The sequence below is a fragment of the Marmota monax genome, unplaced genomic scaffold (assembly GCF_021218885.2).
Source record: "Marmota monax isolate L192 unplaced genomic scaffold, Marmota_monax_Labrador192_F-V1.1 WCK01_AAM20220418_F8-fsc00009, whole genome shotgun sequence".
In the NCBI taxonomy this organism is placed as follows: Eukaryota; Metazoa; Chordata; class Mammalia; order Rodentia; family Sciuridae; genus Marmota; species Marmota monax.
In genome coordinates, this window is record NW_026694710.1 from 2,175,785 (window position 1) to 2,319,963 (window position 144,179).

The following is a 144,179-nucleotide window of genomic DNA, read 5'->3' on the forward strand; positions in this document are numbered from 1 at the left end:
GTTATGATGTGGTAGCTTGAGAGTGGGGGAGTTCAAGTAACTGGAAAAAATATGCACGTATTGTATTATTCAGATGACAAAATGACTTGAAAATCAATAAAATAGGTCTGCTTGAGTGGGCACACATTTGCCATACCCATCCATGTATCAGTAAATACCTAGAAAAATAAATTCAAAAAATAAGATTGTTTATATCATTCCTACAGGAGGAGTGAAAGGGAAAAAAATAGATTTAGCCATCTATTAATGATGAAGAAACTACACAACAAAAGTTCTATTGCACATAACTGATTCTCTTAGCTAGACTGAGTAACAAGGGAAATTACTCAGAGTCCCTTTAATCCAGAGCATAAAGAAAAAATGTGTATATGATCTAGTTTCAATTTTAATATGCCTGGATATGCTAATGATACAGTCATCAGTCAGAAAACAAAGAGAAAACAGTTTCTCTGGTCAAATTGTTTCTGCAGTTTGAATTTCTAATTTGCCCTGTATAAAAGTATTCTGAAGTAAGTAAATTCACTGAATTTAATGAATTCTGCAATTATTTATTATATTCAAAAGAAAATATGATGCTATTGTTATGGCCTTGAACATAATTAAAACTGTTACTAAAACAAAATATCTCCTCAATTTCATTGAAATAATGCCTAAAGAATACTAATACAAAAAATAAATGTTTTAAGGAAACTAAATGTCCTTTTTTTTTTCTTAAATAACTGAACTGAAATTTAAGGTGGAGAGAAGTGAATAATTCTTATTTGATTTCATCATAAGATAAAATTAGTGCTAATGTACATTAAATAGAACTTTTAAATACTACCATCATCTTCCTATATACAGAAACTTAATTTTGCAAGTAGTTCTAAAAAATCAATTTCTCTTGTTATAGTGTAATGAAGTAAAGAAAAAAATCATTAAGAATCTAGTTATGAGCTAACTGTGATTTACTAAAGTTCTAATTATCATGTGTAGACTTCCAGTTTCTTCTCAGATATATAAAACTCCTGCAAGGAATAGAAGCAGTTATGGAAGTAATAAATGGTTGAGAATTTTCCAAATGTAATGGCACGTAAAATCATAGGTCCTGAAGCTCAAATAACACCAAGCAAGAGAAAAGACAAAAACAAATCACACCTAAGTATATCACAAACTAAGAAAACCAAAGGCAACAACAACAAAAAAAGACCTAAACAAAGTCCAAAAAACAACAACAAAAACAAAATACGCATTCTGTAAAAGGACACGTGATGAGAATTGCATTGAAGTTCTACTCTGAAACAATGGAGAAATCAAAGTAAAATAAAATATTTAAAATTAAGAATGAAAATGCTAAACTGGAATTCTCCACACAGTGATATATCCTTCTTAATTGATCAGAAATAAAACTCTTCCTTAGACCAAGGAAAACTGAGGAGATTCATTGCCAGTGACAGTTTTCTTCAAGAAATCTATTTATAGTTTAATTTCTTCTTTTTAGTTATACATACATTAGGATCCAGTTTTACATAATTATAAAAACATGGAATATAATTTGTTCTAATTCAGTCTCCAGTACTCACATTTTCCCTTCCTTCCTTCGGCCCCCATTACATCCCCCCCCCTCCTCTACAGATCTTTCTGTTACTTACTTAATAGTTTTTATTATTATTATTATTATTATTATTATTATTATTATTATTATTATTGTCTTCTGGATGTATATGACGGTGAGAGTCACTGTAGTATATTCATAAATGTACATAGGAAAGTGAGGTTAAATTCACTCCACTATCTTTAACTACCCCAGTCCTCCTATCTTTCCCTCATTCCCCTTCATCTATTCCACTGATCTTTCTTCTAATTTTTTAATCCCCCATTTATTTTGGATTAGCTTCAGCATATCAGAGAAAACATTTGACATTTGACATTTTTGGACTGGCTTATTTCTCTTAGCACAATAGTCTTCAGTTTCATCCATTTACAAAAAAAAAAAAAAAAAAAATTCGATAAAGCCGTTCTTCTTTGTGGCTAAGTAATACTCCATTGTGCATATATACCACATTTTCTTTATCCATTGATCTGTTGAAGGGCACCTCATTTGTCTCCATAGCTTGGCTATTTTGAATTTTGTTGCTATAGACACTGAAGTGGGTGCTCACAGTAGTATGCTAATTTTAAATCATTTAGATATATACTAAGGGGTGGGATAGCTGGGTCATATGGTTGTTCCATCCCTAGTTTTTTTTAGAAATCTTCATAGTGTTTTCCAGAGTGGTTACACTAATTCAAAAGTCCCATCAAAAACATATGAGTGTACACATTTCCTCATATCCTCAGTAACATTTATTGCTACTTGCGTTCTTGATAATTACCTTTCTCATTAAAATTCCAATGACATTCTTCAAGAAATCTTTATTTAAAAAAATTCAGGGAGAGGAAATTTAAGTAGTCAGAGATTCAGATGTACATAAAGAAAGATAAAGAACCTAAGAAAGAATGAGTGAGGGTAAAATACTTTGCAATAAAAGAGAATAAAATCATGGCATTTGCAGGTAAATGGATGGAGTTAGAGAAGATAATGCTAAGTGAAGTTACGCAATCCCCCAAAAAACAAATGTCAAATGTTTTCTTTGATATAAGGAGGCTGATTCATAGTGGGATAGGGAGACGGAGCATGGGAGGAATAGAAGAACTCTAGATAGGGCAGAGGGGCTACAAGGGAAGGGAGGGGAGATGGGATAATTAATGATGATGGAATGTGATGATCATTATTATGCAAAGTACATGTATGAAGACACTAATTGGTGTGAATATACTTTGTATTCAACCAGAGATATGAAAAACTGTGCTCTGTATATGTAATAAGAATTGTAATGCATTCCAATGTAATAAAAAATTTAAAAAATAATTTTAAAAAATGCATTTGTTAATTACCCCCCCAAAAATTGCATCTGTTTTTCTTATTAGTGCTGAATCTTAAATGGGTTATATAAATTAATAATTGCAATGTACTGGATGTTTATAGTGTGTGTATGTGTGTGTGTGTGTGTGTGTATATATATGAGTGAAATGAATGAAAGCACAATGGCCTATGAGATGGGAGGCAATAATTGGAAATATGCTATCATAATGTCATTTAAATATCTATGAAGCAATATAACATTAAATGAATGTTATTTTGCAATAATAAAAATGTACATTGCAACTCTGGGGCATCTAGTAAAATTTTTAAAGTTTAAGTGATCAACAAATGAAAGAATTGAAACTGAATCACATGAAATGTTCAATTAAAACTAGAGAAATCAAAGATCAGAAGAAAAAATTTTAAATATAAAGAAAACTGCAGTGACTAAAAAACAGTTACAAATGTGGTAGATACATACTAAACTGTACACATAATAAAATGTACTATTCAGCAATTAAAAGATTGCTTATAAGAAAATAAGACTGTTTGTAAGAAAATCACTATACATACAAATGAGAGAGGTTAAAAATAAACAAGTAGAGAAAAGTATGCCATGCTTACACCAGTCAAAAGAAAGCTGGAGTAGCATATCCTTAATAGAGCTGAAGTAATTGTATTAATCTCACTCATGGTAGATTTTAAAATAAAGACATTTATTAGGGATAAAGGAGTGCTTTAGATAATGATGCAGAGGTCCATTGCCAAGAGTTCATGACAATGCTTAATGTATATGAACCTAATAACAGATCATCAAAATGCAAGAAAAAGATGGGAACAGTGGTACAGGTTTGAAATTCCAGCCACTCAGGAAGCTAAGGCAGGAGGATTACCAGTTCAAGACCAGCCAGCCTCATTGACCTAGAGAGACTCTGTCTAAAAATTAAAAACGAAAAAGGAATGAAGATGTTGCTCAGGCATAAAGTTTCAATCCCTGTCACATTGGGGGTAAAAAAAAAAAAAGCAAAAAAATGATGATAGGATTACAAGGAGAGATAAGAAGGGAGCTCCTCCAGGATTCAGTAACTGATAGACCAAGCAGACATCAAATTAATAAGGATATAATTTGACCTGAATAGTACTAACAATCAACTTGATTTACTTCAGATTTTAAGAATATTTCATGTAACAATAAGAGAATATGTATTCTTCTCAAGCTCACATTGGACAAAGATGAAAATTAGAGTTCATGAAAGTACCTTAACCAAATAATTCAAATCTTATAAAATTAATTTTTTTAAAGAGAGAGCGAGAGAGAGAATTTTTTAATATTTATTTTTTAGTTTTCAATGGACACAACATCTTTATTTTATTTTTTTTATTTTTATGTGGTGCTGAGGATCGAACCCAGTGCCCCATGCAGGCCAGGAGAGCGTGCTACCGCTTGAGCCACATCTTATAAAATTAAATGACGAATCAATACAGCAAAATAGCTGGGAAATCCCCATTATTGTATTAGTCAAAGAATAAATCTCAAGATAACTTGTAACTTACTTCAAATATATTAACATGATGAAATATTCTATGAACATTTGTGGGATGTAGAGAAAACTGCTTAGAGACAAATTTATGTCATTAAAGGTATATATTAGAAAATAAGATAGAGATAATCATTAATGTAAGCTTCCATTTTAGCAAACAAAAGATAGAGGGGCTATTTAAGCTAAAATAAACATAGGAAATAATAAAAACCATTATACAAATCATTAAAATTAGCAAAGGAAATCAAGAAAAATAAATGCAATCAAAAGCTTCTTGAAAATATACAACTAATGAAACTTAAGTCATGGTAACTAAGTAGAAAAAAAATCAGAAAAGAAAAAGGGCGACATGGGGATGTAACTCAGTGGTGGAATGTTTATTTTGGATGCACAGAACCCTGGTCCCCAGTCCCCAGTGCTGGGTGAAAAAAGAAAAAAAAAGAAATATAAAAAGGAATGAAAGAGAAATCATCATTACTGATGACCCACCATCATTACTGATCCCACTGGTATTAACAGGATAATTTAGAAGTATTATTACCAATGTCATTACCACAAATTTGATAATTTAGGTAAAATGGACGAATCTCTTGTAAGATATAAACTGTTAAAATGAGCACAATGAGAAATAAATTGGATGGTTTTATATCTATTAAAGATATTAAGTTAATGTTTATTTGACTTTTCAAAATATAGAAATCTAAGTCTAAATTGTTTCTTTGGTAAATGACAGACACAAAAACTTAAGGAAGAAGTGAGACTATTTTGCTACAATCTTTTGAATAATGTAGGAGAACAATCCTTCTAGTGGACTGAATGACAAAGACTTCAAAGAAAACACCTCTCAACATTTTAGAATGCAACATGTGTGAAAAAACGTTCTTTAAGATGTAATTATATGAAGGCTCTAGAATTGAGATCATACTGGATGAAGGTGCAGCCTAATTCAAATGACAATTGTCCTTATGAGATAATAGAAGATGACAGCAACAAGGCATGTGAGAATATATGTAGAGATGAGGATTATGTAGCCCCAAGAAAAGACATCAGCAAACTGATCACTAAGGTTATATGGAGAATCACAAGATCTAAATTAGGCATTCCTATAGTATAAGTCAGGTAGAAAGTTGCACTACAACCTGAATTTAACACTTATGATAAAGCTACAGTACTGCAAATTTTGGAAAAAGGGTAGACACATAGCTGAATGGAAGAAAATAAAGGATCTGAGAAATAGACTGACATAAGTATGGTCAGGTGGTCTTTGACAATGAAGGAAAGACAATTAACTAAAGAAAAGATATTCTTTACAACAAATGTGCTGTACCAACTAAATATTGATAAAGAAAAACAATGAACCTAGAAACAAACTTATCTTTCACCAAAATCAATTAAAAATCTAAAACACATAATTACAAACTTCTTGAAAATCTATGTAATGTTGAGGTTTTTTTAAAAAAAATATCCAATACCAAAAACTAAATCCAAAAAGGCAAGACAAGATGAACTTTATTAGAATTAAAACATTTGTTCTACAAAGGAAAGTGACTGGCTATATGAATATTTTTTCTAAACACATACAGGAGAAAGCACTTGTATCCAAAATACACAAACAATTCTTTCAACTCAAAAACAAAACAACCAATCTAATTAATAACCACACAAAGTTTTGAATAGATTGTACCAAAGAAGATATGTATATAGTCATTAAATATATGAAAGATGTTCCATACCTTTTGTCATTAGTGAATTGCAAATAAAATCAATGATGTGATATCACTAGACACCCACCAGGGGTCTAAAGTTAAAATAATGTGGACAATATTAATGAAGTTGGTGAAATGAAACTGGTATGACTACTTTGAAAGACAGTTTCTCGTAGTTAACATCCTGTGTTTATAAAGATTTTAGTCATATTTATCAGAATTTGAGAGCATCCTATTGTCCTTCAATAGGTGAGTGAATAAAAAAACTGTGCTGCTCTCATGCAAAAGAACACCATTCAGTGATAAAAATGAAATAGAAAAACCTTAAATGTACATTGGTAAGTGAAAAATTTAGTCAAAGAATGCCACATACTGTATGATTTCAATTGTATGACACCACGGGAAAAGCAAAACTATAGAGAGAGTAAAAAGATAAGTGGGTATTTGAAGTTTCATAGAAGGGGATGATGGTTGAGTAGGTGGAAAAACAGGGATTTTATAGAGTGAAGCCATTCTCTTTGACACAAATTGTGAACACATCACTGTATATATTTGTATATATTTGCAATACCTTAACTTACAGCAAAAAATATGTACTTTGATGTATTTAAATTATTAAAAAATATTTAGGAACTCCAAGAACTCAGGAATAAATGCAGAATATGACAAAAATCTATTTTGCAATTGTTCTATAAATCTTTAACTCTGCTAGATTATTTTAAATGACTAACATGTCTATCTAGACAACTATATTACATTCTTATCAAAGTACTTCATTTATTTGTAGAAAGTTAAATGCCACACTTCAAAAAGTTTAGTCAAAGGTTTGGGGTTTTTTTTTAATTTTATTTTTGGTGGATTTAATATATTTTGAAACGATAGTTTATATAAACTTTTATAGAAATTGTTGCCATCATTTTTCATCAAGCATGGAAATGTGAAACAAGATTTTCAATCTGTGGTTGAAGATGGAGAATTAATAGTTTCACCAGACACCAGTGCTGGACTCCGTGGATTGCTGTGTATGTGGACAATCCTTCTTTACTTGTGTATGTAAATAAAATGCAAGTGTGAATTGTGTTGTGACAAACGTTATAGTGCTGTGTTGGCTGAGTCTTTCTGCTATTAAAAGTGGGCAATGATTCCTTTCTACATTCCCAAACCATCTTCCTTTCATGTGTTTTGAAATAAAGTTATTTTCTAAGTATTCCACCATATTAGATTATCTCCCATCAACTTTCTCACTAAAACAACCCAAGGTTTCTTTCTGCAGATCCAACTCTTATAAATTGTCAGGAAACTATTTAAGCAGTGATAAAAGTGTTAGGAAGAGGTCAAGTTCTCTTTGTCTCTCTCACTTTCTCTGAGAATATTTTCTTGAAGCTCAAGTTCTTTCTGACTGAACTATAGAAAACCTTAGACATATGGGAGAGTACTGAAATGTCTCAAGAAAACTCTCCAATATGATGCAGGTTAACTTTTTGTTAAGTTTTAAAATATGTCAGCATTAATATTTTTAGATAGGAGAAATCACAAAAGCAAAATAAACAAAACAAAAACAAAATGAAACATGTTATGCTTTAGATGTGAGGAATCCAACAAAAGCTCATGTATAAGACAATGCAAGAAGGTTTAGACATGAAATGATTGTTTTAAGAGACTTAACCCATTCAGTGTGTCAATCCTCTAATGGGATTAACTTGGTGGTAACTGAGAGCAGGTAGCGTGTGGCTGGCAGAGGTGGGCCCCTGGGAATGTGCCTTTGGGGTATGTAGTTTGAGAGATGAGTTTAGCTTCCTCTCTCTATCTCTGGGCTTTCTCCTAGGTTTCCTGAGCTGCTGTCCTCTACCACACCCTTCTACCATGATGTTCAGCCTACCTTCAGCTCTAAGGAATAAAGATAGCTGTCTTTGGACTAAGACAACTGAAACTCTGAGACTTTAAATAAAAGTTTTCTCCTTAAAATTCTCTTATCAAGTCTTTTGTTCCCATGAACAACAACAACAACAACAACAAAAAGCGACTAAAACAAAATGGTAGTAAAATCTTATGGCTCCTCTCATATATATGTTCATTGGTATGAATAATAAAAAGATGATTGAAAGATCATTGCATTTGCTTTTCGGTGTATCAGTCAATAAATAATAATTTTAATATATTTTAAAATAAGTATGAACATTTCTTTCACTTCTAAAGTTATCATTAAAAGAAAAATGGGCCTTCTTATTTGAGAATTTCAAAGTGTTTGACATTGCATGAAGTATATAATAGACTAAAATATCCTAGATTTAGAAGATGCTCTAAAATAAGCCTAAACAATTTGAGTTCTGAATGTTTAAAAAAAATTAACTACTATGTGATGACTATAATTAATAGTGATGCATTCAACTTGTAACTTGTAAAGTGATTACATGTTAAGCGTTCTTATCTCAAAAAATGATAAATATCTAAAGTAATGCTTATGTTAATTATCTTGAGTTAGGCATTCTATAATGTAAGAATATATAAAAATATTATATTATATACCATAAATATGCACACATATGGTAAGAATAAAAAAGAAAAACTTACTATTAATGGGTAGTTATGGATTTGGAATATGTTTTCAATGAAGTATAGTTCGTTGATTATATTACAGACTGTCAAAGCATTCATAAGAATGATTCACTCTATTAAGTTCATCTAGTAACAAAAAAAAAACATTGTATATAAGAAAATTTGAATACAGCATATCATGAAATGGGAAGTATACACAGGAGCATTTCTAAATACTTACACTGCTTAAATAAGTAAAAATGTTATTTTAAACAATTTTGAACCTATAATAACATACACATTCAAGTTTTGTCAATATTTTGAGGCTTATTGGAGAGGAAGACAAGGGGCCATTCTTTATAAAGACTTACAAAACATTTTTATCTGTTGCTTTAGTTCTGTGCATCAATGTACTAATAATTAAAATTTGGACAAGTTTTAATAAAGCATACGCTAGGGAGCAATGAAAGCTAAATTTGTTAGCTTATCAAAAGTTTAATATCTTCCTGCACTCTAATTTACTGCAAATCTTCCAAAAGAAAACCATCAAAGAATTGCCCTTAACAGTAGAACAGACACAGGTTTTGACTGAAAAGTATTGAACTGTCACTTATTACTAGGTCAAGGATTGTAACTGCTTTAAGGTTTAAAGATCCAAGAACAAAGAAGAGACATCAATGTGAACAAAGAAAAAGGGAATTCACAAGAAAGAGTATTTGACGTACTATTTGTCATTCATTCCTCAGTAAACTCAACATTATTTCAACTTTAGGCTTTCAATAGGAAATGTTAGTTAAGTTAGCTTCAATCAGATTGAAGAAGCAATAAGGGAATTGGTTAGTTTTTCATTTCTTAGAAATCTTGTACAGAAAGAAATTACAGGGCACATTTATCATTCAATTGTTCATTACAGGGGTAAGACACACATCAGAACTGCCTTATACTCATAACCCAATTGAATAAAAGGTCAAAAAATTGTTTGTGTGAACCTCACATAAGTCATTAAGCCAAAAGGCAAAAATGAATTAACTTTATAAAAATTATATATATATTTACAATATTCTCCAAATAGATTGCTCCAATTTTCACTTTTAAGAGCAATTTTTGAAAATGTTTGTTTTGGATATTTTGTATACTTTTTGTGTATTTTTATATAATTAAAATATTTATATTGTTATTCGTAGGTAATTTATAATGTAATTACAGTTAGCTTTTTGTTACTGTAACAACTTAGAAACAATATAAAAAAGAGTAAATGTTCATTTTTATTTACAGCATAATATTTAGTATTTTCCAACAATATATTTTATATGAAACATTTTAATTCAGTGTGTTGAGAACTATTGAAAACATTGCTTTCAAAGCACTTTTCCTAAAAATCTGCAATATAGAGTGAATCCTCAAAAATATTAAGCCAAGAAACAGTGTTGTATGTCTGTAGTCCCAGCTAAAGTAGAAAGATGTTTGGGTGCAGGAATTCAAGGCCAGGCTGGGCAACAAAGCAAAAGCAATACCTCCCGCAAAAAAAAAAAAAAAAAAAAAAAAAAAAAAAAAAAAAAAAATAAAAAAACTGAAATGTAATTATATTTGGTAGTTACATTTATAATCTTTAGTGTATGCATCTTTTATCTTCTTTTCTATAGTACAATTGATAGAAAGACCAACATTTCTCTTTTATAATATTCACCTATATAATGTAACAGTTAAAAGTGTTATTTTCTACGACTGAATGCTACAACTGAATGTATATGACTCACCATCCCCATGGATCTAACTTGAATTAGTTAAAATAATTTCAAATTGATCAAATCAAATTCCTTAAAATAAGTTTTTAAAAACAGTAGTTAGTGACTAATCTCAACTTCTCCTTCAGGTTTTTCTTAGTATATATAAAAACTTAATGCATTTGTGGTTTGAGATAACTTGAATCAACAGCTATTTTTTGTTAGTTGTCAGGGTGACTTCACCTGATGTCCAATAATATTTTTTTTGTTTATTTTTGGTTTTGCATTAAGATTAAGGATATTTAGAAGAAAATGATTTTATTGCAGAAATCACTGAGACACATTATGTGATTTGAAAAATAATAATAATTTTTAAAACGTGGCTGTGTGAATGAACTAACTGAAATAACACAAATCAAGAACAGTTTCTTCAGCTGGAGTTGTGGCTCAAAGGTAGAGCACTTGCCTAGGCATGTGAGGCACTGGGTTTCATCCTCAGCACTGCATAAAAATAAATAAATAAAAATGAAGGTATTGTTGTCCATCTACTATATATATATATATATATATATATATATATAAACTAATACTATAAATGTATATATATGTTATATATATATATATGTTATATATACTAATAAAACATATACATGTATATACATACAGATACCTCATACACACATATATATATATATATAAATATATATATATATATATATATATATATATATATATATAATATTAGTATATACATATGATTCTCCTGTCTCAGCCTGCTAAGTTCCTTGGATTACAGATGTGTGTCACCATGCCTGGCTTTAGAATTTTTTTTTCTCTTAAAAAGAGAAAGAAAAAATACAAGCACACTATGCCTGGCTTAACATAGGCACTCTTGATATCTATTAATCAATGAATGAGTCCTGGAAATTTTTAAAATAGAAACAAATTTTAAGTTATATTTTCCATTTTAAATTAATAATTTTTATTATTTTTATTTTTATTTGCTTTATTGATTAATGACTTTGGAATCCACACGGTCATCTTTATCAGTTCAATCATATACTTTGTCCTTAAAATCTCAATGATCATTAAATCCTATAATCTTTCTCTATACTACATGACATTTTTACAGTTGGTTCAGTTTTTATACAAATCACAGCAACGTTTAAGAATTTATTTTTTGCCCACTACTCTTGTTCTTCCACATGCATTGCTTTGATGCTATCTTCTACAAAAAGGTATTAAATTTTGTCAACTCTTTATTAAACATCTCCTGTGTCTTCATTAGCCAACTTGTTGAATATAGAGATCTTGTCATTTATCTTCCAACCATTCTATTGAACACAGTAACCTGAAATTATTTTCTTTTTAAAGTGGTCATCAAAATCATGAATTTTTGTTTGAGATACATCATGGGCACCATTTATTCCCGATTAATCTTTTCTGAGACTCCAAAGGAGACACTTTATATCTACTTTTGCAAATCTGCATAATACTGGTAAATTTTCCATTATTGCATAATATTTTAATCTGTGATCAATGGTTGATATTCAAAAAAATGACTGGTGATTTGGTTTTCAATTCACTTGAGTAGATTAATATCAGAGGCTGATTTATTAATATTTATGTCCTTAGTATACAAAATAGTATACTTCAAGATTTGGAGTTTATATATGTTGAATCGATGAGCCCATTGAACAAATCAATATAAAATATTTAGCATTTGAAGTTCTGAGTTTGTAACCAGAAACTCAGTCCTCATCCTTGACTCCAATCCAATTAACAAAGACAAGGTTTTGAGAAAAAGGAAAAAGAAGGTTTATTACTTTGCTAGCAAAGGACAAACACAGGGGACTCCTTTCCCAAAGGCTGTGATTCTGCCCCTATGTAGGACCAGGGGTCTTTTATAGAGGTGATTCAGAGAAAATGATATTATGGAAGAGAGATCAGGAAGAAAAAGATCAGGGAAAAGAAGATCAGGGAGAAGTTTGGGGAAAAGAAGATTGGGAAAAAGAAAAAATCATGTCATAGCCATAAGCGATATAGTCAATGCATCAAATGAACCCCTGTTACAAGTTCAGATTCTGTATATAATCATAAGATTTATTATCGGAACCCTTTTAAAGGCACAGTTAATGTACAATAATAGAAATGATAATATTGATTAAAAATAATATATGCCCTACCTGATTCATAAGGCTTATGAATTATAAAGTCTATGCAAAAATACTGTTACAAAAATATTCAAAATATTTAAACAAAGACAGAATGACTAATCTTTATTGAAACCAGTAATTTTAGGACTACAGATATAATTTTTGGCAAATGAGTTAGTAATATATAATCAAAGTCTATATACAAAAGACATTATATATTGCCAAAGTTCAAAATTATTGCCAATATAATTTTTTGTATATAAATATACTACAAAGATCATTAATTTATGGAACTTTAAACAGACATGTAAACATGGTAATGGTAATATAAAAATATGAAAGAATTTTTCTTAAACTGCATCATAACACCTAATACTTGATCGGAGAAGAACACCTTAGCAATATCAAAGTGAATCTGGATAAAGATATCTTTCCTCAATGACAGCTCACCTGTCTCAGAAGATAAGGGTGTTTTTACAGCTAAACCTGAGCCAAAGGAATTCTGACATTAGACAACATTTTGACTGCTAATCTACACATGAGAGGAGTCTTACATACAGCCTTGAGGTTAATGGCTTTGTCTGTGTAGAATGGACGTATATATGTCCTTAACAAATTGGTCAAACCAAATCCAATATTCTGGTAAATCTTCAAAACGTAAGTGACAATGAGCTATAATTTGAGAATTCACAGAGAAAGAATCAAATACCAAATCATCAAAGGATTAAGGCAAAGAAGAAACAATCAATAAGAAGGTTATTCAAAAATAGACTTATGTATGATTTAGATAATAAGGGTTCCCAAAAAGCTTACGTGTGAGACAATATAAGAATGTTTAGAGATAAAATTATTGGGTTATGAGAATACCTCTGGGATGTATGTCTGTGTATATATATATATATATGACTATATGAATTTATTAATCAAATAAGCTAATATTGCTCCAATATATTTATTAAGATTTAAAAATCATAATTTTCTTTTCAACTCAGTTGAATCATTATTCTGACAAACTTTCTCTCAAAGACAATTTTTGATGATAATTTCAAAGATTTTTAGGTAACAAGTTTAATATTAACTCATTAGATTTTAATTAAATAGTAGATATATATATATATATATATATATATATATATATATATATCAAAAGCTAAATAAATATGAAATAACAGAAAATACTGACATATTGGTCAAAGAGAATGTTTAAATTTACTTTAATAGGTTTCTTTTTTTTTTTTTTTGGTACTAGAGATTGAACCCAAAGGAGCATAACCACTGAGCCACATCCCCAACCCTCCTTATTTTTAATTTTTATTTTGAAACAGGATCACTAAGTTGATTAGGGCCTCTCTTAGTTGCTAAGGCTGGCTTTGAACTTGCAATCCTCCTGCATCAGCCTCCTGAGCCTCTGGGATTACCCATGTGTGCCACCATGCACAACCTAATAGGATTCTTATACTTATGCTTTGGAGAAGCTATATCTTTATATTCTATTAATAAACAAATTTAGTTTTGTCAATTCAGGAATATTAAAAAAGAAAGAGCACAGCTATTTCAAATAGGTTCATGAGCTTTATTGATATGCTAAAATGTATAATAGGACAGATAATTCTTATACAGTCTCACCATTTTCCCTGTGAAGTAGAAATTATGCTGATTACAAGTTATCAAATCTAGAGATACTGAGAGCCAGCCAGGACTAATCATGACAGAGAAATGCAACTATACATGTACATACATATATACATATATTACATATACTATACATATATTACAAAAATTTCAAAGCAAAACAATACTCTTGTCCTATATCAGTGATTGGCAATAATTCTAGTGTTCAAACCCCTTTATTCTCTGTAACTATTAAGAACATGAAAGACTATTGGTTTATGTAAGTTTTAGTTATCAACATTTATCAGTTAAAAATCAAAGATTTTTTAAAAATTAATTAATTCATTTATACATTTTCTTTTTTTATACTTGAATAAATTGTGTGTTAAGAAAATCACTTGTTAGTGAAAATAGACATGGTTGAACCTCATACACCTATTGAGAGAAAACCACTAGCTTTAAATAAACTATGTTTATTCTCAAGTATGAAATCATATAGTGAAGGGAAATTGAAGTGAATTGTATTATAATTGCATTGAAAACACCATTTCTGACAAAAGACTATTAAATACTTTAAAATCAAAAAATCTTCACTGTATTTTGCTTCCTTGATTTTCTGATCAATGACCTCAACTGTATCTGAAAATTTCTTGTTTACTTTCTGTTTAATCTCCCTAAATAGCAGAGATTCTGCAATTACCAGAATAATCTTCTGTTGATTTTGTTGATTTTTCTATGCCCTTGACTATTTAAGGAGTAAAGACTTATCCTTTATAAGGAAGCTAAAATTTTCACCACAAAGTTATTTTGCATATTTGTTCTTATTTATATTTATTTTCCTTTTATGAAATAGGTAACAAAGTATTGTGTTCCAGGAACCCATGCTCTAAAGTGTCCAATCTTCTCGTTCAACAATTTTGGGGGTATTATAACCTTCAGATTCTAAATCTCAAAGAATGAAGAGAAAAAAGGAAGAGAAAAAACTTTCTAGACACCTTTTATATCTAAACTATCTTTGAGATTTTTCCATAGGGGCCATTGAAAATTATGAGGATTTATTCTCTCACCTTGTAAAAAGAGATGTTAGAAATAATTACCTGTGTTTGATGTGTTACTATTATAAAAATTGCATGCAGAGAGCCATTTAACCAAAAGAGATGCTCTGTCTTTCCTTTCCTAGGTTAAGTTTTACAGTCAAAATGTTACCAATAAAATTATTTCAGATATTGTATGCTTTGTGCGTCATCCCTAGAGGTTTATTAATGTCCTCAACTTTCCTCATTATATTTTTTAAGCTCAGAAGAAGTGCTGATCAAAACTCTTATGAAATATTATTGCAAATTCTCTTATATCGATTAGTGATTTTTGGTATTTTTCTTGATGGCATTGGGTATTTCAGTGTAATATTGCTCGTTGGAATTTCAGTTGTTAAAAATGTCTACGTTGTCACAGCTTTGCATCACAATTCATTTAAATGTTACATATTTAACTCAGTGTGTGTAATATGGGGATGTACTTCACATATCCCTGAAAATGCATGAAAAGATATATGTCTACATAAAGTAGTTTTGTGTTGTGCATAATCAATTATCACAAAGTAGAATATTTAAGTAAAACCCATTCATTATTTCAGATTTTGTAGGTCACAATCCTGGGCCCAGCTTATCTGTGCTGTTTTTATATTGTGTTCCTAGACTGAAATCGAAGTATTAGCTAGATTGCATTCTCATTTGAAGGCTCCACTCAGAAAGGATCTGCTATGCCCAGCAATGGGTAGGCAGGGGAGGCAGGAGTATTTCAAGATCCAGGCCAGCCCTAGGAATTTAATAAGACTGTCAAGCAACTTAGTGAGACCATGTCTCAAAAATAAATGAATGAATAAAAAGGACTGGAGATGTAGCTCAGATATAAAGCATCTTTGGATTCAACCTAGAGTATCAGAAAAAGAAATATAGAATCTGTTTCCAAGCTTCTATAAATTGTTCATGGAATATGGACCCTTGTAGCTAGCTGTCAGGAACTGTCAAAACCAGCAAATGGGAGAGACTTTCTGCTATATCCTCAATCTGACTTCAGAGAGGGTTTAAGTTTTTCAAGAGGGCTTTTCTGATTAGGCCTACATTTTGATTAACTCAGCTGATTAGGTCATTAATTATATCTGTACAACCTTTCAATCTTCATCATTTTTCACTGGTTGTAGTTAAGTTTTAACTCCTTCCTACAAATAAGGAATGTGAATTACATGAGTGGACCTTTGGGGGTTAGTCAAGATTAAAAAAACTAGAAATACAAAGGGAAACTAGAGAAAAAAATTCATATATATACATGTGTTCCATAAATTGCACATTTGTAGTATCTATTTAAGCTGAATTGTTACTGATTAATTTGATAACAGTAATAACGCAATTAAAATACTAAAATGATCCCCTAGGATAAGGAGGGAAATTAAAGATCTCATGGGAATATTACAAGATTCCCTCTCAACACTGAGGTGATTGATCATAAATTTAACCTGAACATGAAATAAAGTATGATACCCAACTCAGGAAAGAAATAGCCAAAGTAGACAAATGCATAATTTTCTATATAATATATTGTGTGATTGGGAGCCAGTCTAGTATCAATCAAGTCTCTGCTGTTTACTAGATTGTACGACCCTAGTCATATATTACTGTGCTTCTCCTTACTTTGCTATAAAATATTGACTGCAATAATACCATCATAAAGTACGAAATGAAGAGATTAAAATATGTGAACTATTCAGAAGACTTTCTAATATGTCTGTTCATTGCAATAGTCTTGAAAAAAATGTCTCTTTCCTGTTTAACTTTGTCTAGTGCAAGGATTGCTTTGACAATAAGAGCTTCAGTTTATATGAAGAAATGTAAATTTTGAAAAAAATGAGCAACATGATATACTTTGTGTTTAACAGAAATCATTCTGACCTCTCTGTAGAAAATGTATGGTAGGAAGGAAAAAGCATCAGTAGTTGGAGCAGTTGGGAATTTATTACAATAATACAGTTTGAAGAAGGCAGATGTTGGGCTAGATTACAAAAGGAGTGTTAATTATATTCACGTGTGTATATATAATAAACAGGTTTGACTGTTCTATTGTCTAGTTGGTTCCTGTACTGTAACCAACTAGACAATAGAACAGTCAAACCTGCTTGAAAAGACCAGTTATAATGAAATTCAGGAAATTATGATGAAAGAAATAGATTGAAGAAAGAATGTTGGGAAGTAAATTACCAAAATTGGTTATGGAAAACTCATTTACTGAGTTTTACAGTAAACAGAAGTGAAAACTGGCATGAAAATTGGGTTTAAGAAGACTTACTTATGCTGAGAGAACAACACCTGGTCTTGATGCTGCTGGGAATGATCCTGTAGAGAGGAGATTGACAGGGTGAGCACAAGGCAGTAGGATTCCTGGAGAAATATTCTAGTACTATCACTAAGCAAGAAGTGAATGAGGAGTAGTGTCCAGGGAGAGACTCCATTTGCTAGGAGAACAAGCTGTTTATACATTCTGTTTTTAAAAATACAGCATATTCAGTCACAGGTATTGAAAAGTGGGTAGTGCAGGGAGGTAGTAGAAAGTTTTGGTTTTGCTCTTGAGGTTTCTTCTCTTTTCTTAGATCATATTTTCAGCATGAGGATAAGGAAAGCGCTATAACATTTTAGAAAAGGAAAAGCACTGAAAGGATTCCCCAGGGATGTGAAAGACTTAAGAAGTTATTGCAAGATTCCCTATCAAAACTGAGGTCATACATTTAACCTGAGAATTGTCACCATGGTTGTGTTTAGCTCTTTCTATGTTCCTTTGTGTGGATACAGATATAATATAGAAGAGATCTTATATTTCACCAGGGTTCTAATTTAACCATATCACTAAAGAAAAATCGAAGTCATATCAAAGCAAAAATGAAGGAAAATTGTCCATGTATAATTACTGAGCATCAGATTAAAAGTAGAAGCATAGAAAAGAGTCCAGAAGGAATGAGAGGGATATTAGTGGAATAAACCATTTGCACCTCTCAGTAAACTTGAAAACATATTTGATGAAGAAATTAAGAACATGGAAGATAGTGGCTAAAAATTCTGGTGCTTGAAGTTGGGGTATTTATAGTTGTTACCAATGATAATATGTAGGATGTCATTTTGGATGTAAATGAATTTGGGTTGGCAAGCTAAGTAGTAGAAGACATAACATCAAAGAACTGAAAAGAAATGCAGTAGAATGCTTATTCAGTAGGACATTGAACTCACCAAGATGTCAATTGTGATCAAGTTGGAAGAAATATTATTGTAGCATGAGGTACATTTTTCAGACCCTGAGGGAAGGTGACCCAAGTATCAGTAGGTAATGAATACATACATGCAAGGGTAGTTGGTTGTCAAATCTCATTTCAGAGAAGACTGACTTTTTTTTTAGATAGAGAAAACAATCAATTTGGAAGAGATAATAAGAAAGAAAAAAAAAAAAAACTATCTCCAAACAAGTTTCAGTAAAATAAAGAATATAGAGACATGGGACTGCTCTGGAAAAGAGCAGTTATAATGAAATTCAGGAAATTATGATGAACCAATTGTGTGTGTGTGTGTGTGTGTGTGTGTGTGTGTGGTGAATGATAGGAGCAGATTTTATTGGCATATTAAGATCATACTTCATGTTCCCAAGACAGAGTAATGGTGAACAAAAATTATTGGAGAGGAGAGAGTTAGAGTAAGTGGGAGAATTATTTAGTGTTGAGAAGGTCCCATATGTCTCATATTGACAGGTGTCAAGGCTGTTAGACAAACATCTTATTTCATGATTTTTACCCGTTTTTGATGTGGAAAAATATGAAATCTGTATTTTTCATATCTACCACAGTTAAGAATGGGGAACTCATTGGACTGCTGCCCATGAGGATTCCAAGCAGCTAATCTGTCTTGAAAAGAATGAGCATTCTCTGGAATCCTTCCAACATGAACAGTATTTTTTTGAGCTCTCCTCTAAAGTGTTAGTATTTCCTTCAATATATTCTTGAACACACACACACACACACACACACACACACAAATATATAAAATGAAAATGTAAATATTCTTAACACAGTTATTTAATTTCACAGAGATATTGAGTACTCATGGAACACACATTCCATACATTGCTAGAAGAACCATGGCAAACAAACCAGTTAACATATCTTCCCTCAAAGAATTTTTGAAAATAACAGAATATATTTAAGGTCCCTCATGTAGACCTTAATAACTCAGTATTTTATATTTTATCTCAGATTCCTAACATTCTTCTTAGTGTAATATAAGAAACAGTATTTTAACATAAATACCTAATATTAGTTTGCATATCAATAGGTTCTCACTAAGGTATTCAAAGAAAATGGTTGTACTGGAAATGTTTTTCTCAACCAAGTGTAATTTGAAGTGGTGTTTTTACCAACTCATATAGCAGATATTGTTTAAATATAATACTGGATTCAGTTAAATAAATATAACTATTTGTGCACTCACAGTACTCATATATTAGTTGAGGAACCAATTATGAAACAACTGTAGTACTAAATGATAGATTTAAAAAAAAAAAGAGTTTGTATAGAGGTCCAGGATAGAAATGTATTTTGCCCTGACTTAAGGAGAAGAAGAACAAAGATTTTTTTCAAGCAGATAATTTCTGATTTAACTTTTAAATGATGCTTAAGGTTACAACCTCCTTCCTACCAAAATCATAGACAAAATCAATTGCATCCATTCTCTCCTTATTCCTCTTTAGTAAAATCCCAATTTTGTTTGGGTGTCCATCTCTCTCAAATATGGTGATTACAATATCATTAGCACTGTCCCACTTATACTTTCAAAGATGATTCTGACTATTCTGGAGATAAATCCATTCTTTTTGCTTGTTATTAATTAAGAAATGATCATATTATTCACTTTCAACTAATGAGAGGAGAGAAAACAATGTATTAGAGGCCATCTGAGAAAAATACCTAGGATCTATGGAAATTACTAAGAAAAGATGGTAACTTTTATTAAAAAAATACATTGCAACTTGGGGGCTTAAACACAGAAGGATTAATAAGCTGAAGGTGAAGTGAATAACAAATATGACAGAGTTGAGTGAGAGAAAGAGTCTGGAAATTCATAGCAAGTGCTTGGACATTTCTGGGTAGGTGAATCAATCAACCATGAAGTTTGCCTTACCTTTGAATCATTTCCCTTTTCAATCATCTACTGCATGTTAATTTAGCAATTTCTCCAATAGTCTCTGTCTAAAATTCTAATTAATGCTTGCATACTAATTTTTATTTTATTCATTTCACATGTTACACAATCTTTTATAAAATATGAAGTTTAAATATATCAATGAGTTTAAATATGAAAATACAATAGTTTGCTGGTTTTTATGTTAATGCTTTTGAATTGGGCTGTTTCTGACATTTTAATTAAAAAATGAGATTTGCCATTTTTTATATATCAGTATTAGAATAGATTCACTGTATTGTGTCTAGGCCGTGCAATTCTTAACAACTTGAGGTGTCCATTTTACTGGTTGAGACATAATTCAGTGACCTGAAATCAATGCTCATTTTATACCACTTCTTTTCATTTGACCTTCCCACTTCCCATTGTCACATTGTTTGATTTATATGACTGATCATCAAAGTATTCTTCTGTCAGTGTTCTTAGCTAGATTTCCAAGTCCCTCCTTTTTTTGGGTTGTTTGTTTGTATTTATTAAAAGAATCTTCTAACTCCTACAGTGTACGAATAGATTATATAACATATTGTGAAGCTTTAAAATGTGTTTATTAATACTTTGAAAATCACTGTTTTTTCATTATACAAACACATGACCACAATGTACCAACAGGTGCATATATATGAAATTCAAAACATATGATACTTCATATCAATGGGAAAAATTATTATGCCTCTTGTTGAGCATACTACTATCCCTGTGCATTGAACTATACATAAATAAAAACATTTCAGTAGTGAGTGGGTTTTCTAAAAATAATTTATTAATTGTTTCCAAGAACAAGATTCTACGTTCCAACAAGTTTGGAAATGTACAATTGAATATATAAGGGTAACATTTTGATCCCTCAATTTCCTTTGGGACATGTGGTCTTGCTTCCTCAGCCAACTATATAACCAGTGCCAGCCCAATCAGAGTTCCACTGTCATTAGCGATCACTTCAATTGCAAGCACAAGATCTAAGTGTATCTGGTTAGAGTCCTTCTCTAAGTATACTAGCAAATTTGTCAGTCAAAGAGAATGAAAACCTGTGTGTCAATGATTCCTGAGATACAGCACAGAGGTGGTGTGTACCTATAATCTCAGTGGCCTGGGATGCTGAGACAGAAGGATTATGAGTTTAAAGGCAGCCTCTGCAATTTAGTTAGGCCCTCGGAAACTTAGCAAGACCCTGTCTCAAAAACAAAAATAAATAAATAAAAAGGGCTGGGAATGTGGCTCAGTGGTAGAGCACACCTGAGTTTAATTCCCCAGTATTAAACAAGACAGACAAACAAAAAAACAGCACAGAGATAACCTTTTTGTAGCATATGGCCAGACAGAAATAAACAGGTAAAGATAACAGCATGATAGTCCTTGATGATACAAATTTTGATCTTGAGTACACCCAGACATCAAGTCTGACATTTGGGACTATGTAATATATTTCTGTCCTATGTAAAGGGCAACCTTGAGCACCACACATGTGTATAATCAGTGTATAACTGCTAGCTTTATTCATAACACTAAATATCATGGACTGAAAGCTTACATCCTTGATGTGGTCAGGGTGACGGGTGATATTAGTGAGGTTTCTTTCGTTCAATTACTGGCAGAATCAAAGGGTAAGTGTGAGCCCAATAGCAAGGACATTCACTCATATAGACTATCTTGTTACTGCTCCTAGAGAATGACTTTGGCAGAAGAGGTGAATGTTGAACATCTGAACATTTGGTTTGGACAATCCTGGGAGGTAACCAACCAGTCACTTAATGCAAACCTGATCACTCTGGTCCTATTCCATCTTAATAAACACAGAATTCCATCCTTAGTGAGATGTATATTCTTGCAGGTCTGGGTTTGCCCACATTTTTTGCAGCATATACTGGAAAGCTGAAAAAATTAGTCTAATTTCTAATACAAAATCTGGCCTAAGATCACCTTGATCAAAGATGTTCCATTTAGAAAAGTATGGTTTTGTGATTGTGGATATTAAGGACAGGTAAGGGATCCATAATTTTATAGAGAGACAATTGTAAATTGTCTACCAGGTAGAACATTGGAATGGTCCCTTAAAGTTTTGATCTTGGCACCTACTTAATATAAGTGCTCTTCAGTGTTAAAACAGAGCTCTTGAATTTGCAGGATAACCTTTGATCCAATAATAATTTTACAATGTTGCATTCCTACAGTTAGAGTATATTAAGTCAAAAACACTTTTAAAAGTCAAAGTAGAAGTGGTCTGTCTTGCATTTATTCCCCATGACACACTTGATAGAATTTGTGTTTCCTTTCCTGGACTTCATTATAGTCCCTTACAGAAACTAACATTTCACCATTCTCTAAAGTTATACTTTTAAGTTGAGCTATCCAGTCATTTAAAGGGATCCACCTAGAACTAAACCAGCAGGAAAAAATACTTAGACAATAAGACAAAGAACTGGGTTTTAATAATGTGTAAGAAATTAACTCTGATAATTATGAGAATGGAAAGTTCAAGCCGAGTATTCTTGGAAGCACCAGAAGTCTGTCTCTCTACCTAGACAGTAATTATATAAGTGGAATTTGTGTGATATAAGTATTTTTTGAAACTCTGCAGTCCATTGAAGGCTTGCAAGTTCCAGGCAAAATTGGGATGGTAAATTGTGATTCATTTCTTTTGATTTTGGGGCTTAGAAGACTAGCAGCTGCCCATACCTCACCCCCAGTCCCAGACCAGGCATCTGTGCATGTGCTCCTAAAGCAACCTGCACACGACTTACAGGACCTATGGTTGGAAAAAAGAACCTGGCCAACAAATGCTGGGAATTTGGGTTCTGATTGATTGCTGTTTCAGATCAGAGGTGCAAAGAGAGAGGTAACCATTGTTGTTGTAGCTCTCCAACAATGTCGTAAGCCCCTCCACAAACTATGTGTACTTACAGGGCACCCAAAGAACTGTGTTCTTTTCCCCAAATTCTTTCCTTTCCTTTCTCCCTTTTCCCCCCTTTATGAGAGGAAGAAATTTAAAACTATAATATTCAAAGCAACTGCAAGTTAGAGAAAATTAGAAAGATTCCTAAATATTAGGGATATACAAATGAAATGAGACACTGACTCCACACATTAGGATGGTTACTATAGAAAAACAGAATAAACAAAGTTTTCAAGGTATAGAGAAATTAAAACCTTGTTATTAGTAAGAATGTAAGGAAACAGTTCTATGAAAAATTAAAAATAGATCTACTACATTCAGCAATTCCACTATCAGGTATATGATCAAAAGAATTGGAAGCAAGATCTCAAAGAGATGTGTTCATCAACATTCATGCTAGCATTATTCCCCGTAGATAAAACATGAAAGCAACTTAAGTGTCTGTTTATTGATGAAAAGATAAACAGAATGTGGTATTCTGAAATATGCCACAACATGGTTTATCCTTGAACACAACATGAAAAGTGAGAAAGACAAATAATATATGATTCTACTTTTATGTGGTATTTAGCCTACTTGAATGTAGAGGCAAAAAATAGAATACAGGTTACCAGTGCCTTGTGGAGGACAAAATCGGGAGTTACTATGTAATCCCCAGAGGCTCAGAAGACTGAGATAGGAGGACTGGATTGGAAGTCCAAAGCCAACCTTAGCAACTGAGAAGCCCTAATCAACTTAGTGATCCCGTCTCAAATAAATAACTGAATATATACATAAAAATTTTTAAAAAGGTTGGGGATATAGCTCAATAATTAAGCTCCTCTGGTTTTAATCTCTAGTATCAAAAAAACTATTAAAATAAATTTAAATTATGCTTATTGATCAACATATCATTATTGTCTCTTAATATTTATTTAGGTGTTGATACTTATCTACTATCTAATTTAAACCTAATGAGTTAATATCAATCTTGTTTTGTTACCTAAAAATCTCTGAAATTATCATTAACTGATACATTTCAAAAATTACATTTGAGAAAAAGTTTGTCAGAATAATGATTCAACTTAGTTTACTAGTGGAATATAATTGGTGAAAGTGGTGAATTTGTGAAAATATTTGGGTCATCTTAAGTAATTAGTTGTGAATTGTATTATTAGTTTTACACTAGAGTGAAAGTGTTAATGGTTATTTGATATTTCTAATTTCATTGATTTAAATTTTATATACAAAACTATTTCTCCATTATAATTGAATTCTGAATATGTTCACAAATTTTTAAAACCATGTTATTATGTTATTTCTAATTTTGTATCAATGCATCAAAAAATACCATAACGTACCTAGGAGCAAACCTGAACAAAATTGTGAAAGAGTTCCACAGTGAAAATTATAAAATACTCAAGAAAGAAATTGGGACAACATAAGAAGATGGAAAGATCTCCAATATCCTTAAAGTAATCATACTACTAGATTCGATCTACAGATTCTATTTAATCCCCATCAAAATACCAATGGCAGTCTTTATGGAACTTGAAGAAAATCAACCCTAAAATTCACAAAGAAGCACAAATGACCCTGATTAGTGAAAGAATCCTCAACAAAAGGAACAATGCTAGAAGCATCTCAATACTGGATTTCAAAATATACAATAATAGCATAACAACAAAACACAGCATGGTGTTAGCTTAAAAACAGACATATAGAATAATGGAGAAGAACAGAAGGCCAAGAAATAAACCTGTGTTTCTTTAGTAAACTAACTCTTGACAAGGGTGCCAAAAATATATGTTGGAGAAAGGCATCCTCTTCAACAGACTAATAGAACTTTAAAACTACTAGGACGAACATAGGGGAAACACTTCTAATTACTGGCCTTGGCAATGATTTCCTGAATTGGACTTCAATAGCCCAGGAAACACAATCAAAACTTGATAAGTGGAATTATATTAAATTAAAAGCTTCTGAACAGTGACGGAAACAATCAGCAGAGTGAAGAGACAACTTGCAGAATGGGAGAAAACTTTTGCCAACTATTTGGAATACAGAGGAGCAATATCCAGAATATATTAAGAACTCAAATAAACTTTGCAACTAAAAATAAGTAATCCAATCAAACAATGGGTGAAAATTCTAAACAGTCACCTCTCAAATGAAGAAGTGCAAAAGGCCTATAAATATGTGAAAAATGCTCAATATCTTTTGTCATCAGAGAAATGCAAATCAAAAATGCATTGAGATTTCATCACACCCCAGTCAGTATGGCTATTTCCAAAAACAACAACAAAAATAACAAATTCTAGTGATGATGTGGAGAAAAAGGGATTCTTATATACTACCCCACAGGAGGAATATAACTTAGTGCAACCACAATAGGAAACATTATAGAGGTTTATCAAAACACTGAAAATGAAACTACTATATGATCCAGTTATTTCACAGCTGGGTATTTATATGAAGTAAATGATGTCAGCATACAAAAGAAATACTTACATATTCATATTGTGGTACTTTTGACAATAGCCAAAATACCAATGGCAGTCTAGCCAAGATGAATAATCAGCCTAGGTACCCATCAATAGATGAAGAATTAAAGAAAATATGGTACATATACATGATGGGCAATTAATAAACCATGAAGAAGAATGGATTCATGTTATTTGTAGAAAAATGGATGGAACTGGAGGACATTACATTAAGTGAAATACACAAGACTCAGAAAGACAATAACTCATGTTTTCTCTCATTTGTATAAATTATGTAAAATAAAATAAAATAGTAAAAAATACACCTGACATGAAAGTAGAAGAGGAACTAATAGGGAAGAAGAAAGGGATGGTGGGCAGGTAGTGAGAGAGGCAGATAAGAGGAATGGTGGAAATGTCACCATGAAACAAATGTATACAATCATATATGTTGATAATTATAGTTTATAAATGACAAAAACATTTTGAAACTGTTTACTGTAGTGTCACTTCATTTTGATTATCTGGGCAAGTTCTTCTCAGTGATAAAGAGTAGTTAATAACACTCTTAAATTTAAAAAAGTGTAGAAGTTAACAGTAATAAATGAGGAAAAGTCAACATCTGAAGATATAAAGCTTACTCAGATTTTGTTGCCCCAAAAGAGATACATGTTTCAAATATATAAGAAATGATGCTGTGGATGTCATGATAGGGATAAAAGCTGATGGAAAGTATCAGCATGTCTAGTCCTGGGTTATTCACACTCCAGCCTCACACTGCCAAAGAGGACAGAGGAAGAAAAAAAAATGTTAAAAAAGGGGTGCAAGAAAATATTAAAGAGAATGTAATTCTTTTCTAGTTCCCACTGTCCAACAATATTTTACTTCCATGTATATATGTGCCATTTCTCACAGCAACGAGTGGAGATTATTTCATCTGCCCATGAATCTCAGCAGGATTCCTGATTAGCCTTTATAATGGAATTTGCCAGAAGGAATAAGCCTTGAAAATCCAGTGATAGTGAATTTTACTTTATGTCTCTTTAGAAGTTAGCCACCATTCTGTGAGACTCTTAAACTACATACAGAGGCCAAGTTAGGAAGAAAGGTATTTGATTTGACAGGTCCATCTGAGGCCTCATTCCACTGTCTGCAGTACCTTAATTAACTGCAGCACCCAGCATCATGAGAAATAATAAGATTTGTACTGTGTAATTGATGTAATTGAAATTCTGAGGATTTTCTTTTTTTTTACACACAGCATTATGTAACTGAAGACACGTTTTGCATCCATATACTATAAGAATTCATCAGGTTCAACTTTGGGAATTGTCAGTTAAGACCTGAATTGACCTTTCCTTTATATTACTACTACCCTGATGAAGGCAAGTATAGAGTTAAATAAATTAAATAGGGTGGCTACTTAAAAGGCACTGTGCAAGGAACTTGGCAATATAGAGATACATGGCAAAGATATTTCTCTCCATATCTTGTAGTGCTATGGAAAGCTAAAAGATAAGCATTGAATGCTTTATGCACTTATTAAATTTATATCTCACACAGAATACAGATGTTAAGAAAAGGAAATGTAAAGAGATTTTTGAAAAGCACTGAAAACTATAAAGTAAAATGGAATTAAAATTGGCTTCCCAGAGAGAAAAGGCCACAGATGTGTTTGATAAACTCCAAATGGTTCCTCTACATAGGGTGAGTTTAAGATGTACAAAGAATGAAAACTAGAGATCCTGAAGGGTATTGTAAACTCAACTAGTAACTCTGGATCTTTTTATAGAGGTATTAGTCATTTTCATGCTCTAAGTTGTGACAGTTATCATTTTTGAGTCTTAAGAAAAAATTGTTTCTAATATTAAAAAACATACTAAAGCAATGTACAGAACTTACAGTTGCGCACATAAGAGAATATCTGAACCTAGAATTATCTTTCTGAAATAAATTTCTGAAAAAAACCAACAAAATACATGACAAAAATAATATAAGAAAAGAGTATATTTTAAGTATTCTTACTATACACACAAATACTTGTAATTATGAGGTAATTATATGGGGTAATACATATGCAAATTAGCATTAGTTATCCACAATGTATACTCATATGAAAACATCATTTTATACATCACAAACACTGCCATCTACAAGCAATTTTCAGGGTATGAAACAGTGAAATAGAATATGGCATGTTCACTATGTAAAGGAGATGAAGATCTGAGTTCAAGGACCCTGAAAAAACTTGAATTCAGAATACAATTCCAGAGAGGAGAGAGAGATCTATAAAAAGGACTAGAGAAATTTGTATAAGGGTACCTCTGAGTCTTCAGTTCTTTGCCAATCTGCACACACATAGCGTGGAAATGTATGAGGCTGGGCAAAAACTGCAGGAAAAAATAACAAAGGTCTGTAAGAAAACAATTATCAGAGTTGAAAAGACTGGGAATTGTTTAAAATTGTTTAAAATCCCTTGAAGCAGAGAGTATTTATTACATGCATGACACGTTCAGTATATACTAGAGCATATCTACGAAAAAAAAAAACTGTTTAATGATTTTTAAAAAATTTCACAATAAAAATTAATAATAGTATTATAGAAAATCAAAACAAAACTAGATTTATTACAAAGCAAAATAATATGACCCATAAACTGTAAAAATTACAAAAAAATTAGTTTGACTTTAATAAATAAAGAGATGATAGAATAGGAAGGTGAAGCTATTCTCTTAAATATATACTTAAAACATAATTGACTGCTTAATATGAGGCCTCATGAATTTCAAATATATGTGTGTGTATGTGTGTGTGTGTGTGTGTGTGTGTAAAATTGAGCATTGTACCTCCAAAAGCAAGGGCGGAAATAGAAATGTAAAAGAAAAAAAACTGAAATGAAAAAATCAATAAATTCACAATGTATTTGAAAGTTTAATACCCCTCTCTCATCAATTGATAACAGAAATAGAATTCATAAAATAAATAAAAATACAGAACATTTGAATAATACTATCAAATACTGGGACCAAATTTATATTTTTAAATCCCTATAAAGAGACACAGAAGAATACACATTCTGATCAACTACAAAGGAACATTGGTTATGATATACCATATCCTGAGCCATAGAATAAATTTTAATAAATTTACATGGAATAATCACATGCAAAATTCACTCTCTGATGAAAGCTAGCTGGAATTAGATATCAATAATATAAGGATATCACAGAAAAGTTAAAAATTTTAGAAAATTTAAAAAATCTAATTAAGCTAATCTATGAAAAAAGAAATAAAACACTAGACAAATTTAAGAGCAGAATGAAATGAATAAAAATGAAACATCAAATTTTATGGAATGAAAATAAATACATACTTAGAAATTAAAATATTTGAAAGCTTAGGGAAATAATAAATATATTTAATATTATAGAAAAACAAGAAAAAATTAAATACAAATTCAGTAGGAATAATTCACAACAAAGAATGGGGCAGCGATTAATGGAGAGATATATTTCATCTTGACTCTTTCCATAACACATTGTAGACTTTTTCTCTACCTCCATCCGTTTATCAAAGTGTACACACAACTATCTGTGAGCAGTAAGACACTGGTTCCAAAGAAACATCCAAGTTTAAAACTCTATATCAGGTACAACATGATTATGCCTAGAATTAGTTGAAACCTATAAGGAATGTTTATCTATAAATAATCTTAGTAATAGTATTAGTAAAATCATGCAAATGATTTAGCAACAATTTCAAGAGGCTTTTGACATTTTCCTAAAATGCTAATAAATTAGCAGTAGTTGATACCTTTTGAATCCATACCTACTCAATCTTTGACTTTGTTGTTAAATTTCTAAAGAAAAAATGATAAACTATTTAAGATTATAAAAGTGTGTTCTATAGGCAATTTTATGTGTTAAATAGTGATGAGTGGCTTGTATTAATTGCACATCCTTTTCATTTCTGATTTTGTGAACTCAAGATAAAATCAAATCAAAGGAAAACACTGAAACAATTTGCCTATAGGTTTTGCTAGGTGTTTCTTTATAGAAAAGGAATATAGACACCTCCCCTGACCTGTGGGTTATAACTCCTATGAGCCTCAGGATGTCTAAAACTGCAGATAATACTAAGCCACTGTACATACTGCTCTTTCCCATACATATATACCCGTAATAATTTTTTATTTATAAATTAGTCATAATGGAGCAATAACTAATAATAAAATAGTGTACTTATAAAAATGTACTGTAATAAATTATGTCTAAATGTGTTTTCTCTCTGTTTCTCATAATATTTTGTTGTACTGTACTTACCCTTCTTCTTGTGATGATGTGAAGTTATATTTAAAGGAAGAACATTGCAGATTACCATTAGGCTTGTCCAAATTGCCAACATCATTACACTTACACTTTGGAGCCATTATTATTAGATAAAATAAAGATTACTTGAATAAATCACTAGGATATTGTGACAGTTGATGTGATAGCCAACATATAAAAGTTTATGAGTTGCTTATTTCTGGGATTTTCCACTTAATATTGTCAACGAAAGTGGATAGCTGAAAGTGTGAAAATAGAAAATGTAATTGAGGACTAGCGTAGTCATTATTGTTAATAAAATGAACTATTTGAAAAATCATAATTATACGTATAGTAGTTAAAACACAGAGTTTGTTCTTTTTATGTTTTATAGCAAATAAGTAAAATCAAGATAAAAATATTTTTTTTATCATAATTAGAAAAAAAAGCTTCCTGAGATCAGTTATATAGATAAGTGATTTCAGAATTATTTGGAGGAACACATATTAATTTTTATGTTAAGTATATATGTTTGTAGCATTTTTCAAATTCATTATTAATAGACAGTAGATCATAAGCATTCTTACCACAGATACATGCACATACATACATACAATGACTATATGAGGCAATGGACATGTTAATTATTCGATATGGCAATTTTTCCCAGTGTTTGTAGTGTGTGCATACATACCAAACCATTGTGTTACAGACTCTAAATGAATATATATTTTTTTGTCAGTTAACCTTAATAATGCTGCAAAAAAGTAATTACACATAATAGTTAAACTCTGAACTCCCATTTTGCTTTTAAAAGAATCATGACATCTATAAGCAAGGTACTGATATATGAAACTCAAGTGTAAAACTCAAGTTTCAACACAAAAATGACTTCTAAATATATATTTTTTATTTATCTAATTATTCTATAAATATATAAAATTTCCATAAAACTATTTTCAGTTTTTCAGAAACTGAATAAAGATTACCAAATCCAAAAGTAGTCTGTATTTTTCATAAATAAGCCCATCATGGTGAACTAATTAAGATATATCAAGCACTATTTTTGAGACAAAATATGTTCATATAATTTCTAGAAAAAATTTGCAGCTCAGAATTGAATTAAAATGGTTACTGATAGGAAATGTGCCATGAAAATACAAAATATAAATTTAAATATAGCAAAGATGATTTATTTTAATGAAGGAGGTGTAAAAACAATTTGAGAAAGCTGCTAATGTCTGATTCAATACATTGTTTTATAAATATATAATCTAAACTTAATCAAATTATATATTATATATTTGATTTGAATTTGAATCAAAATTATGTATATATTACATTTGATTAAAAATCATATACATAATCACTTTTAAAAGCATATTCTGACTCCAATTAGACTTAGGAAATTTTTCAATCCCATCTATATCATATTCAAGTAATTTATGATAATTACAACTAATCAAGGAGCACAACAACATCTCACTTCTAATGTTCACAATTTCCTGAACAATGAAATTTAAACCTGCATGTACTTGAATTATTAAAACTCAAAAATAAATTTTGTTTTTATAAAATAAAATATGAAAAAAGAGCAGAGATCAAGAAAGAACTACAAATAAAACAGAAATATCATTTCAGAAATATAGGTTAAGTTATGAGGAACACAGAGTAATAAAAAATTTCAGAGAATGCCATGTAAAAATACAAAGTAGAAAAGCAGAAAGAAAAACCCACAAAGTTAAGATGACCTTAAAATGATATTAGTTAATATAGAGAATAAGCAAAAAAGGAACCAACAGACCAGCCATGGTGGCACACACCTGTTAGGAAGGCTGAAGCAGGAGGATCATGAGTTCAAATTCAGCCTCAGCAAAAGCAGGGTACTAAGCAACTCAGTGAGAATCTGCCTATAAATAACATATAAAAAAAGGGTTGCAGGCCAAGGACCTGAACAGACACTTCTCAGAGGAGGACATACAATCAATCAACAAGTACATGAAAAAATGCTCACCATCTCTAGCTGTCAGAGAAATGCAAATCAAAACCACCCTAAGATACCATCTCACTCCAGTTAGATTGGCAGCCATTATGAAGTCAAACAACAACAAGTGCTGGCGAGGATGTGGGGAAAAGGGTACACTTGTACATTGCTGGTGGGACTGCAAATTGGTGCAGCCAATTTGGAAAGCAGTATGGAGATTTCTTGGAAAGCTGGGAATGGAACCACCTTTTGACCCAGCTATTCCCCTTCTCGGTCTATTCCCTAAAGACCTAAAAAGAGCATGCTACAGGGACACTGCTACATCTATGTTCATAGCAGCACAATTCACAATAGCTAGACTGTGGAACCAACCTAGATGCCCTTCAATGGATGAATGGATAAAAAAAATGTGGCATTTATACACAATGGAGTATTACTCTGCATTAAAAAATGACAAAATCATAGAATTTACAGGGAAATGGATGGCATTAGAGCAGATTATGCTAAGTGAAGCTAGCCAATCCCTAAAAAACAAATGCCAAATGTCTTCTTTGATATAAGGAGAGTAACTAAGAACAGAGTAGGGTCAAAGAGCAGGAGAAGAAGATTAACATTAAACAGGGATGAGAGGTGGGAGGGAAAGGGAGAGAGAAGGGAAAATGCATGGAAATGGAAGGAGACCCTCAGAGTTATACAAAAGTACATACAAGAGGAAGTGAGGGGAAGGGGAAAAATAATATAAGGGGGACAAATGAATGTCAGTAGAGGGAGCAGAGAGAGAAGAGGGGAGGGGAGGGGAGGGGAGGGGAGGGGAGGGGAGGGGAGGGGGGATAGTAGAGGATAGGAAAGGCAGCAGAATACAACAGACACTAGTATGGCAATATGTAAATCAATGGATGTGTAACTGATGTGATTCTGCAATCTGTATATGGGGTAAAAATGGGAGCTCATAACCCACTTGAATCAAATTGTGAAATATGATATATCAAGAACTATGTAATGTTTTGAACAGCCAACAATAAAAAATTTAAAAAAAAAAATAAAAAAAATAAAAAAGAAAAAAAAAAATAAAATAAAATAAAATAATATTATGAAATATCAAAAAAAAAAAAAAAAAAAAAAAAAAAAAAGGGTTGCAGATGTAGCTCAGTGTTGAGTGCCCCTGATTTCAATTCCATAAAACAAAAACAAACAAAAAAAAGGAACCAACATAAGCCTAATAGGAAGCACAAATAAGGACATCAAAGCTAGAGAGCAAATGTGCAAACACATACTTTTATATAATTAATTTGATCTTTTAAGATAGTTTTCCAGTAGCTCGAATTTAAAATAAGTAAGTGAGCAGTTGATTTGACAAAACAAATCATATTCAAATCTTATTCTGCTCCATCTAAGAAGTTTAAATTTACTACATTTGTAGATTCTGTTCAGTTGTATTTAGAATTTATTTCATTATTTAAAAATTGTTGAAACTGAAAACTGAACTTTAACAAATAAATAAAAAATAAATATGTAAATTATTTATAGACGTTTTTAAGTTGATTTGTAGACTAGAGCAAAATTACTCAATATCAAATTTTGTTAAAATTTGCTGTGCTCATACACAGTGTACTAAGCAATGAAAGCTGAATTTGAAAGCAGAAAATAGAGGTCAGTTTGAAACTACAGCTTTCACAAATTGAATACTAATTGCTTAAATTCCTGAATTGACTTCCCTACATTCAAAGCCCACCCTTGAGGATAATAGAAAGCTTATATCAGTAAGCTTATCGGATTTTAGTTTTTGAGACATTATTAAATCTGAGAAATTACAGATGTGACTTCTCTGGAGGAGCATCCAGAAAGGTAATCACTTATCTTTGTTAGTAAAATAAGAAAAAAAAAAAAAGGAGCACTTGTGCATTGTAGAAATTTTTCCTATTTTTGCTATAACTTCTTCTAGTAAATTGTTTTGTAAAAAAGGCCTGCCACTTAGCAGAAGGTCCACAGTTACTGTTTCCACTTTGTACTGTAGAGGTAGTGTAGTTGTGGAATAGGAAGTCAAGTTCAGAACATTTAGGCCAGAGGCAATGAGACTGCACCATTAGCACTTCAATGGATCACTCCAGAGGAATTAGCATCAATTTGAATGATGTCTGCAAAGCCCTCTTCTTGGGGAGCAGCTGCTCCACTTTCCCTTTTTTTGAACTGCTTACATGAAAGAGCCAACTACTTTCTCAAGAGGTGTCCTGATTGGAGGAGCCAGAGCACAATCCCACAGCACCAAACTTGTGAGGGAGGAGTTGAGACGGACTTTTCAAGGATAATTCTCTATTCTCTCTCTCTCTCTCTCTCTCTCTCTCTCTCTCTCTCTCTCTCTCTCTCTCTCTCACACACACACACACACACACACACTCACATACACACACATACACACACATACACATAAGCACTAATATTTCAATATACAGATATGCAAATTTTCCTTCATCCAGAGACTATGATGTTGATTTACAAAAAAATGATTTTAAATTTAAAGAGGAAAAAAATGATAGTAATTCAGAATGTTAAATCTGGAAAAACTTTCAGAGATTTCTGAGCCTCACTCAACTCAATGTAGTGTCTGAGGCAAAAATAGGTTAAATAAATATCCAGTTTTACAACTAGCACTCTGAATCCAAATAAGACATGCTTAGCTTCTAGTTCACTGCTTATTTTTATTTAACAATTATAGAGCCAAAATTAGATATTTCTATCCTTACACCCAAATAATATGACCAATAATATGTATAATATACTGTCTCCACTCTGAACCTCATTTTTAACACATCTGTAGAATCTACATACTATAACTCTATTTCTTCCTCATGTTTAACTAGGTGCATGTTCCCATTAAATTTGTAAATAACCCCTGAAATATTCTGGCCCACTAACTTGTTTCTTATATACTTGCCCTAATTTAATTTATTCTGTTTTACAGGATCTGAACTGGTCAGATCATTCACATGGTAGAGAGAAATAGTGAGCATAACCTGGGGAACTTAGAGAATCTTCAAAGCAAGATGCTGTGATTCTTGTGCTGCATTATTCACTTCCAGGGAAAATCCTACTTTTTCTTCAAATCTCTTCTTCCTGACAGAAAGAACTAGGTAATTATCCAACTTGAGCCAGGATCCCTGTTATTCAGTTAATTTTTCTTCTGACAAGATCTATGTATGTCTCATAACAGTTTGACCTGCCGAGTCAAGAGCATAATGAAAATTCAAACCAAATTTTCCATAGAATTTTTAAAATAGCAAAGTGGGGCAGAGATACTTGTCTTTTTCACAAAAAGAACTGCTGCTCCCATTTTCCATTCTATGAAACATTTCCTGGAAGGGTTTATTCCAAGTGACTTTCTTGAATTATGGCCTTTAAGTTCATGTGTGGAGGTGTACCAAGAAAGACTGTTCTCATAAGATTTAGGTAGTGAAAAAAATGGTAAAAGACCTTGGGTGTCTGCAGAAAGGACTGAAACATTGAAATTAATACTAAAATTGAACAAAGACAAAGTGGTACTCTAAACAGACCAGAAGAATCAATAGAGAGTCTCTTTATCACAGATATTTTGCATTTTCTAAAGCAGAATTACTCATTTTGAATGGAGTAAATATCGGATGCTAATGATAAGGCTTTACCTTATCATAACCGATCCTCAGAAATATTCAGGACCTGAGATTTCAGAATAGTAAAAGCCTTCTCCAACATCTTTTTTAAATGTTATTTTCTCTGTGTGTGCATGTGTGTGTACACATTATGTAGTTGTTTGAGATATTTATTTTTATACATAGTGAATCCCAGAAGTTGAGACATGTTCTATATTTTCAGCGATTAGAATTTGATATGGATCTATTCAATTTATTTGGTTAAAAATAACAGCAACAGGAGGAAAACAAAACAAAACAAAAACATCTTTATGATTTTTAGTCTAGAAGCATCCTAGAGAAATCTTGATCATGAGACTATAAGCAAGCTGATTTCTTCTTGTATATGAAATGCGGACACCTTTAAACCATTAGAAATATAATGAAAGATATTTGGTGTTGGACTCTATAATACATGCAGATGTAATTTCAATGCTTTTAAAAATATTATTGTGACTTCATGTTTATTCACAGACTAGAAAATTCTTTTGTTTATTTTTTTGGATATTCTAAATAAGAGAAATTTCTGACATGTTTTTTAGTATCATAACTCTTAAATTCATTCTAGTATCTTAAATGTATTTATTCAATGGGTTATCATCTTATCCTCAAATAAAAATATACTCACAAAGGTAAAATTTTAAAACTGTTTAACATAGTAAAATAAGCATCTATAGCATATACAGAATGAAATATTTTAGAAATTGAAAGAACATTTTGTTGAGAAAATATTTTGCTTGCTAATTAAAGTCATTCTCACAGCCTTCAGCAATATATATTTTCAATCCACTCTTTTTAAAAATTAATTAATTTTAATTAGGTATATATGACAGCAGAATGCATTTTGTTTCAATGTACACAATTGCGCATAACTTTACATTTCTATGGTTGTACATGTTGTAGCATCACACCATATGTGCAGTTGTACATGCACCTAGGATAAAGATGTCCATCTCATTCCACCATCTTTCTTGCCCCCATGTACCCTCCCTACCCTCCTTCCCCTTTGTCCAATCAAAGTTCCTTCATTTTTCCCATGCCTCTCTCCTCCCCATTCACTTATCAGAGAGAACATTCCGCCTTTGGTTTTGGGGGATTGGCTTACTTCACTTAGCATGGTATTATCTAAATTTATTCATTTACATGCAAATACCATAATTATATTCTTTTTTAATGCTGAGTAATATTCCATTATGTATATATACAACGGTTTCTTTCTATTTTTTTTCAAACTAAGAAACACTTGGTATGTTCTTTTTTTACTTTTTTTTTATTCTAATTTGTTATAAATGACAACAGAATGCATTACAATCCATATTACACATACAGAGAACAATTTTTCAATTCTCTGGTTGTATATAAAGTATATTCACACCATTCATATCTTCATACATGTATTTAGAGTAATGATATCCATCTCATTCTATCATCTTTTTTACTCCCATACCTCCTCCATTCCCCTCCCATACCTTTGTCCTGTCTATAGAGTTTGTCTAATCCTCCCATGCTCCCCTTTTAATACTTTTAAAGATTTCATAATTTTTGCAGGTTTAATAATTTCTCCTGTTTGAAGAGCTTAGATAGATAGATAGATAGATAGATAGATAGATAGATATAGTTAAAAGTAGAGCTCTCCTGGTGCTACAAAGTGAGTCCATGTTTCTATATACTATCATCAATCTTCTTAAGTTGCTCCATGGGACAAATAGGGATGGATATATAAATCTCAAAATTCTCTTCAAAGTATTCATAAGCTTGGTTTGCTAAAAGTGACTGATTTATCTTGAAATAGAAAACAAAAATACAACTTCCTCTTAATCTTTTGGTCAGGTTTTTTTTTTTTTTTCCTTTTCTAATCTGAGCCCTTGGTCAGTTCTTAATGAAATAATAGTCTCTATTTCAAGTTTAAGGTCAAAATCAATTTTAATTAGTCAAGGAATATGCATACAGCCATGATTCTCGTGAACTTATTCATGAAGAGATTTTTTTATAGATTAATAAATCCATAGACTAATTTCTATAGTTTCGGTGATACACAGTACACTATAACACAAGATATATTTTTGTGGCCACAGAATCAAAAAATGTTCTTTTGGCTGTGACAATACTTCTAATTAGGTGTTAAAATGTTGTAATTAGTTGTTACCAATATTCCTTTGTACAAATGCCATGTTTTAGCTATTTATAGTCAATATCATTATCGTTCTTTAAGAACCTTTATAAGCAGTCTAAAAATCACAATTAAGTGCAACTGTTAAACATACTTCCAACAATGAGGAAATGTACTAGAATATTGTTAACAAATAACTTAGGTGTAATGGAGAGAATGGGTATATGTACGTGTGATCATTTTATTCATACCTTTATAAGGTAAGACACACATATTCTACACACAATGAATGAGAGAAGAATTAAACAAATTAATATCAATGTAATCATTTATGGAAGGCATAATTACGTTGTAAAAACACTGTGTAGTTGTTATTCCTTTATAACACCATGTACATGTATAAAATATGACAACAAAACAAGATTTCATTTGTATTGACATATTGTCAGTAAAGTCAAAATAGCTATGACTTAATAAATGGCGTTAAAATATAAAAATTCTGATACTAAGAGAACAAAATCACATAAATTAAATAAGGTAGAAAACACAAACATGGACAGTGATCTTTGAGAACTAAAAAAGCTGTTAAAATTGAGTCTGTTTCAGTGTTTGCAGAGGATAGACTGTAGATTACTTTCCAATGATTCTCACCTAGTGATGTTCACCAATTTTTATACTTCTTTACCTTTGAATGTGAAGGGGACTTGTCTCTTATATGTATCTAACATAATATGGCAAAGGCCATCATGTGACACTCATGATGAGTTGCATTACATGGCAAAGAGTTATGATATTACTCTCATGACAATGCCCTAAGATTCCTTTCCCAAACTACTGGAACTGTAGAATCTTCATTATTTTATAAAGCAACAGGCTATGTTGTAGTAGTTCATATGTCAAGGAATATACAGGTAGACTCTTGAAGTTTGAGTGGTATCTTGAGGTTGGGCTTCAGCTACAATAAGAAATAAGAACACAACCTCAGTAATGCGTTGAACACAGATTTGTGACACTGAGCAGAAGATCCAGGTGTCCTATCTCACTCCACAGAAACTGAGACAATAAATATGGATTCACTTAAACTATATAGTTTGGGGTAATTTATTATGAAACAACAGCAAACATAAACATCTTATCTAATAGTAAGACATGCAAACAAAAATAAATTCCATTTTTAAAAATAAGTATTAAAGGGAAACAACTAATTTTAGCATCTTATTTATCATCTTTTTTTACCATATTCTGTATTGTATCCTTAAATCTAATAACATATGATAGAATAATTAATTTTGCTCTTCACCTATGTTTTCTGATTATATTGACAATATGTTTAGAGAACAGAAAGCATTAAATTTAATGTTTTGTTATTTATTTGTAACATAAAATTTGACAAATTATGTGCCAGGCAGAGAATTAACCTTGACCAGTTTTTAAAATTCTGATATACAAGCTTAATTTTTTAATCTTTCAAAGAATCTCTATTATATATATTTATGATTTTGTCTTAGAGATAAGGAATAGAGCATAAAGAAATAAAAAGTTTTTTCAATGACAAAACAATAAAAAATCAAAGACATATTAATGTCAGTACTTATATCCTTGTAAATTACTATTAGCAGGGTATCCACTGGAATGCTAGAATCTGAAATCTAGATGCAGATTGCTTACCATAAATTCTTTGAAAAAATTATATAATAGTTTTTTTATAAAGCAGAAAAATGTCTGACACACTTTAAATATTTACTGTTTGTTATTATTTTAATTTGCATTTTCTGATTAATTAGGATCATGTGCTCTAATGGTTTACAAATATTTATGAAGAAACTCTTATTCTAAGAAATCAAAGAGTACCTAGATCTTTAAAATTCATTTAAAAACAAAAATGACCAAAATTGCTTCACATATCTCTACTTAGTTCCTCAAGACCAATTCCTATAATCAAAGTTATTGGATTAATTGCATTTAAAATTTTTGACCCATATAAGCATGTTTTCTTTAAAAATAACACAAAATGTATACTCCTGAGAATACTGAATGAAGATATGCTATAACTTCAAATACTTGATATTTCTTTCATTTTCTTTTTTGGCTCCATATTTTTATTTGTCATGTGTTTAGTAAATTATACTAAAACTTTCAAAATCATGGAAAAAGGAATGTGTTTGCCAGCTTTTCCTCACCGTGAACAACATATCTGACAACAGGAACTTATAAGAGAAGAAGTTGATTTGGGATTCAAGGTTCAGAGGTTCAGTCCAATTCCATTGCTCTGGTCCTGAGAGAAGTCGAAGGTGAGGCAGAGCATCATGGCAGAAGGGCATGGCAAAGGAGAATGGCTGAGGTCTTGGCAACCAGGAAGCAGAGAGAAAAACAGAGACAGGGTCATGGAGTGGGAGGGAGGGAGAGAGAGAGAAACAGGGGGTGGGGGCAGGAGAGCGAATGAGGGAGCACAAGCACAGGTGTACAAAAACACATGCCAGGGTTAAAATATAAGCCCCAAAGACATGGGCCTGATGACCTAACTTTCTCCAAGTGTGCTTACCCACCTGCAGTTACCAACCAGTTATTCTATTCAAATTATTAATCCATCAAATGGACTAAGTTACTGGTTAAATTACAGCTCTCAAAATTCATTTCAACTCCTGCATTAGCACAGCAAATTTTGGCATAAACCTCCCCTCCGGACCACCATAGCAGGAGGCCTAAATGTTCACCACCTAGATTTAACAACTATTAACATTTAGAATTATTATTATTTTAATTGAACAAATTTATGGAGTGCACTGTAATAATTCACTTCAATATGATATAATGATCAAAAAGGGTCATTAACATTTCCATCTCTTAAGACATTTTCTTTAATTTTGATTAACACATAATCATCAGAAGTATAATAGGACATACATAATAGTCAATGACAACATATATGTATATATATGTGTTTGTGTTCAGAATTAGATGACTATCAGATGATCCTTTCATTTTAAAATAGGTTTTTAGGTTTTAAAACTAATAACAAACACATGGTAAGCATTGCCTCTTCTCATATATTCTGAATGAATGCATTCAACGAAAACTTTAACTTTTTTATATATGATGCAGTTTGATTTATATTAGCTAGAATAATGAAGTCTGACAAAATTCCACAATTTAAACTAAAGTAAATATGAATCTCAGGTTTCCTTGCTTTTATTAATTTTACTCCTCAAGATTAGTACTTACAATAACTAATAATAGAGTAGAAATTAAATTAAATATTCTCCATAGTCTATATTGTTCTACATTTAAATGTGGGTAAAGGTAATAATATACTAAAATATTTTTGTAGAAGATTTAAAGTAAATAGTGATTCTTAATGAAGTTCACCAAGAAAAAACGCTGCCTTGGCTCTGAAAGTGGAAATGCATACACATTTAAGCACTGTTTATTAGCATCTTAACTCTTGCTCTTCTTTCTTGCTTTCTATGCCCTAAATACCAAGCACTTAGTTGGTAATTAGTACTTTTACAAGAAAATTGCTTCTTTGCTTCAGGTCAGTGATCAGCAATAATTAAAGTAACTAAAACACTAGGAAAACAGGCTACAAAATAGAAGGACATGGTAACTCAATCCAATTTTTAAGTTGTTAATTAAAATAGGCAAAGACACATGCAAAAAAAAGATCCCCGAACAATATACATGATTGCATTTTTGTGCTATTGAGTACTCTTAGCTTAATTTAGACTTTATTTATTATTCCTTAGTTTTGCAGCAAGGTCTAATTAAATAAATGATAGAGGGTGAATATTGCTTTGGTCTGCATCATCAAGGAAGGTATCAAAGAACTACCATTTAGAAATGAATGCTATCTACCAGATAGTGATCTAGTCAGAGGATAATATTCCAAATACAAGACATAAAAGGACAGAGTCAACATGAGAATCATGAAATTGTTCTATTTGGTGCAAATTATTTGGGAAGAAGAAATATTCAAGGAGTATACTAAAGGTACTTTATTACCTTTTTATACTATTTGTTTGTTTATTCTTTCAAAGATTTATTGTTCTTCAGATTCTGTGTCAGTCCTTGAGATACAACTTAAGCAAAACAGAATTAGATCACTCTCTGAGAGAAAAATATTGTCTAGTAATTAAATAAGCACATTGTTATAAACTAACATATACACTATAGAGGAAAGAATATATAATCTTTCGTAAAAAGGCATCAATTAAAAATTTGAAAGTTATATGCTAAACAAATTAAGTAGTGCTTTAATAAGTTGTGAATAAAAATATTCTTTACACACTTAGCAAATTTCTTTTAAGAAAAAAACCAAAACATTGTAGTGGACTGGGGTTGTGGCTCAGCAGGAAGCGGTCACCTAGCATGTACGAGGCCCTGGGTTCGATTCTCAGCACCACATAAAAATAAATAAAGGTATGGTGTCCTACTACAACTGAAATAAGTAAATAAATAAATACTTTTAAAAAACCACTCTAATACTCTGAACACGATTTTTTAAATGAATGTTTTTATAAATGATCATTGGAGTATGATATTACTTTTCAAATCAAATATTTTAAAAGAATAAAAATGTGAAAAATAACTTTAAAACAGTTTTTCATTTATTTCATCTTGGTTATAGCTCTACTTTAGAGAACAGAATTTCTACAGATGATTAGTAACTTCTAATTGTTTCTTATAATTTTTCTTTAACAAGTTTCTGGGTAAAAAGTGTTAGAATAAAAAAGTATTGAGCCAATTTACATCTACACTATTTGATGCATGTGTGTGGTGTGTGTGTGTGTGTGTGTGTATGTGTGTGTGTGTGTGGTGCTAGGGATTAAACCTAGGGTATAACATGTGATAAATGTGTTCTTAACACTGAGGTATACCTTCAGTGTCACTGTTTGATTCTTCTATGTAAACCTCTTCAAATCAGGTATCTTACTTCTGTAAGATTGCATAAGGTGAGCATGCTGAATGTTTAACAAATGAGTTTTAACAATATCCAAAGATTCTATATCTGTATATTTAGTTGTAAATTTCTGCTTTACCTTAAGCCAGTTCTATAGGAAACAGTAAACTGAAAAAGTCCTACTAGAGTATTTGGTGATTTCTGTGGTATAAATTCTCCTACAATAGTTATTTTAAATCTATGAAATACCATCATTGAACATGAAAGAAGTGTGGATAAGCACAGGGTAGTAATGAGTCCAAAAAAACACTGGTTACAACTTCAGTAATATTGTTTAAGATGGGAAATTGACTTGTTGGACCATTTTATTTCTAAACCTGTTGCAGACATTCTCCTTGTGGTTTTTCGTGAACTTCAGCTCCTCCTTGAAAGTCTCAATTTACATATCCAGGTGAATGATACTGATGTCATCAATAACTTTGTGAAGCCCATGGATATACATCTCTAGAGACTGGAGAATGGCCAGGTCTGACTCATACTTGAATGCAAAGTCATCAGCAGCAAAACAAGCACTGTCAATCTGCAGAATGATGAGGGAATTGCCTAGAAAACTTACAAAGATTTGTGCCTTTAGTTCCTCGCCCGTCGTGAAATATGCTCTTGGTCTCTGACCTCAGGGAACCTTCTTGTCCAGACGTTCCTGGTTTTTGCTCTCCAGCCTCCATTATGTATCTAGGCTCCTCACTCTGTTCAGGTAAGAGATTAAGTGATCATTTAGGTCTTTCACGGTCTCCTCGCTCTGGATGATGCAAGTTTCCACATCCATATTTTCCACGAGGCTCCAGGATTCCCCAGCTGCCCTGGAAGTTGTTGGAGCAGAACACAGAGATCTGAGCCCCTGGCACCAGCAAAGACACTGGCCATGCTGCTAGCATGTCAGAACAGTGGTTGGGAGACAAGATAAAGCCTAGGGGCCAGTAGTTGGTGGAGAAGGTGTAGGAGATGATGAAACTCATGCTGTCCCAGGAGGAAGTCCAGTGACCAGTGTCTGCAGATTCTAGACACCAGAAAATGCCCTTTAAGTAACATAGAAGATCTTAAGCAGTTCAAAACACCAAACGAGATTGTACTGTTTTTCTTTTATTTTCCTGTCTCACTTGCAAGCAACAGTCCTTTGTCATAAATAGTGAGTTTTGACTGTTTTTCTCTGCAAAATATAACAAATAACACTGAAAGACAGGGCTCACATTAAAAGGTTACAGGGTTTTGGCAAGCCACACAATTTCTTGGCTTTCTTTCCCTGGAGGATAATATTGAGCTGCATGTTAATTCTTCCTGGCATCAACTCTGTAGATTTTTAGTTTTAGAAACACTGTCTGGTAGCGTTAAGCTAAAATGTCACAACTCCATGTATCTCATTTCTTCTTGGATGGAAATTATTTCTAGTGGTAATTACAAAAATAATTGAAAGAATCAAATTGAATAAAAATAAATGTGACCAATGCTGTAACATATTTTTTCAGTTGGCATCTGAATCCAGAGATTAAGACTATCAGAAGGGAGGCAGCAGGACCACAGTATGCTGAAGATAGCACATTATCCTCCTCATTTAGCAGCGCCATTCTGGAACCGGGTTCAAAGGAAGTATAAATCATTGCCTCTATCCCTCTGTATCTAATAACAAATCAAAGATGAGGAAAATGTACAAACCATATCCATAAGCCCAAGGGGATGATGCATTAAATGGAATGTACACACAAAGGAAAAAAGAAAAAAAATATATAAATGGGAAGTGAAAGTAGTATTTGAGAGATGGAAGAGATGAGATTAATTAATTGGATCAATTAGTCCAACTTCATTGATGGAAATTATGTTTTAACAAGGTAAAATGTTGTCATAGTCATGGAAAAACTGGTTCACCAACAGATTAAAGAAAGCACGGCTTTGCGGCCCAGTGAGAGGAGAGGATTTATCAAACATAGGAAGAAGCATATATTTAAAAAATGAAAAGAAAATAAATATACTTTCATAGGCTGTTGTAGAATAGATCAAATTAGGGTGAGAGAAATTCCAGTAAAACTCTTGACATCTAAGACTTTCTTCTCTACCTTGCTGTTCTTTCTCACATTAATTTTTATCTTTGAAGCATAAGCTCTGCTATTCCTCTTTATACTAAATGTGATAACTCTCTGAATAGCTTTGAAAATCATTATCTATGATATCTCTCTCTCTTCCTACTGCTATTGCTACTCAGAATTTCTTTTTTTTTTTTTTGAAAGTTTTTAATACCCTGAATTCCTAACTGTCTATCAATTTTAAAAAATAATGTGTGACTTAGAAATGTTCTTTGTTTTGGGAACATTTAGAAAAAATAGAAAATAAGGCTTTACCCTTGAGAGCAATTATATCTGATTAGAATCAAAAGTAGATACAGATGGACTTAGAACAGAACAGAATGAATTTGCAAGAATACCCTTATATTATCACAGATCTCATTGGCATATTTAACTTACTTTTCCCAATTTTTAGTCTTTGATTTTGGAAATTAAAGCACATACTTTATGACAACAACAACAAAAAATGACCCTTTTAAGTTTTCCTTTCCTTTAAGGACCCCATTAATATCAGAATGTCCATTAACTAGGTCATCAAGAAATGCCACTGAGATTATATTCAGGACAATTGAAAAGAAGCTCACAAAAAAAATATCTACATTTATCAAGGATCATGAAGTATTTTTTATCTCTCCTATTTGCAAACCAACAATTTAATATGCCACATTTTCACGAGTATATCTCTTACCTGTCTTTTTAGTTCAAGAAAAAAAAAACTGACAATCTGTTAATCACAACAATGGCAATAACCAGAGCATTGCTGCTTATGTATTGGTTCCCGGACCCATTTCTTACAGTCCTGCAAAGATATTCAGAGGATCTGTTAGGGTCTGCAAACAAGTCAAGATGGCGCCTGGCATTTTGCCAGAGGGAGTGGTTTGTGAAGTAATGCCAGCAAGCCATTAAGTGTGGAGATTCCTTATTGGTTGACTGCTGTATCTAGTTTATGTTAATTAAGATAAGCTGTGTGGAATGTATATATACCCCTCCGGTCCTACAATAAAGGGCTCCCACTCCTGCTGTATCAATGTACACAAATTGCTCGTCACCCCCCCCCCCCCCCCCCCCGTTATTTTGCTGCAGCCAGACTGCGGCAAGGATCCTTGTGCACATATTGAGTTACATTACAGTGAGTTGGGCTCCCTTATATTAGAGAACCCAAATCTTTTATATGGCAGGAAGATGCATGCCCTGAGCTCTTGAGGAAGACAGTATTTCTGTACCAGTTTTGTTCACTACACAGACCTCCTTGAACAGATGGTCTAGAACAAACTTAAATCAGTGTTTTTGCTTCAAAATATGCAGACATATAAAAATCCAAGAGTTTCCCCAACAATCATAAAGGGAAGAAATATACAGAAGATGCACACTTAAATTCTGTCTTGGTGTAAAGAACATTCTATTGCAGATACAAAAAGGAAAACGTCTTTGATGTTAAACTTGTATTTGTAATTTCACAGTAATTTCGTGACTTTCAACAAATTGCTCAATTTAAAAATGTAAATGCCAGGAAATTTCTCTCTCTCTCTCTCTCTCTCTCTCTCTCTCTCTCACACACACACACACACACACACACACACACACAAAGTAAAAAAAATAGTTAGCAGTGATATTATAAAATTAAAAATTACCGTATTATCTGAAAAGATAACAGATAATTTTTTTAAATAAATTTTCTGTTCAAGAGTTGGTATTTAGATTAAAAACTGAAATACTGAAGTAGGACCTAGGTAAGCTGGAGAGAGACTTCATTATCTTCAGTTTTCTATTTGAAGTTCTTTGAATTAGAACAATCCTCATCAGAGGAGATTGCTACTTTGTTAACAGCTTTGGAGAAACAGGACCACAAGATTGAACTGAGCCCCTTCTTCAAGATAATTACTAACAGTATAGAGAGAGTAAGTAAAAAAAGGGGAACCCTGGTAAACAACTTGTTTATGCCTTATTGAGAATCTTAAATTTTAAGCCAAATATTTGATGTGTTTAGAATTTCAAACACTATTTGTAAAACACCCCATTATGTTTTATTTACTTGAAGAACAATAAAGATAAAGAATTTTTACTCCAGATCAACAAAAAGACCAACAGGTAAAATGATTAGAATGAAATTTATTAACGATAAGTGAAATTCAGAGGCATTAAGATATTTTATTATCAACCAGGAACTTCATTTCCTGAAATCAAATGGAGATGTTTTAGGGTTTGTTTTTATTAATAAAGACTTTTTTCCCCTTGGAAAACAGTGAATAATAATGGTGTATAAATATTAATGACAGAAGAGAGTTATTCAAAGGTAATCAGTGTACAATATCTAAATAACTCCATGGACATTTCAATGCATTTTTGTAAACTACAAATTTAGAATCAATATCATTAACTTGAGTTTCAAGGCTATTCAGAATATTATGAAGTAAAATAATAAGCATTGCATTAAGGTTACTTTTGTTGCTACTATTGTTAATTAATGTGATTTGTACTCATTTTACCCTGGGGAGTATTTTAGGTGTTTGTTTTTCCATTAAAAATTCATTGTATCAGAATGTGAGTAAATATTTAGTCTTAGTTACAGGTAAAAAGTTTTTAGTTTTCACTTGTTTTAAAAACATGAGGAAACAAACTGACTTTGTATTCTATTTCCAGCATAGTACTTAATTTGCTAAAATACATCAAGAATTGCGAGCTTATATTGTGCTTATTTTCAAGCCACATGGCCTGTGTTTCCAAAATATGTCCATTTCCATGCCTTGCTCTATTTCTACCAGTTGAAATATCAAAGGGAAGTTTTGAGAATGGAATTTTTAGTAAGTACATTAGCCGAATAGGACAATCACAACAAGTTGGAAAATTATATGGCAGAACTACAGAGCCTATGGTCCCATCTTTATGAATAATTACAGTAATAATAATAATAGTAAAAAAAAAACTGGTTCTCAAATTCAACAATTTACACATTAAATCTAAGTACTACTAGCCATAAAACCACACCATCATCCATCTCTTCTCCTCTGGTAGGTCTGTGTTAAATATTTTAAGTCCATTTTCATGTTTACCACTCTCAGACACCCAGTGGAGCAGGGTACTGATATCATCTCCGATCTTCTTCATTACAAGATAAGCTCAGTGAAGGTGATTTGTCTAAGATGAAAGCTGAATAACAGATATTTGAAATCAGCCTGTTATTTCTGAAATCAGGGGTTCTTAACTTCCTGCATGAATTATTTATTTGCATCCACTTTGCTTTTTTGCCCACATTCATCCAGATTATTGTGATTGTAAGGAATTTGCTCTTTAATCAGATTTCTATCTGTGCCATTCTTCAAATCCTAAATGTTAGATACTCAAAACCAAAACCAAAACATACAAAACAATAGAATGCCTTACTTCTAAAAATGATGCTGTCATTATAAGGTAGTTCTGTCCCATACAAGGTTAAAATGCTAATAACATATTCACTTTCACTCTGTGGAGGGGAAAGAAAGAATTCTTCAGTGGTGTTAGCTTTCTTTTGTAAAATTTATTCTTTTTAGTTACTCACAAAAGTAGAGAATATTTTGGCAATAACATGGAGTTTATCTTATTCTAATTCGGAACCTAGTTTTATGGTTGTACATGATGTGGAGATTCACTGTGATGTATTCATACATGTAACATAGGAAAATTATGTCAGATTCATTCCACTGTCTTTGCTGTTCCTAACCCCCTCCCTTCCCTTCATTCCTCTTTAATCTACTAAACTTCTATACACTTTCACTTTTTCGCATGTAGCATTTATATTTTTACATCATGCAAAGTTATAGATTCTTTGCACACAGGTCAGCTAATATTTTCTTATGTTTAAATGATGCTCAAACTTCTAGCTGCAGGCAGAATCTCCAAAGGCAACATTAAATGAACCACCCTTATCAATGGGAGTTTTGAATATAGTGGGAGGTCTCTTGGAACAAAGCTGAGAATGACTAAATATGGGAAAAATCAGCAAATGTTGCACAGATGCTCATAGCTGACTTCATGGTTTCCAACTTATTAAATGGTCTTTTTGCAAACCTATAGATCGTTATTCATGCAGATTTTCTATCGAGGGTGCTTCAATAGAGACAGCCTATTCTGAGTTAATGAGAAAAGTCCTAATTAAGCTAGCCATATGTTCAATTGCATTTATAAATGGAAAAATAGCCCTTTTTTTTGCTGCTGATACTACCATTGTTGTCATCTCCTGCTGTTATGGGTGTCACTGAAGCAGTTACTGTTTCAACAGTCTCTTCTGTATTCTAGCATGTTCATTCCAGGCTTGAACTCTGTTTCATGAGGTATTCTTGGCACGCACAGCTGAATGCCTGCAATGCTTGCTTATGAAAATATCTTTCTGAAGATCTATGTCTGTATTGAATGCAACTATGTCTTCAATTTTGCCCTGGGGATATAGATCTAGCAATGCTGCCAAGACATATTCTTTCTTTTCAAGCATTTAATCTATTCTGGAGCACATGGAGAGCCCAGGAGTTAGGATTGCCCTACATAGTCCTTGTTCCTCTTGACATGATATTTAGGCTTCATTTCTGGCCTTTTCTTCTATGCAGGTGCAAAACATTTGTTTGAACCCATATCATTACCAGAAGTCAGGTAAGGTAGATGAGCTAAGAATAAAAACCACACTACCTTGAGCCCAAAGCTGCTTAGAGAAATACATTCTCCTTTTTCAACTTCCCAAGCATAAACTTCTGAAAACTGTAAAACTAAAAACCTCTAAATTTTTGATAGTATCAGAATAATGTTTAATACCAGATTATTATTCATTCATTTATTCTAAATTGTTTACAAATATAAGCATATATTGTTCACCTGCTACAAATTCTATATTTTCTTTGAAAAAAGAGACTAATAAACATAAAATCTAAAGGATATGCTAGTCATGACAACTCATGGTTTTTGTGTATGTTCTGTGACATAATTACGTATTTTGTGATATTATGTTAAATGTTAACAGCTTTGGATAACTCTGAGTCCTTGAATCAACAGAAGAAAGAAGGCTTCTACAAACAGAATAATGTGATAAGTATAATCTCAATAATGAAATATTTTGTTTCAGGGAATATTTTTGACTAGTTACAATGGGCCAGGGGCTTTATGCTTTTGCAGAGACGGAGATTAAGCCCAGGGTTTCCCACATGCTAGGCAAGGGCTTTATACCAATATACATCCCAGCCCCAAGTTGCTGTTTAATCTTCCGAATTTTGTTAATGAGAGGAAAATGTTTCAATCACTGAAATATCTACTCAATGTCTCGCTGTAAGTTGTCCAAAGAAATCTAATTGCAAAATGTCTACATTTTATTACCTACTACTCCCAGATAATAGGGTTACATAACTGTACTTTCATCTTAATAAAAATAAAATTTTTCAAATGTATTCTCTTGTATGATATGGATAAAGAAATTTTCTTTATGTGATATTGCTAACCAGTTGGTTGATAATCATTAATAAATAATCCTCTGCTTTGAACTCAGTATCCTTCTGCCTCAGCCTCCGGAACCACTGGGATTACAGGCATGCACCATTATGTCTGGCTTCATGTTCAAGTTTTTTCAAAAGAGTATTTGAAAGAATAACCAGAACAAGTTACATACATATTAAATACAATTAATTTCTCCCTATCTTTATTTGAAATTCTATTTTTTTTTACCAATTGCAATGGTGCGTTTAAGCCCAGCAGAACCCTGAAAGCTAAATCAGAAGGATTTCAAGTTCCAAGACAGCCTGGGTCACTTAATGAGACCTTATCGTTCACTGGCAGAGCACCCCTATATTCAACTCCAAGTACTACAAAAAAAAGAGAAAGAGAGAGACATTAAAATATTTTCTTCATAGACTTGATGTTACCATCTGAGTACCTGAATTGTGATAGACAGTCTTGGGTGTGTTTAGGAAGTAATTCCCCATGCATATTGTCAGCAATTTTTCCTTTTTATCAGTAACGGATACTAACAAACACTGATCATGCTAACAATCTGATGTTCCTCCTTTCTTCAAATATATAAGAACCTGTACCTTGACTCTTTATTAATAGGACTTGTTGTTCATTTGACACACCATACCTGATTTGATAGTTTATTCTTCTGATATATTGCTACATTTGAATTCGTATAAACAAATACTCCTTAAAATCATTCCCCTGGAATAAGGAAGAAGAAAGTCATATTAGAGTCACTCTATCTCCTTTAAACTGCCATTTGCAATGAATTAATAATAGACATTGATTCCCAGACTTGTGCTTTACAGTTTTCTTTTTTTATCTCTTTAAAAAATTTAATATAAAATGAACAGAGTTTAACACACATAATAAATTATGTATGTATATGCATACATAGTTGTGAAATGTTAATTGTAAGGCAGCTTAACAAGCACATTTGTAAAGGTAGTGTTTTAAAAACTGTTTCCCATTGGTTCCCTAGGCAACAGACCTCAACCTCAACATGGAGCTATGGACATAGGAAGATTATTAGGGAGTGTTTTAGGATGCAATACCAGTGAAAAGGTGTGAAGGAAGTGAGATTGAGCTTAGTCAAAAGCTGAAATGAAATACAGCCCCCCCCAAAATGTGTTAGCTGATTGTGTACTTCCATAGAATGTTAGTTGGTGGGATGGTCCTTCATCAATGTCTTACTGTGGTGTTGGAGGGCACACCTATATTTCCTGGCCTTGAATAGTCAATGTGGAATGCTTCTGGCCAGGAACATGGCAAAGGCAAGGTTTTTTTCTGCTTAAGGCATTTCCTGAAGGCATTTAGCCACCCAGCTTCCAGAGCATTGATCTCTGAATATCAAGTGAGGAATCCAGGTGACATTTGGTCCTTATTACAATTTCTTAAAATTTTCAGTTGTTCCTTCAAATAATACTTAGCAATCTAACACTGTTGACCAAATGCTCACTGAGTTCTAAGAATGTGGCTCTGAACAAAACATAAAATTCCCTGAGTTGTGGAGTTTATATTCTAATGAATAAGAGACAATTGCACATATACGATAAAAATTTTTCTGCCAGCCATCACTGTGTTCAACATATAGTTAGACATTTAAACTCAACAGAATATATGCTTTAAGAGCTAAATATTGCACCACCTCTGCTAACCCACATGGAGCCTAGGCTAAGGTTAGGTGCAGGACTGCACTGCCAGCCAGCAGACCCACACTGGAGTCAAGCTCCCAAGTACCCTTGCCTACTGACAGACCCATGCCACAGCCCAGACCTAGCCCTCATCCATCTTGGGACATTACAGCAGCCATTGACATTCCCCTCCCCATACAGTAGCCTCCACCTTGGGACAGCAGATAAGGACTAGAGCCAGCTGTCTCTAAATAGTAAGCCCATCTTTTCAGCCCCATCTCTGAAAGTGGTTGCATCCACCTTGGGACACCCCCACTGATGTCTTGAGATACCTCAGCTATTGCCAACATCACCTTTAGTTGCATTAGCATCCATCCTGCGATGCTGGTTGGGGACAGGAAGCCCAAAACCAAAGTGAGATATAGGTATTCTGCAGGGATACTACAAGATTATAGGGTAGTAGCTGTATACCTCAGAGCCACACTGCAAGAAAGGAGAACACACAGACAACATGAAGAGTCAAGAGAAGAAAGTGCTCCCCAAACCCAAGATACTACAATAAAGGAATTCATGGACAGCACATTTGATGAAATGTCAGAAAAGGAGTTCAAAAAATACATAATTAAAATGATCTACAAATTAAAGAATAACATATGTGAGAAAATACAGGCAAAAATGTCTCACTCCAACAAAGAGATAAGAGAGCAAATATAGGCAACTATTTATCACATCAACATTAATCTACATTACAGAGCAGTAGTAACAAAAACAACGTGATATTGGCACCAAAATAGACATGTAGACAAATGGTACAGAATAGTAGACACAGAGATAAACCCACATAAACAGAGTTATCTCATACTAGACAAAGACACCAAAAAATACACTTTAGAGAAAAGATAGCCTCTTCAACAAATGGTGCTGGGACAAATGGAAATCCATATACTGCAAAATGAAATAAATCCCTATCTCTCACCATGCACAAAAAATCAACTCAGAGTGGATCAAGGACCTAGGAATTATACCAGAGACCTTATACCTAATAGAAGAAAGAGTAGGCCCAAATCTTTCTCATGTTGGATTAGGTTCTAACTTCCTTAATAAGACTACTAAAGCACAAGAAATAAAATCAACAATCAATAAATGGGACAGATTCAAACTCAAAAACTTCTTCTCAGCAAAAGAAACAATCAATGAGGTGAAGAGAAAGCCTGCATTTTTGAAGAAAATTTTTTGCCACATGCACATCAGATAGAACACTAATCTCCAGGATATATAAAGAACACAAAAACCTTAACACCAAAAAACAGACAACCCAATCAACAAATGGGCTAAGGAGCTGAACAGACACTTCTCAGAAGAAGATATACAATTGATCAACAAATATATAAAAATTGTTCAACATCTCTAGTAATTAGAGAAATACAAATCAAAACTACTCCAAGATTTCATCTCATACCAGTGAGAATTGCAGTTATCAAGAATAAAATGAAAAAAATAAGTGTTGGGAGGCTATGGAGGAAAAGGCACACTCATTCATTGCTGTTGGGACTGTAAATTTGTGCAACCACTCTAGAAAGCAATATGGAAATTCCTTAGGAAACTTGGAATAGAACCACCAATTGATCTAGCTATCCCACTCCAGAGTCTATATTCAAAGGACTTAAAATCAGCATACTATAGTAATGCAGGCTCATCAATGTTCATAGTGGAACCAACCTAGATGTCCTTCAATAGATGAATGGATGAAGAAACTGTGGTATATATACATAATGGAATATTACTTATTATTAAAGAGAATAAAATTATGGCATTTGCAGATAAATGAACGGAGTTGCAGAATATCATGCTAAGTAAGGTAAGACAATCCCCTAAAAGAACAAAAGTTGAAGGAACTTTGGGAAAAGAGAAGGGCAAGAAGGGGAGGGGAGTATGGCTGCAGGAAAGATGGTAGAATGTGAAGCACATTATAACCCTAGGTACATGTATGACTGCACATGTGGTGCGATGCTACATCATGTACAACCAGAGAAATGAAAAGTTGTGCTGCAATTGTGTTCAATGAATCAAAATGCATTCTGCTTTCTTATGTATCTATTTAAAATAAATTTTAAAAAGAACTAATATTACTTTCATTTTACAGACAAGTTAACCAAGGTTGACATAACAAAACTAATATACCTACAGAACACTGTACAGAATAACATTTGATGAGTTAAGATTCAAGATTGGACCTACAAATTTCTAGCTCCATATACCAAGACCATATTTTCTAGAATACATAAAGTTTCCTTATTAATGTGGTTGTGTGCTTTTTCTAGTTTTAATTTTTCCTTTCTTTTTTTCTTGATTTAAATTGCTAAACACAATATTTTATTGGCGTTACATGTTATGGAACCTATTAATTTAACATTTTTACTTTCTACACCATCATATGCATATATGCATATGCAAATGTGTCTATGTATATGGTCATGAATAAGTGACTCTCAGATCTTCTTCTGAGGACAGCATAATTGGCAGCAATACTTAGATTTGAATCTTATGTCTGGAGACTCCCCCTGCCAATTATTGAGTAGAGTAGAAGCTAGTGCTAGTTCATTTCTGCAGGATAAAGAACTTTAAAACTCAATAACTCCTATTGTTAGAATATCAATAAGGTGGGAAATAACACTCAGAGAGTGTAGTGTGTACAGTGAAAGTCATAGGATTAGAGGTAATATGATTGCTCCAATGAGTCCATATAAATTTATAAAATATATGTTAGCTCAAAAGTGATGTTGTAGCCAAAAATTTCCATGAAAGTTTAACCTTTTCATGGTTAAACTATTTAAAGAAAATCTATGTGATAGTTCTTCCAGGTAATATTAATTCATATATCCATTATTATATAACTTGTCAAAAATATTTTCATGTAAAGTTTATATTTGAACCAAATTCATTACAATTTTCTACCAATTAGTCTGTTGATTTCTATTTTCTGTGACTCAGTTTCAACACTGATATATCTTAGTATTCCATTTTGTGTGAATGAAAAGTATCTGAGTGATAATGATGTGTATTCTATTTCAGCAAACAACACAGTTTTTCTGGAAGATTTATCAACTAAATTAGGAGAATAGTGTATGCTGGGTCTAAAGACCACTCACTCCTTAAAAAGGAAATAGTCTTGAACTTTATTCCATAAATTTAAGTCATAATCATTTAAGAGTACAAAATAATTATACAAGATTTTAACAATTTAAGAAGCACCCTAGTTCCATATTTCATATCTACAAGGGATTGCTATTTGAACATGATAAAAGAGGGGGAAATATCAGTGATTGATATAAACTGTATTTTCCTAAATGTGTTTTTAAAAGAATGAACCATCTATTGTGCTGAATAATTTGATTTATTTTATTATTTTATTATGGACATATATCTCCTGGGATTGTATTTAATTCCATTTCTTTTCAAAAGCACACATTAGAGATAATTTAAGACATGTAAAAGTGAATTCCACCAGTTCATTCAATGCACTCTGGATTTCTTTCCTTCTCAAAATATTTTTTTATTTTTTGGAAATGTTGAAATAATTATTTTATAGATATTTTTGCCAGATGATTTATTAATTCTGTATAAACTGAATTAGTAATATAAAGAATAATTTATGTTGCAGATTTTAATAAGTACAAATGATATATAAAATGACCTATTAAAATACTCCAGCTACATTAATCTCAAAGCAAATAAAAAAATCAATTCAACATAAGCTTTGAATTGAAATGTTATAACATTTATAAACATGGACATATTTAACCATTTAATTTTTTATTGTTATCCTCAGAGATTGACAAGATACCTAGAGTACCTGGATATTAGCCAAGCAAATACCTGATTAAATATTTTGAATCAGGATTCAGATACAATTAGTTGTTTAAGAGGCATATACAATAACTTATCAATGCATAAGAATGTTTATGCTCTTCAGTTCTGTACCATAGTCAAGAAAAGTTTTGAAATATTTCATTGTCTTAAATATAATTACTATTTACAAATTAATATTGTCTACATATAAGATGAATTGAAAAAAGACATATTATTTTGGAAAACATTATGCCACAGTATCATGTTTTCAAAGTGATAAGCATAAACCATCTCTAGAGGAATAATTTTAACAGGTTTAAAAAACAATAAATTACAAAAGGAATATAACTGAGAACTTGTGTTTTCTTTGGAAAGTAGAGATAATGAAATGAAGATTTGTGAAGTTTAATGTAAGGAACAAATATTTGAACGATTTTGTATCATGAAAAGGTAACAATGCCTGAATATTTCCATAGTTACATAAATATTAAAGATATATATAAATATTGATTAGTAAAAAAATAAGATATATACAATTTCTAAGTTTTAGTATAAAACCAACATAAGCTTAATTTTTGTTCTCCTTTAAAACTTCCGGAAACCTTTAAATGCCATGAGTTTAGAAATGCCTAGTTTGATCTAATAATGTCACATTTTGCAACATAACCATAATTTTTCTGCCAATAGATTGTTTAAGTATAATTACTTTGAATTTCACAGGTGTGCAGAAACTTTAACAAGCATAATCCAATCAAGTTTTGAAATGCTTAGCTACAGCTGACCTTTAAACATGTATTCTAATCAATAATGAAATTTTATTTTGCACTCTGTAGTAGTACTCTGAATGACATTATAATAAAAGAAAGTACACTTGAACAAATCAGCTTTCAAATATTATAATATATTGTTTACATTATATTGTTAGTGCAGATATTATGAAATCTACATGTAATTTATACTTATGATAAAACAGTAGATTTTAGTTTTTCACCTGAATTGAGTAGTTCTTTAAGTGTATATATATATATTTATTTTCAGTGTATAGTAATTTTGAAATTATAGTAGAAAATCCCAATACAAATCTGGGTTTTGAAATGATAATTCTACTTTAAAAACTTGGCTAATTATAAGAATTATGATGGCAATTACGGATTGACATGAGAACTGTTCTGTTTGTTAACCTTACTAAAGTCACTGTTAATTTATAAATGATAACAATAAATATGATCAACAACAATTTGTTCCTTTGAGATAATCATCAGTAATATGCTAATATACATATTTAATTTATATGGGCTTTATGTTCAGTCACCTGTTGCTAGAAATTGAATTCTTTCCTGAGCATGTTGTTTAACCCTAGCATGCAATTTCTACCACATTTTCAGTCAGCATGATGCAAACAGGATTCAAGGCTTCCGGGCAACTTGATGTTTACAAATGTTCTTCAGCATTGCATAGGACTTCCAATGATTCAAACTTCTGAATTTGTACCTGTTTCTGCAATCATTTTTTAGGAGACTTTCCTTATGCAGCTTTAAAATATCTCATATTTAGGAGAGCCTTTTGTTTCCTTGGAAGCAGTAGAAAAATATCATTTTCTGACTATTTTTTCAGGTTCTCTGGGTCAAAATGTTTCCCCAAATAAAAACTGTAACAGAAATGAATATGACAGTGAAATAAAGGGTACATAAGTTTTAGATATAAGTGAAATCAAGGGGATCCAATGGAATATTCACTGTCTGAGAGCTATTACAAAATCCAGAGATTTTATCATTCATTGGATGCATATCTTCAGTAGTATGTGCCCTTTTTCTCTTTTATAAATAGTATATAACAGAACTCAGACCAAGATAAAAATAAAATTGGTGTACACATGTATATAAACCATTTGAAGATAATATTTCATATAGGCATAATGAGTGATCATATGAGGAACACTAAATATAAAAATGCAAGAATTCTATGCAGATAAATATATAATATATGCATGATATTTAAATTTTTATCTTTATTTAACATGCAATATTGTTCATCATATTACTAAATATTCCTCTAATATATCTTGTACTTATTTGCATGGAATTTTATGGTTCCAGTATTTCATATCAACTTTGTACATAACTTGTTGATAAAACATACAATTTTCTTCCAAATTTTCAATATTATAAAGCACAATATAATGTAACTGTGACTATGCTTGGCTTTATCCATATCTCTACATATAATGGAAAATTTATAGATTTTGAGGTATGGATCAACTGATTACCAGATAGTCCACCATCTATATCAAGAAATGAAAGAATCTCCACTTAGGCATTATCCAATTCTCCCATCAAGAGTAAACTTTCTTGATTTTTAACTGTGTGTTGTCGTATCACTTTCCTCACTTTTTACCTTGTTTTAAATAAAATAATAAAGTACAATTATTTTATGTTTTATTGTGGTGCTTTATTGTGGGAGTTACCTCCTTGGCTGGATGAGAGGTGCTTAGACACAGCTGTGTCAGAGCTTTCCCCACCTTCTCCAGGTAGGAGAGCTGGTCACTGCCCTGAAGACCCAATTGTCGCCCCTGACCTTGGGATGCTACCCCCTTAACCTTCATTGGATGGGATTTTCCCCGGAATTTTTTTGTTCCCCTATTGGGGAAAGCCCACTCCCTGGCATGTTCTCTCTCTCTCTCTCTCTCTCTCTCTCTCTCTCTCTCTCTCTCTCTCTCTGTCTCTCCTCTTCAGTAAACCTCGCTACTGCATTAGGTGGCTGGAGGCTGGAGCTAGGAGAAGCTGTCCTGGAGCTGGTTTTAAAGGTAATTAGAGTCTTGTTTCTTTAATTTAAAACTCCCTAGCGTTTTGCTCACGGTTCAAACCTTCTTTAATGAAGCCAGCGCTGGTCACTGGGCAGACTTTATAATATTTTTGAGAATTATTCTTATTGTATATAGCCATGGTTCATTAAAGGTCATTGCTTTAAAATGTTCCATTATAATATTTTACCAAAAGTGTTTCCAAATCCATTTTATTAGCCTTTTTGATGATTTCACTTTTAGGTTATTTTGAACAATGCTGCTATGAACACTTTGTACATGTTTTAAGGCCACATATGTACAATAATTTGCTGAGCTAGTACTGAGGAGAGAAATAAGATATTAGAATTTGCATACATTCAACTTTGATAGGCAATAACAAACATTTTCACAAAATATTTATACAAATTATATGCCATCAACAGCATATGGAATTATGTTCTACAAACTCAACAGACCAGAGTATTTCTTAGCTTATTACTTACCTTCTGACTATTAAATCAATTTTCATTGTCTTAATGATTACAGATGTTTAGTACTTTTTCCCATATTTATTCACTTCTTGCACTTCTCTTTTGAAACACCCTTGTCTTTTGCTTATTTTAGTAGTTCCTCTATGAAAATTAATAATTTTGTTCAACAACATGACTTTTCACAGTTAATAGTGCCATTGATGGACAGAAATTCCCAATATTACTGATTTGCAAGTTTATCTTACTTTTCCTTAATGATTTAGAATCTTTGGTCTAGTCAGGGAAATCTTTGCCTGATTAAGGAAGAGAAGATATAAATCATATCGTTTCAAAGTTAATATTTACACATATATTTTATGTAACTCATTTGGGAAACCTTTAAATGTCATGAGTTTAGAAATGCCTAGTTTGATCTAATAATGTCACATTTGGCAACAGGATGTGATACCATCAGAGATTATCCAGAACATAATTTCACTTTGGCTACTTGTTTTAGACCAGTAAAGATCCCCAGGAAAGAAATGCTTATGGATCATGTCTACTTGCTGACTACTCAATAACTGACTACTCAATAACTGCCTTTACATTTTCAGTCTTTTAAAATACTTTTAAATAGGTGTTTTACATTTTATATAACTTAATTTTCCCTGGGAAAACTGACCCAAGTTGTGAATTATTATTAGAAGTAAACATTCCTATTCTAAAATTATTGTTATTACTTTTGAATTGTATATATTTGTAAATTCTTTGATTCATTGTTTTTTTTATCAAATATATTTACTAAAGTTTTTTTCCCCTTTTCAAATTTTCCTTTTCAAACAAATTTTCTTTGTTTTTCCTTTTTCAAAATGGCCCGTTCTACTTTCAAGACTTAATAGACTCTTGATTTTTGCTGACAAATTAGAGTCAGAAAATCCCAAATGCTTTGTTTATGTTATAATTTTGTTTTAAGTTTCATTTTAATATTAAGTATTCTCATTTGAGATATTTTTCCCTTGTTTCACAGTATATTAGGCACCCATTCAAATAACATCAATTGTTTAGGTTCTTGGTTATCTTATTCTTGTAGAGAAAATTTATTCATTGCTTAAAATTTATGTGAGTCCTAAGGGGCAATAAGTTTCTTCATTTGTATAACTTAAGGTAAATTTTAAATTATTTTTATTACACAAACAAGAATACAAAATTATCTTTGTGATAGATTGTTATAAATAAAGTTAGAAAAACCTTGAAAAAGAATTGTGTCTGAAGCCAAAGGCTTCATTCTCCCTGTCTCTTGGGACAGGATCTTCTTTTTATACCTAACATCTTTGAATTAGTTAAGAAAAAACCTGGTTTTCCACTTTCAATCACCAATGTCATGTTGCTTAGAGAAGAATGTAGGGAGAGATCACATTCTGTAAACACTCTACCATTGCCATACTTAGGTCTTCCTGCACAGGTATATTGAGGTACTCTTCCTACCTCTCTGCTTTTTCAACATTAGATTTCTTAACTCCATTGAGTTGTGAGTCAAGAAGTTAACTTCTGCCAGGTACATATTTATCTTTCTCCTCAGAGTGCAGTTAGTCACCTTTTCTTTTAGTCTACTTTTATTCATTGCCAGGTCAAAATGCCTTGAGATTCTCAAGTGTGAATATTTTAATTTCTGAGTTTTCAGGGCACATGCCTGTTTTTCTTTGTATATTTATATCTTTTGTATATTTCTTATTATTAACTTGTGTATGGAGATTTAATCCAGTCCCGCCAAAAGTTTATTTTTACAAGATGTCCCATTACATTCATATATTCTGAAACACATCCATTCACTATCCTCATTGGCTTGCAATGTGTCCAAAGGAAATGACATCCAAAAATAATGTTTTCCCATAGGCATCATAAATGATTGCTTTTTAAATAATTCATATTCAAACTTCCCCTTTGTAGGCTAAATACACATTAATATCTAATATCATTTAAGTGTGCCTGCAAACACATACAAACACAGAGTATATTGCTTTTGAGGACATTCTTTAATTCTGAAATGTTTGATATTGATTTGTTGAAATATATGTACTAGTTCTCGCAAAAGTAGGAAACAATTCTCTACACCAAGGATGAAATGAATTAACATCTCTTTCAATGTACAGAAATAATATTTGAAATTCATGTGTACAAGCAAAAGTTGATGAGAAGTTGAATAAATGCGGAAATATACAAAGCACATTAGTAGATATATAATCATACTACAGAATCATTGCTCAGTTTTTGAAAAAAAAATAAGATTAATTTTTTCATTTTTCAATCCAAGAAAAAAAAGGCAATGCAAATTTAGATTAAATAATTACCATTGTGTTAGTCATAAGACGAGATGCTTGAGAAAACATAAAATAAACAAAGGCCACCTTTAAATTTTGAATTGGTCTTCACAAAAGAACTAATTGAAGTTTCAGGAATAGAAGAGGTCACCTTGAGGGAAAGATTATGAAGAAAATAGGACAAAATTTATTCATGCAGTTCAAAAGTTTATAATGGTGTGTAGCTACAATATTTCCACCAATGGATTAGTAACTGGATCTTAAAGAAATAGTAAGTCATAATCTTTACCCTGAAAAGTGTATGTGTGGAATTAATAGATAAGCAAAAGGAAGTCTAGTAGAGTAGAGGGAGGAGAATAACAGAGAGGAGGGAGGATGGGATGGAAAGGGGAGGGTCATGAACTGCAATGGAATTCCATGCATGTATGAGTTTGTCAGGATGAACCCAATTATTATGTATGACTCTGAAGCTCTAATTTTAAAAAGTACATATTATATGATATTTACTTAATATAATATGAGAGAAACTATTAAATTCATATGTAATAAGTCTAAAAATAAAAATGAAAATCCCTGATTTTTGATCCAAGTTTCTCTATCCTGATCCTTGATTTTTCTTCTTTTGTTTATAGCCAAATTTCTAGAAATAGTCATTTACATTTATCAAAAATCTCTTTTTTTATTTCCCACCATAGTGAAGGTCACAGATCATCTCACAGTGTTATATATCATGGTCAATTCTGAGTCTTTCATAATATTAACATATTAACACATAAAAATATCACTTTCTCTTTATTGAAGCTTTTTGTTGGCTCCAAGATATAATCTGCTTCTTATTTTCCTTTTTCATCTTAAGTTTTTAATTATTATCTTTTGCTGAACTATTCTTACCTTTTCAATATTTAACATTTTGAATAGTGCTGAGATAAATTTATCCTTCTATTTTTATAGCCCTAAAAATTTTCTTATATATTTAATTTATTTCATTATTTTAAGTATTATCTATATGCTGATGATGCTAAGATATATATTTTCCCCAAGTATTCACTTAAATTTTAACTTATGTATTTTGCAGTAAATTCAAATTATCCATCTGGATACCTAATTGGAATGTTTAATTTATCCTACAAACATAGCTTCGAGCACTCCCCATAGTTGTCTCTGAGAGTAATTCCCACTATAATACATGTTAACACCATTCCTCTACTTGCTTGAACCAAGAACTTGAAATTATTCTTAAGTAATTTCTCTCAAAAATAATTCAAACCATCAAAATATTCCCACTTGCTATACTTTCAAGTATACAGAGAAAATTGTTATGTTACTCCATTTAAGCCACTATCATTTTGTCTACAATACTGTTATAGATCCTAATTGGTAAGTTGCCTCTGCCCTGGATCACCTAATGTATATTTTCAATTATTCTCCAGAAAAAAGTTTCATTATTAAATATATCATGTCATTTCATGTCTTCCTTCAAAGTCCTTACTCTTTTTTTAAAAAGAATTGATTTTAAAATAAATGAATAAATAAACTACCACAGAATATATTACAATTCTTATTACATGTATACAGCACAATTTTTCATATCTCTAGTTGTATATAAAGTATGTTGACACCAATTCATGTCTTCATACATGTACTTTGGATTATGATTTGTATCACATTCCACCATCCTTGCTAATCCCCCTGCCCCCTCCCTTTCCCTCCCACCCCTCTGCCCTATCCAGAATTGATCAATTAATTCTTCCCATTCTCCCCATCCCTATCCCACAATGAGTCAGCCTCCTTAAAATCAGAGCAAACATTCAGTATTTGGTTTTTTGGGGATTGGCTAACTTCACTTAGCATTACCTTCTCCAACGTCATCCATTTACCTGCAAACGCTATGATTTTATTCTCTTTTATTGCTGAGTAAAATTTCATTGAGTATGTATGCCACATTTTTTAAATCCATTCATCCACTGAAGGGCATGGAGGTTGGCTCCACAGTTTAGCTATTGTGAATTGTGCTGCTATAAACATTGATGTGGCTGTGTCCCTGTAGTATGCTGTTTTTAAATCCTTTGGGTATAGTCCGAGGAGAGGGATAGCTGAGTCCAATGGTGGTTCCATTCCTAGATTTCCAAGGAATCTCCATACTGCTTTGAATATTGGCTGCATCAACTTCCAGTCCCACCAACAATGTATGAGTTTAATGCACAGCTTCTAATGTATGCTTTTGGCCATTGCATTATCTATCCGTAAAGATCACATAAGAGTAAGTACAAATTTCTTAAGTGCACACAATTAAGAAGAAGATCAATGAAAATAAACCAGAAACAGATGTGTTAAAGAAATGTAGAAAATGAAAAGTTTTAAAAACTATGTTCCAACAGTTTCTCAACTTTGGAAGCATTTAGGAATGTGTTATATAGATTAGGTAGACCAAGAAGAGGCTATCAAAGTTGACTTTAAGATCACACGTGTGACTGTAAACTTGTTTGTTTTATGTGACACTTCGTAATAAGTTAGTAAAAATAAAAAGTTGGTAGCATAAATGTATTTTAAGATTTAGGGAGGTTTTTTGTTGTTACAATTGCTGTTTTGTTGCTGTTTTTAAAGCCAAGGAAGAACTGTGTGTGACTAAAGCTTGAGTATAAAGACAGTGAAAGAAAAATGAATGTAATCAATCATGACATTGTAGACCTTGTATATATACAATTTTTACTTTTCAACTATACATCAATAAAGTTGGAAGAAATAAAAAGAAGACTGATGATTGAAAGTGTCATCAAATCCACAGTTAAACAGTCCATTTGGTAGTGTAGAGCAGTTCTTCCACAGTGCTCTTCATGAAATAAAATGGGTGTGAAGGAGTCCACAGTGGGTAACTAGTAAAAGATACTGGAATTAGGAACAATGACCACTGGCTGAGAGGAAAACAGTAAAGGTTAGACAAAAGGACCTTCCAATTTGTTACAACTCTATGACTCTGAGTTACAGAAAGAGTATGTTGTTAACCAAGAAGGGCACAATTTGTAAGGGTATGGGCAAGATCCACTCAATCTGATAAAAGTGATTATTAGAATTGTCGTGATAATGGGTTAAAAAAAAGACTTAATGAGACCAATGTCCAGCAGATGAAATTTATAATTTACTGTCTATAATTTCCTCTTATTTTTATTTCTCATACAATAACATTTAATAAATATCACCCTTAAAATTCAATAAACATATACCTAAATAATATTCTTTTTTCAAATATCTAACTTACTTCTTTAATCTATTTTGTTCTAATTATGTTTTTAATATGCGCTACTTGCCTCATCTGGTTCAAGTATCTTATTTAAAAAAAAACATAAAAAGTATAACCTTTGAAAATTAAATGACATTGCCCAGATCAATGTGCATCAAAATAGTTAACTCAGGACTGGATTTTAAGTCATCTGGCAATAATTCTATTATTCACTTAGATGCTGATATCTCTGTTTAAAATTTTTTTTCTTGGACAGTCTCTAAAAACCACATCAAAGTAATGTATTAACCTCATTAACCACTCTAAGTTTTACCCAGAAATGATATTTTTACACTTTGTTCTGTATTGTTAAAGACCTGCCAGTCAAAAAAATTATCATGAATTTAGTTCATTGAAAAATTGCATATTATTTACTCTTTATATAAAAGATTTTTGTCATTGCAATTTTAAAAGACAGATACCCTATCATTACTCAGTACACACTGCCAACAATAATGGTTACAACCTTTGCTCTTTTTCAACAACTATAATTTTGTACCATGATGTTGCACACTCTCTATTGTTTAATTTAAGCCTTTCAATATCAATAGGCTACAGAACATTCCTCTCAGACTGCATACTGCTAGCTACATGATCAATCCAGTCTTTACTTGTATTACCTCTATGTGTGTGAATTAAATGTCAATAACACGCAAGTATTGCTAAAGTCTACATTAATGTTATAGTGTGTTTATACTTACAAGTAGATGTCATATTGGCCCAAAAGACAACTACATTATAGCTAACTCTGTGTATTTTGCAAAATGCAGATACATGTGTTTATGAAAATGCAATTCAATTTAAAATATTAAAAATCTTAGTGGAATAAATTTAGATGAAATGTACAAATTATAACATAATATTTGAGTAAATGGGATGTGTATTGCACCTGATTATTTTCCCTGAATTGTTTCAATGACATATGTACTTTTCTTTATCTCTATAATCCATTCCTACTTTTCAAAATTTTCATGTTATAGTATCACACATATATTGTTGCTGCATTCTCTGATGTCAGAGATACTTTATTTACTGCAGTAAAATTCTATTGACATTTGTTTGATGACCAAAATAACTATATATAATTCAACAATTGACAACTACTTTAGATATTGATAATAAATTGAGTAATAAAATCAATATAATTTAATCATCCAGTCCTATCATGATTTTATAGACAGGTGATCTATTATCTTTGTTAAAAATGTATATAGTTCTCATTAGTATTTTATAATAATTAGTAAGGGCTCTTACAATTAGAAGAGGCTTAATTTCCTATGAGATGAGGAATTGTATCTGCATATTTAAATCTCATTTTTAGTATATTTGTCTGATTTATCATTGAAATAAGCTGTTAAAATGTCTTTCAAATTTGTGTAATGCCCACCAACATAAATCAGATGGTATAGGCTCTCCTTCTGTCTTCTTACCTGAGTCACTAATATCAGTAAGAAATACCTATTCTTTGAATAGTTCCTGATATTTGAAAGATTGCTTTAAGTAACACACAAGTTTTTGTTCAATCTTTCATGATTCCATATAGTAACTCGTTTCTATCAATTTTGCTGACAAGATACATACTTGTGATAAAGAAAGAAAATACAAAATCCATAAACTGCTCTTGTATTCATGGCCCAGTAGCACTAGGGTGGTTGGATAGATGCTGTGAGAACAAAAAGAATACCTAGAGATGGTGGCCTAGAGATAAAATTTACTGAAAAATGTTTACAGGGAGGTTCATGGAGACAGGCTAGACAGATAGAATCTCCCTCTCAATGCTTCACTAATATCAGTTCCGTTTCTCATGAAGTTACAGCAGAAAAAATCATCTTCATTCCTCTTTGTCCAGAGGTGACCAGCTGGATGAGTGGCAATTGTCTTCTCCATAGTGCCCTCAATTCTGCACCAGTTGACAAGGGAGAGGAGTTTTATAAGCAAGGTTTCAGAGCAGTGATCACCAATACTTTAGCTTGTTTTGCCCCATCATATGACCAGCAGCCTAAGGAACTTGGCATGTATACAAGAAAATAGCACTAACTTGTCCTAATTGCCAACATACATGAGATAAATTGACACCTTTCAATATAATATTTATCTGGACATTCTGGCTTAGACTTGTTTTTATTGTTCTCATAACTTCACTAGGTTCTTGGGAACAGAGAGGGGCATTTTAGGGTCACGGTGTTTTATTGTTTTACCTTTCTCCAGGGATGGCATAATTGCCACTATATTAGTTATGAAAATGATAAAAACTATAAATATTATCTCTCTTTTTGTAGGTAAGTTTTCTTTATAATCTATATCAATTTTTATCTTCTACTAATAATCATTACATATTCATTTCATATTACATATCTATGTCATTTATTATTCCTTTTTATATTGCTGATTTACTTGTTTGCTTTACATGAAGTAGTCATGTCTTCAATAGTGGATGACGTTTTAGCTCTCTTCTTTGACATTGTACAAGTAACCATGTTGCTATTAAAAGTACAGTCATAAGAGCACAAACCGAATACAGTCAGAAATCTAATCTCATTCACTCTAGCTCTGTAACCTCAGACAACTTATTTAACATTTCTGTGATTATCTGTAAAAGGGAGGACACAATTTTCCAACATCACAAAGTTATGTTAAGGATTAAAGAAGTCAATGCTTCTAAAACACCTGGCACATGAATCATGAAACACTGTCTCCAAAATTAAACCTTTAATAACTATTTGGTACCATTACAAAATGGTAGCAAATAATGTTGTCATTATTATTGGCATTTTATTAGGCAAAAACTGTATTTAAAACACTAGGCAGAGGAGAAATAGGAAGGTCTTGATAGACAATAGTGCTTCTGCTGATAATGAGTCAGCAGAAATGGAAATACTTGAATATATTTCCTTTATTTGGAGTTATGAGATTTTGTTGACACTTTAAATATAATAGTAATATCCTTTAATATGGTAAGCAGATTTATGGAATTATAATTCATACCTTAAAATTCATTCCTTACATTCTTTCCTCATAATTTAGGTATGTGATTTGTACATGGTTTAAAGTAGGATTCCAATTTCATTTTATTCGCATGTGGATATAGAGTTATTACAAAGCCCTTTTATGAGAAAAAAATTATTCCTCATTGCATTCTCAAGTACTGTTTTTTAAAAATCAGTTGTCCATAAATATAAGAATTTAATTCTATACTCTCAATGTTTATCTTTATGTCAGTACTGCAGTTTCTTTTATTTTTTAAGAGTTTGTATCATTATTATAAAGTTGAAATCAGAAAGTTAGATTCCTCCAAATTCTTTGTTGTTTTTTCAAGATAAATTTGACTATTCTGAATCCTTTGTATTTCAATATAAGTTTTCAGTTAGGTTTTAAATTCCTTTAAATCATTCAGCTAGGACCTCATAGGGATTATGTTCATCATAATTTTCATTCAGCTGATTATTTCAGCAGCATGCAAGCTTTTCTCCTATATTGACATATATCAGGCTGCCTCTTTTGCATTAAGGTATCATTCTTACTATTGGTAATTCCTTTCCTTATAATAATAAAAATCCCAGAAATATCTTTTAATGGTCTTTGAAAATTACATTTTCTAACAGAAGATATGTAGAATTGAGATTACTTTACTGTTGCTAGAAAGACTTTTAAAATACATTCTTGTATTTTCACTGATTTGAAAAATGTCCCCATTGACTTATGAGTACTAATAATGAACTCTGGGAAATGAACAAAAAACAATTCAGTGATTTTTACAATGTCATTTAAGATCTTAATAGCTAGGATAAAGAAGCAAAAGATAAATTATAAAAGAACAGTTAAGAGAAATGGATGTGGAGACTAGGGTTTACCTTAGAGGTAGATTATATGCTTAGCATGCATGACCCTGGGTTTAATCCCCAGTACTGTGGATGGAAATAAAAGCAAAATAGATGTGTATGATTTTTGTTTGGTATTTTGCTAAATAAGAGTAATGAAAAGTAATGAAAAGATACAATTAATATAATTATGACAAAGAATCATTTGAAAGTAAATCTTCAAAACTCAATATATGCATAACCAAGTACAAAATGTGTAAATTTAATTGATATAAAAATATATCTGCAGTATACTAAAAGTTTAAACATATTCCTGTATTGAAGAGTGAATCAGAAGCACACATATATAATTTTATTCCAGTATTTTATTATGACTATTGAACAAGAAATGTTTATTAAAAAATGAACATCTAAAAACAGGGTGAAAAGGAAAAAAGAAATAGAAAATTAGTGGTGGTAAAGAGGATAAATAAGTGATAAATACTTTAGCAGATGAAAAGAATGAGTCTCCTTAGCCAGTGCAAAAAAAAGTAAAGAGTTCTGTACCTTTGAAATGCAGAACTGTCAATGTCTAAAGAATTGGTCATAACATGTATCTTATTTGCAGTGACTAAAATCATAGTACCACTGACTAATTAATAGGAATTTCCAAAAATAATTCATCTCTTAATTGGTGACTCAAAAATAACATATATTATCTAAAGGAACAAAAGAATCATTTTAAAAAGTGAAAATAATTAAATAACATTGCTAAAATAAGTAAAAGCTATAATATGTCATCAAGAATTAAGTAGATAATGCAAAAATAAACAATAATAAAAATCACTATATTTGGAAATGAAATATGATTACATTCATAATAATAAATGCATAGTTAACCTAAATTGCTACTTTTAAAATTCATATTAATAAAAGTCTTGGGGCTCAGATAATTCATGTATGTGGATACAGTTTATGTTATTTATTATTATTAGAAATATTTGTAAATACCTCCTTGTTAAAGTACATAGCAGCTTAATATAAAGTGTCTAAAATTCTTAATTATTACCACTGAAAGCATTTTTACTCTCTGAATAATGGGAACAGAGATTATTGCTTCTTTTCACAATTGAGCATGAAGTAACAATAGAAATGTGAATGAAATGGTGATGATTATATTTGCAAATCACATAGGAAATAACTATCTATTTTAGGATACTTTTTGTCAAAATAATATTTAGGTTTTATTTAAATGCATTTGATATAATATGCCTCTTAGAAATTCTATTTCTATAACACAGATATTGATGAAGGAATTTGAAAGCTCTATTATAGCATGGAGACTTGAAGTTGTAATACACAAAAAGAAAAACATTGTAAAATTATTTATTTAATGTTTTACATTTCTGTAGAGTTTTATTTCATTATTTATTTATATATTTAATGAGGCATATATGACAGTAGAATGCATTTTGTTTCATTGAACAAAATTGCAGTACAACTTTTCATTTCTCTGGTTGTACATGATGTACTGTCACACCTTACGTGCAGTAATATGTGTACCTAGGGTAATAATGTCCATCTCATTCTACCAACTTTCTTGCACCCATACCCCCTCTCCTCTTCTCCCTCACCTTAGCCCAATCAAAGACCCTCCATTTTTCTCATGCCCTTTCCCAATATGAATCAGCATCCACTTACAGAGAGAACATTTGGTCTTTGTTTTTTGGGGACAGGGTTACTTCGCTTAGCCTGATATTCTCCAACTCCATCCATTTACCTGCAAATGCCATAATTTTATTCTTCTTTAAAGCTAAGAAATATCATATTGTGTATATATAGTACATTTTCTTTATCCATTCATCTATTGAAGGGCATCTAGATTAGTTCCACAATTTAAGTATTGTGAATTGAGCTTCTATGAACATTGATGTGGCTGCATTACTATAGTATGCTGACTTTAAGTCCTTTGGGTATAGACCCAGGAGTGGGATAGCTAGATATATGGTGGTTCCATTCCAAGTTTTCTGAGGAATCTTCATACTACTTTCCAGAGTCATTGCACTAATTTGCAATCCCACCAGCAATGAACGAGTGTGTCTTTTCCTCCACATCCTCTCCAACACTAATTCTTCTTTGTATTCTTGATAACTGCCATTCTGACTGGTGTGAGATGAAATCTTGGAGTAGTTTTGATTTGCATTTCTCTAATTTCTAAAGATGTTGAACATTTTTTTCATATATTTGTTGATTGATTGTATATCTTCTTCTGAGAAGTGTCTGTTTAGCTTTTTAGCCCATTTATTGATTTTGTTGTTTGCTTTTTTTTTTTTGGTGTTAAGTTTCTTGAGTTCTTTATATATCCTGGAGATAAGCACTCTATCTGATGTGCATGAGGCAAAAATTTACTCCAAAAATGTAGACTTTCTCTACGCCTCATTGATTGTTTCTTTTGCTGAGAAGAAGCTTTTGAGTTTGAATCCATCCCTTCTATTAATTCATGAATTTATTCCATGCCCTTTAGTAATCTTGTTAAGGAAGCTAGGGCCTAATCCTACCTGATGAAGATTTTGGTGTACTTTTTCCTCTATTAGGTGCAGGGTCTTTGTCTAGTTCCTTTGGTCCTTGATCTACCTTGATTTGATTTTTGTGCATGCTGAGAGATAGGGGTTTAGTTTCATTTTGTTGTGTATGGATTTCCAGTTCTCCCAGCACCATTTTTTGAAGAGGCTGTCTTTTCTCCAATGTGTGTTTTAGGCATGTCTAGTATGAGATAACTCTATTTATGTGGGTTTGTCTCTGTGTCTACTATTCTGTACCATTGATCTATATGTCTATTTTGGTGCCAATATCATGCTGTTTTTGTTACTATTGCTCTGTAGTATAGCTCAAGTTCATTGACTTCTAATTTCATTTCATTATGATCAGACAGAATGTAGGGTAGTATCTCTATTTTTTTTTTGTATTTGCTAAGACTTTCTTTGTGGCATAATATATGGTCTAATTTGAAGAAGGAGCCATGTGCTGCTGAGAAGAAAGTATATTCACTCATTGATGGTCACAATATTCTGTATATGTCTGTTAAGTATAACTTATTGATTGTATTATTAAGTTCTATAGTGTCTTTGTTTAGTTTTTGTTTGGAAGATCTATCCAGTGGTAAGAGAGGTGTACTATTGTCACCCAGTATTATTGTGTTGTGATCTATTGGGTTCTGGTAGTTTAGAAAGATTTGTTTGGTATACGTAGATGCTTCATTCTTTGGGTCATAGGTATTTATGATTGTTATGTCTTGTTGATGTATGAATCCCTTAAGCAGTATGAAATGTCCATCCCCATCCCTTTTCACTAGCTTTGGTTTAAAGTCCATTTTATCTGATATAGGATGGAACCCTTGCTTGTTTACATGGTTCCTGTGAATGGTACATTTTTTCCCACCCTTTCACCTTCAGTCTGTGCATGTCTTTTCCTGTGAGATGAGTCTTTTGAAGGTAGCCTATTGTTGGGTCTTTTTTTTTTTAAATCCAATCTGTCAGTCTATGTCTTTTAATTGATGAATTTAGGCCATTCACATTCAGGGTTATTATTGATATATGATTTGTATTCTCAGATATTTTGATTTATTTTTGGTTTTTAACTTGATTTGGTTTATCCTTTGATTGGCCTTCTCTTTAATGTAGCTCTATCCTTTGCTGATTTTCATTGTTTTTTTTTTTTTCATTTCCTCCTCGTGAGATATTTTGCTGAGAATGCTTTATAGTTTAGGCTTTCTCATTGTAATTTTTAAAAATTTTTGTGTATCGTGAAAGGTTTCTATTTCATCATCAAAACTGAAGCTTCATTTTGCTGGATATAAGGTTCTTGCTTGACATTTATTTTTCTTTCAGAGCTTGGTATATGTTGTTCCAGGATCTCCTGACTTTGAGTGTCTGGGTTGAAAGATCTGCTAGAATATGAATTAGTCTCCCTCTCTCTATATGTTATCTGATTTCTCTATTTGTGGCCTTTAACATTCTATCCTTATTCTCTATGTATAATAGTCATTATAATGTGCTTTGCCATAGATCTCTTCTAATTTTGTACATTTGATTTTCTGTAAACTTCCTATATTCATTTCCAATCCATACCTCATGCTTGGGAAATTTTCTGATATTATTTTATAGAAGATATTATGCATTCCTTTGATTTGAATCTCTGTGCCATCCTCTATCCCAATAAATATTAAGTTTGGTCTTTTGATGTCATTCCATAATTCTTGGATATTCTGTTCAAGATTTTTTTTACCATCTTCTCTGTTCAGTCAACTTTTATCTTCAAGATTGTATATTTTGTCTTCATTATCTGATGTTCTGTCTTCCAAGTGATCTAGTCTGTTTGAGATGCTTTTGATGGACTGATTATTTTTAATTTCATTTATTTTTTCCTTCATTTCAAGGATTCCTGATCTTTTTTTTTTTTTTTTTTTTAGAATGCCTATCTCTTTTTGAACTAATCTTTGATAACTGTATTTACTCTCTTATCTCTTTGTTGGGGTGATGAATTTTTGCCTCACTTAGGTCATTCTTTAATTCGTGGATCATTTTAATTATGTACATTCTGAACCTCTTTTCTGACATTCCATCAACTGTGCTGTGCATGAATTCTCTTATTGTAGTATCTTGATTGCTTAGGGTAATTTCCTTCCTTTTTTTATGTTGTCTATGTGGCCTCATTTCATGCAGTGCTCATCTGATGTATTACAGTTTCTACCCTATAATCTTGTAGTGTCCTTGCTGATTACCTGGACTTTACCTTGGTGTTGGGCATCCCAGCTGGTGTCCCAAGATAAATGCTACGGTGACAAAAAGTGGTGGTGTCCCAAGATGGAAGCAACTCAAGATAGCAGTGATGGTGTCCCAAGATGGATGCAACCACCTACAGAAAGAGGGGCTGCCTGTTCAGAGATGCAGCTGCCTTCAGTCCCTATCTGTTTTCCCAAGGTGGAGGCTACTACATGGGATGGGCTATGGTAATGGCTGCAGTGTCCCAAGATGGAGAGGGTCTCTGGCATGGGTCTGCTGGTCTGCGGATTGGTCCTGGGCTGTGGCCTTGGATCCTGCATGGGTCTATATGTCTGCAGGGAGGTCCTGGGCCAAGGCATGGACCTTGGTTTGGGCCTTGGTTCCTCTGTAGGTCAGTGGGGCAGTCCTAGGCCTGAGCGTGGACTCCAACATGGGTCTGTAGATTGGCAGGGGGGTTCTGGGCCAGGGCCTGGGCCTAGGATCCCAAGCAGTTCATACCATCTATTTTGAAGGGTGTACCTTGTTAGCTAAATATCACATCTAAAATTATTTCAGTAATGTTAAAAAATTATATTTATATATTGTATAATATACTTATGTAACATTTTTTGTTATTTGTAAAGGCAAAATATAAAATATTTCAATGGAAATTAAATTACTTTGATAAAGCGTTACAATTAAAGCATTGGAATATAAATGTTAATCACACATATTTGTATTTCTGTTTGACTCTTTTACACAAACATATTAATTTTTGGTTGAAAATCATAGTGTTAAAACAATTTTTCATCCTATTTACTTAGTCATTTTCTGTATTATTTTATATTTATTTCATCTGCAGTTGAAATATGGATAGTAGATATAGTATTTTTAGGTAATTTAAAATCAGCAATTACATATTCTCAAATAATTTATATTTTGAATTTTGAATTTTATATTAAAGCATCATTTGAATCATTGTTTTTAGAACAATAATACAAATATAAAATAACTTCATCAGTGTTGGGCATGATGGTGTACACCTATGATCCTAGCTACTCAGGAGTCTGAGGCAGAGGGAGTGGTAGTTCCATGTCATCAAGAACAAGCAGCAAGACAGCATCTCTAAATAAAACAACAACAACAAAAACAAAACGGGTTGGTCAATATGTTTGTGGTTAGGAAGCATGTGGTTCTTATTAAATTCTTCTATCCTTCTCAGGTGAAGTTATTATTTAATAAACAGCACTTTAATTTAAAAATGCCAAAGAAGTATGTCAGATTTTCAGAGTTGAGAAAAAAAAAAGGTTTTAAGCTGAGCTTCAGAGATATAAAATTAATATAATTTAAAACATTATTTTTAACTTACTTTTTTTTTCTTATCACTAGCTCATAATTATGTCTGCGCTTAGACTGGTATAAAATATAAGTCATTTTCCAAGGAAAATTAGATTTGTAAACCATAGTTGTGGTTCTAATTCTGATATGCCAAGGGGATGAAACAGTTTTTATGAGAACAATAAAATCAATTTGAGCACATTTTTTAGTCACATTAATTGTTCATATCATATTTTGTCATATGGTGTGATTTTAATAATGATGTTCTTTGATAATGAATGTCTCATTATCAAAGACTGATAATGTGAAACTTCTGGATATATATATATAATCACCTGGAGGATATTGTATCAGTTTTAGTTAATGATTCCAGAAAACCCATTTCAGGAAAGGCAACATATTCCTTCATAGTGGACATTTATAGTGGTAATGAAGAATAGCTTATACCACCCACAAAACGGCCCCATGTTGCTCACAAGGCAGTGAGTTAAAAAAGGTAGTGGAAGCCTTGAGGGCACTGTTGTAGACATCAATCTTCAAGTATGTTCTGCTTGTAATAAATATTGACTACAGCATAGATTGATCTTTCCACACATGGTTTTTGGAACTCTAGTTCCTTTGGTTTTTATGTCATGTTTTAATTTAAGAAAGATATTCATTGAATAACATTAATTATTATTATTTTTTACAAATCACTAGAGTGCCCACTCCTCCTTCACAGTTGCAGAGTGTCTCAGCCATTGCCCACACCATCATTTGGCCTAATCGCTCATTTTGTGCTTTGGCTTCACCTGTACTCACCTCACCAGGCTCTTTAGTTAGCCCCTGGAAATATTATGTAATAAGTATCTATTTCATTCAGTGAGTATGAAACCAGATGCTAGCATTGGTTAATGAATTTATAAGCCCTTTCATTCCAAGAATTCTTACTTAATGATTAATGTTTGTACCAGACAGCCAAACTTAAAATTTATGTTAGTGATTCAAAGTATTTGTTGTGTTCAATGGTGAAAAATTTGGAAGAGAAAAAAAAATAGGAGATAGGAACCATAAGTAAGTACTGTGTTAGGGTTAGGTTTCCTTCCATTAACTAAAATAAGCGAAACAAAATTATTAGGAAATTTAATAAGTTCATAAGAGAATAACTGAGAATAAGTTAACTTCTACACTACAATAAAAATAGTAAGGAGAATCCTATCAGTATGAATATATTCTGCTATAACTGTACAGCAAATGAGAGGGACATCAGTTTTCAGTATGTCCTCACTAAGTAATTAACCACAGACCTAGTCATAGTTTAGCAATCTGGATTCTTGTTTTTGTGTTCCAACTGGTGCTTATTACATGCATCCTCATCTGTCTTGAAATATGTCTCATTTTGCTTTAGGGTTCTTAGTAATTTAATTTTAAACTTAAATCTTATAAACATCTTAGCCAAGACATTCAGACTTGTTGAAACATTTAATGAGCTATGTAACAATCTTATTTTTAAATTCAATCATAATTTGTTAAATATATCAGAATCAACATCATTAATACTCACACATTTATGACAAAAAATTTACATGCCAATTGAAAAATATGTGAAGGGGTATAATTATATATATGAATATACATATACACATATATTTAAAACATATGTGCATATGCACATACTCAAAATGCTTGAGAGAATAATACAGCAACTAGATACATTTGTGACAAAAATTGTGGATGTCAACTTAAAATTATATGAGGGGAAATATAAATATATATAAATATATATATACATATATCCATATTTTTACATACATATATATACATATTTATATATTTAATGCATATTCATTCATAAGTATATATTTAAAATTCTTAAAGAATAATATAGCACAAAATTTAAAAAAAACAGTAATTTAAAGATTATTACTTAGAATCTCATATTATTCTCTTATCAATGCTTATCATGAGTTGTTTTGTTTTATTTTTGTGATGCTGGGGATCCACAGCTTCCTACGCATTAGGCAGGAGTATACCAATGAAGTTACATCCCTACCCCTTCTCATGAAGTTATTGACAGAGGAGTGAGCCAAAGCAGTACAAAATCAAACCAAGATATGTCTATGCAGTACTGAACTGGATCAGTTTTCTTTGTTTTCCCAATGTAATGATATTATAAAAATAAGAACTAACAATCTAAATTTGTGGAGATTTTTCTTTATAAAAACTATAAAATAATCATATAATAAAGATCTTTGCCTAAAAAGTATCTCTAGAAATCAGTCACCTTCATTTGATTTTGATGTTTCATAAAATGTAATATGTATGTCATGTTTAGAAAACTAAAGAAAAAAAGTCACTTCTACTCAACTATTTAGTTGTTTTTAACCTAAGTAAATCTAAAGACAAAATTTTCCCTTTTATGTCTAAACATCATAAAACTTAGAAGTAAATGACAGAAGAAATTGAATTTAGTAGTCATAGCTTTTTCTTTTTTTTATTTTTCAGTAAATTCATATAGTTTGTTTTATTAAACTTATAGAATATTGTGTTCACCTTTTATTAGCCTTTCTGTGAATTTTTTTTATTGCAAAAGCAATATTATTTAACTTGATATTAAACTAACTGAAATTCAGGATCCACATCCGTGTTCTCAGATATATATTTAGGAAACTCTCATTCAATATTAAAATATACCATGAGAGCTTTTTATCTATAATTGTGTTACATATATACCATATGACTGGCTCAAAAATGGTTTCTGTGATCATGGTAGTTTGTGTGTGTATTCCATTTGTTTTTAGGCATAGTATGGTTTAAGAGGAATCATGTAGAAATCAAACATGAAATAATAACCATAATATATGTTCATTTTTTTCTCCCAACAGTTTTCAGAGAAGAATTTTATTTTGTATCTGCTTTGTGCATTTTAATTTATATAAATTTTCATTTAAAAAAATCTTGTGCAATAAAAAAATGAAGCTGTTTTACTTTCTTTGCTATAGAATACAAGTTATAATACTTAGTATGCTACAAAAGTGTCTGAGAGGATTAGCTTGTCTAAAATTCTGTTTCTTTACCTCATAGGTAGCTCTAGTAATGCCTACTTTGCTTCCTCTAGGGAATTATGGAAGAAAAAAAATTGGTAATTTTAAGAAGATTGAAAAAATAAAAATAATATCCAAAGTGAAATATCCAAAACAGTTACAATGACTAGCCATCTATACTGCATACTTTTCAAATATTGAATTATAGTCAATGATTTCAGGATTCTAATACTTTTGAACATCTTCCTGTTCTTCATTTCTCATCTGTTTATGCTGTTATTTCTTGATTCCAAAGTTAACTGTTAATTTATTTGAGCAGAATATCTTTTGTCACTACACAGTAGTGCCCTTGTGTCCTTTTGTTTTGTTTGTCTACCTATTCAGGATGACCATCTACCATTCCTTAAAGTAGTAAGGGAAAAATAATACAAGGGGGAGAAATGAATGACAGTAGAGGGGGTAGAGAGAGAAGAGGGGAGGGGAGGGGAGGGGAAGGGGGATAGTAGTGGATAGGAAAGGCAGCAGAACACAACAGACACTAGTATGGCAATATGTAAATCAATGGATGTGTAACTGATGTGATTCTGCAATCTGTATATGGGGTAAAAATGGGAGTTCATAAGCCACTTGAATCAAAGTGTGAAATATGATATGTCAAGAACTATGTAATGTTTTGAACAACCAACAATAAAAAATTTAAAAAAAAGTAGTAAGACTACACTTTAAATAGTATTTCATTTGTAGCTACACCAATATAGAAATGATTTTTATTAAATGTTCTAAGAGACCATGACACACCTAAATAAGAATATAAATGTAAACATTTGGGCATGTGTATCCATTTGAATCATAATTAGAAAAAAAACAGGATTAAGTATGTAATTTTTAAAAAACTAGGAAAACAACAAAACAAAACAAAACATTTATTTGAAGTAGTATGCTGCTAGAGGACAGCTGTTATATCTTACTCTATTTTTCTCTACAGAAGCCTCTAATATTACCTGTTATAATCCTTCATCAATTTATAATGGACTTAAATGTAAAATCTATACAGTTCTGGTAATGAGTTTAATGACTTATAAATCATAATTATAATCAGTAAGGCAAGTTATTTCTTGCAAAGAGAGATTATTCCTCAATATTCGAATAGATTTCTGAAACTTTGACTGCACTGGACAAGTTAAAAAATCTAATGGTCTATTTTTGCCACCAAAAATGAACAAATAGATAAATAAATAAGAAACCACTGTCTGCTAATTCAAGGTATATAGTGCAACTAGGTAGTAGCCACTGAACTGGTACTCTTGAAAATTCAGAGATATAATTTTAAATGTAGATTTCCATCGTTTTGTGTAGCAGATCTACATAATAAATACAAAAAAAATGGATAAAATTTCTTCTGTCATTGAAAATAACTAAAATAATCATAACCTGTTAAATAAAATAGTTACATTTATACTGTCTGGAGTTTTCAATTCAATCTGACATGATCATTCAAGAGACCTCTTAAGTCTAATGCTGAAAGAGGAAATTGAAATAAGCAATAGTGTCTTGATTCCTAAATCCCTTTCTTAATTTGTTTTTTAGAGTAAAGCATTCACAAATCACTATGTTCAAATACTTTCAATGATAAAAAGTAATTTTCATTACCTGCTGGAGGAATAGTTGAATATAAATCATGATATTTCTATTTCTAAATGAGCAACTTCAAGAGAGAAGTGATGAAGCATTTTTCAGAACCTCTAAGTTAGAAGGGACACCTACCTATACACAACTTTGCTATGTACATATCTGAATACACTACAGTGAATCTCCACATCATGTACATCCAAAAGTCTGGGATCCCAATTGGAATAAGATATTCATATTTGTATAAATATGTTAAAATATATAAATATATTAAAATAAATAAAAATAACAGCTATAAATTTATACTTTCTTAGTATAAAATAAGATTATAAGTCTTCATGTTGGAAGTAGTTAAAAAATAAAAGAACTAAAAGTATTTTTGTACTCTATGACAGAGCACAAGGTTATCATGTTTTTCTAGACAAAAATCAATTAATAAATGAAAATAAAGCCAAAACTCATTTGCTACATGTTCCCCACATAGAGAAATCTCAATATACAATGATTAAAACTGGTCAGACTCAATATGCAATGATTAAAACTAATAAATCATTAGCATGATTAATTGCATTAATTATGAAGTTGCCTTAAATAGTTAGCTCAACAAATAACAGAAACTTCCTTCAACTCCCAAATGAATTATACAGAATTTCAGGAGTTCATCTTGTATGCTAGTAAAGATTCATTTACACTAAGGATCTTACTGAGACTAATATGTCCAATGGCAAAAGATATATTCATAGTCTTAAAATAAATTTATTCAAAAAAGCTATAATAAGTAACAAATACAATTAAGATACATTTAATATTTTATTTTGTAACATAGTAACTTTTCACTGTAAAAATACCTGTAGTATTGATTTTAGACTACAATTGCATTTCCAGTAATTATTGTTATTGCCATGGACTTAGAATGCCGATAGTAGGTCATTTGTGTGCAATCTATTATGTACTAATTTACTAATTTTCTCTCAGACACTACATAGATTACATTAGAAAGTCAAAAACATTTCCTGGATTTTTGCATAATGGTCTACATTTTTGTATTGTTTAGTGTCCCTAATCTACTCAGGACATCATTTGGCTTTTTCTTTTCTCATATAATAGAAGTCATTGGATAATTCAAATATGTACATGAAAGTACTGGGAGAAAAAACTGAAGGGTCAATAAAATAGTATCACAAATATGGACTTCATTCCATCATTCATTCCAAAAAATATTAATTGATAAATTTTCTTGGTGAGCTATAGCTAGAAGAGCACAGAGGGCAAAGTTAGAGCTTACTGGGAAAATAACAGTCTATGGTGACAGTCATTGTTCAAGTAAATTAATATGATGCTAAATATGATACAGGGTATTCAGGAAAGCCACAACCTACTACCTAGTAGTAAAATGTTTGACTTGAGCAGGGATGAGGGTGGAGACCGGGTAGAAAAAAGGCACAATACCTGAGATAAGAAAAGGCAAAGAGTGTCTAAAGAACTGGAAATACTTTGTTATGTCTGGAAGATGTGGTAAAAACTGTTGAGATGAGAGCAGAATTTGGCAGGGATGTTTCATGTAGAACTGTGTGGGACTTTCTACTTTAGGAACCATAGACTACTCTTGACAGGAATCAGGGAGATTGGGTGACAAAGGATGACACAATCAGATTTGTTTTTGCAGATAGTAGTTTAGACAAAAGGTACAGGGACATAGTCCATAGGTATTTCTAGTTATCTAGTGAGAGGCACTTAGTGTGTCACAGGTTTGGGACTAAAAAGAAAATGCTGAACATTGCATATATATGGAAGTATTGGAGAATTAAAATTTAACAATACTTTGCTATGAATTAAAACTAAACTGCTGGTAAATAAGAGCTATCAAGAAGAATTTGATTTCTATTACAAGCAGCTTGTATGAATTTGGTCACCTAGGTAGGAGACTCACAAGAAGAGACAAGGACGGGAAGATGATACTTTTTTTTTTCTCACATTAAATATGTTATGCCTGTAGTCATCTAATGGAATCTCAAATAGCCAGCTAAATGTATAGACTGTGAGGTAGTAAATTATTGACTATTGCTTAATGGTGAACTACAAATTTCTGTTCCCCCAAAAAATCTGTAAACCACATTTGAAAACTGTGAGGAATACCTTTCTAATCAAAGGATTAAACACCTACAATTTTGATTTGTTAAGAAACAGCAAATTCCTGAGATGTTTATTGATTTTTAAGCACATTTTATGGCTGTTGACATTTATTATGGGTTTCCATAATTCATGTTTATTTTAAGGGTAAGTGAGGAGTCTGGTTAAGAACTTGTGTCAATTTTCAGTCCCAGCCTTAGGAAATTACAAAAAGTACCTGGGAAACTGCTTTCCTCACAACACCCTGGGTGCTCAGCCAGTGCCACCAGGCTCTGAAAGGGTTTGGAGCCAAGAATATAGGCTTCTCTGGCCAGTTACGCTTGGATGCATGGCTGTCTTTCTAGCAGAGCTGCCTATTTTCCTTGATCTCTTTATCTGCAGCCTTTAAGAAAGGTTGTCAGGCACCTATACTGAGGTCTTCTCCTGGGGAACCCTGAAGACAGTTTCTCCACTGTAACCCAATACCCTGCACTTTTCCTCTCCTGGCCCTTCTCTCTTGTCCCCTACCTCTACTCCGAGCCAAGGCTCCATAATAACTGCCTGAGCCTTTTGGGGGCTCCCTTAACAGTAAAGCAAACCTCTCGTCTATGCTAAACCATTTGCTCTTCCAACAGTATGAAGAAAAATGGAACACTGCACTTTCTGCACTTTCTCCAGTTTTAGCCTCTTGCTAACACTTTCTCAGCAAGGAATGAAAAAAATTCATCATTCCTTTTATTTGGCTCCTTTCTTACTGCTTTAAGCAGCTGCTCAAATACCTGGCACCTCAGCTCTCTCTAACTCAGACAAAAAGCTTACCTGCAATATTTTTTCCACAGTTTACATATTATAATCCAATTAAGTTATATGTGAGTTTATACTTAACAATATTTGTATACCTCTGTAGTATAGTAATTATGAAAATATATATATATATATGGTCAGCCCAAACTGAATTTTTAAAGCAACTATTGTTTGATTGGAAGATAGCTTCATTTTACAGTGCATATATCATTCTATGTTTAAATGCATATCTTATATGTATATTAAAAGTGCCATTTTAAGGAAAGCCTTTATAGAATATTTTCTTATAAAATTTCTTATTTTTACATAATTTGCCATAAAAATAGGTTCAATTTTTCATTTTTAGGTGGAATGTGCATACTACAGTCCATATATATGTATACACACACACACACACTTAAATTAAGATACATATATATATATATATTTTGGTCAATGGGTTAGTTAAAGTTTGTTTTTTACTTGTACAACTTTAGTCATTTAAAGACATTTATTTTGAAAATTAGAGGGAGTCCTGTTGTTTAAAGCAGATGATTGATCCTGGCCCATCATTTTCCTTGTTGACATTTGGTTTTCCTGCCTAGATTCTTGGGAAATCTAATTTCTGTGCTGCATGGGATTGATTCTATTACAATATAGTGAGTTTCTCTTTTTCAGTATCATTTTTCTTTCATACTTGTTATGATTGCAGTTTTCAGTGATTTTTTCCCCTCTTCTTTGTGTTCTGTTTTGTATTTCCCCAAGGCAGTGAGTCACTCTGGAAGTGTGTAATTTGTTTTGTTCAGCAGAATTCTTGCCATGCATGTACCACGTATTTAGTTTTAACTATCATTTCAAATGTTGCTTTCTCCTGGTAATCATTTTCACCCTTTCCAGTTCACTGGTAATGACTAAGGCTGGGATCTTTGTTCTGTTCACTTCATGGCTATGTTCCAAGTGAGAGTACCTGGCACATACTATGTATTCATAAGCACGTGTTGAGGCAATGAGTTAACATGGGCTTCCTCACTTTCTCAGTTTCCGTATTATGTTGTTAATGGTGGTGATGGCTCACAAAGATGTTCATGATTTTGGTCAAATTCTTTCAGTGCCTCTATTTGTAAATAGTACCACTTTTGTAGTTTTCCAAATCCATCCCAGCACTATATATCTATATTATTAAATAATATGAAAGAAAATTTAACTATGATTTTACTTTTGAAGGAAAAAGTTGAAATTTTAAGAGAAATTAAATAAAATTATTTATTGTGTGGTAGTATCTGATGAAATACCCTGAATAATTATTAACATGGTTCATTATTCTGCTATTTTGCTCTTTATCACCCTCACAATACTATTATAACTGAACAACGTTTTTTTTTCCATCATGCCTCTTAAAAGATGTGATTATGACAACAGAAATAAAAATTTTAGAAATACTACTACTAAAAGAGCAAAATACTTACTAATTTTAAAAGAACCAAGTGAAATAAACTTTCTTCTAGAATAAATAAAACTTAAGGTATGCATGCACATATGCGTGCAAATAGTATGTACATTTCAGATTATTCTGCAGTTTAAATAAGTGGGATATGTTTATATCTTTTAAGAGTTGTCCATTAAAATGACTGGTTTCCGGGAGGGTTGATCAGATATTTGATTTTTAAGAGTTTAAATTTTTTAAGCTTTTTAGTATTAGACATAGTGATAAATATTTTTTCATGAAATTCTGAACTGATGGACTAATGGACACTTGAGTCTTGATAAGAAAGGGAGTCTTCATGGGACACAACTTTGGAACTATAGCATTCAGTGGAACTATCGCAAGAGGAACTTAAAGCTATGGTAACAAATGATTTCACCAGAAAGTAAAATGAAATCAAAGAAAAAGTATCAGTACTGGACACTGGAATACCTAAACCATAAGCAATCAGGAAGCTAAGAAAGAATGAGGAAGAATATTGGGAAGGTCTAGTGGGGTATGGTGAAACAACAAGGGTATGGTTTCTCAGAGGCAAGTTTAAAAAAGTGTCCCCAGATAAAAGAGTAATCTACTCTGTCATATATTACTAATGGAGACTTCAAGGACTTAGATTGTCCATTGGAATTAGCAACACAGATGATGTAAATAAACTTGTAAGAGCATTGTCCTTGGGATGGTTGGAAGAAAGAATCAATGAAAGTTCCAGAATAGCAAAGGAAGAGAAAAAATGGCAAGAACTGAATGTAGACTACAATCATACATCCCTTAACAATAGTGACACATTTTGAGAAATGTATCAATAGCTGATTTTGTTGCTGTGTGAACATTCTAGAATGCACATACACAAATATGACATTCCTGGACAATATAACCTTATGGGATTATATAGGCAGATTATGCAGTCCATTGATGACCAAAATTCCATCACATAGCACATAACTTTACAAAGGAGTTTCATTAAGAGTAAAAGCAGAGAGTTGAAGCATTTGCCAGAATAAAATACTGGTAATATGATTTGTTCTCATTTGACGAGTATTCATTTGAACCTAATAAGACTCACAAATTAAGTAGATATAGAGTGTTATGCCCACAGAAATGATTTTTTTTTTTAAAAGTGTACTGGAGCTGGAAGTGTTAACACTCTCTAATGTATTTTTATGAACTTATCAAAGCTGTTGACCAAATGGAATTGTATTTAGAGATTTAACTCCATATGTCACAAAAGTGATATTTACTTAAAATTGTGTGGCCACCAATGATATTCCTGTGCACTTATTTCTGTGCTTACAAATGATACATAGAGCCATGCAAGTGACATAATTCAGGTGAATGAATTGGTGATTAATGGTACTTTTATAACCCAACCACCCTTCCTTTCCAGGAAAACAATAAGAAGGAAAACAGGAAAAAAAAATGAAGCTGCCCAGAAATTTGCAGAGATTGATAATTCCTTGCAAGTGTTCCTCTGGTTTAACAGAAAGCTGTAGTTTTAAGGGAAAAAGTATAGTTTTAGAAAGAATAACCCATATAGAATTCCATTTAATCAGCAGCCCAATGGAAGGAGATCTGATATGGTGAGAAAAGAGAACTTGAGTTTTAGAGTAATACAATTGTGTCATGATGGCTGACTGAACCAATAATTTTCATGACATTCCAATGTGGTTTGGACCGCTGTGTTAAAGGAAGATTTGAATATTAGCATCAACATACATAATTTAGTAGAGTAGAAAAAGGTCTGAGCCAATATATAAACTGTGGGAAAAAAATCAAAATTTATTTTAATCAATTTGTGAAGCATTTGGATTTGGTGAAATAGTTCAAAGGGAGGAAAGGTGCTATGAAAGGCATTAGTAGTAAGTAACTACTTCTACAAACCATAGAAATATTGAGACAGAGTGAGGAGTTTAAATGGAAATAAGTAGCTCTTACTCAGCATGCTGCATTTTACACAGAATGTAAGGTGTTCATTACAAATGGATGCGCAGAATGTTCAAACCCTGCCTGATTCACCTTAATTAAGAGAACCAAAATAACGGTCAAGATGAAACAAAAGGTGTGTGTGATTACTATGTGTACTGCTTACTGAACAACCTAACAAGGATATTTTGAGGGGATTTGAAAATCTTTTCCTTCACATTTCAATGAAGAAATATCCCAAAGGGAGGACTGTGGAATAAATCTATCTCCTCACCTTTTCTTTTTCCAGGAAGAAATTCTGACTGGCAAGTTTGGGAGAACGAGGCATGCATAACTTAAAACTGGATTTTAGAAGTAAGTCTTCCCAAAAGAAGCCTGCTTTTCAATCAGTTCTTCACCAGTGCTTACTTTATATCTTCAGTCTCTGTTCCTGTGGCTATCCTTAAAAATGACCATTTATTTTTGCATGCATGGTTAAGTTTGCCATATTCATGACAGATAAAGTTAATTTACAAAAATAACCTGAGAAATAAAGAAAGAAATGTATTTTAGGATCATTTGTCTAACTTATATAATTTTCTCTCAATCTTTCTAAGGAAGAAAGAGAGATGTTACTTATTAAGAGCTTCTGCTGAAACTTCTACATGCACCTTCACCTTTCTTGATTCATTATCTAGTTCAGAGCAAGCTCTTGTGGGATATCAATAGCTTTGATGGGTCCACGGGGTGTCAAGTACCAGTGAAAGCCTCTGTAGAGTCTATGTTAAAGAAGAAATGCTCGCTTCACCAAGGCTCAATCATCTTTTAATTTCAAGTAGTCAGTCCAATTTTAAATCCCTCTCTGCTCTAGCTCAAAAATGCATGAAACAAAACATGCACAGAGAAAAGACATCTGAAAGAAGATGGCATGAATCCCTCTGTGACCTTTGAGATAGCTCAGTTATCTATCTTTTCTTTCTGTATCTGGTATTAATAAATCTTTATTTTCTCATTAATTGCAATTGTCAAAGATACTAGAATTGACTGAGCCCGAGGATGTGTATTTTTAAAAGGGCAGTTTAGGACAATCATTGATTTCAGAGGCCTGTCTAACTTATTTGGGGAGTGTCAAAGGAAGATTTCTTTTTTTTTTTAATTGTTTGTTCAAAACATTACAAAGCTCATGACATATCATCTAAAGGAAGATTTCTTAATGATGATGATATATAAAAAATTAAGACTAACTCACAAAATAAAAATTGGGGAGCTACCTTTTCAAAAAGAAGACAGTGAAGGAGTACAGCAGGCATGATCAAAGAACATAGAGCTATCTGCAATAGCTGGGGTGACAGAAACACAGGGAGTGTTTGAAAGTCTAGACTTGAGAGGTTATGAAGCCAGGATTGGCATGGTGAGGGTGACAGATGTAGTTCCTGGTCAAATTGCAAATGTGTTTGAAAATTTCTCTTTGGGAGGGAGAAAGTTAATAGATAAACCATTATAAATACATTTTGAAGGACAGATGTAATTTCTTAAAGTACCAATACACTTTCCTATCTGGTTTTCAGTGTACTATAATTTTAAATAAGCTCTTTGTCTAGATTGATAGCTTATCCTCATCTATAAAATGCTGATCTATGACAGAGACTTCTCATCTTTAAATAATGAATTGTAGTGACCCGTGAATCTGATTTCAAAGGTGGTATAGCATTGCAACACAGTACAGTATTATGATCTAGTTTAAAATATTCAGTATCATTATGCCTTTAAAATGTTCTTAGGAATTAGGTTGATTATACATGAGCATTCACCGAGTGAGTCCAAGAATGTAAATGATTTCTTGGATGGATGACTCCAGCTTGAATTATTTCAGAAAAGATTGACTAGAGGAGAGTGATGGAAAGTTTAAAATTTGCCAACCTCTCTATAGGCAGCTGTCATTTCAGTTTGTAGTCTTCTGATAATAAATAATGGACATTTGAAATACATTTTGCTGCTTTAACTTTTCAAGTTGATTTGGAATATTTCTGGAGCCTCCCCATCACTCTAAATATACCATGAAACCCTCTCTGGGATTCAAGAATTGTCACTTGTCACCTTTATATTTCCAATCAGAAAGGAACTGAGAGAAACATAGTACTTCATCATGGAAATATTTGTATTACATTTTCCTTAGGGAAAAATATTTTATCAATTGAGTAATCCAAACAGCTAGATTCTGCTTCTTAATATACATATGCATGTAATTTGTACTACCTTATGAGTATCTTTCAAATCAACTCAGGTCCTTATTGTTTACAAGGTTGCAGACTTGCATCTCATGAATACAATGACAAATATACAGCCATTCCTATCACCAGTCTTGTTTTTTCATTATTCAGAACTTTGTGTGAATGGAGACAAATTTTTATAGCATACTCTGCATTCCAGTGAATTATGATACATCCTCTGTGTTACATATAGTCTTAATTATAAGATCTTAATATCAGAATGTAAATGCCTCAAAGTTTTCCTCTGAATCAGTACCCTGTATTTCCCATTGTTATTCCTTTGTTCCCAAGAATAAGTGCTCATACTAAAATACTACTGGCACTGGCTGAGAAATAATTATTTTACACCTAACTTCATCAAGAAAATACCACTGATAATTACCCATGTACTTGAATGCATGTTTTTTTTTTGTTGTTGTTTGTTTATTTGTTTGTTTTTTCCCCAAAGAAGCACCTTTGGCAAGAATTTACAACTTGTTCAACCCAATTATCTCAATTGAGTATTAATTAAGAGGTATCCTAATTGTTGACTCAAACAGCATCCTCAAATAAACTTCCATACCTTGATTTTTAAAGACTTTTTCTGACATGACTATGATTCAGTTAAACTTTCCAGGACTCTACTTGGTAACAAGGGTCATTCCTCATTTGTGGGCCTATAATAACACCTGTGGTCATTATCCTTATCAGTTTCTTCCCATGGCTTCATTCTGGATGCCTGTTCAAAGTTGCTCTTACACACAACTTCCTCCCACTGAACATCTGCAACCAGTGATGACTCAGAGTTTCTCCTGATACCACTTGGTGTTACAGATGTGCCTTTTCAGAACACACAGAAGTGCTTTAGTGGCAGGATGCTTTCAATAAGGGTTTACACTTTACTATAAGTACATAAGGAGAAAATCTTTTAAATATGGAGAAGTGATAATTTCTCTTACCATATTACTTCAATCGATCAGTAAGAAAAGCTCACTGCAGTTTCACTGTTCAGCTGAAGTTAACTTTGGGCTATGGTTAGATAGTTCTTCTCAATTTGTTGGCATACTCTCTTTATACTATCAGGTACAAGATTTAGCTCTGTCAGTGCCCCATTCCTAACAAGTATAAATGACCTCTTGAAATGTCTCCTAGTTCAATATTTTATTCAAAACATAAGTTAGAAATCAATCTTTTAAAGAAGTATTTTTTAACATCCCCAATCATAACGTCTTTACTAATGTCCTTTGAATATATATCTCAAAATAATTATGTTGATGATTTTTAAGTATTTACTATTTGATAATTAGTATGCATGATTACTACTTGGATGTTTAGAAAAAGAAAACAAGCCAAGTTTATACCTTTCAGCATCTCCTTTGTTATAGTTTGAATATGAGATATCCCCGCCACCAAATCTCCTGTTTCTGGGACATTATTCATTAGTGATGCAATTGAACTGTGGAAACTGTAAGCTGATCAGTCCATCCTAGTTTGAATGAACTGACTGGGTGGTAACTATGCACAAGTGTGGTGTGGCTGCAGAAAGTGGACATGGGAGGTGAGACCTGCAAGGATTCTTATTCCCTTCAACCACCTCCTCTCTGTCTCTCTGTCTCTCTGTCTCTCTCTTTCTTGCCTTGCTGACCTTCCCTGCCTGCCATGAGCTAAGTAGCTTTCCTCCAATGCTTCCAACCTCAGCTATAATTTACCTAAGCAATGTTGTTAAAATGAGCCATTGTGGTTTCCTTTTATATTTCGAAAAAGGTTAAAATGATTGGTACTATACTTAATCCATCTTTGAAGAACAACTAAATAAAAATATTTCCCGAGAGACTTCTTAATTGTGAAAACATGTTGACCATGTATAACATGACCATGTGTAACCTTCCCTTTGTTGACTTGTTTGAAAATCATTTTTCTTAGAAATGAATAAGCACACAAAATGTACTATAGATGATAATTAATTGTTTCATGGTTTCTCCAACATAATGAAAACGTGGACAGACTACAAACAAAAAATTTTAGGGTAATATTTGGAGCAAAATAAGTGTTTTGTGTAATAGTTTTAAAACACATAGAGCTATGAGTTTGGCATTTTCTCCCTTGTAAGATTTAAAGAGACTCTTTCTAGTGTCATCTGTCAAAATAAATTCAGAAATCAGGAATCTAGACTTAAACCAATCCTCCAGAAGTTCCCTGGTTCATATTTAGTCTTCAGTTTGGGACATTAGTGCAGAGATCATAAGAAAGAGACAGAAGATAGAACATTGGCCTTCAGATGACTGAGGAGGCAAGGAAACAACAAGAATAAAAAGTTACCATAATACAGGAAACAGAATAAAGAATTGGACATTAAAGACAATTTCTGCATAGTATGAAGCTAGAGATTCTATAATGATAGATAATAATAAGTACATACTGAAAATGAGATATGATAAAGGAAAAATAGGTGTATGATGCACAAGACAGAATCTGCATAACTTTACAGCATTTCATGAAAGTCCATATCTGAATTTGAACTTCAAATACACACATGCACACACACATACACACACGTACACGCACACAGTCAGTGCTAAATTTGCAGAAAATATCTGAGACTACTATTGTTAATTTTGTATTTGTAAATTAACATAGTAGTAAAAGCAATTTCAATCAAAGTGTGAATGTGAAGAAATGGTTACTAAAATCATAACTCATAAAAGCTTCATAATGCACCAATAAGGAAACTGACATCTTTCTTATATGTGTAAACAGTGTTTTTAAAACAAAAATAGAAGTATCAACTAATATGTATATAGATGTGTGTGTGTGTGTGTGTGTGTGTCCTTCCTTGGAGAAAGATAATAATTTAATCTACCTAAAGAAGGAAAACAGTGTGGAGTGAAAATAAAAATTACAGAACCAACATTAAGTCATTTTTATCTCTTTAGAAAGGCAGTCTGACTTGCTGCTTAGAGGAATATTCTTGTAGATACTGCTTGGAGAAAGCTGTTCCCTTAATTGACACCAGATGGCAATATGGAACTTTTCCATTTCTTCAAGAAGCCAAACATAGTGAAGATGAAATACAGTGAAAAAAACATTATTGAGTAAATTTGTCTCTCATTTGTTTTCTAAGGTCAGCTGGAATCATTGGTTAATACACAACACGGGAATAAGCGAGTCTAACTTGCTTCTCTTTTACAACTCTCTGGAGTACCCTTAAATAAATAAATAGAAATATTTTTCTAAGAATTCTAAAAAGACTCCAGTTTAATTCATTTTCTGGGAAAGTGTTTTATTATATGCATTTCATACCCATAATATGGTATAGAAATCCATCAACATGGTTATCATCACTAGTAAATTCTTAGTGTTCACTTTCTATTTGGTTCAACTGGCCTTCCTTTAGCTGCTTAGTAATTTTCAGGTTTCACCACTACATTTTACCTACTGCTTCTTTCATATCTAGAAAAGGTATGGAGACAAATTGAGACTTATAGAACATTCTAACTATTATTTCCAGTTCTTCCGCATATTTTTTTCAAAAATTTTATATATTTTTTATGCAGTGTGAATGATATTAGTATTCAGTATTTAGTTTTGGATTATATTAGAGAAAGTCCTCCAAGTTATGGTATTTTATGATGAAATGAGTTCATATATAAAGTAAGTTTTTCCTATTATGATTCAATTTTTTATATTAAAGCTGCTTTTTGGTATTGTTTTTTTTTCAAAAAAATAAAATAACTCTTGGAATAATGGTATAAAACTCTATTGCTATGCCATGCATTTAAACATTAATGCTTAATTAGGAACATTCATTCTGTGTAAAAAGAAATTATATTCAACATTTCCATGTTTCTCTAATTCAACTTTTTTCTTATATTTATATCAAAGTCTATCAACTTCTGGGTTTAAAAAGACACCAAAATGACAATCTTTTAAGACAGAGTTAAGCAGAGTTAATGTATCAAATATCACTTTTTAAATTGATAAACAAAAATACACATATTTAGAGATTTTGATGTTCTGCTTTGCATATGCATTTTTGTAACATTCAAATCAGGGTACATATGTCTATTATATGAAATTCTTATCATTAGTTTTTGGTAAAAAACATTAAAATCACTATTCTATATTTTAAAAACAACACATAGCACCTTTTCATTGTATATAGTTACTGTGTGTGTATATAGTAGAGTTACTGTGCCATTAAGCAGCAGATATCCTCTTAACTAACTATAATTTAGTTCCTATCAGTCAACCTTTCCCCATCTCTCCCTCTCCTTTCTCTCTCCAGTCTCTGGTAATTGCTTTTCAAAAAGCAATTTTCATATATATATATATATATATATATATATATATATTTTTTTTTTTTTTTTCCTTTTGCACTGAAGATTTAACCCAGGGGTGTTTAACCACTGAGCTGCATCTACAACCCTTTTTGATTTTTATTTTGAGACAGCATTTACTATGTTGCTTAGGGCTTCCACTAAGTTGCTGAAGTTAGCCTTGAACTTATGATTCTCCTGCTTCAGCCTCTGGTGTCACTAGGATTACAGGCATGCACTTCTATGTCTGGCATAATAAAAAAATTGAAAAATCACTTTCCAATGTCCTGTATAGATACATAAATTAGTATTATATACTGATTCGATGTAATAAATTTTATGGAGTCATTCTAAGTCATTATTTAAAATTAAATCGATAAAACAGTAATGCCATTATTGAATCTATAATTATACATTAACCATGTGAATAAAAGATAACAAATATGTATCCATTCACATTTAATAGAAATTCAAGCAGCACATGAATGGCTATAACTTTTACTTATGTGCCTTAACAAGTAAGAGCTGTAAACATCTGTAAAACATAAAGGAACATGATAAAATGCTTTTTCTTTCATATAAATAGGACTATAAATAGGATTCTGTAATGAAAGCTTTTTAACATAAAGGAAAGAAGGCATATGATTATATGGATGTTTTGGTGAATTGAATAAAGGTTACATGAGAAATAAGTTAATGGACTGAAGTTTATAGCTGTGTGTATAACTGTCAAATCTTTCTGTAAATTACCTTTCTCTTCTGCTGGCTGGAATGCAAAAATCCAATAAACTGTTAATAAAAATGGAAAGGTCATATGTAAATATCAAAGTTCTCGAAAATGAACCAGAAAAGATGATAGTTTGCAGAAAAATATCATTTATTATTCTGTTCATTGTAGTCTAAGTGTGATTTGGGTTGCAAAGTGTGTTTCTAAGAAAAAAAAAATAGTAAGGAAGTTTCTATTAAAAAGAGATTAGTTTCCCATCTGAAAAGAGAAGTTTGAGTACTAATTGGCTGTTGGTTTCTGCAACTTCAGAAGAATTGCAAACAATTAAACGCTTTGATATTTCCTCTGATTAAGCAAACTCTTAATAGGGCCTCATGGAATTATTCCAGAAACACTGAGAGAGCACAATCTGTGTAGGGTGTGTGCATGTGATGGGAGGTTCATTGCTTAGGGCCTGGGAGGCTCATCTTCTAACTTCAGCCAGACACTTCACAATCCAGCATTCTCTGGTCTGTTCTCAAGCTTGCAAAGAATCAGGGACTGAAAGAACTGGAGCAACAGAAACTACTCTTTTCTGCCCATACCATTTATCCAAAGACAGAACAGTCCTTTTAAAGCCGATTTGAAAGTTGGAGTCTCATAAAGGGAATGCATTTAGGCCCAGGGAGAAGCTGAGTTTGAACACATGCTGCTTTTGATGAAGGCATGCATGGTGCCTCTTGATCTTCTATCTGTATTTTAAGGCTGTCCTGGTGCCTGAAAAGAATGGTCACAGAAGGGCAAAGTATGGGTTTGGTCCTCTGAATAGGTCCTTGAAAAAATCATTCCCTTTCCCTTTCCTGCCATATTTTATTTTAGCAGAATTTAATATTATTGAATACGATCAATGTAGCAAGGAAGTTTCACCTAGAATATGTTGTAATAAGTACCATTGATTTTCAGAGATATCTTTCAACTCAGGGAATGATTAATCTGTGTGATTTAGGCAGATATACAGTTTTCCTTAAATGTTCTCAATTATTCACCAAAAACAAATGAAGAATGGGTGAAATTCTTTAGGCCAATGTTTCATGTTTTCCTGAAATGACCTAAATTATATACCCAAAGCAATAAATGAATGGACAAATTTATTTCACTGGAAATATATTGGGATTAAGATAAAATGTCTTAATAAATTTATAATGTTTATATTCAATGTAAATAAGTATGCTTCTTTCATTAAATAAAAGCTGAGAAACATGCTTAAAACAACTTGGAGAGAAACCAGCAAAGGTCCAAATGTATACACAATTGGAATTTTGAATTTGTAGAAGAGATCCTTCCAGAATACATTATTTACCATATATAAATAACATTGGCTTAAGGTCAGATTTAAACTAAAAGCCCTTTTAATTTAAACCTTTCTGATTCCTTGTGATCACTTTTCAATTAGACAATGAAAAACAATTTAGTGGATACTTAGCTTAATTGGTTTGCTTCTACTTTTTTGACCTCCAGGGCTCCACTTATGTATTCTATGCAATATGCCGGTACAATTATCTACCTCCTTCAAATAAACATTTCGAATGCACATTTCCTATGATTTTTTTGCAAAGCTGTCCGGTTCAATCATTGCTAAGTACTCTTTACTCTTCTTCCTTTTTTTTTCTTTTTATTTTAGAAGAGTTGGGTTCAAAGCATTGCTACTACATTGTAGTATGAAGAGAGAACTATACCTAGGAAAATAGAAAATAACAACTCTAAGTCAATAAATAGTTCATCTGCATAGTTGCAACAATAGATATCATTGAAATATTAGACATTAGACAAGATGATAGAACAAGAAGTGATTAATTAATTGGTTAACTGAATATACTAATACAAAATCCAAACTGTTGAATAAATTATTTTGCAGTGATCAGGTAGGTTTTAGTTTATGTCTGAGATTATACATCTTTAGAGGCTCAGGTTATTTCTTCTAAAGTCTATACCATTATTTCCAATATATTGCACTAAGTTTTGTTAGGTTCCCAATTTTTTTTTACAGGACATTTGTATGCAACTCGGTTTATGAACTAAAACAGCAATGACAACAACAATTCAATTTTTTTGGTTCAAAAACAAAATCAGTTTAATATGAATGCTGATCCTACTTATCTAAAAGGTTTCATGATAAGAGAGCTCAGTTGGTGTTACTGAAGGATATTTTATAAGGATCAAATTTTCTCAGTAGTGTAAGGTGCAGGATGATAAATGACATTTCATTATATTGAAAATATAATTTTCAAAAATCTGATATTTGTTAAATGTTTACCTTTGGGAGGTTGTTTTTACCTCATTCACATTAACCACCTTCATTCATTTGCACATTCAGATACTAAAAAGAAAAAATAGGACAAGCAGTTTCTTTTCCTGAAGTCTTAGGAACTAGATAATTTAGCTCTTTTTTTCTCCTTTATTGATATATAAACCAAGCCAAGTACTTTCCATATAATCAGTTAAAAGACTATTGAATAGAGAAGTGATTTGTTATGATCATATTATGACTTATCCTAGATCATATAACCAATGAACCCTAGAAATTAAGACTTCTGTTCCATAGGATCCCCTACTCATTATTATCCTCTGTTTCTCTTTCCAAATATTTTTAATTTCTTCCAAATGCCTTTGTTTCTGTGGTTGGTCTCCCCAAGGCACACACTATTTGGATCTCATCAACTCAGATTAATTTTTCCCATCTTTTGAATTTGGCATTTGTAAAATATTTAATGTCTCTGTAGTAAAGTATTTGTATGTCAATTTTATTATTTTAAACTTTTAGTAGTTCTTACTTATAGATGTTATTGCTTACTAAATAGTCCTTACTTTCAAATTTTATATGTATACCTGCATAGCACACTTATGATTTCTTTACTTGAGTACACTGACTTTTGTTTATGTTTTGAGGCATGTAAGAACATACTATGTTATTGTTGAGATTGTCCATGTTCTAGAATTAAGCTAGACCTGTGTTGGAAGCTGATGATACTCCTGTACAAAGAGTCCATCTGGGGAAATTACTTTCCCAGGCCTATAGAATGGGCTACTTTATTGCCTGCCTCAAATGGTGTTAGGAAATTTAAAAGTTCATAACTATTTTGCTGTAGGTGTAGCTCTTTAGTAGACCCTTTGCAGCATGTGAGGATGAGCATTTGATCTTTGGCAGGACAATAATGTGTGTGTGTGTGTTCATGTGTGTGTGTGTGTGTGTGTGTACACACACACACACACACTTATTAGTAACTAATTTACGCATTCATCAAGAGTAATATTTCAGGTTTCATTTCCACTGGAGCCTGAAATATTACTCTTGTTAAATGGGTAAATTAGTTACCAATAAGTAAACTAACTCAAGAGATTTAGCTACTAATTCTACTTGAATTATAGAATTATAAATTAGGACTATAGAATTGAATATTCCTGTGTATTTATATCAAAAAATAAAACCTTATCAATTGAGATATATCATTGCTATTGTTCCATAAATATATTTCTCAGTCTCTTCAAGTTGTGTTTGTAGCACCAATATTCCAAATTGATTTTTCCCCTTAGCTATTCTTCTAATTAAATATATTCAATGTCTCTTCCTAGAAAGAAAAGTACAGAGTTTGAACTACATGAAAGAAACCTTTCATTGAAATTCTTTGGAGGAATGATACCACTTGATAAAATGCAAATGCTATCAGTTTCTCTATGATATTTTAGCTCCATCTCAAACCACATTTCTTTCTTGAGATCATACTAACATTCTTAATCTTTAGCTGACATGATATTTTGAGAATTATGAGCAATTTAGAAAAAAATGCATGATTTGTAGGTAATAAATAAACTAGCAACACAAGGCCTGTTGAGTTTTCATCCTATTATTTCTCTTACACTTCTTTGCAACCAACCCAGGAAAATATACATATATTCAAACTTAGTAGTGTGTCTATGGAATAAAACTAGTGGAATAATTTTCCCTAAAGCACTTAGGTAATATTATTGTAGAAAATTGATGTTGATTTTTCTGGAAGTTAGATTCATAATGATAATTTAGAATTAATTGTTGGCAATACAAAAGGAAGCAGGGGAGGGAAATATGACTTCAAACTTTTTGCTGTCTTTTCATTGTAGTAATGTAGCATATATACTCTTTCATATTGAAATGAAGATATTAGAATAATAGCACAAATAAAAGAAATATATTCTTCCTGTTAGATTTTGTTCACTAACATTATGTGCTTTGAAAAGTAGGGGTGAGACCAAAATAACCCTATTGATTTTTTTTAACATAGAATATAGGGACAATGAGAAGAAAAGGTAAAATTGTTCAAACCACCTACTATATATTTGGGACTGTGCCATATCTGAACTATACTTAGCACACTTCTGAGGCAGAACTATTATTATAGTAAGATAGAGAAATGAACAATAATTATGTATTCCATCTTTAGATTATTCCCTAGATATTGAAGGAACTGTTACATGAACAAAAATCTTCTTGGACATTTGAAAAACAGTATCATTTACGGCATTCAGTTATCTGTGATTTTGTTTTATAGACGATATCCATGAATGCATGGCTAAGTAGGCATGGCAATGAGAGTAATATCAGCATTTTCTTTATTGCTATTCTGTCTTATATTGAATATTGAAAGCTCAATGATTATTGATTTACCCATCTGGCGGGGGTTTCAGCAGAAACTGGGATTTCTAGCCATGGACCCCACAGATGAGATTTCATAAACATACTGTCCTTTAATCCTTGTGTCATCAATTTGACTGAAGATGAACCATTTCCTTTCATTATTACATGACTGGACAAGAGGCATAGAATTACAAAGGAAATTGTATATATCCTCACTAGCTGACAGAAAATAAAGCAACCAGTGTCTCTGTGTTGCAATGAATTTAAATGAAGAAGTAAAAAAAAAGAAAAACAACTAATTTGTTCAAGTAGGTAATGAGAACTTACTTGGTTATTTTTATTGAAACTGGTAGATACCATGAAGAATTTTGTTACACATGCTTACTTATTTACATGCATAAAGGTAGAGGTGAGCACACAGAGGTGAAAGAAGAACATAAAGTAGGATATTGAGTTGAAAGAGCAAAACAGCATTTTTAATATTATTTCACATAACTTTTAATACCTTCATATTTTGCTGCATTTAGAAACCTCTAACAACAGGAAGAACATGAGGAGCATCCTCAGATTCCTGGGGAGTACTGTTGGTAAAGAACAATCAGATTTTTTTATAGCTTTTTTTTTTTAAGAGAGAGAGAGAGAGAGAGAGAGAGAGAGAGAGAGAGAGAGAGAATTTTTTAATATTTATTTTTTAGTTTTCAGCGGACACAACATCTTTGGTTTTATGTGGTGCTGAGGATCAAACCGGGGCTGCACGCATGCCAGGCGAGCGCGGAACAGCCCAGAACAATCAGATTTTGATAAAAAATATTACTTGATGAAATTGATCTCTACCTTCTTGTTCTCTAATATGTCCCCATAGGAGCTTTCCAGACTATTACAATTGCACTTATATATACTTTTCTATTTAAAAAATTACTTGTTTCTTTTAATACAGAATTAGGGCAGATACTGTGCATATTAGGGTAGCCAAATGACTTTGGTTGATTACTCATAATGTTTCTGGACAAAGTGGTAAAAGGAAAGGCTGATATCAAGAATTCAAATTCTTAATGCCAGTACCACATAAATGACCTAAGATCTTCTAGATATATTCCAAAAGAAAGCCTTACCTCCTGTAACCTTTGGAATAAAATTATTGAAAAGCAACTATAGAAGATCACCTGTGATTAATTAAATTTTAGCACAAGTTGAATACTTCACCTTGCAGGGGCTTTACCGTTAAGAATTTATTAGGAAACAAATTAATTCTATAAATTGGGAAGAGGACTCATGGGCAGACTCTGATGAAGCTCAGTATACTGAGTTGTGATGAGTTTTCTTTGCCAATGAAAGAAGTCTTACCATTCCCATTGGAAGATGTTCCTCATGCAAGTGGCTCCACTCTGCTAGTGACCACAGCTCTCCATTTTCAGTGATATATAACTGTCAATCTCTGTCTCAGAAGTGCATTACCTGAGAAAATGGTATCAGCTGCTCCTGAGAGATTGACATATCAAAATCATGCTGATTCTCTGTGAACCCATTCCCACCTCCCCTCTTCCCTCTCTGCATATACACCTCACACTATGTTAAAAGACCAGCAGGCTCTTAAAGTGAGATGCAAAGTGTGACCCATGAAAAATGTAAAGAAATCAAAAGGAGGGAGAAGCAAGATGCAGAGGAAATGGTTCCTCATCCAAGTTGTCAGCTTTATTTATATCCATACATTACATTAGGTCATTAGTACATTACTGTTCATTGTATCATTAGGCAGGTTACAGAATCAGAAACCTTATGTAGCTTATTTCTCAATTACATACTAAGTTGCCATGTGCAATGTTAGGAGCTCTGTGTAGCTTTCAAGAAAGTTCATACTGTTATGTGGATAGGTTTAGGAGCAGAGGAACTTGGTGAAACATTGTGGTTGTCTAACAAGAGAGTTCCTTTATTCCCAGTAGCTGTTTGTCTGAGATTAAGGTTGAGACTCCAGTACAGAACCTCCTCGTGGAGGGCATTATAGTAGTAGCTGGTCATCCTGCACCTATGCACAGAAACTTTCCCAGGCACCGAGAACATGTATTAGTTATCTTACTAGTTCCTGGGAGAAACTGCAGTGTGTTCCAGCTGTGGAAAACAAAACACCTGTTATTCCCTGGGAGTTTGGTCACCAGGGAGATGCTATCTTATATATTTCCACAGCCAAAACCCTTACATGAAAGATGTGTTACACTGCTGAAAAAGTACTTGAGTTGCCTGGATTTTAAAAGGAGATGTCTAATGAACATGTATGAGAATGGATTTTAATGTGAGGGATAGAGGCAAAAACATCATAAAGTTGCATCAGGCCAATTTTATTGATATTGGTTCACCATGTAATAAATCTGCATTTAATGTTAAAGTTCAGGAGATTAGAAAGGGCACTAAATATTTATTCAATTTCTTGGCTGAGATATAGATCAGAAGTCTGTTCTACTATGAACAAATTGAAAATTCCCAATCTCCATTAACATAGAGGCCGGGATTTTAAGACTTAGAAAATGTTTAATGTCTGAGAACATCCATTACTTAAGACATACTCTTCCACACTGGAAGTGTCCAGAGAGCTTAACTTTCACCATGACCTTGAGAAACAAATTTGTGAGAAATGTTCTGCATTCTCGAAAATCTCTGTGATCACTCATCTATAGGTCAGAAATTATAGTAGGAAAAACAGCCACTTCAACAGGTAAATCCCAATGAAATGGGAATGATAGGACACTGGAATGAGAGGAGCAAAGTGGTAGCAACCACTGAAGAAAAGATGAGTTACTGTAATAAGTAGCAGAGTGTACAAATCAATAAGAATGGTCTTATTCACAGGGACATATGGCTTTGGCTGTACTACTAAGTGGTTTCATTGCTTGAGCAAATTAACACATTCCCTGGTATGTGTTGTGCAGCAGCTATTTATCCAATAAATGCTTTCATCTTCAGCTCTGTCCATAAGAACACTAGAAAAGACTTGGTGAGTTGTCAAAGGTCAGAAATGCACATTCTGTGTACTACTTTGAGGAAATGTCGACTATTTAACCCTTTGTCATTTGTTCACAGAGATCATGATTGTCGTTCCCTTCTGTAACATATTAGTCTATTATATTGATGTCATCCTGTTGATTGGAATGATTAAGCAGTAGCAACTACTACAGATATATAGTGTGAGGACACAGAGCTCCTTTCCTCAGGAAGACAGAGTAACAAGGTGCCATCTTGGAAACAGAGAGCCCTTACCATACACTGCATTTGCTGGCTTGTTGGTCTTGGATTTCCCAGTCTCAAGATCTTCATATTTTTTTTATATATTACCAAGTTTTTGATATCTTGTTATTGCATCAAACTAAGAAAAAGAATTAAAAAAAAAACCTTTCCTATTTGCAGTTTTAGCAGCGTCCTACAAATTTGATATGCTGTGTTTTTGTTTTCATTTAGCTCAGAGTGCATTATAAATTCCCTTTTGATTTATCCTTTGATCCATGGATTATTTATAAAGGTGTTATTTAGTTTCCAAATATTTGTGTACTTTGAAGATTTCTTTCTGCTATTCAATTCCAATTTAATTACATTATAGTCAGATAACAGGCTTTGTATGACTTGAATACTTTTCATTTTATTAAGACTTGTTTTAGTGCTTCTAGTGTGGTCTATCTTGGGAAATATTCTTTGTGCATTTGAAAAATAATACGTATTCTGATGTTATTGAATAAAGTGTTCTATAAATGTTAATAGGTCTAGTTCTCGATAATGTTAAAATCCCCTTATTTTTACTGACTTTAACTGCTTTTTTTAGTAAATAACTGAAAGAGAGGTACTAAAATCTCTGACTATAAATGTGGAATGCTCAATTTTCCTTGCCATTCTATTGTTGATTAATCTATTTTGCATCTTTAACATTAGATGTATTAAATTTTAGGTTTATTATGTCCTTTTGATGTATTAATTCCTTGTTCATTGTAAAATAAGCTACTTAATTTCTGGTAATATTTGTTGCTTGGAAATTCCCAATACATAGTTATTTTGGCTTATGTTGACATCATACATGTTTCCTTTAAACCTACTCTTGTATTTTTATTTAAATTGTGTTTCTTACAAGAAGAATAGGGCTTTATTAAATATTACAATCTGTATTTTTAATTGGGGCCTATAGACAATTTATATTTAATGTGATTTTGATAAATGTAGACTTAAGTATATAATCTTGCTATTCATTTTCTTTTGAAATAGCTGTATTTTACCTTTATTTTAAATTCTAACTTAGAATTTCTGATTTTTTAATAGTTTAAATAAAGCATTCAATGTCTTCCAACATTAATTTCTTTTGCTATGTCAGTTGTGCCTTGGGGCTCTTATACCGTATATGGATGCTAACATTTTTTTTTCTTTTATTGTTACAGTTTTCCTTTTATCTAGTTTTCACATTTTGAATTGATGTGATCATACATGCTGTTTTCTGTATTAATTTTGTTTGGGGTTCTTAATCTGTTTGGACCTCAAGTTGATGCCTTTTTTTTTCATTTTTAGAAAAAGTTCAATCACAATTTAATAATTTATATTTATAAAATTTCTTCTTTTTGTTGTCATTATATTCAATTTAAATTGGTGAGCATTTTCTATAGATATTTGATTCTCTGTTTATACTTTTCTTTTACTCATCATTTTTTTATTTGTATTTCATTTTGAACACACTGATTTTTTTTATTTGTTGATTCTTTCTCCTGAAAAAATTCAATCTACTATTGTTACTATCACATAAATCTTAAATTCTGAACAACTTTTTCTATAAATTCCATATTTTAATGTAATTACTAAATTACATTTAAAGTGTAGAATTTTTAAGAATATAATCATTATATTTTTGTTATAAATCCTCTAAACTTTATAAACATTAAATATATTTTCCAATGCTACTCCTAGTGTTCATATTAATATTATTTTAAAACTCTTGTTTGATAATATCATAGTTTGAACATTTTGAGTCTTCTACTATAGCCTATTTTTTTTTTCTTGAACATAGTTCACATTTTGTTGCTTATTGGTGTATCTTGTTGATTGTAATGCATTCTGAATGCTTTGTATCAAAGGACGACAGAGACTGAATTAAGTAATATTTACTTCAAGAAAAAAGCATTCCTTTTGTGTTTAGCTTTTTTATTGTAATTGTAATGTGAAGAAGGAGAATATGTTAATATGGAAGAATGATTCTAATTCTTTTTACATCTTTGTGTAATTTAACTTAAAGATAGGATCAAATTTTCTTTCATATAGAATATGATTCCATCTTTAGTAAAATTTGAGTGCTATGTTGTTTATAGCCCAATCACCACTCTTATGCATAATGGGGTATCTATCTGAGCTCTGTACTCTGCCTGATAACTTCTAGGTCATTGGAAATTCCCATTGCTCCCAGTTATGCTCCAGGATTTTTGTACATTAAGAGAATACTTGATTTAGAGGTGTAGGTGAGCCATGTTGCTCACCTCCATCACTCAGAAATGAGTCAGTTTCTCACATGTCCCACATATTGCCACTTTGGTGCAAGGTGACAAAGTACATGAGGGAACATGGGATAAAATGTCCTGCAAGGGCTCCTCTAATATACACTGTATCACAATCACACATACATTTAAAATTTGTTGAAATGTTAATTGTTGTTTTTATTTATCCTTCTTTGTGGATCTGTGATAAATTACTTCTCTTCCTATTGCCTTGCTATAAATCTCTTATTTCCCATGAAGAGCCAATCTCATTCTAGAATTTTGTTTACTTCAGCAGACTCACAGGTGTAGAAAAACCATGGTTTCTTAGATTAGGTATCTAATTTTTTTTTATATTTGTTCTTTTTAGATTACCTGACAGTATATATATAGAATAACTTATTGTAATTAAGATCCTATTCTTGTTCTTATATATGTTATTTTGGTTACAAGAATGAAAGTGACTATGTCTTATAATTTTGTACATCTGAAGTGAATGAAGAACCCCCAATGTTTTTTTTTTTCTTTTAGAAAAAAATACTTTTATTTTAAAATCAGTTTGATGATTACAAACATATCAATAAGCACACACATACACACAAAACTAATTTCAATTGAATTTCAGTCACAAGTTTAAGAACAACAAGGTAAGTTACATCATTTTCATGTGAGTCTCTGAGCACCACTGAGAACTGAATTAGCTTTTAGCCTAAAATCTGAGTATTACCAGTTCCTATTCCATCTCTGTGATGCCATGGGAACTTAGTTAATTTGTAATTTTTTTAACTTTTCAGATTTTTAAAAAAAAATTTAATTTGTTATAGATGGCAACAGAATGCATTAGAATTCATATTACACATATAGAGCACAGTTTTTCATACCTCTGGTTGTACACAAAGTAGAGTCACATCCTTTGCATCTTCGTACATTTACTTAGGGTAATGATGACCATCTCGTTCCACCATCTTTCCTACCTCTATGCTTCCTCCCTTTCCCTCCCTCCATTTTCCCCTTTGCCTTATCTAGAGTTTCATTTAACCCCCCACCCAGCATATAATGAATCAGCATTCTTAAATCATAGAAATCATTTGGCATTTTTTTTTTTTTTTGGAATTGGCTAACTTCACTTAGCATTATATTCTCCAGCTCCATCCATTTACCTGAAAATGCCATGATTTTATTCCCTTTAATGCTGAATAAAATTCCATTGTGTGTGTGTGTGTGTATATATATATATATATATATATATATATATATATATATCACATTTTCTTTATCCTTTCATTTACTGAAGGGCATCTAGGTTGAAGAACCCCAAAATTTAACACAAATTTAAATTTAACTAAGATTTTGAAATGTAAAATTTATTATCTACTTTCCAGAAATAAATTTTGACAGTATATTTGATATATAAGAAGATATTGGTAGCTATTGTTTTGAATTTAGTCATATTTAAGAAAATAACTATAGAGTCTGTGAGGTAAAAAATTAGGACACTAATTATGAATAATTTCTTTGACTCACTTTGTTGCAAAGTAGATCAGAGGTGGTAAATTTAAGGAAATATTGAGTTAAAAGAAGCATTTCTAAATTAGAACATACTAGGACACATTTCTACAATAAAAGGGACATTCTAGAAGAGACAAAAAAAAAAAGAAGAAAGATACAGTGAGAAATCATCACAAAGAAAAGACAGAACAATGAATGTAAATAAAACAATGAGGTAAAAAAAAGCTATCCTAACTCAAGTCCAAAGGTACAGGATTGCCAGAACAGGTAAAACCTTCATATGAAAGGGCTTCCAGGAAATGAGTTGTGGGAGGAACTCAACAGTGAAATGAGAGTTAGAGAAAGATGGAAGGGACTTTGAAAAATATTGAGTATCTGGACAAATTTGTTGATGAGAAAAGACAGTTAACATAAGAGAAAAGCATGGGAATTTGTATCTGTTTATGGAATGGAAAGGTACTAGTTTGCCAAAGAGGGTCGGGATTGGGTCTCTGGCTGTGACTTAGGTAAAAAAGATAGATGAATAGGTTTTATATATTTAAAATATGAAGTGTACATGATATATTTGTAATATAACGTAGGTCATTCACATGCATAAATACTAAGATTATAGATATTGATTGCAGCATTATATTGAAGGTTATCTTTAGCTATTTTATAAGGTCTTCCATAGGTCTCTTCTGCATACTTTTCATATCTTATATGTTTCTGTATAACTTGTGCATATCTACATTCCACCTATTATACTGTTTTTCTAATTTTCTGTTTATGTGTATTTTTCTCCCACTTCATCTTTGAGGACAGAGATTGTGTCTTATATATCTAAGGATTCTCGGTACATAATATGGTGCCTTATGAAGTGCATAAAAGACACTGGACATATATTAGTCAAAGAAATTGACTGTAGAATATTATGTTGTTTACTTCTAGAGGAAATAATGCAGATTTCATTCAAAAGCATAATAATGAGATTTTTATTTTTTTGTAGATTTTTTTAACCCAGTATGTCTCAAGTTTCCAATGCTGTGAGTAGCTTAATGAAATTGGCACAGGTGCATTAACATAAGTTGGAAATCATAATCTAAATTTCACTTTATATCATTAATATTAATAATTATTATCAAAAAATAATTTGTCTATTTTCTCAAAAGAATGAAACAGTAAAAACACAAATATTTATTTTCAAAGTTACCATAAGTGTTATATTTGCTCGTCAACTTAAGTTTTCTGTGTGCTTATAAGTGAGATAATTAAAGTTTATAATTAAATGTGGTGAGCTAATATGCAATATGTAGCAGGAATATTTTTTAATCCTATGAATGTGGGACTTTTTTTAGAAGGTGAGTTGGGAATACTGCTTGATCAAAAATATTTGCTCTCATGAACAGAATGAATTCCCTTCGAGTTTCTTGTCTTTATTTCTTTATGCCTGAAAAAGAAACAAGAGTCTATTTGTATGCAGGGAAACTTAAAACCCTCTAGGTGTCTCAATCAGAGAAAATTCAACACAAGGAATTGGTTACATGGGTGACTGAAGACCAAAGGAACACAATGTCTGAGAAAGTAAGCAAGAGATTAGAAACAGCAGGAAGCTTCCCACTCCTGGGCCTGGAAGGACACTTGAAAGAAGTGTTGTAATGAGAGCCCTGAAGCTGCTCTATAGTGGAGGAGGCTAAACCTCAGCGGGATCTGGGACCACAGAGGGAAGGGCTATTTTGTATGAGTGAGAGTGAAGGGAAGGAAGATACAGATAATGCCAGCGAGGAAAGTGGAAGCAAAAAAAAGAGAACAGAAAAATAATCTTACTCCAGCCCTACTCTGGAACTCTATCTACTCTTCCAGTTCCTCTTATTGGCCAGAGGGCAAAGGATCTGGGATAATGCTATTCTTACTATACCAGACAAAAGGAAAAGAGGAAATAGTTAAAAGGAGACAGGCAAAGTACCCATGCATGATGCAATTAGACAATGAGTATTTAAAAAAAATATTCAAATATCCCTTACTAAATAATATGAGATGATCATGATACCTTTACAGTTGTATTTCTGTGATAGTTTGGTTGAAAGGGCTACAGGCAATGAACTCATTAGAAAGTGTTGCCCATTTACTCATAATTGTGTATCAATACTGAAAAATCTATAACTAAATCTTTAGTCCCTCATTTAGTTCACACATTAAAAGAATGAAAATCCATCCTCTTTATCTGATTTAGAAAACATAGTACTAAGTGATATAGCTCACTAACTTTTGAAACCATAGGAAGAAATTGATTGAGCAATATTTCTAGCCTCAGATCAGTGTTATATGCCATTTTTAGTATGAAATTACCCATTTGATTCTGCTACAGGAAAATGATGTTAGACAGTTTAAGCAATAGCAATCAAAATTAATGAATATGTTTTCATTAAATTCAAATGCACTGAAAGTATTGTCATTCAAATTATATTTCACCATCCAAAAGAAACACTTTATTTTCAATGTTTTCTTGTTAATAATTTTCACATATCATGGAATAGCATATGTCAAAATATCTCTGGTATATTTAACTAATAGTTTTTCTTTTTTTATTGGGGGGTTTGAATAGTGTTTTCTTACATCATAGGATATATCTGTTTTAAAATATGAGGAGGAAATGCCTTCAAATAAAAAAAAAGAACTCATCACAGATATCTTCTTGTGATTAATGTGTCTATATTAGTGAATATTTTCTTCCCTTAATCCAGCAGTTTCTTTAGCAAATCAGATATTATTTTTCTACTGTGAGCAAAAAATAAGTCGGATTCTGTGAGAACAGTGGTAGAAAACATACAAACCATTAAATCAAAATTCCTAAACCTCCTGCACCCTTTAGGACTCAAGTAACCAGAATCTTCTGGGTAAAGTAAAAACAGGATTAAAGGAAGTCATGCATGTGTAGTACAGATACAAGAAATACTCTATAAAGTAGCTTAGTACGAAGGGAAAGCATGCTATGTTTAGAGACCAGTCCATAATAATTTAATGTAGGTAAAAGTTTGAGCACCAGTGAGAATATAACAGAATACAAAGCCAGAGTGTTGGTAAGGAGAACCCAGCTCATGAATGCATTGAAATTGGACATATTATGATAAGAGTGTTGAGATTTCATTGACTTTTGGAAATTATGAAACATGATCAAGCTTTAATTTGAAAACCTCATTCCTGCTTTAGTGTTAAGAAAACATTGATAGGAATATTTCACTAGACTGAAGGAAAAGTAAGTAGTAGTAACTCAAGGGCTACTGAAATTATCCTAAAAAATGATAGTAGCTTCTGAGCTTCCTAGAATTTTGAGGTATTGCAAAAAATTGGGATGATTTAAAACCTACAAAGAAGAAGTTAATTAAAAGTCATCATTAGATAGGACCTTTGAAATAGAAGAAAGGGTTAAACATGACTCATTTATTTCTGACTATCTAACCTATAATATTTGAGTTAATTCTGGACCTTAGTATGTTCACTTAACAGAAATGGCATTTGGGGGCTGGAGTTGTAGCTCAGTTGTATATTGCTTGCCTAGCATGTGTTAGGCACTGGGTTCTATAGTCAGCACCACATAAAAAATAAGTAAATAAACAAAATAAAGGTGTTGTGTCTATCTACAACTGAAAAAAATGAGATTTCATAAGCCTACATTTGTGAGAGGGGTAATGAAATAGTCTCCATAAGTATGACTTTCTATATGTAAGATGTGGAAACATAAAATCAGAAGTGGCCTTAAATGTCATCTAGCTTAATATTCCCAAATGGGATGATTAATTTTTCATGTCCATACCTTTAGTTAATTGTGCCCAGAGTTTGGTCAAACAAAAGTCTAAATGTGGCTGTTAGGGTCTTTTCTCCCATGTGATTAAAATTCAAATCAGTAAATTTTAGTCTGCTGATTAAAAGCAGATTTCCCTTTGTGATATAGTTTCTCTTAATCCACAAATTTACTTTCCACAGCTTCAGTTACCTGTGATCAAACACAGTCTGAAGATATTAAATGGAAATCCCCCAAATAAATAACTTGTATGCACTAAATTGAGGGCCACTCTGAGTAGTGTAAGGTAATCCTGTGCCACTCTATTTTGTCCACCCCAGAGCATGAATCATCCCTTTCTCCTGCATATTCACACTCTGTATTCTACCTGGCCTATTAGTCACCTAGTATCCATCTTTGTTATTAGTCAACTTTCATAGTATCTTAGTGCTTATGTTCACAGAACCCTTACTATAATAGTCTAATGCTGTGTCACAGTGCCTATGTCATTCATCTCAAGGTAAATATCCTCTTACATCATCATCATAAGAAGGGTAAGTACAGCACAATACAATGTTTAGAGAGAAAGAGACCACATTTAAATAAGTTTACTACAGTACATTCTATAATTATTGTATTGTTGTTAATCTCTCACTGTGACTAATTTAAAAATTAAATTTTGTTATAAGTATGTATATTTAGGAAAAATCATGGTATACATACTATGTTCAGCTTCATACATTTGAATGTATAAAGAAAAATACATACAATTGTCAATTTTTTATTGATTTTTTTAAAAATAAATGACAGCGACTGCATTACAATTCTTATTACACATATACAGCACAATCTTTCATATCTCTGGTTGAATATAAAGTATGTTGACACCAATTTGTGTCTTCATACATGTACTTTGGATAATAATGTCTATCAATTATTACATCAAATATTAAACTGCAGTTGTCTGGCTTTTGGTTTCTTCCAGACCATAATTTGCAAGTTGTTTTATACAAAAAAAAATTTATGAAGGAGGAATAAGATGTGTAGTAGAATTATATAACACACCTAAGATTATACTACACAGGAGTAACATGACTATTGTTTGAGTTGAAGTATTTTCACCTTTACTCCCCCCATTTTAAAGGGGGAACCATTATGAAATTCTATTATTTATCCCTTGTCTCTATCTTTTCTGCCTTTTTCTTTGTATGTTTTCTACTTTCTCACAATTCTAATGCATTCTTTAAACTTTAAATTAATTCAGTGTTTATAGCCTGTTCCCCCATAATTAAAGTGTATTCAAGTGACAACTCTCACTTTCAATTTGCATGTACACATATAGCAATATGTGCCACAGATCTGTTTCTTTTGAAGAAACACTTGTTCATTCCCATTAGCACAACACAGTAGCATTGGTTAATGCCATGGCATGATTTAACATACTGAATTCTTTTGAGGATATCAAATTATGCATTTATTTCCAGACTGCTTACTTAAATTCACTCCTATGTGCTTCTTCTTTTCCATAATATTTTCATCCATGCTTCTCATCCTTTTATACCCAGAATAGCTAAAGCAATCCTTAGCCACAAGAATGAAGCAAAGTGGCATCATTATACTGACCTTAAACTATACTATAAAGCAATAGTAACAAAACCAGCATGGTATTGGCACCAAAACAGACTGGTAGACCAATGGTACAGAATAGAGGACACAGAGACTAACCCACAAAACTACAATTATCTTATATTAGACAAAGATGCCAAGAACATGCATTGAAGAAAAAAATAGTCTTTTCAACAAATGGTGCTGAGAAAACTGGAAATCCATATTCAACAAAATGAGAATAAACCCCTATTTTCCACCATGTACAAAACTCAACTCAAAATGGATCAAGGACTTAGGAATACAACCAGAGACCCTGCATCTAATAGAAGATAAAGTAGGCCCTAATCTCCATCATGTGGGATTAGGCCCCAACTTCCTTACTAAGACTCCTGTGGCACAAGAATTAAAATCAAGAATCAATAAATGGGATGGACTCAAAATGAAAAGCTTCTTCTCAGCAAAAGAAACAATCTGTGAGGTGAATAGAGAGCCTACATCTCAGGAACTGCCGCAGTCTGGCTGGGCACAAATGCCGCAGTCTGGCTGGGCACACAATCACGAGCCACCACACAGCTTGTAGATTCAAACAGCAACTCTTTATTCCCGAACTCACACCAGCCGTCTACAATCACGTTCTGGGGAAATCCACGTTCTCTTCCCAAATCCACCTTCTCTCCCAAATTCACCTCCACTGGGCTTCTATCTCCAAAATATACTGTCTGAATCCCGTGAGAACTCACGGGGAACTCAGGCAGCAGGATACGCCCTATTCCCAGCAGGAATAATCTTAAACCTTAAACCTGGAACCTAAACTGGGAACGCCCTAAACACGATTATCTTAAAACCAGGAACACCCTAATCTGCCTTGGTCCTTGAGCAAGGTCACGTACATTCAATGTCACTGCAACATGTCAGCAACATGGGGTACGCTGGCAAGGAAATTGTCATACCTACTTGGCTAATGGCTCCCAGCAAGGAACAAATCTTGACCTCTCACACATCAGATAGAGCACTAATCATTAGGGTATATAAAGAACTCAAAAAGCTAAACACCAAAAAAAAAAAATAATAATAATAATAACCCAATCAATAAATGGGCTAAGGATCTGAACAGACACTTCTCAGAAGATGATATACAATCAATCAATAAATACATGAAAAACTGTTCATCATCACTAGCAATTAGAGAAATGCAAATCAAAACCACTCTAAGATTTCATCTCACTGCAGTCAGAATGACAGCTCTTATGCATACAAACAACAAGTGTTGGCGAGGATGTGGGGGAAAGGTACACTCATACACTGCTGGTAGGACTGCAAATTGGCACAGCCAATTTGAAAAGCAGTATGGAGATTTCTTGGAAAATAGGGAATGGAACCACCATTTGATCAGCTATCCTTCTCCTCCAACTATACCCAAAGGACTTAAAAAGAGCATACTATAGGGACACAGCCACATCAATGTTTATAGCAGCACAATTCACAGTAGCTAAACTGTGGAACCAACCTAGATGCCCTTCAATAAATGAATGAATTTTAAAAATGTGTCATATATAACAATGGAATATTACTCAGCATTAAAAGAGAATAAAATCTTAGCATTTTCAGGTAAATGGATGGAGTTAGAGAAGGTAATGCTAAGTAGGTAATACTAAGTAAAGTTAGCCAATCCCAAAACCCAAATGCTGAATGTTTTCTTTGATATAAGGAGGCTTATTCATAGTGGGATAGGGAGCAGAAGCATGGGAGGAATAGATGGACTCTAGATAGAGCAGAGAGATTGGAGGGGAATGGAGGGGCCATGGGGTAATTAATGATGATGAAAGTGATGATCATTACTATCCAAAGTACAAGTATGAAGACACGAATTTGTGTGAATATACTATGTATACAACCAGAGATATAAAAAATTGTGCTCTATAGATGTAATGAGAATTTTAATGCATTCTGCTGTCATATATAAATAAAAAATTTACATAAAAATGTACTAAATATATATTACTAGGTAGCAAGAAGAACAAATATAATGACAGGGTATTCAGAATACCAATTTGAGAGATAACTGCCTAAGATTGATTGCAATTCATTCAGACCTGAATGCATTAATAGGAGAAGGTAGATTTCATTAATATCTCTTTAATATTTTATAACTATATATTTCTCTTTGCACTTAAAACAATTACTTTGAGCTGAGTCTGTTATTTTTAAAAATCCTACTTCTGCTTAAGTACCAGATTGTGTAACAAGGACATACAGAAATTACTTATACACATTCCATGAGATTTCAAAGTTTTATTTAAATAATATTGAAGATAATTTCATAGTAATTTAGTTTCAACCTTCAAGAAAAATATTCTACATTGTAAAGATTTTTGCAGGCTTAAACTAGAACTATTTTAAGGACAATTTAGCATTAAGCTAAAAGATGCTTTGAATAGTACTCACATGCCTTTTGAATTTAATGCTGTACAACTTCAATAACCAATACTTGCTCAAATAATTTTTCAAACTGAATACCAAAAGAAAATGGTAAAAACTTTAAGAGAGTGTTAAAGCAGATAAAGACTAGTTGAAACTTTTGTTTCAGATATTGTTACACTTGTTTGGTTGAGTCAAATTCAATATTATTGCGAATGTCAGAAGGAATTTGGCATCAGAGCTGCAAATATTTTGTTTTAAAATGTGTATTTGGACAGCTGAGTCAACACAGCAGCATCTGTGAACTTTCTACTAATCAAAGATCCAAACTATGGCTTCCAGGCATTGGTGCTAGCAAAGACCAGTGTGGCAAGTCTTGGGAGGGATGAAAAGTATGAATTCATTACTTTGAAGGTAGTATTTCCCACTGATATTTGGAAAGATACAAAAGCAAATTCAGAGAAATAAACATGAAAAATAAAAAAAAAATTATCCTCTTAGTGGTTTTCAAGCATTTTTGTAACTCCTTTCTTTGACTTTGGGAATGTCTCCTATTGTGATTCACGCCCATCAATGTAAAAGTCAAAACTTGCCTATCTGCTCATAAAATCTGAAATACACGATTTTGTGATTTGGAAGTGACACTAGACATTTGCTCTTTTCTGAAAATTTAATTCTATTTCAGATCTGTCTCTTACTGAGGCTGTATTATCAACAATTAATGATGGATACGCATGATTGATTGCATGCAGTACTAAATGTTCCTTCCGCCTGCCTACTTATTTTCTTTCTTCCTTTCTTTCTTTCATCTATCTATCTTTCATAATTTTAATATTTAGGGCTTGTCCTAAATTCATGCTAAAAGAGAATTTTTCCTAGATAATTAAACATGTTTTTAAGTTATTGCAATCATAAACACAATCTCAGTTTTGCAAAAACATGGCCAACTACTTTTAGTTTTCAAAATTGCAATTTTTAATTAAAGCTCCGTCTTTTTCTATCTCACTGTTTCGGTCTGTCATAGATTGACAATGATTGGAAGATAATTATAGATCATTGTGCTCTGAACATCCTAGAAATAGAGACACTGACTGCCTTTAATCTTGTCTATCTTTTCAAGTGTATTTGCACAGCAAACAACTTTGAAACACATAAGTATTTTTCCCATTATAATAAAGGTAATGTTTCCCTCTTGTACAAAAAAGAGTTCTGTTTGGAGAAGTTTGGTGAAGTTTTGTTTTAACCCATCACACAATAGATAACTTTACCATATGTGACAAAAACTCAGTATTTTCAGCATCCAAATTACCTAATGGGACAAAAGGAACTTATATGAACATAAGTTTAAGGTACCTTCTGAGTCATAAATATTAAAATCCTTTTTTTTTTTCTGACTCAGTAGTCTTGTGTCTTCTGATGGCACCTATGGGTCTCAGGTAGTTTATATTTCCTTATCTGCCTGTAGATAACAAGAATTTAGGTTTGCATTCTCGGTTTCTTGTAGTAATATTTTTTGCCATTTTGCCAATCCTCATTTCTTACCTTGCTGAGACCAGAGATACAGATATATATAGTGGGGAAAGGTGAAAGAAATTTCTTACTTCTTTGCTACCAGTAATAAATTTTCTAAAGATGTCAGGATTTTAAAACCAAAAAAATCACCTATATTATTAATTTTTGTGAGATCTTTAGAGGTTTTAATCCCTCAAATGTTTTCATTTCACATTTGTAACCTTCTTGATATAAAAGAATATATATCTGTCTCATCCTTAACAGCTATTTTTATGGGTCATGATAACAAAGGAGATCAACCTGTCCATCCTGGTGGCGCTTTTGAGTGACATATCAGTTCATCCAATGTTGACTTTTTTCATTCTTGAATACTTTTTTTTTTGTATATTCTATTTGCCTGCTGAAAGCTGTTAGCATATAGAGACTTGGGAATGAATGCTTTTACTCTACCTCTGTGAAATAATAGTCAGGCCTGTGCTCTTTTAGTTTCTCAAGAATTAGACAAACACCAGGACACTGCATCCATAATACTTCGAGAAACACCTAAACTCTTCATTTCCTCTATAAAACTTAGATCACCTGACCTAAAATTAATAATATATCTTTCTTTTCCACCCTGGAAAAAGTAATGAAAACTACACTAGATTTTTTTTTTAATAGAGAAATACTTTTCTCAAATTCTAAGTCCCAAAATTTATATTCCAAACTTTGGGTAAAGTTTCTCAAAATATTTTCTCAAAAATAACAATACATATAAATAAATCACCTATTCTGGTTTCTTTTGCAAGTCTTGCATGCCAAACTTTAGATGTGACTTTTATTTTTTTGGTGCATTAATCAAAACTGAGTTGAACACAGTTCTAATTATTAAATGTACACATTTATTTTAGCTAACAATACATTTAGTACACCAATGCTCTGTACTACAGTCATAAGAGCTATTATTTTAACATATCAAATAAATTGTTTTTTTCTCTAATTTGTCCCATTCTTTTAAAAATTGAAAAAAAATGAGATAAATGATCAAAGAGAGAGGAGTTAAAAATAGAAAAAAATATAACCATATAAATATTTGAAACTTATCTCTATTCTGATGATATATATTGCTGCTTCTGAGTACAGTGTGTGTGTGTGTGTGTGTGTGTGTAATTTTTATTTTATTCTGAGTGTTTGTGGAGCTTTAGCATTGGCCACAGGGCTAATTCAGAAATAAGACTAGATGCAGCTTTGATCAAATTTGAGGGTTACTGGCTTCAATAATCAATAGGACAAATACAAAATACAGAGAACTTCATTAGCTTTTATTAAGATTATTACATTTTTTCAAAGCTACAGGGTATATCTTTAGTTTTATTTTAGATTAAATTTATTTTTAAGTATCAAACATGCATTTATCAGGATTGTTAATATTATAATTAGCGAGTCAATCCATTAGGTTAATTTTTCTAAGGAGTTGTGATAATGAGACTTATAGAGCTGGTTGAATTTTTAAAACCTAGAGATTATTCAGTTCATTTTTAATAATAATGCATCTTAGCGAAATATGAAAATAAATAGATTGTAACCTAATGTGGATGACTTGAACATGAATGTTAGTGGTCAATATTGCACCTGTTACTTTCTTACAGTTTCCCATAATAATACATTGGTCTGGTTTCAGTGAGTAAAACAGAATGAAAATCTTTAGTGTTGCAACTAGGGTTTACATAAGGAAAATGAGAAGGGGGAAAACAAAGGTCATCAAAGTCACCAACAAAGGGAAAGATAACTTACACATCCAGAAAGTCAAAGTAGTTTAGAATGAAGACATGAACCTGACCTACTGGATTACATGATCCTCAAAGGAAACTGCTCTGATGCTCTTTAATCTTGCACCTGTCTCTGACACCAACATCAAAACAGATGAGAGATAGGCAGTTTCAAAGTCTATAAATCTCATGCTTGTCTACACTCCAGACCACAAACCACCTCTCTGTTATCAAGGAGTTTATCCCCATTGGCCTGGCAAGATTCAAACATGAATTTGTCTTATTGTCATTCTAATTAGGTGTCATACCAAGAAGTAGATTCTAGTAAACATGGTTCCAGATTTCTTCTTTCCATTAGAAATAAAAGTATGGGAAGTAAATCCAGTTTGACGAAAATCCAGAATAATTTCTATTGTTAGAAGTTGCCATCACTTATTTAATAGAGGAGAAAATTAAAGCTTATAGAGTTCATGTAATTTTCTTTAAAAACACAGATCAAAACTACAACAAAACACTCAAATTCTGGATAGTTCAACTGAAAAGGAAGTTTTATTATTATTATTATTATTATTATTATTATTATTGATGGCATTTTGTGCTATTTCTATAACATTAGGTGTCTTAAACACTATTTTCACATTAGAATCACATTCAAGTGATGATATGCCAGCTCCAGAGATTTTAATTTTATTGTTCTGTGTTGGAATTCATAGATTTTGACTTCTGGGGAGACTTTAAGGGATTTTTGGTACACAAATTGGCATAAAACACTAAGATAAATTAGACTCATTCACCCATGATTTTCAGAAATTTGGCTTATGACATACTGGTGAGAATAACTTTTCTATTAATGGGCCCATGATATTTGTAAAAATCCAAACTCATTCTTCTTAAAAGTCAATTGTAGATGTCTATAAGTTATTATTGTTCATATTAACAATAATGATATTTTTTTCAGTTTTGCTTTCCTGCTGCTTCATGAAAATATGCAATATCAGAGTTTTTTCATTTGTGATTCACACACCATAGTCAGTAAATGCTAAAATAACAAGTATTCTATTTTGAAATTTTGTAATTTGCAATTTCAAAATGTCTATTATAACTTTATCTTAAATAATTGGCAGCTCAAAATTTCCTCCCTAAATGGTTAAAAAAAACTTTCATGAAACTTCTTTATTGTATGGAAATATTATTTTTCTTTTTAATTGATTATATTATCTAACTAATATATGATTATACCAATTATCAATGAATTATTTTATATCTGTAATTACTTTGAATAATTGTTAGCAAATAGCACTTAATAAATACAGCTTTCAAAAATACATGATAAAGCCAGGTATAGTGATGCACACCTATAATCCCAGAAGCATGTGAGGCTGAGGCAGGAGGATCATGGTTTCAAAGCCAGCCTCAGAAATGGTAAGGCTCTAAGCAACGCGGTGAGACCCTGTCTCCAAATAAAATACAAAATAGGGCTGAGGATGTTGCTCAGTGGTTGAGTGCCCCTGAGTTCAATAACAGGTACCAAAGTAATAATAATTATATATATATATATATATATATATATATATATATATAGTACAAAAATATATATGCCTGAAAAACATTTCTTCTCTTTGAGCTGCTTTTTTTTACAACACAATTTTAATACACTTTAAATTTCAGACAAAGTATAATATAGATATTTTTCTATGTGATCTACTTATATTGCATTTAATCAAATCTATGATCCCATTGTTTGAACAGACACATTTTATGGGTCATTAAGAGAGAAAGAAAACTGCTAAGAAAACTATGACACATGATTTATTATCACGTAGAATGCTTATTTTGTACCAGTTGAGAACTCTTTTTAATGTAGATTCTTACATTTTGAAAAAAAGAACGTATTATTGACAAATTCATTGTTAAAATCATCCACCAATACCAGTTTTTCTTCCAATTCTGAGTTTGGGGAATATAGAAATTCTCATCCCCATGAAGGAGGTTACAACCGCATCCATAGATTAAACAATGTGGTGGAAACAGAAATGAAATACGTATTTTTTTCATTGAGGTAGTGAAAACTGTATACTTGACTTTTCAGTTTTTCTCCTCCCCTGTCATATCAACAGTGAATACAGTTATTTGGAGTCACAGGTTTGAAGCAGCCAAGTCATTGATACATTGCATAATAGACAGTTATCCTGAAGAATGAGAAGGCTCACAGAACCATGTATGTAAGTGAAAAATAATTTTATTTCACTTGTTATGGTTCAGACATGAAGTATCATACAAAAGCTCATGTATGAGACAATCAATGTGAGAAGGTTTAGAGGTGAAATGACTGGGTTAGAAGAACCTTAACCATTCAGTGCATTTATCCACTGATAGGGATTACATGGGTGGTAACTGAAGGCAGGTAGGATGTAACTGGAGGAGTTGAGTCACTGAGGGCATGGCCTGTGCTGTATATTTTATCTCTGGCAAGTGAATTCTCTTTCTGCTTCCTTGTGCTCTGTTCTGACCTGCTTTCCTCTACAACACTCTACTACCATGATGTTCTCCCACAACGTGAGCCCATAGGAATGGAGCCAGCCATATATGGACTGAGATCATTCATGTTTTTCATATATAAAACCACGAGCCCCCAAATAAATTTTTCCTCCTTAAAATTGTCCTTTTCTGGTCTTTTAGTCATAGCAGTGAAAAACATGACTTAGATAGAAATAAAACCTGAAATTTAGATTTTAAAGTTATCCTGACCAGTGCAAAAATTAATAAAAATGTATGGCAAGTGCACAGAAAACCTAAAACATAGGGCTGGGTAGTGAGTTTTAAAGGAACCAAAATAATGGGTGCAAAGAGGACAGTCCATATTATGCACTGTCAAAACACTCATTAAAATTTCTGCCTACAATATCATGGGAACAGATCACATTTTAAAAAATACTAATGTTCTTTTTTGTTATCCATAATATTTTTATTCATTCGTTTGTTTATTTATTTATTTTTTAATTTAGTAGCAAAGTGGATAAAGCTTGGTAAAGAACTGACTGGTTTACATGCAGATATAAGGGGAAAAATAACAGGCAGGTACCAGAAGTTCATGGCCTTGCAGAATTGAAAAAGGTAGTTTTTTTTTTTCCTCCATTCTAAACATGAAACAATAAATTTTAGAAAGCACATGAGAAGGAAACATGCAATGAGAACTTTCAACAGAACAAATCTCCCTATAATGCAGTAAAGATTAAAGGCAATGTGCCCAGTAAATCCTTTAAATATGATACATTGATTCATGACAAAGAACTAAGAGAATAAACTTCACTAACACCACAATAATTTCAAAGTTGCCTCTATCGAATCAAAGAGCAAAAGACATGGTGGACAGAAAGCAAAGAAATACAGCATATCTCAGACTGTTTCTGCAGTTACCAAAGAAATATGAAGCTGGACCAAATGGGTAACTATGAGAAATAGAAAATAAAATAGTACCCTAAAGCATTTCTAGCAGGCAGGCCATAGACTCAGAGAGTAATGTGTACTTTACATAGGCCAAGGACAATAGAAAAGAATGAAATCTACTATCCAATGGGGTTTGGAGGACCCAAAACAGAAACCTCAGAGAAAAACAAGGAATCTATTCACAGAGAAAAATCTGGGCTCAGACAAGAAATATTTTCTCCACAGAATAGGAGTGGACATGTGATTTTAGAATTCTGGAGACCTGTGACTATCTTGTCCTCACATGGCTTTTTGTAGAATAAGTAATTAAAGTTTGGAATATGTGATTTTGGGGGATGAATCATCTATGGTTTTCCCTTAATTTTTATTCCATAGGCCCTCAGATCAAGAATAACTTGTATCTAAATGAGATACAAAAATCACTATTCTAATGTTGAGATCAAATAGGATTTAGTGTTTGTCTTCTTTGAGGAGGGTTGTAGCAATCTGTTTAATATGAATCAAATATTTGACAATTTGCCTACATTGGAGAGTGGCCTACATTGGCTTTATTAATGTTTGCCAATAGCAGATTCACTTTCATCTTCCTACAATGAAGGCCTCACATACTAGATTGCACTGACAGAACTCATGTGATGATCTCGCACCAGTGCTAATGCTCTAAAAACTCTGTAAGATCCCCTGTTATCTCTCTTCTTGACTTCTTCAGTGAGTGTGGAGGTAAACTCAGATAAGACAAAATCATGAGGAAAGAACATCCAGAATTACTGAATTCCAGAATGATCTATGAGACTATTTAAAATGGGCAAACCAACTTTCATTGCAATTGCCTCTAAAAATTTGGAGACATTTGTTTCTATAGAATAATCTGGCCAACTCTAAAATTTATTTGCTTTAGATTAAACAATGTCTTTTGTTTTCTCTATAATCATGGTCTCTGTGACATTTAGATAATGGTGATGCTGCAAAGCATCCACCACCTATTAGGTAACCTTTGATGCCGGTACCTTGTTATCTTATAAGAAAGTTTCAGCAGCTGACTTTTAGAGTAAAAGCAATGAATGCACTAGTATGGAACCTTCTTCTGTGTACCTGAACATTATTTAAGGTACCATCAATTGTAAAACTGCATCATAATTTCAAAAATGTTAAAAAACAATTGGCCTTTAGACAGATGAAATAATGCATATTCCTCTAATTTTTATAAGTTATACTTTATTAAGAAGTTATCAGATATTCTTCTGTAATTAGCTAGGGAATTAAAAATAGAAAGAAAATGGAACTCAACAAATGGAACCATTAAGGAAATAAATCAAGGGGAATCCAGAAGAGAACGTAAGGAAAATCCAGGATGTGATGTGTAACAGATCTATCAAATAGACCAGTCTGGAGAATAAAACCTTTGGTAGATGCAGGCTGGCAACAAGTGAAATGATACATCAATCCATCTCTCACACTTAGGATGCGCAATACACACACTGAGAGCGGACTTGCAAAACATCATATCAAATATTTTTAACATTATGTAAATATTCTTATAAGTAAATTCTGTAAAAGGAAAATAAATAGCTCTTAAAATAATAGAAATGTATATGAATGAAAATATAAGTAGAACATAAACCTTGGCTCAGTAATTAATAATAAATATTAATATAAAACATTAACTTTTGATTGAAAAATAAAAATTTTTATTATATTTCTATGGGAAGAACAGAAAAGGATGATTTATGTAGGAGGGCCCAAATATCATATACAAGAGGAAAGTAAAAATAGGTAATGACTGATTTTGATAACCCAAGAAGTGATACATAGACAAATAGTAGAGATGCATGCAAATTAGTATTAGGAAAAAAAAAGAATAGTCATAAAAGAATTAAAATGGTTCTGTAAAAATAATTTCAGGATGCAAAGTGGTTGTTAGGAAATTCAATTTTCATTGTAAATTCATCATTGACAGTTGATATTTCAATTATAAACATACATATTACTAATATCAAAAATATTTATAAATATCATTTCACTTATCTATGTGAAGATACTTATTAATGATACACTACAAAGTACCAAATAGATACCCTTCTTAACCAACCCCTACTTCTGGTCCCACACAAAAGAGTAAATATGAAAGTACATGTGCTAAAGAACAATATTTGTTTATTGGCTGTTGTAGATATATATATATATATATATTTTTAAGAGAGAGAGAGAATTTTAATATTTATTTTTTTGGCAGACACAACATCTTTGTTTGTATGTGGTGCTGAGGATTAAACCCGGGCCGCACGCATGCCAGGCGAGCGCGTTACCACTTGAGCCACATCCCCAGCCCTGTAGATATATTTTTGAGAGTGTAAATTATGTTGTCCTCCTTTAAAGTGTGAGTAAGTAAATTATATTTTTATTGATCAAATCTTTCATAACAACTATTTTTTGAAAGTAGTATGTTGTTGCTTAGAACACAGCCATGCTTAATGGCTTCCATGCTGTCAATGACTACTGTTTTGGTTTGGATTCTAAACTGTTTCCCAAAAGCTCATGTTTTAAAATTATGATCCCTATTGTAGGAATGTTTAGAAGTGAGATGATTAGATTATAGGCACTGTAATCTCATCAGTAAATTGATCCATTTGATGGATTAAATATTTTAATGAATTATTGAGTGGTAACTCTAGGCAGATGGGGTGTGACTAGAGGAAGTAGATAACTGGGTGTATGCCCTCACAGATTGTATCTTTGACACTGGCTCCCTGCTCTCTCTCTCTCTCTCTCTCTCTCTCTCTGCTTCCCAGCTGTCATGAACTGAGCACCTTTCTCTCACCAAGATGTTCTGCCTTATTTCAGACCCAGAGTCAGCTGAGTCAGACTGAGTCAGTCTGAGACCTCTGGAACCATGAGCCCATAAAATTTGCTTGTCAGATATTTTGTTTCAATTAAAAAAAAGATGATTAAAACAACTACTTTGGATCTACAATGACAGAGCTGAATAGCTATGATATAACCTTGGGGGCTCCAGGTCTAAATTATTTACTATTGGCCTTTTACATAAAAAGTTTGTAAATTGGTGCTGCAAATGGTATTGAGATGTGCTCTGGCTGGCAGTTAATTATCTGCCAGTCAAGATAGGTTTTTTTAAAAAAAAAAAAAAAGAATATAAGTAACAATAAATGTTGGTGAGGATGTAGGGGAAAAGGTTCACTCATACATTGCTGGTGGGACTACAGATTTGTGCAACCACTATGGAAAGCAGTATGGAGATTCCTCAGAAAACTTGGAATGGAACCACCATTTAACCCAGTTATCCTACTCCTCAGCTTATACCCAAAGGACTTAAAATCAGCATACCACGGTGATGAAGTCACATCAATGTTTGTAGCAGCTCAATTCACAATAGTCAAGCTATAGAACCAACCTAGGTGCCCTCCAATAGATGAATGGATAAAGAAAATGTGGTACATTACTCAGACACAAAGAAGAATGAAATTATGGCATTTGCTGGTAAATGGATGGAGCTAGAGAATAACATGCTAATTGAAAAGTAAGCCAGTCCCACATCATTATCCAAAGTACATGTATGAAGACACAAATTGGTGTGAATATACTTTGTATGCAACCAAAGATATGAAAAATTGTGCTCTATATGAATAATACGAATTGCAATGCATTCTTCTGTCATATATAAAATAAAATAAGCCAGTCCCCCAAAAAACAAAGACCAAATGTTCTCTCTGATATGTGGATGTTAACCCACAACAAGAAGGTGGGGAGTGAAGAATAGAAGTCCACTGGATTAGACAAAAAGGAATGAGGGGGAAGGGAAGGAGGATGGAAATAGGAAAGACATAGAATAAATCAGACATAACTTTCCTATGCTCATCAATGAATACACAACCAGAGTAACTCCACATCATGTTCAAACAAGACATGAATCAAATTGTAATGGAGTGCACACCATGTATGTATAATATGTCAAAATACACTTTACTATAATGTATATCCAAAAAATAAATTTAAAAAAAATTTAAAAGAATGGTAAATGTTTCAGGAGATTGATATGTTTAATCTGATTAGACAACATATACATGTAACTAAATACCATGTGGTGCCCATTAATCTGTATAATTTTTTGTGTTTTATGTATGAGTTAAAATTAATTTTAAAAACTGTTCTAAAGTTAATTAATAAAAAGTCAATTAAAAATTTAAAAAAAAGATAGTTTTTTTTTTTAGGTTTTTTTTTTTTTTACTATTTTAGTTTTGTCCTTGGACTCAGAATGCTGCCCTTGGGATATATTCTTAAATACTGAGAAATGAAAGTGGGTTTTACAGTCTTAACTGAATATTTAGAAGAGCATAGTGAACTTTCACCACTTAAATTAGTCTGGCATCTACTGAAAAAGGTGTGATCTACTGAAATCTTACCTGCATGTGTGCAGCTTCATCCTCAGTGAAGTTTTTGAGGATACCCCCATGGACAGTTTTGGACTGTCTCGTTATGAAAACCTGGTCCACATATCCAGCCATCACATGTGGCCTATATTCTGATATGAGACTCTGAGGCATACCAAAAGCCCAGAAAGTCCTGCTTGGCCTCAACCTCCCTTTACTATGGTTAAAAAGTGACCCCTGTAGAAAGCTGGTGCAGTTATGGAAATGAGTGTCTTTTTTTTTTTTTTTTTTTTTTTGGAAGGACCATAATCTTGTGCAGTCTGCTATGTAGTGCCTGACTGAAGACACTTGTTTCATGTGCCTAGTTTTACAGTTATTTAGGCAGAAGAATACCAGATACTCTGTCACAGCTAAAGTAGACAAATTTAGTAATTGGCAAAGATAAAATTTCTAACTTTGGAATTAATTATAGTTTAGGAAAGTGTTAGTAATCATTAATCTATGTACTGTTTCAATTCTTTAGGATATGAGGTCGAACTTGGCTACCAGGTCACACTGCTTTCAGCCCCATAAAATACTCTTACCCAGGCTAAGCTCAACTGCAGCCTAAGACACAGGTTTAAAAGGAAGAAAGTCTTTGATATTTCTGTATTGCTTCTTGCCTCATAACGTATAGGCTGGCCAGCTCAGATGCATATTCCTTGAATTCTGACTATGTAGATTTGTTACTGATTTCAATTCTATTCTGATATTATTTTGCATTTTATTAGGATACTCTCTCTTCTAATTCTACCTCATTGGACCTTACCCAAAGCAATTTATTATAATGTCCTGTCACCAAATATGCATCACTATTAAATAATCTTTATACTTATTTAATAAAACATTATTATATTATTATACAGATTTAATAGAATAATAATAAAAATACAGATAGTAATCATATCAGGTTGCAGAAAGTATTTCCTTATTAGGAAGAAATAATATAATGTCTTTATTCATTATATATATATATATATATATATATATATATATATATATATATATATATATATGAACCTAATATGGGAAAGGAGTAGAAAATGTTTTCAGGAATCTAGAGTAGGAATAATTAATTACCTTTTGAAATTCCCTGACCTACAACCCCCCCACACACACATTACACACAAAATTTTTCTAAATATTTCTTTCTACTCTATGAAACCAATATCTATATAATATTAAATAGTTTAAGTTACAAATTAAATCAATTAACCACCTCTATGGACTACAAGCGAGTGGAAATGGAATTGCAACTGGGTATTTTGCTCAGGGGCATCATCACTGAGTCAAGAAAAACTCATGTTTCTGAAAGATGTTTCTTTTGTGGCTTCCTGAACCCATTTGCCTAATCTTGGATCTCACTCCACCATGAAAGAAAGAGATTGCACAAGAAAATGCATTTGTCTGTATCTCCTAGCATATTTTGCATGTAGTATGTATTAGAGACATATTTTTTTATAAGCTGATATTCTTGGAAGTTGATGTTCTTTGCTTCTCTTCCTCAAAAACTCATCGATTGTTACACACACACACACACACACACAAATATCCACAGGCCATACACATGCATGCACACATGTACACATGCACAAAAATATATTAGCTCTTTACATAGAAAAAAGTTAGGTAAATATGACAATGTCAAATCTTATAACTAGTATTTTAAGTAGATTATTTATAATATATTTGTTTTCTCTTTTCTTCTGTTGATTTTCAAATAGCTAATAATTTTAGTTTTCATATTTATAAATCTCCAGTTTGGATATTTTCTCAGATTAAAGATAAAGTAAAGGTAAAGTAAATTTGTCTAATTTACCAGCATATTTGTTTCTTCCCATTCAAAAATATATACTGATATTAAAATGAGTAGACATATTTCTTTATATTGTTATGTATCTTCATATAATTTATCATGAATTATTTTGCTTTGCAAGTTCAATTAATTTCTATGCTCTAAAATTTATTAACATTATACCAAAATTTGCATTATTATCAGTAATAAATGTTTACTCACAACCAATCTTACAATTATTATATGGTAATCATGAAAACCTCTTCTGTTTTTTTTTTTATGGCAAGTTTTATGGAAGAGTTTTATTGTTTCAGGTATTTGATTGTAATAAACTATATTTTCATTTTTATTTGTTATTGGCTTATTAGCTTACAAGGTAGGAAAATACCCTAAGAGTAATTTTAGCACAATTCATTTATGTCCTCATAAATTACAATGAGCAATAAAGTCTTAGAAAATTATCTTCAAGATTAGTAATACGAGCTTGATATTTTGAGGGTTTGTTACTTTTTCTAATAATAATCCCTTGAGGACTAGAGGCTTAGTGTATTAATATTTATATATGGCAATTCATTTTAAAGTGATAGTACAAAACATGCAGCATGATGAAATATTATTTCTAAAAATTAAATCAAATTTGTCTACATTTTCTTCTCAAACTTGTTATTTTATTGCTTAGGGGAGACTCTCCATGAGAGTGACCACTAGGTCACAGTTATTCCTTGATGCTGGATAATGAAATCCCTATAGGGAAAACTCACATTTACCTTCTACAACACATTTTTGGCAGCTACAGCTTTTGCATGATAAATGTTGCAATTAAAACTATTATGTTGTGCATAAAATAACCTTTCTCAATCTTGCTTCAATTTTTTTAGAAAGCCATCAATATAATAGAAACTATATGAAGTCGAATTTTCAAAAGAAGAAATAACATAAATTCATAATTTACAACATTAATATTAATAGAAGCAATAATATTTTTGAAAGGAAACTTTCTTTCACAAAATGAGAAATGTTATTTTGTAAGATTCTACATGTAGAGAAAATGAAAGACTCACTAGAATCACTTTACTTGTTTATTAATAAGAGCATCATATTTTAAAATATATATTTCAATAGGACATTTTTCTACTATTTTATATTAGTAGAGATTAATTACTCCAAAAGTAATGGGAAGACTATTTCTGGAGGTTGAATGTTCAGGGGAAATAATTCTATCCTCTCTTACTTGATTGCCTCTAGCTATAAAATAGAAACTGAACTTGAACTCAAAACTTTCACAGAATTGACTCAGTTTTCCTCTTGGTACTATTTTGATCCTCAGACTTTCTCATGCATTAACTGGCACTAGGGTAATTATTTTTTTATTTTTTTTGTGTGTGTTAATATAAGGCATTCAAAAGGTGCCCAGACATTTTGTCAAACGTTCACTTGGGGATGTGTTCCAGTTCCAAATGAAGGGGATGTGGACAGGACAGAGTGAAGGAAGGATGTCATATTGCTTGAACTCCACAGGGCAAGGCAGTACAGCTGCAGAGGTTCACTATACTTCAAGAATAGGGTAGAAGGACCCCAAAGTGAGCCAGGCATCATCAGGGCTGCCATTGCCATCACAGGCTGAATTCACTGGCTCTTTATATTGGGCTCCCTCTCTTTTCCCCTGATCTCAAAGGATGGGAGGATACCAGCATTTTCATGTAAATGGGACCACACAGTTTAAGTAGAGGCACCCTGGTGTATGATTCAGGTGAATCTGCCATTCCAATGATCCTGTAACAGAGACATCAAGCCAAGGCGATAATTCTCAAGCTTAAGAACAAATGTAATTGACACTCCTTTTTTTTTTTTTTCCCTTCTCTATGTTAGAACAGTCATTTCTATCCTAATTTTTCATCTTGGACCCACAAAACCTTTTTGTCTTCATGGGTTTATGAAAAGAAATTTTGCCCCCAAATGAACCATAACTTGAATCTCACTCATACCTTATTTAGATGGTATTTAGATGACTTCAGATTTTAGACTTTGGAGCTGTTGCTGAAATGAATTAAGACAGAAGCTTTTGGAATAGAATAATTGTATTATGTCTCTGAATAGGTCATAAATTTGGAGGGGTCCAGGACAATAATGCTTTGGAATGAATTGTTTCTCTTTGAAATTCACATGTTGAAGCTCTAGTTTCCAATAAGAAGATATTTGGAGATGGGCTTTCGGAGGTTCTTAGGATGAGATGAGGTGGTAAGAGCTGTGTTCCCACAATGGAATTTGTGCTTTTGTAAGAAGAGGTACCAGGATGTGAGCCCTCACCAGAACTGGACAACTCATGCATCTTACCCTTGGAATTCCAGTCTGCAGAATTGTGAGAAAAAAAAAAAAAAAAAAAAAAAAAAATATATATATATATATATATATATATATATATATATATATATAAATTTAAACTACACAATCTATGGCATTTTATTATAGTAGCTGCACTTAGGAGCAGAGGCCAAATCTCTATGACTCAGCTTCCATCCAGCAATTTTTGAGGCTGTTATTGTTTATATACAAATCCTAAATGCTCTTCAAAATCCAGCTGTAGAAACCAAGTTCTGGATAGAAAACTACACAGGCCAAAACCTTAGATTTGGGGAAGACAGGAAAACTTAAAATTTCTGGTCCTTACCTTTATAGTTGGTGTTTACCACTACTTGTTCTTTGGCTTCCCCCATCCTAACCCCTTATTCTTCCTGTTTTTACATCAGTTTTCAAAGTTATTCATATCTTTTGCCAAAGTCTAACCAAGTTAACCCTTTTCTTGAGGTGAAAATGACTAAACCTTTTCTTAGGTACATGTTTCCCAACTTAATCTCTCCAGAGGTATATTAGACATCTCTAAAATCTCTGTCATTACTTTTAAGTTCTGGACTCAGCTTACAAATTTGGGGACTTCTAAGGTTGTGAGAAAATAGCATCCTTCTTAGCCCAGAACCAATCAATTTAAACATAAGATCAAGAAATAGTGGCCAAAATCATTAATGAATACAGATTAGAAGATGAGGCTTATATATGTTTCTAATACTGAATACATATAATTACACAGATTTCTTGACATAAGTTGCAATATCCATAGGGGTGTCTCTGGTTTCTGTTCTGTTCAATTTCCAGTATAACAGAAAGCAGAAAGGTACATATCTGAGAGACTAACTTCAGATGCCCTCACAATTTTATCCTCACAATTTCACTCTTTGTTATCTATCCTTGGAATATCAGAAGTAAAGAAAAAATGTGATTAAGTAGTTTTATGGAGCTTTTTACACATGGGAGGTAAATGGAATAAGCAATTTCAAGTAGAAAAATTAATTTCTATTTAAGTATAATTGAAAAGAATGAGTGCATCAAAGTGAAACATTTATATAAATTATATTTTTCACAGAAAGGTTATATTGTAAAATTTATGTGTGAATGGGTGTGTGTGTGTGTTTACTCAATTTTCTAGCTGCAAGAATAATAATAGCCCAAGGTTTCCTGCCACTCTATGATATTTTAAATCAGAGTTTGTCAAACATCACAACATAAGCATGAATCTGTCCCATTTTTCATTTTTTTAAATAAAGTTTTATTGGAAAGACAACAATGACTACTATTTGTGTATATACTGTCTATGGCTACTTTTTAGATATAATGGCAGGGTTAAACAGTTATTTCAAATACCATTTTGCCTGCAAACTTAAAATATTTACTTTCTGGCATTTTATGTAGAAAGTTTGCTCACCATTTAAAAAATAATAGAAATAAAATTGTAAACAAGTATTTGGATTAACAGCATTTTTAAATCTCTAAATAATATAAAATTCTGTGCCAAAATAACTTGCATAAAAATGTAACATGGGCATTTCTGAGTTTAGGGGTTCATTAAAAACCTATTTAATGTTTCCATTTGAACTTCTTCATAGGTTTAAAAATTTTTAATATTAAAAGCTTTAAACATATATAATAGATTGTAATATATCTTTTGATTTCATGTACTTCTGGATTATCATTAAGCAAATGAAAATATTACATTATTGAATCTCTTAAAATTTTACTATATATCTCTAAAGAAAAGGGCTTCTTTTGTATAATGTAAGTTCAAAACTAATATCACTCTAAAAATGTTAATAACTGCTTTATATCATCAAATATCTAGACAATGGTCACTTTTCTAATTATTTTGAATCAAAATTTAAAATTGTTCATTTATTACTTACATATATGATTTACAGTTTCTTCCAACATTTAATGGTTTTGAATTTTCAACGTATTTTTGAAGAATTGGGTATTTCTGAATTTTGTGAATTGCGTTTGAATAGTGATATTCAAATGTGACTCTTTTCTTTTTTTTGCGTAAAGAACATTTTCATTTTTTAAAATAAATGACAGCAAAATGCATTACAGTTCTTACTACATATATAGAGCTCAATTTTTTTGTATCTCTGGTTGTATGTAAAGTAAGTTCACATCAATTTGGATTCATACATGTACTTTGGATAATGATGTCCATCACATTGCATCATCCTTGCTAACCCTCTTCCCCTTCTCTTTCCTTCCCACCCCTCTGCCCTATCTAGATTCCATCTATTCCTCCCATCTTCCCCCTCCCTATTCCACTATGAGTCAATCATCTTACATCAGAGAAAACATTCAGTATTTGTTTTTTGGGGGAATTGGCTAACATCACTTAGCATTATCTTCTCTAATACCATCCATTTACCTGCAATTGCCATGATTTTATTCTCTTTTATCACTATGTAATATTCCATTGTGCATATATAGCATATTTTTTTAATCCATTCATCTACTGAAGGACATCTAGATTGGTTCCACATTTTAGCTATTGTTTATTGTGATGCTGTGAACATTGATATGGCTGTGACCCTGTAGTATGTTGTTTTTAAGTCCTTTGGGTATAGACCGAGGAGAGGGATAACTAGGTCAAATAGAAGAAAAAGTAGGCCCTAATCTCCATCATGTGGGATTAGGCCCCAACTTCCTTAATAAGACTCCTATAGCTCAAGAATTAAAACCAAGAATCAATAAATGAGATAGATTCAAACTAAAAAGTTTATTCTCAGCAAAAGAAATAATCTGTGAGGTAAATAGAGAGAAAACATCTTGGGAGTAAATCTTTACCCTCACACATCAGATAGAGTACTAATTACTAGGGTGTGAAGAACTCAAAAAGCTAAACACCAAAAAAACCAAATAACCCAATCAATAAATGGGTCAATGACCTGAACAGACACTTTTCAGAAGAGAATATACAAAAAAATTAACAAATATATAAAAAAATGTTCATCATCTCTGGCAATTAGAGAAATGAAAATCAAAATTACTCTAAGATATCATTTCACTCCAGTCAGAATGGCAGATACTATGAAGATAAACAACAACAAGTGTTGGTAAGGATGTGGGGGAAAAGGTACATTCATATATTGCTGGTAGGACTGCAAATTGGTATAGCCAATGTGGAAAGCAGTATAGGGATTTCTTGGAAAACTAAAATGTGCCTCTTTTCATTATATTTCTCCCAAATTAGATGAAGACATTTGAGTAAATCAAAATCAATGTGTTAAAGAAGATGTCATAAATTATGTTTTATACTTCCTTAGGAACTATGTAATATCTGCTTGTGTAAGTTTTGTCAAAGAGATTGTTTCATTGGGGTTTGCAAAATAGAAATAACTAAAATTTATTCTTCTTTATTTATTTTCTGGAATATTTGTATAATTATGCATTTCTTCTAAATACAAAACAAGGTAAATCCCTAATTCTTTTTCTTTTTTACCATTTTTAATTTTTTAAAAAAATTTTTGTTACCAGAGATTCAACCCAGGGAGTCTTAACCACTGAGCCACTTCCCCATTTCTTTTTATTTTTTACTTTGAAACAAGGTGTCCCTAAGTTGCTTAGGGCCTTGCTAAATAGCTGAGATTGGCCTCAAACTTGCGATCCTTCTGCCTTTTCCTTTGGAGCCTGGGGATTATATGCATGTGTCACTGCACCTGGCCCTATATAGTATTCTTAATGATATATTTAAATATTTTACTTAGTTATTGTAACACATCAAAGTTATTAGGCAGAAGATTATCAAATGGTCTAGATTCGCTCAGGGGAATGCTCCAGTTAGCTCAAGTTCTTTTCATTGGATCCTCACAGGCTTGCTGGTGCAGGATGTTGATGATTACTACACATCCTCTGTGCCATGGGTGGCAGCACTTGCTGTAAGGAAGCCTATTGCTCTCAGTGGCAAAGTGCTTTATGAGACCAAGCTTTGAAAGAGGTGTATCCATGACTAAGGATGTAAGGTTTCTTCGTAGTTTTAGTCAACAGAAATAGAAATTATACATATTTTAAAATGAAATACAAAGACAAATATATTTCCAATTGAACTTCAGGATTATATAATTCCTAATTTATCTCACATCCTTAGATTTCTGTCTCTATTCCCAACACCAAAAATTTTAGTTTCTTTTAAAAACCCAGTTACTCTTTTGTTTTATATCACACTATATGCCTAACTGTCTCTAATGCCAAAATTGACAATACAATAAGTAACATGATTAATTAAAACAGCAATTATATTAATAAAAACATCCGTTTTGAGTGATGTTTCACATCTGGGGTGTGCTGCTCTAGGAGGTTGAATTAAATTGCTGTGCTTTAATGTCACTTAGAATACTTGTACTACATGTGGTTATGTCAGAGGGTTATCACTACAGGCAGTAGTACATATTTGTATTGGGAGGATATATTTAAAGGTCTCCAATGGATGACCACAACTGCAGATAGAAGTGTGTGTGTGTGTGTGTGTGTACATATACACACACATATACATATACATACACACACAATTGTTTTTTTACCTATACAAACCTATAGCTATACCTATGATAAAATTTAATTTATAAATTAGGCTAAGTAAGAGACTAACAACAATAACCAATGATAAAATAGTACAATTATAACTATAATAATTGTCATAAAAATTATGTTTATATGGCCTATCTCAAAACATATATTGTACTATAGATTTTATCAACATCAGCACATGATTATTTTACTTTGTGCAGTATAGAATTTTCACTTAATTACTTTATGACTTATCTCTGTTAGACTCTAATTCCTAACATCACTATTTGTGGGCTTTGGTAGCTTTATCAAGGGAAGTAAAGGCTACTTGAAAATAAGCAAGGAGACTCCACATCTGCGGCTCTGCAAACTGAGAGGGCTGCCAGGTGACCAGCGGCTGTGGTATATACACTATGGATGCCCTGCACAAAATGATGGCTCATATCCAGGGCAAAGGGAAGAGGGCAGAGTGAGGTTTCCTCTGGTTATTCAGAATAACATAAAGCTTTGAAATAAAACTTATGAAATGCTCATTTCTATAATCATCCATTTAAATATTTTCAGACACAGATTGATTATAAGTAAGTGAAACCTTGGGAAAGTTAAGCTGTGAGGGGAGGAGGCTACTGTAAACAGTTTTATTTAGTTAAAATTAAGTTTTTAAGAATCATTTCTCTTAGATTTAATCTGTTTTATAATCATGAAAGTGTTTATGTACTTCCAAAGTTATATTTATCATGTAATATAAATTCATGGAAGACTAGACACTAAAATTATCCTCTCCAATCTATTCCTTTTCTTGCTTTATGAGTAATCATTTTTTAAAGATATGGTTAGCCTTTTATGATTTTTAATAAAAAAGACACACATAAATGTATGGGAGCTTCTTTTCCTAGCACTTTCTAATTGTTCTGAACCTAAGAAAGTAAAAGAAAAAATCTCTGTGTATATATATGTATATATATATATATATATATATATATATATATATATATATATATAAATGTGTGTGTGTGTGTGTGTGTGTGTATTTTTTTTACCTTTTATGTACTTTTTTAGCATAGTAAATTTTGGTTATCCTTTTTAAATAAAATATGAATAAATTTCTCAATTTGTTTTGCAGTTACCATATTCAAGGATTTTGTTAGTTCATTAAACCATTCTCCATTTATGGCTGAGTTTTTAGCAGCATTGCATTATTACAAATAGGGCTGCAGCAATAGCCTTGTGCACAAGTCCTTTCACATTTTGTCAATATATTTTTAATAGAAATCCTGTAAGCAAAATTTCTGGGAAAAAGAATAAGATTATGTATATTTAAATAGTTGTTTTAAAAAGTTCATTTATTTCACATGTCTACTTTAAATATACCAGCCAGATGTTTACAATATTACTAACTCTTTGAACATACAACTGAATTAAATTTGCAAGCTTTAGTAAAAGGGTATTATATTAAAGATACCCACCATATGAAATGTAATGGATTTCCTTTGCACCATTAAGTTATTACTTTTGTGCATCCTTTGCTTTTTGGTTGTCACAGAAATAACTCTAGTCATATAATTTTTAACAGATCAATTGAGAAGAATGTAACTTCTATTTTTACCAAGGTCTTTTTTTCAAAGGGAGGCTATAATAGGAAATTCTTTGTGGTTTAAAATTAAAATTTTAAATTATTATTCCTTTAAGCAATGAAAAAACTAAAGTCTTTACTATTGTCTATCGGAAGACTTACACTGGAACTATTCAAAGATATTGCTGCACACACAAGGAGATTTAAACATAAAGACCCTGGATAGGCTGTTGAGCCATGTTTATCCATAGTTTAGAATCAGAGACATTAACATTCTTTGTTTTCAGTTAAGGTATCTTTTCCTTCTTTGAAAATGTGTTTGGTTTGCTGTGTGGTACCTATCATATTTCTGAATCTCAAAAATAGCAAATTTTAAGTGGGACTTCTAATTAACATCTTTTACTTATTTAAAGAATTAATAGCACTGCTTTTAGAAATGATGAAGCTGTTTTCCCACTGATTAACTTTATTTTCCAAATTTAAATTCAGGAATATAGATTTTTCAATAGAAGGAGAGTCAAAGATAATTTCAAAACGGCATGCATAATGAAATACATTAATTTATTATGGTCATATTTGAGAAAAAAATGCCCCCATTGTTTTAGTTGTAGAAGCTGTCACAGTAAAATCAACTATAAAATATGTTATGTATCAACATAGGCTAACAATTCTTTAAACATTTACCCTGAAATAACTGCAGTTTTGTTTATTATATGTATAGCTTATAAAAGGAAGTAATGTGTATAGCTGAAGTTTAGTACATCTTAATTAAACATAATGTTTATTCTTTTAAATTAAATGGGTAGTGCTTATTTGTATTTATGGCTTCTGAGTCAAATTTCCTGAGTTCTATTTTTGTCTCTGACATTGGCTACCTATGTGATCTTGGGTACATTATTTAAATTTATGTCTCAATTCTAATTTATTTCAAACTGTTAACTTTTCATAGCTATGAATAAAATACCTGACATAAAAAAAAAGCTTAAACAGGGATAATGTATTTTGTCTTAGAGTTTCAGAGGTTTCAATCCATCCTTAGCCAGCTTCATTGTTTGGGCTTGAGGTGAGACAGAACATTATGGAAGAAGTTTATAGAGGAAGAAGGCTACTCAGGCCATGGAAGCTGGATGCAAAGAGAGAAATGGGAAGGAGAAGGGGACAAGAAATAACTTCAAAAGCACACATCTAGGGACCTTCTTCTTAAAACTGTATCTCCTAAAATTTTTATCACCTTCCTATAATACCTTTAAATTATCAATCCAATGGTGGATTTATCCACTGATGAGGTCAGAGTCATCATGACCCAATCACATTCCCAAAGGCTTATAGGTGAACATTGAGGCATTGAGGAGCAAGCCTTAACACATGAATCTTTAGAACACTCATATCCAAACCCAAACATTGACATCATGATAGGATCTTCCTCATCATATTTGTGTCAAATGAAAAGATTTTTAACTACTGCTAATTGCATAGTTATCATTGATCATTTACTAAGTACCTACTTAGTGAGTTTAAGTAATGATATGTTTGATAAGTATAATTATTTAATTTGCTTACATTTCTGGATAATCAATTAAATATCATTTAACCAAATAATATTGAGAAAATTAATTCAGAAGACTAAATAGGCAAATAAAACCAAAAACAGAAAATGAAAAGAATAGATATTTTTTTAAGGCCAATAGTTTTGTGGAAGCCAAAGTTCTCTTATAGAAGGAGTGCATTTCTTTATCTGTTGGTGCCATGGTTGGTCCACATGATTTAACAAATGAGATTGGATTAAAAGTGATACATGCAAATTCTAAATGGAAACTTGGAGTCAGTTTATGTTTTCTATGTATATCACTCCAAGAAAACATCAGACTCCACTTCTGCTTTAGCCTGAATTTTCAAGTCAAAAAGCTTCAGTGAAATCCTCTGATAGGGAAATTAGAAAGACTACCCCATTTACAATAGCCTCAAAAAAAATAAAACTTGAGAATCAACGAAAGAGGTGAAAGACCTCTACAATGAAACTACAGAACACTAAAGAAAGAAGTCAAAGAAGACCTTAGCCGATGGAAAGATCTACCTTGTTCTTGAATAGGCAGAATTAATATTTTCAAAATGACCATATTACCAAAAATACTAAAGAGTTTTAATGCAATTCTAATCAAAATCCCAATGACATGCCTCAGAGATATAGAAAAAGAAGTCATGAAATGCATCTGGAAAAATAAGAGACCAGAATATATAAAGCAATCCTGAGCAAGAAGAGTAAAGTAGGTGGCATCAGTATACCAGACCTTAAACTGTACTACAGAGCAATAGTAACAAAAACAGCATACTACTGGCACCAAAATAGCCTGGTATACCAATGGTACAGAATAGAGGACAAAGAGACAAACCCACATAACTACAGTTATCTTATATTAGACAAGGGTGCCAAAAATATACATTGGAGAAAATATAGCCTCTTCAATAAATGGTGCTGGGAAAACTGGAAGTCCATATGCAACACAATGAAATTAAACCCCCATCTCTCACCATGCACAAACCTCAACTCAAAGTGGATCAAGGACCTTGGAATTAAACCAGAGACACTCTGTCTAATAGAACAAAAAGTAGGCCCAAATCTCCATCATGTTGAATTAGGCCCCAACTTCCTTAAAAATACTCCTGTAGTACAAGTATTAAAATCAAGAATCAATAAATGAGATGGATTCAATCTAGAAAGCTTCTTCTCAGCAAAATAAACAATCAGTGAAGTGAACACAGAGCCTTCATTTTGGGAGCAAATTTTTACCACAAGCACTAAGACAGAACACTAATCTCTAGGATATATAAAGAACTCAAAAATCTTAACACCAAAAAAAGAAATAACCCAATCAATAAATGGACCAAGGACACGAACAGACCCTTCTCAGAAGAGGACATACAATCAATCAATAAAAAACATATGAAAAACTGTTCAACATCTCTAGCTGTTAGAGAAATTCAAATCAAAACTACTCAAAGATTTCATCTAATTCCAGTCAGAATGGCAGCTATTAAGAATACAAAAAATAATAAGTGTTGTCAAGAAAAAGACACATTCTTACATTGCTGGTGGGACTACAAATTGGTGCAGCCATTATGGAAAGCAGTATGGAGATTCCTTGTAAAACTTGGAATGAAACCACCATTTGACCCAGCTATCCCACTCCTAGGTAGATATCTAAAGGACTTAAAAATAGTATACTATAGGGACACAGCCACATCAATGTTTATAGCAGCACAATTCACAATAGCTAAACTGTGGAACCAAACTAGATGCCCTTCATTAGATGAGTGGATAAAGAAAATATGCTATATATACACAATGGAATATTATTCAGGTTTAAAAAAGGATAAAATCATGACATTTACAGGTAAATGGATAGAGCTGAAGAATATAATGATAAGTGATGTTAGCCAATCCCTCAAAAAACAAATGCCGAATGTTTTCTCTGATATAAGGATGTTGATTCATAATGGGGTTCGGGGGGAGCATTGGAAGATTAGACAAACACTAGATAGGGCAAAGGGGTGGTAGGATAAGGGAGGAGGTATGAGGGTAGGAAAGACAGTGGAATGAGATGGACATCATTACCCTAAATACATGTATGAAGACATGGATTGTGTAACTCTACTTTGTGTACAACCAGAGATACAAATAATTGTACTCTATATGTGTAATATGAATTGTAATGCATTCTGCTCTCATACATAAAAAATTAGAATTTTTTTTTTAAAAAACCTTCCCAGGTTAGATAAAGCCAAGCAGAAAGAAGTAGTACCACAGCTGACTTTGGGATATCAAAAAGTTCCTTTGTAAAACTGGTGCTGACCTGCAGTGGGAGCAAAAATGCATAAAACATATTGGAAATATATTCTAAGGGTGTTGGCAGAAATTCGGAGTTAATATTAGATGGAAGTAAACCTAGAAAGCACCTTTCCTGAAATTCTATTATAATATAGTTTATACTGGGGTAGAAGTCAAAATCCATTCTACTCTCCTTTTTAAGGGAGAATAGTTCAAATAAGTGTACATTTGCTAGATATACTTGCAGCTGCCTTGAGAATTACGGGCTCCTGTATAAGAGGTAGAAGGCAAAAGTGAGGAGGACGTTATCAACTTGCATTTACTAGCAGTTGCTACCTACTAAAAGGTCATGGCAAGATTGATACAACTATCCACTATCTATTTGGCTCAGAGCTAAAGAGAATTTGATATTGTAGTATCTCTCATGTATACATTCTCTATTTCATGGGAGTATATTCATGAGATTTAGCCAAGAATCTATCTGTGCTATTCTTAAAATAATCATGAGGTCACCTAATTTTATGTATTTCATTATTTCTTGCTTTATATAGCTACACTGTGTTTTGTTCGTTTGTTTGTTCTTTGGGATGCATATTGGATGACATAAGGGTAATTTTGTGACAATACATAATTTGACAAGGCTCACAAAATAAACAGCTATCTGTTGAACACTCACTACATAACCAATTAATTCATATTTTATTGTATTTAAGCACTGTTATAGTTTGTATATGAAAGGTCTCCCAAGATTTTCTGTGTTAATGCATGAATATCATAAGTGAAATGATTACATTATGAGAGTTGCAACCTTACTGGTCCATACTAGTTTGAATGGACTCACTGGGTGGTAACTTTGGGCAGGTGAGGTTGGCTGGAGGAGGAGAGACTCTGGGGACATGCCCTGGAAGAATTCATCTTCCCTGCTTCTCTTTCTTCCTGCTTCCTGGCCACCTTGAGTGGAGCAGCACTCCTTCACTACACACTTCCACCATGATGCCTTGCCTCACCTTGGGCCCAGACCCATGAAGTTGGCCCACCATGGATCAAACCTCTGAAACTATCAGCCCACGTAGACATTTCCTCCTCTAAATTGTTCTTGGCAGGTTATTTTCATCACAAAGATGAAAAGCTGACTAACACATGTGCACAAACAATGATCCACGGAAAGTATATGTATGAATAAGGTCCACTGAATAAACACAATGACGACTTTTACTGTAGGAGAAAGGTAATGGAAACGGAAAATGATGGAAGACAAAAGGAAAGTGTGTATATATATATATATATATATATATATATATATATATATATATATATATGACTTTTTTATTGGTTGTTCAAAACATTACAAAGCTCTTGACATATCATATTTCATACATTAGATTCAAGTGGGTTATGAACTCCCATTTTTACCCCAAATACAGACTGCAGAATCACATCGGTTACACATCCACGTTTTTACATAATGCCATATTAGTAACTGTTGTATTCTGCTACCTTTCCTATCCTCTAATTTATATGGATAAGATTATGTGTGCCATTCAGAATAATGGCCCCTCAGAAATGTTCATGTTCCAATTCCAGGAACATGGATATACTACTTTTATATAGCAAAAGGTAATTTGCAGATGTGATTGATTTAAAAGACCAGAGTGTGGCGAGTGGTGACTTGAATCCTGGTTTCTGATTGCCGCATGGCTGTGTTTGCTCTGGTAAATTCCTGTACCTTTCAGGTCAAGATTGCCCATTTGCTTTGGGGATGCTCTCAAGAAAATTACATGCAAAGGGCTGAGCTGTATCAGTCAGACCTTGAATTTAGGCACCAACTCCTGGGGATAGACAATCCTAAAGTCTCACCAGTTGGGTGTCCTTTAGATAGCCTGATTAGCTGAAAATTTCCCACAAATAACCTTTTGATGAGACCTGTGTAATAAACGTGCTATATTAACTCTAGGTCATTCATTCTTTATCTGGGGGTCAATACCCAACTGGCCCCAGCTTTTTCTCTCTCTATGTGTGTCTGTTTGTCCTTTCTCAATTCCCCATCATCCCTCATCCACCGATATTTTCCTTAATTAATGGTTGTGGCTGAGAGATGGTGCCTCTGCACCTGAGATTGGAAAATTAGCCTGGATTATTTAGGTGGACTCAATTTAATCCCAAGGCAGAACACTCAGTGAGAGGTGATGTGAGATCCCACCTGATGTTTCTAAAGATGGAAGAAGAGGCCATGAACCAATAAATATATGTGGTCTCCAGAAACTAAATAAGGCCAAAGACAAAAATATTTCCCCTAGATTCTACATAAAAGTTGCAGGCCAGGCAACAGTGAGACATGTTGCACACTCTAGCTGCTATAACTAAATAAATTCGAGTTCCTTGACTTCATTATGGTTATGAAAATTTGTTACAGCAGCTAAACTAATCTGATATTATTTCATTCCTTTTTGTGACTTTATTAGTACAGAAGAATACATATAGAGACAAACATATACATTACCACATAAAGTCCAGAATTCTTTTACTGGAAAGAGGACTAGGAAACTGAACCACAGAAGTTCCATCCCTCTTTTCTTATATAAAGGTCTCACCTAATACATTCAGTTTAAATTTTTTCCCTTTATATAAATGAAATGATGCAGTACTCAATCTTTTTATTGATATTTCATTCACTATGTTCATAAACTTTATCTATACTTATCTATGTAGTAACAGATTATACAGAATTCAATTCTTTATTTTATATTGATTTGTGATTATACTGTGGTTTCTTTATCCATCTTACTCTTAACAGGCATGTAAGTATTTTCCTTTTCTTTAAGCACAAATTGTGCATTATGAACTTTTCAATTTATATCTTTGGGAAATACACACACACACACACACACACACACACAGGAGTGAAACCTAGATGGAAAAACAGATGTGTTTTTGTTCAATTTTAGTAAATGTTACCAGTTATAGTTTAAGATTGAAGATGATTACAATTTATTTGATGTTCTCATTCAGTAAAGGGATCTACCATGACCTATTTTCTTGATTCTGGGAAGGCTCTGTGTCTCACTGCAGCAACAGAATATAGCAGAATGATGCTAAACCTCTTTCTGAGCTAAGGTATTAAGACCTGAGTACTGTTATATCTAATCTAGAAACATTTGTTTATACTTTTACTTCATTTGGTAATCAACCCTAATGTCATGAGAAGGAGCCCAAGAGAAACCAAATGTAGGTATTCACACCAATACCTACCAATAGTAAATTTGTAGGATCAACCCTTAATTGATTACTAACATCCAAACCCGAATTCCAGATGTGTGAATAATAAGGCATACAAGAAATTGGATTCTTTTACCCTAGCTACCACAGTTAGCACCACATGAATTGGGGCGGGAGGGAACTAGACAAATTTCTTCTCAAACTCTTCATCTACAAAATAAAATATTTTCTTTAAGCCACTATGTTATGAGGTAATTTCTTTTTTATATATCAATATGAAATGGGAATGAAATGGTACCTAGAGGAAGAGGACAACATACCAAAGGCCTGTACACATGGCACTGGATTTCAAGGTAGGCAGTGAGCAGAAACTTGAAGGGTATTTAGGAAACTGCATGTGAAAAGAGAGAGAGCCCCCAAAAGACTTAGACTTAAAGCACAGTGATAAGATATTGAATGACAGAAGAAAGAAATACTTGTTACGTAATATTATTACAATTCCTTTTTTTATTGGTTGTTCAAAACATTACAAAGCTCTTGACATATCATATTTCATACATTAGATTCAAGTGGGTTATAAACTCCCATTTTTACCCCAAATACAGATTGCAGAATCACATCGGTTACACATCCACATTTTTACATAATGCCATATTAGTAACTGTTGTATTCTACTACCTTTCCTATCCTCTACTATTCCCCCTCCCCTCCCATCTTCTCTCTCTACCCCTTCTACTGTAATTCATTTCTCTCCTTGTTTTTTTTCCCATTCCCCTCATAACCTCTTATATGTAATTTTGTATAACAATGAGGGTCTCCTTCCATTTCCATGCAATTTCCCTTTTCTTCCCTCCCACCTCATGTCTCTGTTTAATGTTAATCTTTTCCTCCTGCTCTTCCTCCCTGCTCTGTTCTTAGTTGCTCTCATTATATCAAAGAAGACATTTGGCATTTGTTTTTTAGGGATTGGCTAGCTTCACTTAGCATAATCTGCTCTAGTGCCATCCATTTCCCTGCAAATTCCATGATTTTGTCATTTTTTTAGTGCTGCCTAATAATCCATTGTCTATAAATGCCACATTATTTTTATCCATTCATCTATTGAAGGGCTTCTGAGTTGGTTCCACAGTCTAGCTATTGTGAATTGTGCTGCTATGAACATCGATGTGGCAGTATCCCTGTAGTACGCTCTTTTAAGGTCTTCAGGGAATAGTCCGAGAAGGGCAATACCTGGGTCAAAAGGTGGCTCCATTCCCAGCTTTCCCAGGAATCTCCATACTGCTTTCCAAATTGGCTGCACCAATTTGCAGTCCCACCAGCAATGTACAAGAGTACCCTTTTCCCCACATCCTTGCCAGCACTTCTTGTTGTTTGACTTCATAATGTCTGCCAATCTTACTGGAGTGAGATGGTATCTTAGGGTGGTTTTGATTTGCATTTCTCTGACTGCTAGAGATGGTGAGCATTTTTTCATGTACTTGTTGATTGATTGTATGTCCTCCTCTGAGAAGTGTCTGTTCAGGTCCTTGGCCCATTTGTTGATTGGGTTGTTTGTTATCTTATTGTTTAATTTTTTGAGTTCTTTGTATATTCTGGATATTAGGGCTCTATCTGAAGTGTGAGGAGTAAAAATTTGTTCCCATGATGTAGGCTCCCTATTTACCTCTCTTATTGTTTCTCTTGCTGAGAAAAAACGTTTTAGTTTAAGTAAGTCCCATTTGTTGATTCTTGTTATTAACTCTTGTGCTATGGGTGTCCTATTAAGGAATTTGGAGCCCGACCCCACAATATGTAGATCGGAGCCAACTTTTTCTTCTATCAGATGCAGAGTCTCTGATTTGGTATGAAGCTCCTTGATCCATTTTGAGTTAACTTTTGTGCAATATTATATAAAATTAGCAAAGTTGGAACGATATCATTTACAGGAATGTAGACACTTCAAAGATTATCTAATTACATAGCCGAGTTAGTAGGAGAGATTTTCAGGACCTATATAGGGAGTAACCTTTGAATTTTACTAGCTGCTTATAAGATACTGGGAGAAAGTAAAATGAATTAAAGAAGTCACCAATGTAATTATTCATAGCATTTATGGGCAGGATAAAAAAGCAAGAAATTCTGTATTTGAAAATTAAACTGTTTCTCATTTCAAGGGTTTTCCTATAAATGATTCTAAATCTAAGAAATACATTTCAGGTAAGATTATATCCATGATGTAGCTGTTTATCCTATGCTACTTCTTGAAAAAATTTTAGACAGATCACTTGTCTTTTGGTTCATAGGTCTTCACATTTAAAATAACTACACTTGGAAAATCTCATTTATTACTGCATCTGATATAGATAATAAGATCTTAAATCTTAAGATTTATCTTGCTCCTATAATGTCTTGTGAGTAGGATATTTTGTGTGTTTCACAATTTAAATAATTTCTGATTAAGAATATGAATTTAAGTGACCTATGTATAGATAGCTATATATCATTTGATAGTCCTCCCAACTTCTCTTCCCCCTTTTTCTTTAATTTTACATGCATTATGAGTGGCTTGACCTTAAGTATTTGGGAGAATTGATGCTGTATCATTTTCCCAAGATATTTGTACATTTCATCTCTTGAAATTGTTGCCTCTGGGAAAACAGTTTGCACAACATGAGAAACCCCTGTATAAGGGAACTAGTGATAGCAATGGCTCTTTGCCGGGTTGTCCTTACCCTTCTGTAATTTCAGCTAATTTTATTCTACCAATTTTAAGACTTATAAAACTATAATCATGAATCTAGGGAATATCAAGGCTCTATCAATTTGATTATTATAAAATACAGTAGATATTGCTATTTGCCTAATCTCCCAATATACATTTACATTCCTTCTTCATAATTTAACCCCAATATTTTCAGGCTACCAATAGGCTCCACTTAATCTTCACTGTTTTATTTTAGTTATGGGGATATCACTATGATATGTACACCTGAACAGCTGAGAAGGATTTTTTTTTTAAATTTAGTATTCCATTTAAAAAGAATCCTCTTTTCATATATTGGAATGCTTAAGATGGCAATATTACCAAAAGTGATCTAAAGATTCAACACAATTTATTTCAAAATCATGTTAGAACTTTTATCAAAAACAGAAAATTGATACTGAAATTTACATGGAATTGTAAGAGACCCAGAGTAGAGAATAAAATCTTGAAAAGAATAACAAAGTTTGAGAATAAATACTTTTCAGTTTCAAAATTACTATGAAGTCAAAATAATCTAAACAGTCGTAGAGACATGATCATAAACATATAGAACAATGAAATGGAGCTAGGAGGCCATAAATAAACATACATCTGTGCTCAATTTTCCCCATGAATGCCAAGAGCATTTGGTAGAGAAAGAATAATTTCTACAACAAACAGTCCTTAAAAACTAGATTTTCACATGTGAAAGAATATAGATTGACTTCATCTTAAGATTTGTACAAAAATCAACTCAAAATGCAAGAAAGACTAATCAGAGCTAAAACTCTGCAAATCTTAAAAGAAAATATGGAAATACATTTTCATGACCTTAGATTGATGAAGGCTTATT